At 41.9% G+C, this 144,179-nt stretch overlaps 1 protein-coding gene across 2 annotated transcripts; it reads left to right on the top strand.

Moving 5' to 3' along the window:
- The first annotated feature begins 11,614 nt into the window (after positions 1-11,614).
- On the top strand, positions 11,615-94,321 carry NACC2 (NACC family member 2). 2 transcript variants are annotated; one of them, XM_089684651.1, is made up of 7 exons: positions 11,615-11,729; positions 40,207-40,292; positions 53,390-54,323; positions 63,828-64,001; positions 74,311-74,416; positions 75,280-75,377; positions 82,184-94,321. In XM_089684651.1, the coding sequence occupies exons 3-7, from the start codon at positions 53,453-53,455 to the stop codon at positions 82,687-82,689; spliced, it is 1,755 nt and encodes a 584-aa protein (XP_089540777.1). In that variant the 5' UTR covers positions 11,615-11,729; positions 40,207-40,292; positions 53,390-53,452; the 3' UTR covers positions 82,690-94,321. The 2 variants fall into 2 exon arrangements, with proteins under 2 accessions (XP_089540777.1, XP_089540776.1); XM_089684650.1 differs by having other exon boundaries at positions 11,620-11,767.
- Positions 94,322-144,179: the final 49,858 nt, after the last annotated feature.

Consider the following 144,179-nt stretch of genomic DNA (forward strand, 5'->3'; position numbering starts at 1 on the left):
TGTTTATTTAAACAAAAAAAATGTACTTTAGAAATGTTTCAGGTCAGCACTCTATATTAATTGTATATGGAGTTAGGGACTTGGGAAGCCTTGAAGTTAAAGGAATGGAATATTTGGTAGATAACTAACCTGTTCACAAGAGGGCATAATAATGGCAGCCTCCATATTTCTCTCAGCAAAAGTTTCACTTGAAGTGTATTTCCAAGGAATGGAAAATAACCTCTCTAAAGCTGGCCATACACTATAAGATTTCTCTCATTCAGCCTCACATCCTGAACAAGAGAAAGCTAGCTCCCTATTCTGACAGCCAACACCAGCAGCTGTCAAGCTACCCAAACATCCTCTTGATTGGATGTGATGGAGAGTGTGATGTCAACGTCCAGCCTCTCCACCTCATTCTATCACGGAATATTTTGCATTCATTCAGAAAATGTAAAACATTCTCTATATGGCACTCGTGGTGAGTGACTGAACTCCTACATGTTGGGCTTGTATGGTGTGCAGTAGTTGAGATTTTATTTTTCTCCTTGTTCTGCAGATTTCATGGTGTCAGGGTGGACTCCTAGCCTGATCTGCATCCTCAGTGGAATATACCGAATGGGGATGCTGGAGCGGAGACCTTAAAGTCTGTTTAGGTTCACATTTTGGCTGAAGTTGTATGTAAATTTAAAAAATGACAGTGGTGACTACTTTGCATTGTGCACTTTGTGACATTATATCGGTTTCCTTTCCAAATCTCTGTATTGAGAGAGTCAGAATTTCACCCCACCCGTCAGAATGCATTGTCAGACTTTCTAATGCCCTTTAATAATCACTTGTAGCAGAATTGTAATCCTATTAACTGCTTGCTCACCACACTTCCACTTGTTTGCATCATCCTCTGACCATCAGTCTTTTTACTATAGCTGTCAGCTACATCAAAATTAATCCTCTCCAGCTGGGATTACGCAACATTATTGACTTCCATAACTTTGGTGAACAGTTTTTTCAAGCTTATGCAATTCTCCTCATTTCATCTTTGACCTCGCAGTGTGGAAAGTTAATTCTATGTATGGAAGAGTGTCGGTAGACAGTATTAGAGAATGCAGATCAATGAGAGGAATTAAAGAGTATGTTATGCCAACATTTCATATTCTTGATATGTGCCTGCTGTACCATGTATTGTGTTAAAAATTATCCTGTTCTCTTTGCATTGCTTCCTTTGTGTGAAATATCTGGTGATCCTGCCAGTCCCCCTGCTTTCCTATTTCAAACTGACCACGTTAGGGATGAGAGCACATGTGCTCACAAAGTGTGGTCAGTTTTCTGGCTGTGCTGGGAACTCAGCCTGCCTATCCTCCAATGGTCCCAAATGCAATAAATAACAAAAAAAAAATAGATTTAAAAAGAACATATAACTTTTAAATAGCAGGGGTGCACTACTCCAGATGGTAAATGATGTATTAATTTGTTAAAAGAACTGTTTTAAGTTTTTTTTTTTTTTTGCTTTTGTATATGATCTCTTAACTGAAATATATGTGTCTGCAGCATGTCACCTGAATTTATGGTAGGAAATGGAAATACTTTGCTGTTGATAGGTGCCTTTGCTGACCGCATAGTACAGGTTAGAGAAGACACAGCCACATGATGAGCAATATTAGCCATTAGATTGTTAGAGAACTTAGTAACTCTACTTTAATCTTTTTTGATACTGTGACTTGCTAGGTGTAACACCTCCTGTCATACTATACATCCCTGATTGGAAAGCTTGAATCTGTGATCATTATTCTACCAGTTAGTAGCAAAGGTCAGAGCCATCTTTTCTTTGATTGTAGGACAGCCAAAGAACTGTGTCGGCATATAGGTAAGTAAAACAATATAACCAGCCTGGCTGGACAGACCTCCCTGGACAGAGGCAGCGGCAGGAGATGTTAATACAGAGCCCATTCTGGAGGACGGCTTGTAGCACTACAGATTACCCAGGGGAAGGGGATATATCTGACCAGACCAGGCTGCTCATTTCCTTAAAGGGACCTCCGGCAGACAACACCATATATACAAATACATATTATGATTACGCATCTGGTGAGTGCGTAATCTTAACATATTCACGGCACCTCACCTGGATGACTATTGAGTATACGGAGCACTTACCTGAGATCATTTGATTTATCTTCACGATTAGCAATTTTATGAACTTTCCTATGATTATATATCCTGATAGACATTTAGCACTATCTAGTGCTCACCATTGTCACTTTATCAGTACTTTGACGTAGAATTTTTATCTATTTATTCGCATTTGCACTTTGTCACTTTATACATCACTCATATGTAGATTGTGCATTTATACAGATATATATATATATATATATATATATATATATATATATAAAACCACATTTTATTGATTTTACTGATTTATTATTGGTCTTTAGCGCTGCACCTTTTTCTGATTTTGGCATATAGGTAAGAATCTCCTATCTACGTTTCCATTTATGAACGGTAATGTTAGCCAGGTATTTGACTGGCTTACAATTCTGTCAAAGAACTGTAATACCTTTTGTTGCGCACTTATTGTGTATATGGCTTTATTCCTGGGTTGTGCAGACTTGCGTGGATGAACTTAAGGTGGAACTCTTGCACAACAGTGTTGTCACCCTGTAGAAAGGGTATTCTTTGGATTTGGGAGTCTATTCGTAAAGGTTTCATTACAGGAATCACACAACTTTCCTTCCAAGATTTACACATTTTTATAATTCGGGTTAATTGTAAAAATGTGTAAATCCTGTGTGAAAGTTGTATTCATTTTGTTGTATGAAAACATTCATAAATGGTCTCCTTAGTTTTAAACAGACTTTAAAGAGGAGCTGAACATAACAATTAAACTGTGAGCATCCAGTACTTTATTGCAGAAGAGACTTGCAATATCTTCTGCAGTAACTAACACCTGCCTGCTTGCAGTCTTCTATTTAATGCATGCTTAGCTGTGTATGTGCAGCTCAGTGTGTATTCCTGGCACACTCCAGCTGTGCTGAAATGATTGACACCTTTACTCATGTACGGGATGGTGTCATTCCACGATGGGCCAATCAACTGACCGAAAACTTGGCACCTGGAAGTAGCTGGGGAGAAGATGACAGCGGCCAACGAGGGATGTAACTGCCGTATCACTGGAAGGAGGAGGTGAGTATTTTTGAGAGTTTAGTTCCGCTTTAAACTATACTGTATGTAATGTTTTTTTTCCCAACCCTGTAACTGCTTTTTTGTTGCTGGGCAGCTTGACCTGATACAGTTGTGCTCAAAAGTTTGCATACCTCGGAGAATTGGTAACATACAGTATGTACCATTTTTAAAGAAAACATGAGTGAGCAGGCAAAACACATTTCCTTCTTTTTCGTATGGGATTCATATTCAACTGCCATAACAGAATGGCACGATCATAAAAAAACAAAACAAAACATGGCGACAAGTAAACAAATGAAATGACCCCTGTTCAAAAGTCTGCGTACCCTTAGTTCTTAATACTGTGTATTGCCCCCTTTAGCAATGACAGCATGTAGTCTTTTGTAATAGTTGTCTGAGACCCTGAATTCTAGCAGGTTGTATAGCTGCCCATTCGTCTTGGCAAAATGCCTCCGAGTTATGAAAAGTCTTTGGTCGTCTTACATGATCCGCACAATTGAGATCTCCCCAGAGTAGCTCAATGATATTAACCACTTCCCTACAGGGCACTTATACCTCCTTCATGCCCAGGCCAATTATCAGCTTTCTGCGCTGTTTTGCTTTGAATGACAATTGCGTGGTCATGCAACACTGTACCCATATGACATTTTTATCCTTTTTTTTTTCACGCAAATAGAGTTTTCTTTTGGTGGTATTTTAATCGCGCTGGGTGTTTTTATTTTTTGCACTATAAACAAAAAAAATGCAAAAAAAAAATTTGGAAAAAAAAAAGTTTTTCTTTGTTTCTACTATAACATTTTGCAAACAGGTAATTTTTCTCCTTCACTGATGTGCGTTGATGAGGCTACACTGATAGGCAGCATTGATGGGCACTGATGAGGTGGCACAGATAGGGGGCACTGATGGGTGGCACTGACTGGCGGCAGCACTGATGGGCATTGGTGGCTGGCACTGCTTTGCACTGGTGGACGGCACTGCTGGGTACTTATCAGTGCCCTGATGATCAGTGCTGATCCGTCCTCTGACAATTGCCAGTTATTGGCATTACTTTCCTCATGCTGTGACAGCTTGAGGAAAGTGCAGCCGATAACCGGCAACTGTATTTACCCAGTGATCTGTGTCATTGGACACAGCTGATCACGTGGTAAAAGGGCGCTGTGATTGGCCTTGGAAGTAAGTATAGACATGTTTTTTTTTTAATTTAAGCCTTTAGAATCACTTTAACCTTTTAATTGCCTTTTTAATTTGTGTTCTTCACCTTGTGTGACTGTACTAAGGCCAAACATTCCAGGGTATGTAAACTTTTGATCAGGGCAATTTGGGTGATTTCTGTTATAATTATGATTTAAAAAGGAGCCAGACTACTACACTCACCTGCCACTCTATTAGGTACACCTGTTCAATTGCTTGGTAACACAAATTGCTAATCAACTAATCATGTAGCAGCAACTAGTGCATTTAGGCATGTAGAAATGGTGAAGACAACTTGCTGAAGTTCAAACTGAGCATCAAAATGGGGAAGAAAGGGGATTTAAGTTACTTTGAACATGGCATGGTTGTTGATGCCAGATGAGCTGGTCTGAGTATTTCAAAAACTGTATCTCAAAAACATCTCTACGGTTTACAAAGAATGGTCTGAAAAAGAGAAAATATCCAGTGACGGGCAATTGTGTGGGTGAAAATGCCTTGTTGATGTCAGAAGAGAATGGGCAGACTGGTTGCTACGACATTCAGATGGTAGAGTCAGAATTTGGCGTAAAGAACATGAAAGCATGGATCCATCCTGCCTTGTATCAACGGTTGAGGCTGGTGGTGGTGTAATGGTGTGGGGAATATTTTCTTGGCACTAGCAAGGTATACTTAATAAAGTGGCCGGTGAGTGTATATGATGATAAATGGCTTCATATGATCACTATCCTTAAATAAGACAGGTATTTCTTTTTGGCATGATCAGTCATATTTTCAATATCAATTCCAAAATTTCACGATTTCTGCCAGGGTATGCAAACTTTTGAGCCCAACTGTACAGGAAGTGAAAAAAAAAGGATCCATTGGCTGGGTCAACCGATAATAAAGCTGTATTGTGAGTGTGGGGGGGAAGGTGGGTGGAGTTCAAACCAAAAATGCTGTTTTTATTGCTTTTGATAAATTGCATCATATACAGTCATGTGGAAAAGTAAGCAATATTTGCATGCTACAAACACAGGATCTACTGTTTGCAGCGCTGCTCAGTGGTTGCGTTTTTATCTCGTCTGACTCCACGCTTACAATGCATTTTAACAGCTGTTAAAGCTGAAGTTTAGCCAAAAAAAAACAACTTTGCTAATGTTTTAGTGACCTAACTTACCTGCAATGGAGTATGTCCCACATTGTACAGACAGCTGGATTCTGTAGAAATCTTCTGTGCACAGATGCCCTGTCCTCTTCCTGCTGCTAAACTTCTGGCACTGCGGTGGTTAATGGCCCATCCTCTGCAGTGAACAGCCTCATTTTCCTCCTCCCTCTTTTCATCCATTGGGAAAAGTTGTTTTATACCGTAGACTGCAAGTAACACATTCTGTGTATAGGGGAGATCCTGAAGAGGCACAGGAGTGTCTCCCCTATTCAGAGATCATGTTACCTGCAGGATACACTATGAAACAACTTTTCCAATGAAGGACAAAGGAGTAGGATGATTGGTCCCCATCAGGAGCTTGCTCACTGCAGCTTCACAGAAGACTTGTAACGTGAGCTATGAGAGTGCCAGAAATTCAGCAGCAGGAAGAGGACGGGGCATCCCTGCATACAGGAATTCTATAGGATCCAGCTGCCTGCACATTATGCACCTTGGCCCAAATAAAATACTTAAAGTGACAGGAAACATGGACTTGGGCTTTACATTTATTTTTTGGAAAAACAGGCAGTGTACATGAATTTCATTTGGTATTAACCCCATTGCAATTCATGTACAGCAGAGATCAGACTGGGGGAGGGAAAAGCAACACAAAGAGCAAATTGTGTGTTGTAGTGAAATGAGCATGCTGATAGGATGAGAGAGCAGAGTGATGATCTTATAAGTTGCTTTTCCTTTCACGGTCTTGACACAGACAGTGAGAGACCAGTAAATGAGAGTGAACCTGTAACAGAGAAAGATCAGGTCCCCTTCCTTTCCAGGTAGGACTGTGCTGAGCAGCAGAGCTGTGTAAATCTCAGGACTGTATGGACAGAAATACAAATCCTTTGAAAGGTAAAGCTGCTTCGTTTCTATGTATTTCACATTTGTGTTTAGCTGTTTGCCTGGAGTTCAGCTTTGAGAAAACCACTGTAATTCTCACTGAAAATACTCTATATTTTCCTTTTTGGGCTTAAGAAACACATGATTGATTATAGTATGGCCTCTGTTTCCTTCATCTGGCTTATAGCTGTGTTTTTAAAGCCCTGTTCACGAATCGCATAGCGGGAACAGCTGGATTCTCACTCGATTCTGTGGGTCGCATAGGGCCAGTCCATTCATTTGAATAGGCTGTCCTATTTGTTGCCCAAAAAGAAGCTCCTGCTCTTTCAGTCAACAAGCTTCAGACGTTTTTTAAAGACGGTTTGCTGCAATTGCTGTGCAATAATTGCAGCACAATCGCATCACGTTTGGGGTGTCATTGAAGGTTGACGGCATCCAAACCGCGTTGCGCATATTGCAGTGATTGCTACGCAATTCAGAACTGCGGTGATTCTGCTTGGGATTCCAAATTGTGAACGTGGCCTTGGCAGGCTATAACCCTTTCTTACAGCCTTCATTACTTTTTATTACTATGACAAAATTCATAGAGAGGAGAAGAAATAGCTGCATAAAACTTGAGCTTCTGAGAGTCTTGTGATTCATCTCATCGTTAGGAACAATTGTACCTGACCTTGATCTAGGTTACACATGGTTAAGCTACTTTCTTCATGTATGTTGCTATTTGTTTTCTTCTAAAGCACCTCTGCATAGGCTCAGGATGGCACATTGGCATCTTGTTGACATGCTTTCCAAAATCTAATTTGGCCAGCGCCAGAAGGGGCAGACAAATGAAGAACATATCTGTGGCTAAACAGAAGCGAGACATTACACAGATCGCCTGTATGATGTGTCATAAACAGCTCCTTGTTGCTTACAGAGGCAAACAAGGTAAACACAGCTGCCTTGGTGATGTGCTGACAACAAAGCACGGCCATAACCCAGGCTGTCAATGTTGGAAGGTGCTGGGAACGTGAGGATAAAATGCTCAGAGCCCTGGAATTTTTTCCCTGACCTGCCTTTCAAAACAGAAGAAAAGTTTCTGCTTCACAACGCAGCATCAAACTTTTGTAGCTGCTCGACAAATGTTTCTGCTCCTTGAAAGCCTGGTGCTGGAAAAAAGAAAACTTGGCAAACTTTTCTTTTGTAACTTAAAACAATTAAAATGGCAGTGATTGGCTGGTGATTGAACAAGGAGACAGTGAGACCAATAGATAAATTATTTTCTCTGGTCTGTATTTTGTTGAAGGTCATTCCAGCCAGAGACCCCTTGGTCAGAGGAACCCACTATACAAAGCAGGCCATATACTAATAGATTTTCAGTAGAATTTCTTTGTTTTCAGAATGTTCAAATCAACATTAATTTTCAACTCCAGTAACAAGAAAATTCAAATACAGTGCCTTTTTTCAATACTTTTTCAGTATTCAAACCCGTTTGAAATTTTCCACATTTTGTCATGTTACAACCAAAAAAACTTAAATGTATTTTATTGTGATTTTATGTGATAGACCAACACAAAGTGGCAAGTAATTGTGAAGTGGAAGGAAAATTTTAAATGGTTTTCAAAATGTTTGACAAATAAATGTGACAAGTGTGGCGTGCTTTTGTATTCCCCCTGAGTCAATACTTTTTAGAACCACCTTTCTGGGGATGTCTTTTTGGGTATGTCTCTACCAGCTTTGCACATCTAGAGAGTGACATTTTTGCCCATTTGTCTTTGCAAAATAGCTCAAGCTCTGTCAGATTGGATGGAGAGCATCTGTGATCAGCAATTTTTCAAGTCTTGCAACAGATTCTCAATTGGATTTAGGTCTGGACTTTGGCCCATTCTAACTCATGAATATGCTTTGATCTAAACCATTCCATTGTAGCTCTGGCTGTATGTTTAGGGTCGTTGTCCTGCTGGAAGGTGAACCTCTGCCCCAGTCTCATGTCTTTTGCAGACTCTTAACAGGTTTTCTTCTAAGATTGTCCTGTATTTGGCTCCATCCATCTTCCCATCAACTCTGACAAGCTTCCCTATCCCTGCTGAAGAAAAGCATCCCCTGCTGAAGAAAAGCATCCCCGTAACATGATGCTTCCACCACCATGTTGCATGGTTGGCATGTTGTGTTCAGGGTGATGTGCAGTGTTCGTTTTCTGCCACGTAGCATTTTGCTTTTAGGCCAGAAAGTTCAATTTTGGTGTTCTCTGACCAGAGCACCTTCTTCCACATGTTTGCTGTGTCCCCCAACATGGCTTCTCGCAAATTGCAAACGGGATTTCTTATGGCTTTCTTTCAACAATGGCTTTCTTCTTGCCATTCTTTTCATGTCCTGGTAGGTTTGCAGTTGTGCCATACTCTTTCCATTTTCGGATGATGGATTGAATAGTGTTCACTGAGATATTCAAAGCTTGGGATATTTTTTTATAATCTAATCCTGCTTTAAACTTCTCCACAACTTTATCCCTGACCTATCTGGTGTGTTCCTTGGCCTTCATGATGCTGTTTATTCACTTACGTTCTCTAACAAACCCCTGAGGGATTCACAAAACAGCTGTATTTATAACGTGTTTAAATTCCACACAGGTAGGCTCTATTTACTAACTAGGTGACTTCTGAAGGCAATTGGTCCCACTAGGTTTTAGTTAGGGGTATCAGAGTAAAGGGGGCTGAATACAAATGAGCGCCACACTTTTCAGATATTTATTTGTAAAAAATTTTAAAAATCATTTAGCATTTTCTTTCCACTTCACAATTATGTGCCACTTTGTGTTGGTCAATCACATTTACGTTTTTGGTTGTAACATGACAAAATGTGGAAAATTTCAGGGGGTATGAATACTTTTTCAAGGCTCTATAAATGGATAGAGATGCTAGCTGAGCCACCCAACGGCCATCATTTTTGTAAGATGAAACAGACAATGAAATTTGATGGATGTCAGCTTTGGATAATACTGCTGTATTCCTCCAGCTTTAGTGCTTCCCCCATGTTTTCTCCTTAATGACAAGTCATGTGTAGTAATATTAGCATTTGGTATATTTAGCTTGGCACAGCCAGTTCTCTGTAAAACTTGTAATCTAATTATTAGGGCCTGGGAATGGCGTGACACAGAGCAACAGATGTAGAAACCCATGATTCTTTTGTGGTGCCTCGGAGGTGACCAGATGTATATTTATATATGAAAAATATTGTAACTTGAAATTCCTCCACTTCCTGCAGATCGTTTCTGGTCGAAATGTACTAATCCTATGTATATGGCTCAGTTACCAGTCATCTGTACGCATCCATCAGTTTTCTGCTGTCTGGTTAGAAGACCAGACTTCTATCAAAAAGACCAATGACGTGTTAGGGCCTGTGTCACTGGGCTTTGGGCCTGTGTTGATTACATCAGTTTATGACCATTCAGAATGCATTGACAGCTGCATTTGGTCTGCAGTTGACCTTCTGATGATCTGCATTTGACCTGTTTCAAGAGGGTTTTCCATTCCCATAGACTTATAGGGGGAAATAAAAGCCATGTAAAGTAAACAATGCCCATCGACGTAAGTCCTTTGAGAGATTAACTTTCCTGATTGTGGACCGATTTTGGACCACGAGCAAAGTGGACTGTCTGAGTGCTGTTGGATCCTGCCATGACTGCTACTGATATCTACAGTAAAAGCAATGGAAATAAGGAAACCTGTGCTGAGGGGAATATAAAGGCCCCCTCCTGAAAATGCTAATATCTTGGCTGCAGTATTTTGAAAGTCACCATCTCAGAGTGAATATACAAATCAAAGTCACTTATGAAGTCTTGATCTGCATACTTGTTTTGGGTGGTTAGCCAAGACCGTATTGAAGCCATTAGACTAGCAAGATGACCAGACAACTAGCATTTTCAGGAGCAGGTCAGCAAAGGAAGCCTACATATTCTTGGAGTGTAGGTGTCTTCTAAAGCTGCCCTTAGCAATCAGAGGACTGCCAAATGTGCATTTGTATCCTGACCATAAAGTGTTTTTTCATGTCCTGCTTCAGCTTAATGTTTTCTTTGAGGAAACGCATATCTGTCTGCCACCACATACAGCAGATTATTATCCAAAGACTGATATATTTTCATGTTGTACATTATGAGAAATGTAAAGAATAAGGGGTGCATGCCTCAAGTTAGGACAGTGTGCAGGTCCATGAAAATGATTTTTGCTTCTGAGTCAATCGTACATTCAGAGCATTTAGATGTATCTGTGTTATAAACTAAATGCTCTGAATGTACAATTGATTCAGAAGCAAAAATCATTTTCATGGACCTGCACACTGTCCTAAAATGAGGACAGTGTGACAGTGTCTAATAATATTTAACCGTCTCCAAGCTACATGTAGCTGTTTCAGGTTTGTTGGCTATCATCAGTAAAGTGCATGGAATCCATGGCCTCTATGAAATGGGTCTTGGGAAAAGAGTCATAATAACCCAATCCAGATATCTTCTGTTTAAGAAGTCTTTCCTGTGCTTTAGTTATGTAAAGAGTTTTTTGGTTCGTTTAGCCCACAGTCTATTGTGAGAAGTAAACAACTGAAGTATTTGAGAAGTATAAAATGTCATGGCAGCCAGCATTTTAAAATTGTTTCAGAAGAGGTGAAGTTGATCTTGTTTGCTTCAGCCAGATGGGAGATGATCTGATGGTACCACAGACCCCTAGAGTCTCCTTCCTGTCGGAAATCTCCCCAACTGATTTATAAAATATATTTGGTCATGAAACATCAGGTCTACTAAATAACTTGTATTTCATGTTTAAAAAGATGGCTTTCATTGTGTGCTTAACCAATGCTGGAATCCAGGAACATTTCCAGGTAAAAAAATTTCCAGAATAAAGTTCTTCTTCACAACCAGGGACTGTATTTGAAGATTAAGGACCATTGACCACCGTGCACAGAACTGCCCTACTCCATGGGCCCTGGAAATTCCAAAAACTTTATCCCCAAAGAAAACTTCAAACAGTCTTATCCTTCTGATTGAGCCTGTTAGTGTAGTCATGGCTTCCTGAGGGCCTACACCCTAAAATCTTCATGTTCCCATGCCTCCCTGACAGCACCAAGCTCAGCTTCCAGTTTCCCAGCCTCTAGTGAGCAGCAGTCTATGCAGTAATTGAAAAGTAACGGCAACTGAATTACGGCACAGGGCTGGAGTCCAACTAATTTACTTTTTTTTCTTCTCTCTCTCCTCCTTCCCAGTCTGCGTTCATTGCATCAGGCTCGGCTGGGCTCCCGCTGTACTCATGTGTGTTAATGCTGACTCACAGACCAACTTGCACAAGACAGAGAAAACACACACACACAGACGCTTCCTCCATACTAGGTAATGAGGCGAGCCAAGGCACCGTGCTGATGTCTCATGTAAGGTCCTCTCTAGATTTTCCATTCTTTTACGGGGAGGGGGGCTTCAGGTACTGTAATGGGGGATGTCGTAACCCCCTGCTGGCATTCTGCATTAACTGAGATCAATGCCATCCGCGATCACTCCGATTTTTACATTGCAGTTTTTGTAGTGCAGAGATTTTTGCCGTCTAATCAATCAGTGTCTGTATCCATGCAGAATTAACCCTGTTCTAGCCGGGCTAGACAGTTAACCCCTTCCTGTGACCCTCCGCCGTCTGTGCGCGACTAGCATCCAGGATAGATTGCTATTTTGATGTCTGCCTGAAAAAGTATTGACCAATCTTAACCCTGAAGTTGCTGGAGGCGATGCTTTTGGAGGGACTCGGCTTTGGAGTGACAATTAGGGTTTCTGCATCTTTTACAAGATATTGAGACTGCCTGTCTGCAGCTGGGTTTTGGTGTCAGTCAGGTGCAGCCCACGTCGTCTGTGTTTTGTTGCCTCAGCTGATGCATGGAGTGGGAAGGGGGGGTAGGTGGCCGTGTCAGTTCAGGCTTTTGTGGAATTGTGAGGTCAATGCAGCAGGATACTGCGCCTCTGCAGAAACCAACAAAGCTCAGCTGTCAATCATAGTTCTTTATCAGCCACTGTGATTGGCAGCTGTGCCTTTCAAGCTGTGCTGCAGCAGCTGAGCGCTTTTTTTTTTCAAAGGGATGAGTAGCCTGTCTGATTAATTCCCTCCCAGACAAGAACTGCAAGAAGGAGCTGTTCTTGCTGATCCTGGCACATTTTTTGAGTTTGCCGAAAAACAGCACCCCCTTCTACAGTGAGGCTGGCAATGCGAAAATGAGGGAAGTTGTTAAAATGCCGAGACATGGCACTGACGCTGTCTGTACCGAGAACTGGTACACCATGCAGAGTTGGGGGACCTGCTGCTGTTAACTACTAGGCCCAGCAGCATTTTAGTAGCAAAAATGTATCAGCAGCCTATATAATATGGCAGCACAGCAGCTGTAATGATGTGCAATGTATAGTAAACCATAGCACCAAAAAAAGATTTCAGCTTTTGTTATTTTGTTCTATGTTTTTTGTGACATCAAGGGCCAGTTCACCCTAAACTGATGTTTGTTATATGAAGATGCTGGTGCATTCACTTATTGACTGATTTTGGATATGTCTTGGGAATTCTAGTGAAGAGGCTTGCATATTGCTATCTTCCTTTCTTGTCTTGACCATTACAAAACCAGCAAGGGAGTCTCTCTCCCTCTGATGCATACTTTGTAATGTAAATGAGTTTACAAAATCGAACTCTCCAAGGAGAGGAAGATCATCTCCTAATGACAATTGGGTTTGGAATTTTTATTTCCACTTGGTCCCTAAGAATTCTAGATTGAACCCAGAGGCACCTACAGAAAGTCAAAATATAAAATTTGTACTTTTTCAGTAAATCTTCTAATGTGGAACTGGTTTTTTTTTTTAAATGTTATTTAGACATGCAAATGAAATTATTTTAATATGCTGATGTTTTAAAACGTTTCTGTGTCTAGGACGTAATATGTACAAGGGGCAGCCAAATTTACTCATGTTCATCCTCTAAGGTAGGGCTGCACAATGGTTGTGCCCTAAATCTGACTGTTAATGAACCTGCCAAAATTCTCCTCCTGCCTGACATATTTCGATTGAAAAATCTGAAGAGACAGAAGGAAAATTGTTGTCCGAACAGTGCCTGAATCCAATCAAATGCAGCTGCTGTTCGGTATTTTGAAAACAATAGCCTGGCAGATTGGATTTGTCTATCCTTCCTGTTAGTGTGAATGAAGGAATTTGTTTGACATTTTTCAGGCTGAATGAAAATATCTAACGGTGTATGACCATATTAAAGCGGTTGTAAAGATCTATATATAATATATACATTTTTTTTTTAAAACAATGATATACTTGCCTGCTCTATGCAATAGTATTGCAAAGAACAGCCCCTTACATCCTCTTCTGAGGTCACCCACCAGTGCTGTCTGCTCCTCCTCTTCTCCAAGTACCCTCATAGCAAGCTGTGCGGGCATCCATAGACTTGCATGGCTTGGCCCCTCCTTGGCTGTTTCCTCATGGGATTTGACTGACAGCAGCAGGAGCCAATGGCTCCCACTGCTGCCTCTGCGTCCTGTGTGAACAGGGAGAAAAAGCAGCGTTGCTGCAGACAGGCACAACTCTTGATGAAAGAGGAACCAGGAATGTATTTACTGGGGTCTGGTGGGAAGCTGATCATGGAAGGTTTTTCCTTAAAAGAAATTCCTTACTAAGCTTAAACCTGCTCCCACCTCCTTTCAAACCCTATTTTACATACCGTGTGAAAGGAAGATGTTTAAACTTAACTATTCTGAGAGTGACCCGGTCCAGTCACATGATCAGCAGCGGCTCCATTGTAGAGGGGGACACCAGACAACAGATGCCCCATAGTAAGGCTATGGGTGATGTCACCACACAGATGCTGCAGCCATTGTTGGCAATCTGTCCTCTTCACTGGAGCCAGCTGCTGGAGAGATCATGTGACCAGACCCGAGCACCTGCAGCATAGGTAGTTATAGAAATCTTTCCTTTACAGGGTAGATACAGAGGTTGGGCAAAATTATGGAAACACCAGATAAAAGAACAAAATCGTTACCTAATATGGTGTTGGTCTGTGGTTGCAATAAAAGAATGCCTGAATTCTCCTGGAAATTGACAAATATACAGTAATTCTTGGATGGAGGATAATGGAATATGATTCCACTCTTAATACAAAAATCATTCAAGTTCTTGCAAAGATGCCAGAGGCAGAAAATGAGCCCAAACCTTGTTCTCCAAATTGACCATAGTGGCTCTATAGTGGCTCTGGTGACTGCGGCACCCAGGGAAGTTGCTAGACTTTATCTGCATGCTTGTCAAACCATGATTTGATAACACCAGCTGTGTGAAGCAGAGCATCATCGTCTTGGTAAATGGCTCTGTCTTCAGGAAACAATGTCTGCACCATGGGGTGCACAAGGTTGGCCAAAATTTGTACATAGTTGCTGACAGTGATGATGGGGCCTGCAGAATACCAAGATATGGCTGCCCAAACCATGATTTGTGCCAACGTAAAAGCATGGTGGCAGCGCAGACAGTTCTGGTTGTAAGCTTGGGATGGTGTTTGCCAGATGTAAACACTACTGGTGGTTGGGAACTGTATGAAGCCCAATTCATTGGACCACGTTACAGTCTTCAATTGATCAATAGTCCACGACTTATGGGTGTTGCACCATGCTCTCCTCTTCTGAGCATTAATATTGGTCACTAATGGTTTTACAATTGCAGCTTGCCAATGAATGTTTAGCTTATGGAGTTCCCTCTGCAGAGTTTTTGTGGACACGGGCTTTGGATGACTAAGATTGAGCTCTGTTGTCACTTTTTGCAGCAATTGTTTTCTTATTCCGGGTCACAATCCTGTACAATGTCCTTATGTCAGTTTTGGTCAGTTGACCATGTCAACCGTGCTTATGCTTATCAGATGACGTTTTCCCAAAAAGTGTGTATGCCGTCATAACCTTTGATACTGTACCTCACAAAACTGCAAATAAATTGGCAACTTCAGTCAGTGTGTTACATCACGTTCGTTTTCAACACAAAACATGTCACTTTCACACCTGCAAATCATGTAGTGTTTTCATATTTTTGTTCATAGGGTTTAGAAGGGAGGTGGTAACATGTTTAAGTATAGTTAGGAATAGGCTGGACGTCTACTTTAATGCATTAAGTTACAAAACCTTGTCTTTAGAACCACTGTAACAGAGAGGATCAGACTGAGTGAACCACTGTAAGAGACAGGATCGGACTGAGTGAACCACTGTAAGAGACAGGATCGGACTGAGTGAACCACTGTAAGAGACAGGATCGGACTGAGTGAACCACTGTAAGAGACAGGATCGGACTGAGTGAACCACTGTAAGAGACAGGATCGGACTGAGTGAACCACTGTAAGAGACAGGATCGGACTGAGTGAACCACTGTAAGAGACAGGATCGGACTGAGTGAACCACTGTAACAGACCGGATCGGACTGAGTGAACCACTGTAACAGACCGGATCGGACTGAGTGAACCACTGTAACAGACCGGATCGGACTGAGTGAACCACTGTAACAGACCGGATCGGACTGAGTGAACCACTGTAACAGACCGGATCGGACTGAGTGAACCACTGTAACAGACCGGATCGGACTGAGTGAACCACTGTAACAGACCAGATCGGACTGAGTGAACCACTGTAACAGACAGGATCAGACTTGGTGAAAACAATAGATGCTTTGCAGTATCTGATAGTGAAATCACTTACAATGCTACTGACAGGCAGTTACCATGTGATCTAGGCTGCCTAGACTTTATATCACGAGTGGACTCAGGAAATGTGCTTTTTTTATTTGTAAGGAACTGATGTGATTTGGTTACACTGTGATATGTGCTACTGATTTATGGAGATCAGTCGGCAACCTTCTCCTTCTTAACATTGCTGCTCCATCTCACTGACATCTGCCCCAGCTACACTTTATGACAGTCCTTTCACAGAGTTCAGAAGGGTGTCTAGTTCATTCACCATTAAAGTGGTTATCAAATAATAGCCCCTCTTCCCTGCCCCTTCCAAGTCATTCAAGTCATTACCAGCAGGGCAGCAAATCCAAACCTGCACAGGTTGGGTTATTAGCGGAGGATTGCCAGCTATAAATGGACAAGTAAAGTGATTTATTTGGACCTTACCCTCAGAGAGCAAGGTCCCCCTGTCACACATAAGTATGGAAGTGCAATGGTTCCCTGTCTGTTGTCCGTGACATATGTTGATGTGGTGCAGGACCTGATCTTAAGGGTGCAACTTATATACTGTCATTGGGAGTTAGCTAAGGGAGGGCAATAGTGTCACCTGGTGGAGCATACTGAATTTCTTTGGAGAACATCGTTGTGAATTGGCAAGATCGGTGAGACACTGAATTTTGGTAGTCTTGTTTACTCATCACATGTAATAAGAGGCCAGTCAAACCGTGACACATCTTTGCTGCAAAATTTGTGCCCTTTCAGCATAAAGCTAGGCATTTATGCTGAAAGGGAATATCCAAGCGAAGACTGGCTAATCTCCTCCTTTTCATAGAGCAATGTTTTTCAACCTTTTTTCCAGTCAAGCCTCACTTTAGAATTGCGCACAATCCTGGGGCATGCCAGTCTGAGGGTTTGTTCAAGGAGGTGCATCCGAGCATGAGTGCTTATTTGCGCGTTCCCGCAGGTTGCGTTTTTTTTTTTTTTATTATGGCTGTTCTATGATTGTGAAACTTGCAAAAAAGGTACTGCCATGATTTTTAAAGGATAAATTCACCTTCGGGAACATGTTACATGTTCCTCCCCATTTTAGGCTGCCCGATTTCACCCCCACCTCCCCCATCCTCCTGTGACAGAAGTATGGGGAGAAGTTCCCTATACTAACTGTCACTTTTTAAAAACAGCACGGCCGTGCAGGTAGTTCATTGATTCTTCCTGTCAGTATATCTGCTTGCCCATACATCCCATACAGGCAAGCAGATATACTGACAGGTCCTGCATGGCACCAGCGATCTGCTGATGGCTGGTGCAATGCTTTACAGGCTCCTGCAACCCAAAATAATAAAAGCACATTTTTTTACCTGCAAAAAAATGTGCATTTATTATTTTTTTTGTCGAAAGGTGAACTTATCCTTTAAATTGCACCCCACCAAAATTCATGGTACTTTGGTAACATGCGTTTTAGTGGGCGCAAACGTGCATAAGAATTAATGGCACCCCCATGCATCTGCAAAAGGCAGTGCATTTTTGTGCGGTGTGGGAAACCGCTCCATTTCAAAACTGAAAGCTGTGCAAGCTGTCCGATCTGTTCTTAGCAACTGATGTCATCTGTTGACAGAACGCAGGCGGCCGGCTTGCACCGCTTTCAGTTTTTCCGGTAAGAGTACAGAGAGGGGGAGAGAGCTGTTCAGAGCTGCAGGGTGTGCTCTCTCCCTCCTCACTGTACACAGACAAAGTAACCCTTTCATGACTGTAAATGGCTATTTATCATTAGGCCACAGCACCCCTGGGGACTCTTTGTGGCTCCCCAGAGTGCTGTGGCAAACCGGTTGAAAAACCATGTCATAGAGGCACACACCTAGGCATTTTGGTCACATAACCTGGACCCTGGAGTAGCACTTTCTGCATCCAGGATATTTAATAGATCTAGTACCTTTTTAACTTTAAAGTGAAATCCAGACAATCAGCTAAACACACAGTTGTAACACAAATAATAATATAGTTGTTGTTTATTATTCAGGATTTATATAGCACCAACAGTTTGTACAGCACTTTACAAAATAAAAGACAGTACAGTTTCAATAACTTCAAAGACAAGAAGGTAAGAGTCCTTTTACATGGGCATCATCGGTTCAATTACAATTTTTGTGATGTAAAACTGATGAACACGGCTTCAGGTTACATCAGTTTGGACATCCATCTTCAGCTCAATTTACATCAATTTTTTCATCATTTATTTAGCTGATAAAGAAACTAACCATAGGTGACTAAAGTATAAGCAAAACATGATGATATCCGCATACCTTTGTGCAGATGCAGCTTAATGGAAAAAGAAATGGGGAAATAAAACTCCCATACAAACCAAAATTGACATTGATGAAGGCAGATGTAAACGTATGATCATCTGTTTACATCATGTGGTGTTGGGGTGTTTATGCTCAAGCTCTAGAAGCATTTTAGAAGTTGAACTGGGTTGTGCCAATCCCAATTGTATTTTAGGACATGGCAGCCCACTTTTGAAGAGAATGGAACTGTTTACACAGAAATCAATTGCCCACGCAGGGGTTTCCACCATCAGCACGAACCGTCAACTGTAAAATGCCAGACCACCTGTCTCCCGTCAGCAGCACCGCTGCTCTTCTTACCAGTCCCCCTGACAGTGTCACCCAGCTCCCTTGGTTCAGCCTTTAGTCGCAGCACACTGCTGCATGGGCCAACTCCTGGCCTCTGGATAGGGGTTCTTCTGGACCCACCCCAGCTCTCTGTGTTGTGCAGACATGCACGTTCTGCTGCCCCATGCAGCCTCCTTGACTCCTGGGGAAGGTTGGAGTCCTGACTCCTAGGCATAGACCTCTTGTCTCTCATGTGAAACCTGAACTCTTCGTTGGAGACTTATTCCCACCCAAGGCACTGTAAAGTCTCTGAACTCCAGACCCTGACCCGGGAATTCCAAAACCTGGAAAAAGATGAAAAACTACCTGTAGCACTACCCCCATAGGAGACGCTGGGTTTTGGATCCCCCTAAAGCTCTGCACAGCCAGGCAACATGCATTTTTCTACACTTTGCATTCAGAGTCAGTAAACAGTCCTTGAGCTTGGTTTTGTGATTTTATTAAGGGGTTAAAAACTTGGATGGCGTCTAGGGGTATAAGGGATGTCCAAGGGAACTACATACTTGAGGACAACTTTTCTGCCAATTTATATACAAAATAAGTATAGCAACAGTCTTTTCCTTGAAGAGCCCCAAAAGCTCCTTAGTGTACCTCCTCAGACTCCAGATGAATCCTCCTCTTCACCCAGCTGCCTAAGGGCAAGGGGGCCCAAGAGCTGTAAATTTAGAACAGTCCCAGATGAGAATCTAGCTGGATCTTACACCTGACTGCCCTCTCCCCTTATTTGACCCAGGGGGTGTAAGAGTACTCACACTGTCCTTTCCTGTCCACATAGTGAGTTGGTGGATGCCTTTTGGCCTTTCGCTGGGCTGGCTCCTTCCCTGCTGCTCAGGATGTCCTCCCTGGGAGATGTTGAGGCAGTGGAGATCCTCTTTTCCAGTGACCTGCCTGTAGGTGGGCTCCCCTCCTTATGGCCCCCTCCCAGGCTCCACAGTCCAGCCTTACTCAATCAATCTTCCACCCGACATTCAATGACCCTGCTCCCCAGGCTCTGTAATATTTGAGGGTTGCCTTGGTCACCATGCATAGCCTCCTGCCAGGGTACAAGCCATGGTCCCTCAAACATGCAGATTTGAGCCTCCTCCCCTCCTCCATCCCTCTTACAGAAAGTTCCTCAAGTTTCTAGAAGGGTGGTAGGGGTCCAGAACTTTTGGCCTGTGGAACCTCCCTAGTCTGTCCTGAGATGAACTCCTGCCTCATTCACTGGCTGACTCATCCCAGGCTGCTACTCAGCCTCTGTCTTAAAAAAAAAACAACAGCCTATTTAGCTAACCTGGAGGGTGTTACGCACCTTTCTCTGCTCAGTCATTCTGGAGTCCTGTACTTTGCCTATGTGTGAACCCTGTGTCATTTTCTCCTACTTTTTCGCTGTGGCAGGGACTCCACAGTCCACAAGTCCATAGGATTGAATTCCTGCCTGTTTTATATTTGAAAATAGATGAATGAAAAATGGATGAAAGGAACTCCCGTGTGAAAGGGCTTAGGAGCATCCTGCTTGTTACAGCTTAAGGGGGGGGGGGGGGACGGACGGACAAGTGATTCAAAAGAGAGACTGTGGAAAAGCTTTGGTGGGTTTTCAGGGATCACCTTTTGGCAGACTGAGTAGGAGATAGCTGGACATATTGGAGTAAGGAGTTCCAAAGGATGGGAGAGGCTCAGGTGAAATATTGGAGGCAAGCATGGAAGATGGTGATGAGGAACCTAGAGAGCAAGAGGGCTTGGGAGTAGCAAAGAGCACAGTTAATGATTTTTTGGGATGAGGTTTGTGATGTAGCTGGGGCAAGAGCTGTGGATGGCTTTGTATGTTGTCAGAATTTTTAATTTGTTTTGTGAGTTGAAATCAGTGGAGGACATTGCAGGAAGAGGTGGCAGACACAGAGCGGTTGGTTTAGGTGGGTCTGGCAAGCAGCATTCAGCAATTGTTTAAAGCTGAGCTCCAGAATAAGAAAATAATGTCTAAAACATAACAGATGTGTATTCTTGAATTTTGGTGTGCTTGGTGTTTTTCCTCCAGATCTGTGTGGTAATCCAGTGTGATCAGGAGCTTCCTGTAATAAAGACCTGTCACTGCTGCTCTCTCTTCTTGTGCAGGGTGACTGGTCTTGTCTCCACCTCTCCTGTAGTTTCTGCAGGCAGCTTGTGGTGGATGGGGCCTACTTGGTCCCTCCCACAGCTCTGCTCTCTGCCCAAGCAAAGCACCACACAGTGATGATGCCATTGCTACTGTTACAAGTAGATGCATTTCCTTTGTGGCTATTGAGGAATATTTTTGAATTAACATTTTTATGCCCAGAGTTCAGATTTAACCTGTCATAAGATTTCAATCCTGTGATCAAGGCAACCCTATTACGCAGCAAAGCCAGGTCAAACTTGCAGTGCCACTACAGCCAGTGGTGTATTTTGGTTTTGTGCTGCCCTAGGCAAGACTAAAATTGGGCACCCCCCCATCTAAATTAGCCCCACCCCTTCCTGTCTAAGATCCACCCCTTCATCTGTAAACTCTACCCTTCCTCTTTAGTCTCCACCTCTTCCTATTAGAGCTCCACCTCTTATTTTATTCCATTATCGGTGTCATTTGGAGGAATAGTGCCCCATCATTGGTGTCAGTGGAAGAATAGTGCCCTATCAGTGGAAGGAATAGTGTCCCATCATTGGTGTCAGTGAGAGGAATAATGCCCCATCATTGGTGTCAGTGGGAGGAATAGTGCCCCATCATTGGTGTCAGTGGGAGGAATAGCGCCCCATCATTGGTGTCGGTGGGAGGAATAGCGCCCCATCATTGGTGTCGGTGAGAGGAATAGCGCCCCATCAGTGGTGTCGGTGGGAGGAATAGCGCCCCATCATTGGTGTCGGTGGGAGGAATAGCGCCCCATCAGTGGTGTCGGTGGGAGGAATAGCGCCCCATCAGTGGTGTCGGTGGGAGGAATAGCGCCCCATCAGTGGTGTCGGTGGGAGGAATAGCGCCCCGTCATTGGTGTCGGTGGGAGGAATAGCGCCCCATCATTGGTGTCGGTGGGAGGAATAGCGCCCCCGTCAGTGACACCAATGATGGGTCACTATTCCTCCCACACTGACTCTGATGGGGCACTATTCCTCCCATTGACACCAATGATGCTTACATTCATAATGTGAAGTGAAAAAATGCTGCGCTACATGAAACAGTGGTACAAACCATTATATAACCGAAAAAAGTGAAGTCATAAATATCTATTAGAAGGAAAAAATAGTAGAAAAAAATATGAATATAGAGAGAGAGAGAGAGAGAGAGATCGATCCATTCAGTCGTATCCGACCCATGGCGATTTGCATGGACCGTCACTTGTAAGCGACTTTTTCCATGAATTCTCTTAGCAATTATTTTACAGGGTAGATTGCCAGGTCTTTCCCCAACCCCTACCATGCAGGAGATTCCTTGTGGCCAGGGATGAAACTAGGACAATTTAGACAGGAGCCAATTAACCTACCAGCATGTCTTTGGAGTGTGGGAGGAAACCAGAGTACCCAGAGGAAACCCACGCAAGCACAGGGAGAACATGCAAACTCCATGCAGGAAGCGCCATGGTTGGGAATTGAACCCATGACCAATTTACTGCACGGCAGATGTGCTAACCACTAAGCCACTGTGCCACATATATATATATATATATATATATATATATATATATATATATATATATGTATGTATGTTAATTAATATGAAATACACTCATGTTCCGGAGGTGTATTTTGCACCAGGTATGATGAACATCCAGTGATTAAACACATGATGGCAGTATCATCTCAGCAGCAGAGTCCTGTACAAGCTCAAAACAGAGGAATCGTATTCCCTTGATAGTCACGTGACTAATGACGAAACGCGTCGGGGAGGTGTGTGCGGATGATGTCATGACGTTGCCTATTATCGGGATAGTAGCTTGTAGTACTGTACAAATGGCTCTTGGAACGACATTACAGCAGGCAATAGCATTCATTAAGTGGGCCCGTGCTTTGCCTTGCCTTACATTACAGATGGTGTCTGTTTTGAGCATGTATAGGACTCTGCTGCTGAGATGATACTGCCATCTTGTGTTTAATCAGTACATCACTGGACGTTCATCATACCTGATGCAAAATACACTTCCGGAACCTGAGTGTATTTCATATGTTTAATTGATGAATAAAAGTGTAAAAGGATAAAGCACTATGTTGAGTTCTTTTTAATGAGGAATACGGCTGATACAAAGATGCTCATCAGGAGGGAGCTTACTTTGGAGTCTTCATTCAGCAAGCTGATCTTCTGACTCCATATGGGACCCAAAGTGCAGTTAGACTGTAACATTGTATAATGTGAGATCACACTGCGTGAGGTGAGCAGATATATGGTGGAGGATGTCTTTGCATGGGAATTGGTGACAGATGCACAGATCTTTTGCTATCCAAAGGAGGGTTCACTGAAGAACACTTTATTGATTGAACTTAATTTTTTGAAGTATTTTTATTTTGATTCACACTTAAAATATTCTTTATTTTTATTTTTGTGTGGTTTTTGTTATATAATATATATATATATTATTTTTTTTTCTTCTATTTTTTCTTCTAATATATATTTATTTCTTCACTTTGTTTTTTTGGTTATATAATGGTTTGTATTCTTATTTCATGTAGCGCAGCATTTTTTCACTTCACATTATGATTGTATAATTTGCCCCACTGAGACATGGGTTTGTGCACTAACGGCTACAGCATTTAATTGAATTTGTTTTGTTTTTATTTCACCATAGTTAGCGCTTGAGTTATTTCATTTATTTTAATAATGATGCTTACATTGCTGACCCCTGCCCCAGATCGGACTCCCTCCCTCTCCCATCCACAGCCAGCATACCTGTCTGCAGCAGCACCAACTGCTCTGCCCAGATCCCGGCCACACAGACACTTACCTTACTGATCAGCTGTCTTCCTTCTCCAGCTGCTCTCCTTCTTTTCACTGGTTCCGGCTGGTCCCTCACTTCGATCAGTTTCTTCGATCTTTGCACTGCTGCTCGGCTCATCCTCTCCATGCTCCGCCTCCTCGTCGGTGATTGGCCGCCTGTGTGCTTTCCCTGAGCTACAGATCCGGCAGCCAATCGCCAGTGAGGAGGCGGAGCTTGGAGAGGGAGGGATAGGCTGCCCAGTTACCTGGGGTGTGGTCAGATGAGAGGGACAGCATGTCATTCCGCCCACATCGCGATTCAAGATCCAGGGAGATGAAGACACTGGACCGGACAACCTCTCTACTCCTCCTCCAGCAGCGCCTCGTGGACCAGATCGAAGTGGAACACGGAGACAGGCAAGACACAGCAGCCCCTGTCCCTTTCCTACGGAAGTGTCCCTTCTGTGGGAAAGGGGGGGGGGCTGTGACGCTGCCACACCACCCCCCTGAAAAGTGCCGCCCTAGGCAAACGCCTTGTTTGCCTCGTGGCAAATACTCACCAGGCTACAGCAGGGCATGGATATACATCTAAAGCTGGCCATACACTGTAAGAATTTTAGCCTGTTAAGAGCAGACTGCTGAAATTTGCTCGAAGGGTGGCCATTCAGCCTTCTCTTAAAGGGGCCAGGTGAAAAATTGTTAGCCGAAAAGTAGCTGCATCTAATCAGATGTAGCAACTGTTTGGGCATTTTTAAAGAGGGCTGGCTTTCAAAATTCAGTAGCCATGGTGGGAGTTTTGTCCGTCAGTGCTGTATACCATGAATGGAGGAGTCTGCTATGCTGAATGTAAAAAGGTATCAGTGTATGGCCAACTTCACTTGTGGATAGTGGAGCAGAAGCATTATAATAAGTCATCCTCCTACTCTCACTTCCCATCAGCGTGTGTTCATTGTCAGCTCAGCCTGATTGGTTTCTAGAGCTTTCCTTCCTATCCCAGACTTTGCCTTCTGCTGTGTAGGAGATTGCAGGAGGCTGATGTCAACATAGGTGTGCAGGGTTGTGAGGGGGAACTTTTTGACTATAGTTTGATTACATACTATGATTTAAAAAGTAAACATGGCTGCTGTTTGTACAAAAAAAAAAAAAAAGATTCACAATATTCCTTTATATTATAAGCTGTTAGGGGCCCAGGCCTGCAGCATTACACTTTGATAATGCTGGAATGTGTTTTATTTCTAAGAATGTTACCACTCTGCAGCTTTAACCTCCCTAGTGTTATTCCCGAGTGTAGCTCGGGGTAAAATGTCAGTGCCAAAAGCAGTATTCCCGAGTGTAGCTCGGGGTAAAATGTCAGTGCCAAAAGCGGTAACCCCGAGCTACACTCTGGCTTACCATGCGGCGATGCATAGGGAGTCCCTGCAGCGCTTACATTGTCCTTCGCTCCTGCGATGTGTCCCCTGCAGTGTCCCCGGCCATCTCCTCCGGCCGATGCTGGCATCCGGCTTCTGTGTTCCGGCCCCTGTGACGTCGGGACGTACGGGCGCCGCCGCCGGCGGGAAATTTTAAAATTTTTAAAAATTTCATTTTTTTCCAAACAAATTTTACATAGTAAAACATTGCTGTTTCAACCCATTTCACATACATTTTGTCCCTAGTGCTTTGTCCTGTGCCCTGCCTGCATTTTGTCTGTTCTTTCTGCCTGGAAACTGAGAAGTCCATGGCGTCCAAAAAGTGTCCCTTTAGGTCAAAAGCAGTTTTAGATCAGCTAGAGAACAGCGATAGTAAATCAGAACCACTTGCAGAATTGAGTGATAATGATTCGTGGGGAAATTCATCATCAGACACTGAAACCGGTTTTGCGACTTTGCTCAGTGATGTGCGAACTTGGCGCTATCTTTCACATTTCAGTGTTTTTGGTTTGATTATATTATTGAATTAAATGTATTATTATTATATTATTTTTTATGATTATTTATTAAATTATAATTTAGGATTTCGTGTTTCAAGTTTTATCCTACCCGGGATGTTTAATAGACTCTCTTGTTCGGACAGATTTCAGTGAGTTCTTCCTAAAAATTACAGCCTACAATAAAAAAAAACTACATATTTCCATGCAAAATAATGGTACCACTTTCAGCACAAAAAATCTGAAATAATCATACCGCCAGGGAGGTTAATGTAGTTAATATAACTAGTAGTGCTACAATATAATGTAATCGTATTATGCAGTGCTGCTACATAGATATTAGTAATGATGTAGCCGCACACAACCCTGGCATCTGATTGTGTCCAGGGTTGCTTATCCTTCCCTAATCACAAGTAACTGCTGGTTGTGCGAATACATGTGAACAGCGATGGCTCCATCAGCCTGTCATTCATCTGTACAGACTGAAAGGCTGCAGCTGTTGGCATACACCTGTGATCCCAACAGCAAAGGTCCGTTGATTCTTCTGCTGTGATGTGCTGTATGCAGATAATCGTCCATGTAAAGGAAGAGTCTTCCTACTCCTCTGTGCTGTAATCTGACAAATTGGCTGTACAGTGTAGAATAACGGATTGAATCTCAGCTGGCTCAGCAGGGACCGGATGAAATCTGATCCATATATGGGCAGGCTGGCTGTACTGAAGTTGATCCATCAATTGACTATAGCCGCTAGCAGTGATCATTGTGTTCTGCCAGCAGGGAAGGCTCCCTGCCAGCAGAACGCAATAGCTCAACGGGAGGGATTCCTTCATTAACACTGACTGTGTTGATGGGGGAATCGAGCAATTTTCTTGGGTTGCAGGAAAACCACAGCTTGCAGGATAGAATATTATAGTGTATGGCCTGCTTAAGTTTATCACCCTCTGCTGTCAGAACTAAAAAAAACTACACAAAACCGTCACCTCAAAACTGCAATGATAGTAAAGCTCCAAGTTTTTTTGAAACCTGTAGCAAAATTCCTGTTAAAAAAAAAAACTTAATAATGTTTCCCACCCAACTCACTGATCTGTTTTTTTGTTTTTTAAACAGCAAGCACTTGTATTGAACTGTATAAGGTTATTATTGTTCATTACTATGCTGGCATCTAATGGTGGTTTGGGACCACTACAACTTGTTTATGTGATTTGGTATTTCCTTTGTCCTTCCCTTCTGTTTAGTGCTATTTAGTTCAGTCCTAGCTAGACCCTCCCAGTTTCTTCATTTTCCTTCAGTCAGTGTTAATACTTCACAGAGATAGGGCTTAGGAAAGTTCACATTCTTACACTTCAATATAATCAGAATACATCTTATGTACTGAATTTATTTGAAGCAAAATTGTGTTGAATTCAACTTCTGTATCTTATTAAAGAGTTAAGCTGCCTGTGGATGGTGCCAAGTCAGCAGGTGACCGTATTGTCTGGACAGACTAAGGATGTATGTCAATGCATGAAGCAGCATTTGAAACAGAGCAGATCGGAAACTCCATGCTTTCTGCTGTTCAGCTGGCCAGGCTTGTGTCTACCACTTGTTATGATCTCACTCTTGAAAACTTCAGTACCCTGTGGGAACTCATGAGGACCCAGTGATGGACACTTTCTATAGCCAGTGGGCAGCATCTATGTCACTAGGAAGTGACATGAGCACTGCAAACTGGACCCTCCCATTTGCCAACAAGAAGGAAGGAGACCTAGGACCTGCTCTGTCACGTGACAGCAGTTTATGAAAAATAATCAGGGCTTTTGTAGATATTTTACATACAATGAATTAAGGTGGAGTGGGTATTGGGACTTTTTTTCTCCTGGACATCAGTTTTATTTCCCTTGCACATAAGTGGATATTCCAAGTGAACCAAGGGTCACATTATTTACTAACACTTCACTGTGAAGTGAACATCCTCTAGTTCTTTAATAACTCAACCTCAATGCCTGACAAGCAGGAGGGTCTGCCTTTAGTGTATTTACATGAGCAGTCTCAAGGTGATATTAACCCCTTCACACCTAAGGGTAAAATAAATCTAAATTCCTAAGCACAATTTTGCAATGTTGACGTGCTAGTAAAACCGTACATATCACCACAACTACTTTGTACATCCAGGTGAATTATACCGCGTTTTTTTCAGGACAAATTGGGCTTTCATTTGGTGGTAAATGGTAATGGATATCTCCTGATATTTTTTTTTTTTTTTTATCAAAGGAAAACTGGGCCAAAATTTTTTTTATTTAGCTGTGTTTCTTGTTACTACTATAACCTACCACCAAAGAACAACCCAAAATAAATTCTCCAGCTCTTGACGATCGCAGCGATTCCATATATGTGTGTGTTTTTTTTGTTGTTTGTACCGTAGTACAGCCCAGAAACAATAGTGCACATTTTGTTTTTCTTTTTACCTAAAACACACTGACACCAATTTTTTTTTTTTTAAATCCTGACCTTTGGCCCTGACTTTGGTCTAAACACTTACCCTGGCAGTGAACTAGATCAAACCTTGATCTAGGTTTTTTTTTTTTTTTTCTTTAATATTTTTTTTTTAACAAACATTTTTTTTCCCTCTATGCCAGGAGTTAGAGAGATACAATGTATCTCTCTCCTCCATTCATAGAGAGAAAAAAAAACAACAAGGGACCGGGCTGTACAGTGACTGATCACTGTGATAGCCAATCAGAGGCTATCACAGCGATCATGTGACCCGGAATCGGGTGTCCCAGCTCCCAAACATTAGAACGGGACCCAGTGCTTTCAGTGATACTGCGGTCTTTGTGCTGGGAGCACGCCATGCGGCGCACTCCTAGCACAAAGACAGGTACGCAAATATGCGGCCCCACGGAAAAAAGCCCAGTTCTGTGAGGCCACATATTTGTGTTATGTCGGCGTCAAGGGGTTAAGAAAGAACAGTCCCCTAACACTAGTTGAACAAAGAAAAAGCTTTTCTGCTTTAGGTTCTTAAACTTTTCGGCAGGCTTCAGCATTGGTACATGGATTCCTCTTTAGAACACTAAACACTAAATGAACTAAATTTCCCTGTGCTCCTGTAAGCAGGCCTACAAAGCATGGTCTGTAGGCGAGGCCTGACAGTTTGCAGTTTCTCTTGTTTTAGCTCCTAGTTCAGCTGCAATGTAATGCAGCTGCAATGTAAGTACATGTAAATCTCTTTAGAGGGGATAATTATATATGTACATGGGGGTGGCCATATTTGTTCATTACATATGCATACACTAGTTATCCAATCTTCTCTCTTCCCCTTTTTCCATAGAAGTCATGGCATATCACATTGATGAAAGCTAACAAGCCAGAAACAATTGCATACAAGCTGGATTAAAGGACTTGACACTTTAGGCTGATGTCACACTGGGGCTTTCAAAGTTGTGTCTAGCTAATACAACAACATGACTCTTTAGAGCTCTGGTAACATGAAGTATGGAGGCTTTTCCTTTGTACTGGGCCTGCAGAACTTAAAGTGACACTAAACTCTGGTTTAAAAAAATCCATTTAAGTTTGTATTCATAAAGTGGAAGAAAAGCCTAACTCTAACCATTCTTAAAAAAACAGAAACAAGCGTAGAGTAGAGGGTTTATCCAGAATTTGTACTGTTCTTAAAAAAAAATTCCCTCCCCCTCCTCCTACCTATCCTGCTTACCCTGTATATAAAAGGTCTGTGAACATACCTATGTTTAATCCGCTGTGGTCTTGTGATCCTGCAGCTTCGGCTCCCATGTGCATGGCTGCTGCAGGGGAGAGGCAGGGGCGCCAACATTGGCTGGTCCATGGGAGCCTATGGGTGACATCACAGCTCCTGAACTTCACAGCTCTTGTCAAGTTCTCCCTTACACAGGGGTACTTGAGCTGCAGGATCCCAAGATCAGATGAAAGAAAGGTAAGTATACAGATCTTGTTTTACAAAGTATACAGGATAGGTAGGGGGAAGAAAGAAACGTTTTAATTAGTTACCCTTTACTACCACTTTCATTTTAAAAAGGTACCTTCTTTTGCTCTCAGCCTCCTTCAAATCTCCATTTTTTTTTTTAATTGCTGCTGTGATCTGATTTTCCTTTCTGTTAGAGGATGGCTACATTTGTTCTCTGTAGTACCACTTTATGTAAGAACGTAGCCACCATCTCTTGATTGCATTACAAAATGACAGAAAAACAGTCGATTTAATCGAAAATAGATTACAGGGTCATTAAGTAGTAAATGTGTATGGATATGTTTTAGTTTGAAAATGAGGATATTGTTCAGTGTCACTTTAGGCACAGTATTTTTCATCAATCTAAAAAAAAAAGCCATGCTAAATTACTGCATGTAGCATATTTTCAGCAAATAAACTGCCTTCACGTTTTTTTTGACAGCTTGCCAGCAGATTGAATTGCCACAACCATGAAATGCAACAATATTTGTTGTAGTTTAACGTATCTATGCATGTCATGTGCTGTTTGAAAGTCCCTGTGTGACTTCAACCTGTATCTTTGCCCTAATGCCCCTTTCAGGCTGGGCAGACTCCATTCTGATCATTTGGGAATCTGTCTGCTGATCCCCTGCTGATCAGAGTAGAACAGGCGGATGACAAGTCTGTGTCTGCTCAGTTTATGCAGAGCGGACACAGACAGAGCCCACTGTGCTCTATGGGATACTGGGAGTAAACGGACTTCACTGTCTATTTACACTGGACTACCCTCTGATCCAAGCAGATCAGAGATAGTTGGGTGGAAACAGACACAAGTCCATTTACACCCGCCGGTCCATAAAACTGAATGGACCATCTGATCAGGTCCACCTGAAAAACTGACAGGCGGACCTGATTGGACTCACTATATAAAAAGGTCCTAAATCCACAGCGCTGACCATGGAAGCCCACAGAAACAAAAAGAAACCTTTTGCATGTGTCCACCCACTATTATTAAAGTAAAAATATATGATTTTTAGTATACGTTTTAGTTATTGTTGAATTCAAGATATTAGGTGATGGTAATTTTTGATATGGCTTTCACATTTTTATTTGGTTGCTGGTTGTTAGCTTTGCTTTACTGCTGAGTTAAACTCAACCAGCAACACCATCTACAGTATTGTTTTCAGTCAGTCTGAATATATTGATATGTTTTCGTGTTCTCCATTGAGGGACATAGGAATCCTGAAATAGTCGGGTTTTATACTACTGGCTATAGGAGGTTTGAACTCTGGCTTGGCAAATGGGAAAAAAAAATGTTCAAAGCCAGCCCATGTAACCCTTCTTCCAACCATCATGCCTTAGTTTTTACTAAGTGTCCTAGAAGATCAAACACTTTCCCATCAGCTCTGCAGAAAAAAAGTTTAACTATACTTTTGCTAGCTTTTTCATTCCTGTTTTTCAATTTTATTTTATTCATCAATCAAGATACTTGGTACACCGTAGATAATTTTTTCTTCAGTGTCTTCAGTCAAAAATGCTGCTTGAAGCCAGAAACCACTTTGGAGCCTGCTGGACTGAAAGATTGTGAGGCCAGCCTGAAATGTGACCTTCGGGTACTGGGCTCTGTAAGGGGTTCTCTGATTACCTGAGGTATGGATTGTGACATTCCGCCTGCCTCTCCACCTTGGCCAACCAGAGAGTGCCTTGTGTTGAAAAATACAAGGCTGTTCCTGACTGGCAGAGATGCCCACAAGTGACTCTCTTTTTCTCGCAGAAGAGGAGACGATGGTGGTACCCATGAAGTCAACAATGCTTGCAAGCTACTAGTCTGTTCCGTCATTCCCAGGGGCTAATTGCACAAAACACATAAACACTTCCAGCGGATACAGTTCTGCCAAGATTCTTCTTGTGCAGCGGATCATCAAAAGCAACAGAATAACATCCTCCAGGTATGCTTCGTGGATGCAGCCCTTCTCATATCAGAGAATCTAGTAGACAACTGTAAAAGAGCACACAGGAGTAGACAACTTTAAAAGAGCCCACAGACTCTGAAGAAGGGATTGCATCCCCCAAAACACGTCAGCTTGCTAGTGCAACGTTATGGTGTGTTTGGCCATGCTATTTCTGCACTGGATTGAGATGTATGGGCATACAACGAATGTATACATTTATTTTTGTGAATATCCATTTGGCTGTATGTTTTACTTTATACAATAAACCTTTGGTTATGCACTAGTCTTATGCACCCTTCTGTGTGTTCTTTTACAATTTGGACTGTTCTGCCATGGAAAGAATTTGTTTGAACCAAACTAGCCCAAACAAAGAATTTGAAGTGAAGGGAAACTTGCAGATCTGAATTTGACCTGGTACCTGTCTTTTGCAATCCCTGTACAGCAGCTCTGTATTGTGTGAGGAAGAAGCAGTACAAAGAGCCAATAAGTGCATGTGCTGACAAAATGCATGCTGAGAAGAGGAGAGGCATAGTGACAGAGAGATATACTGATCTCTGTGCTGCTTCTCCTTTCACTGTCCAGTCACAGGACAAGGGCAGGTCCAGGATGACCTGGGCTTAGAAGGTTAATTGACTATCAGAATGCGGACATCTATTGACAGGAACAAAATACCCTGCGTAAACTATTTGAATTAATATTGCAGTTTAAGATTGGTTTTGTTATTTTAACTTTTAATGGGCTATTCAGTTGTATCTTGTTTTTTGTTGGAGTCATGCTTTAAACTTCCCACCACCTCCATCTTACTGCAGTAACGGTTAATGAAGGATTGAGCACTAACCTCATTCACTAGATAGTTTTGCATTCTCTTTCCCACCATTCAGCCTAGAATAAGTAACAACCCACTGCTGCGCACTGCCTAATGTGCCTGGAGTGAATCTGTTGCCTATAGCGGCATGAAACCCTCATCAGCACCAGCTGCCCAGGCTTATAATTACTTGGCATCATGCCTTACATTGGGCCTACTTGCTGACCTCCATGCCGTGCAACATGTTTTCTCAAAGACACATGGTTGAAAATCCAGCTGCTACAGGTGACCTCAGCCCATATTCCCCTGATGGTTTTTGGGTGTTTTCATTATATATGCAGATGGAACTGATGCCTGTAATCTGGAAACTAGGACTCCTAAAGTTAAATCTGAACTTCAGGAATATATGCTTATAAAAGAATCTTTTCTTTTGGGCCAGCTTGGTTCAATCCGATGCTATAATGGTGTGGCTGCTGGGGATTCCACAATGCACTGTTGTAGCATTGGCTACCTAGAGTAAGCTGTATCATCTTCCAGATGCTTAGCTGCCCGAAACAAGAGCTTTGGAGCACCTGTCCCAAAGTCATTCACTCCCTCTGATGACGTCTGTTATGACGAAATGGGTCTAGAGAGGCATTTCCATTTACATCGTATGTGGTACATATAACCTTGTTGGGCAATACGCTTTGAGAAGAAGAACTTTTTTACAAGGTTATATGTACCACATAAGATGTAAAGGGCAATGCCAGGAATTGTTCCCCTCCTTGTTAGGGGGTCCTGGATTTCTTGCTTTATTCTGCCTGTTATGATTTTAATGTCTAATAAAATTGTTACTTTTTAACGTGATAGTTTGGTCTCTCACTGTGCCTAAAAAATCTGCTAGTTTGCCCGTACAATTCTTGTTCAGCATTTTGTTCTATATTTGTCACTATTTTTGAAATGGGTGTTTGTGCCCTTATTTCTGTATAATTTTGATTGATATATACAGTCATACTGTTTTGAAGGAAGTATAGACACATTGAGGTTTATTTACTAAAGCTGGTTCATTCAGAATCTCATGCACTTCTGCATAGAAACCAATCAGCTTCCAGGTTTTATTGCTAAAGCCTATCTGAACAAGCTGAGGTTAGAAGCTGATTGACTATCACACAAAGCTGCACAAGATTCTGAGTCAATCAGCTATAGTAAATCCCTTTGGATCACATAGTGCTGCACTGTTTTCACAATATTGTTTTGGGGTTGGTATCATAATCCTTGTTACTTATTTGTTGATTTCACCCAAGTGTAGAGTTTTCTATTTTATAGTTTTGTCAATAAATACTAAATGCACTCTGATTGGCCGAGGTGGAGATCAGAACATCATCTGTTCCTCCTCTCCACCTTAGCCAATCACAGCCTGCCTAGTATTGATAAAAATACAAGGTGGTTCTTTAGTGGCAAACGGATGGGGAGCAGTGATGCTCTTTTATTTCTGGCAGTAAAGGAAAGTCTGTCCTGTCTCTCCAAAAGATGACACAGCTTACTGTATGTAGCCAGTGTTACTAAAGTGCATTGTGGCATCCCCAGTGGCCAGACTGCTATAGCATGTGAAAAATTTGATTGAACCCAGCTGGGCCACAATGAGTCTTTTATGTACATATTTTCCTGGAGTTTGGTTTTAAAGTAGGTTTATCTGCAGAGTCTTTCAGCTCGGCCAGAAGAGGCCAGCGCCTCACTAGGGACTTCTACGTGTTTGTGCCAAGTTGCTGGACTATTCTGTTCACAGGGGTTCAAAACGTGCTACGGCACCATCCTTCACGGTCTTTCTCTGCAATCTCCTTCAGTAGACTCAATATACAAGGGATTGTTTCAAACCTTCTTGATGTAGTACTTAATAACCTGTATTTGGATGATCAGACTTCAGTCATAGGCTTAGGGTATTTTAGAGCTCTTTTGGCTACAGAGACCTTTCAAGACTGGAAACGCCTTAAAAGGTCCTGGGCCCCACCTGAGACTGTGCCAAAGTATATCATTCTATTTACTATGAGGTGGCCTGTGGATGATCCACTGATTAACTTTAACAGAGATACCACTAGAAGGGGGATTGGGGACTTAACTGATGGGAAGTTGAATTCCCTCTTTAAATCTCAATTAAGTTAACTGGTTTGGCCCTCCATCATGTGGTGACGATAACCCTGATGTGTCATACCATGCCAGTGTAGCAAGAAAATGAATAAACCTCCAAGTAATGCTATTACTAGGCTGCAGTTAGAGGGAACTCTGATGATTTGAAGTGTGATTTCAGGAGACTATATCAACAAGCTCACAACTTGGAATGCAAGTGAGCAACTTGTTTTTCTGTTTCCTCTTTAAATACAAGTTAGCCACACTTTATGCTATAGTTCAGTTTTGTGTTTGTCCCAACACTCAGTTTCTCTGTTTATTATCCTATATGTTATTAATGGTAATTCTCTAATACAAATTGTTGCCTTTTTTTTCAATGTGGCCTAATTATTTCTATACTGTGATCCATTTCTGTTTAACACATAAAACTGGGATTTCAAGTGAGCAACATTTGTTTTCTGTCTCCTCCTTAAATACAGATACTGCAGACTGCATCTTTGACATACTTCCCACTCAGATCACCAATTATCCTGTAACATCAGAATGGATTAAACTTCTTAGTGAAATTGCTTCTTACGCTGGTGTAGATCCCCACATTTATGGAGCAGTTGGAGCATATGTCCAAAGCCTTGTGCTTTAGTTGCGACATTCTGCTACAAGTTTCTGAACTTGTGTTCCGAAGAACATAGATCCAAAAGTCGGAAATCTGCTAACACCTGTCACAAGCCTTTAGCATGAAAGTTCCCTCCCACTTCTACAAGTGAGGGCTGTTTCGACAAGCAGATGTGTCCCCAGGTATTGGACCTTCTTGGCTTTTGAATGCTTTTATTTCAGCAATTTATTTCACCTGCCCTGTGGTATGTGACTTTATTCAGACCTCAAGTTGCCTGCACTTTGGGACTCCCTGTTCCTGACTTAGTAGGAACTTGCCCTTGGGAGTTATTCTCTACGAGGGCATTCCATCTCCTCAGGAAATTTGTGTATCCTTGAATAATTTTCCTCAGTATTCCCTCCCCCAGGGGGACCTTCTGAGTGAGTCAGTTGGGAACAGTTTCCCCTGCTCCTTCCTCTAGCCTGATCACTCACTGTTTTTCAAGGGCAGTGGTTGTTGTTGACAACACTGAATCCTATGTCTGCCCTAATGCCTTTTTTTGGCATTCTAATTGTGGGACTCTAAGGTGAACTTCCCATTTTATTTCGAGACTCCGATTGCTTGAATTTTTCAATGGGCCCACATCCTGGAAGTTTTCATGGACCCAGGACTGTCTTCATGTCTGGAAATCAAGTATGGTTCCATGGAACAGTTGGGGTCTGCTTCTTTGGGGGGTTCTTCTGTGAGTAGGTCCCTTGACCTGTACTCTGTTGGACATTACCTTGGTGCTGTAAGACCTTTAGGACTTGGGAGTGCTCTCTGTAACAGGGTGAGTGACCTTGTCCCTATGCTGGATGATACTGAGGATGTTACTCTGATTTGCTCGTTTCTCTTAGAGGCATTGTTTTTTTTTGCTTTTTGGGCCTCTCCATCCTATAGTGTCCTATTCTGGGGATTAAATTTTGTACATTTGGGTGTGGTTATGTCTTACACAGCAGGAAGAAACTATCACTCCAGGACTTGGTGTTCCTATTGATTTTCATCATGCAGGACCTCCTGTGGAAAATTGCATCCAGGGGTCTTTGTGGGTTTGGATCATTTGTAGTCAGGCCCTTTTACTGAGGGTAATCCACAATCTCTATGGTAAGTTCTTTAAACTAGTCTCCCTGCTGTCAGAATACAAAAGCTCAGTAGGGGTGGGGAATTGCCCCCTACACCTTGAATGTATGAATAGCAGAATAGGTTTCGTTTTTTTCCTTAAGTCTTTTGTCATCCTTAGACCACCTGGTCTTTTGGACCCGTTGTCCAGTTTTCCCTTTAGGGATCTGTTTTGAGGCTGAGTAACCTTTAATTGTTCCCTTTTGTTGACCTTTCTTGTTGTTGGTCTGTTTTCCCCGTTAGTGTATATTGGATTTTGGTATATTATTCCATCTGTTGCTGGTTGTTTGATTCAGGCTATAGCCTGCACCACTAATCAAGGAAGAGATTTTCCAGCAGAACAGTTGTACAGAAAGTGATCATTAGATTGACATCTGTACAACCACAGTGCCCATACATGAATAGAAATTTGTCTGGTTCCTGCTGAACTGGCTGAGTTTAAATCCATCTATGGGCAGCTTTATCCTTGTCTGAGCATCAGGTTGAACCTCTGTGACCTGTCTTGGGATGTTGGAAGGTCTCCTTTCCTGTTGGCAACTTCTCCTCCTCTTTTTTTGAGATTCAGGCATAAGTTCTTCTGTTTGTTGCAGACAGCCCCTGTTCCATCTTAGATTCATCAGTGGCTTCTGCCTACCGCTGAGCTGGACTGCTTTTGGTTGTCCTGACTGTTTCAGTATTCCTGAACTCCTGTGTCTGACAGTGGACACCTCTTTTCTTTTGGAGTAGATTGAGGAACACAGGTCCTGCCACTCTTGTATTTATTGGCCTTATATACTGCTTGCTTAGAAAACTGAGACATGGTGGTAAGAGGTGGGATTATGGGGGGGCTGTCTTTCAATAACTCTTTATTTTTTTGCCAATATCCAAACCTCATGTAGGCAGCAGATATAACCTGATTGTTTCTGAATGTTTGTGTCTCTCAACAGACTTCAAGAAGAAAGTACACATTTTTTTTTTCTGTAATTTTGAAGTGGTCTTTGAGTATGTTACATGTTACACCCGTGACAGCAAATGGTGGATCCTCTCCCTGCACCCACTGTCACTTTTTGAAAACAGGAATCTGTGGATGAGAGAACTACAATCCTTGTCTGCCACCTCAGCAGATGGTTTGCAGTTCTCAATGACCTGTGAGAGCACTGATGACTGTGCTTGTAGTTCATTCACAAGCCCTGCAGCTTTCAAACTGACATCCTGTACAGAAATACAGGCTGAAAGGTGTAGGGCTAATCTGCAGGAGCCTGACATTACTCCCGTGATCCACTGATCATGGGTGCATTGCTTTGCAGGCTCCTGCAGGAAAAATAAATGCACATTTTATTTTCTGCAAAAATGTGCATTTATTATTTTTTTTCCCAAAAGGTGAACTTTGCTCTTAATCTACTACACGTACCATACATGTGTATCTGTGTTTAATGCCTAGCCTCACATGTGACCATACCTATGCTGAGCAAGCTGGTACACATTTTGTACTCTTTCAAGATAATCTTCACCTTGTAAAGTGTTTCTTTGTGTGAATTCCAGATAATTGAGGATTATGTATTAAGCTGTGAATGAGAATCTAGCTTTGGCTTTTGTTTAGCCACATTGTTTACCAACTGCCATCATAAAATGACAGTAATGTGTTCTACTCTTAAGGCGAGTGCTGGGGTGGAACAACCTATAGCAAAGGGAGAGGGTGTAGCCAAAAAAATGATAATTTGGAGGATTTTCCTAATTTGGAACTTGTAGGCACAGACTCTTTTGGATTATACAGGTAGGGGTTTGATCATTTGTTAGATTTTTATTGCTGTTGCCATGCTGTTTTCATATAAGAAAGTGAGAGGAAATCTCGCAACTGAGAACAAAAACTGGACAGTGGTTTTAGTCATTCTGGAGTTACATTTCTGAGAGAGGTCAGAAGACAATGGCCAGACTGGTTTAGGCTGACAGCCCACAGCTTTCCCTGATCACAAAACACCAGATCACCAAAACGAAGCTTAAAATTGGAAGATTGTTTCCTGGTCTATTGAGTCTCAATGCCTGCAAAGCGAGAATTTACAGATCCATCCTGTTTGGAGTCAGTAGGGGTGGATGAGTGTCAAGAATATTTTTCTTTCACAGACATTTCTCAGCATGTTGTGCATTCCTATACAAGTCTGTATTGAAGTGTCATTAAACCCACAACAGTAAAATCAGTCTGTATATGCAGTAAAACATGCTTGTTATACTCACTGTGGAACCTAAGGGATTAATCCTCTTCATTGTGCAAAAAGGCCGTTTTAATCCCTTATTCTCTGATCCTCTCCTTTTTCAAGCGACCACCTCTTATCTCCTGATAAGACAGACTGAACCATAGGCATTTTGCACATGCTCAGTTTGGTGTGTATTGCTAGAGTGGTTTTTGTTTTTTCTTGGGAGAGTGCATGTGATTAGCACAGGGCCAATTGGCACTGGTCAGACAGAGGTCAGGGGTTTTGCATCCTCCTAGAGCAGAAAGAAAACTCCTAATACAAACTTTAGCTAGTGCTTTGCTGAACACTGATAGAAGTCACAAGACTGCTCTAACTTCTGATGAAAAAGGGTATTTAGCAGTTTATATTTTCTAAAATAATTGAATTTCCATGTTCTGTGTACTGTGGGAGACCGGATATAGTGAATGTAAGGTCCGGGGAGACCAGATATTGTGAATGCTGGGTCCGGGGAGACCAGATATAGTGAATGCAGAATCCGGGGTTTAGTAACATTTTAATGCAAAACCCATTTTAAGCAGGTTAAATGCACCTGTCAGTGAATTCTATATGATCCCAGAAGCATCGCAAACTAATATCAAGCTGATTCCATTGACACAAGTACAAAGTCCATCAACGCAGACTCTTAAAATTGGAGGAGGTGCTTAATAGGGTTAAGTTTGTGTGGGAGGTGGGGCTAAATATCACAATTTCAAATTACATTAAAACTTTGAGGCATGTTAGCTTCTTTTTTGGCATTTATGTATGTGAAGGCAACACAGTCAATGCACTCTGTAGGTGGCTGGTAAGCATGATCTATAAAGATAAATGGGTGAACTGTCTTTGGAAACTTAGCCGTAATGGAAGTGCAATTGCCCTCCAGTGTTTTCAGTGGCACAACTGTCTGTTTGATGCAGACCTTACTGCATTCTGTGACAGATTTCTTTTTCAAAGACTAGATGTGCACTTGAAACACAAAAACGAATAATGCAGGGGTTGGAAAAAGATTTCAATTAAGAAGAACAGTAGAAAATTTGTGACAAATTCAAAAAGCATTGATGACCCTGAATAGCGGGGTGTCACCTAAAAGTGTTTGGGTCAGATCTAGACAGTTCCCAGGTATGGCTGTGGTTTTGTCCTGCAAAGCATTGTCAGGTCAGGGGTGCCAGCTCTCTGGTACAGCAGCTAGACCTTCCCTGTTCTCCTGTGCCTGCCGCCCTGCAGCAAAGGGGCAGAAGAAACTCCCACTCCTAAAACTGGAGAGAAAAAGAATAGAAAGGGGAGATAGCAGCACTGTACAATAAAACTCGTGGCACCCTTCCAGCTTTTGCAACCATGCCTGCTGCTCATTCGCAGCTCCCCTCCCAGCTGCAGGAGTTAAACACCATCTCTGCCAACCTTGCAGACTGTTTGGAATAGTTGAAATGCTTTGACACTCCGGACTGGATGGCAGGGGAGGCAGTTTACAGTGTCATTCATATGCAAAACTGCACCATAAATCCTCAGTCCTGTCTGTGTTGCTGTGGCACCACTAAGCACCCCATCAGCATACAGTACAGTAAAAAAAAAAAAAACTCCTGCCATCTTTGTTTGCATTGCAGTGACTCATCAAAAGTCTGCCTTGTACCAACACTGAGAGCATTCTTCTGGCACTGAGCGTCCTCGGTTTTTTTTTTTTTTTTTTTCTTCTGAAAGCTGAGGCTCTGGGCTGGCATGTTCTTCAGGTCTCTAATCAAAGGGTGCTATTCATTGCGCAGAGAGCCTCTGAATGCTAATCTGCATCCGGCCACAGTCATTGACATGCTATGCACTGCTGTGTTGGACATTTTGACTTGCTAAAACCTTGAGATCCAAAAACAGAGGCTTTTTCTCGGATGCTGATGTATATATTTTTTTCTCTCTTTCCTCCCTCGACGCTTCCTAGTGAACCGGAGAAAACCAAGTGGGACGCACTGTCTTCTCTCCTCCTGACCGATGTCTGGATACTTGGGACCACTCCGGCGGTTTAAGGTAGGTGAAGAGCTGTCGGGGCAAGTTTGCAATGCTGCGAAGGTTTTCTATGGAGTCGTTAAAGCTTGCGTTGGTGTGTCATGGTTTGCAGACATTAGAAGTGGGACATCTAGCCCTCCTCCCCTATCGCATGTCTGTCTCCGTCTCTATTCTCTGTCTGCTTTTCAGGCTGCTTATCAACATGGGGGACACAATAGTTTCACTCGTTACTCCCTCGGACAAGCTATTTCACGGGGATTTTTACATCCCAGATCTAGTCCTTCTATGGGCTTTAAAGGGGAGGAAGCTTTAGTAATTCTATCTTGGGGTTAGGAAGGTAATAGCAATCACCTGCTTAGTAGGGTAACTCCAGTCCTGCATATGTTGAGACCATAAATAAATGATCATTTTTTGGCATGTGGCAGTGGGATTTGGGAAGTGTTCTCTTCCGCTTTAATGCAGCAAAAGACAAATGTTATTACAGCACAAGTGTCTGGGCTATTGTCCTGACATACCCTGCCGGAAGGTAATTGGATGCAATACTCTAACACGGGCTGAGAATAGCGACACATATTAAAGGGTTTTTGAGCTCACTGCATCGTCTTAGATCCCAGACACAGAGGAAAAAGGGAGGAGGGGGGATGCATTAGAGGTTTCATGTCTGACTTGGGGAAAAAAAAAAGAAAAGCATCCTTGCACTTTTCTCAACTCTCCTTTTCAAAGCTTTCAGAGAGCAAAGATCATAGGAGTCTCCGATTAGAGGCACAGAGGTGCTGCCCCCCCCCCCCTCCACCGTCCCCCTCCCTTCCCGGCGGGGTATTAAAAATTTAGAATTCTCAGTTCGCACTGCAGCATGTTCTATAGGCTGTAATGCCCATTCAGTTTATTCCATCGCCAGCCCATGCCACACAAATAGGAGTGCGCTGACTGCCGTCTTGTTTGCCTTGGATGTCATCGCAAGCCAGGCCACCAGTGTCGCCTTTGGATATTTAGGAAGCCCCCCCTCCCCATCCCCAGCTTTGGAAACCCGTAAAGAAAATCTCAGCCATGTAAGTAACACAACCTTGCATTCAAAACACAGCCTAGAGCAAGACCTGTCTTCCCCTGACATCTCCATTGTCACCGTCCTGGGAGTCATTTAACCCCTTTGCAACCAGGGTTTGGTTCTCCAGCCAAGTCTTGAGTGGGTTAACCCTTTACTTGCCCTGAGGCAGCTCTCCATCCCACCAGCCTCAGATCTGTCAGGTTTTTTTTCCTTTTTTGCTTTGCTGCAACTACTTGGCTGGTCAATAAATCAAAAGTTTTTCTCAATAGGCAAATTTTTACAGGCATGCCAGAGAGAGCGGTAAAAGATTTTATATCTTGTTTAAGGTTGTAATTACATGCTTGAGAGATAAGATAACTTATGAAATATATTTTTATTATTGTTTGAGCATACGGGTGTCCTCTTGTGTGTGGGGTTTAGTCTATGGGTGTTTCAGTAGGAATGTTTGGGGCAGCTGCGTCTAGAGGTGATTTTCATCTGGGAACAGCGAATTGTGTTGATGAAATGCTCATCTTGAATATTATTCAATATCAGTTATGCTTTATATGTTTTATTATTTTCCATGTACCTCTGACATGTTCTGCAGTGTTGTCTCATTAGTCTCTGTGCCAGAGGAGCTTACACTCTGTGTCCACTAAAGTAGCACACTACTACTAATTTGCATTTCTAAAGCTCTGACATATTCCGCAGTGTTGTACAGAGAACATCGTACCATTCACTGCAGTCTCTGCATCAGAGGAGCTTACACTCTACTGTCCCCACCATAGTCACGTACGATTATTAAACATTTATCTAGCTCTGGCATATATTGAGTGCTGTACAGAGAACATACAACTAGGTATACAAGTTCTGCACCAGAGGAGCTTACACTCTACTGTCCCCAGCACAGTCACATGATTATTAAACATTTATCTAGCTCTGGCATATATTGAGTGCTGTGCAGAGAACATACAACCAGGTGTATAAGTTCTGCACCAGAGGAGCTTACACTCTACTGTCCCCACCACAGTCACATACGATTATTAAACATTTATATAGCTCTGACATATATTGAGTGCTGACAGAGAACACACTGAACTAGGTGTACAAGTTCTGCACCAGAGGAGCTTACACTCTAATGTCCCCACCACAGTCACTTACTATTAAACATTTATATAGCTCTGATATATATTGATTACTGTACAGAGAACACACTGAACTAGGTGTACAAGTTCTGCACCAGAGGAGCTTACACTCTAATGTCCCTACTACAGTCATTACTATTACACATTTTGTAACTCTGACATTTTCAACAGTGCTGTGTAGAGTACACTAAACTATTATTGTCATTCCTTGCACCAGAGGAGCTTACACTCCAATGTACCCACCACATTCACACAGTACTGTACTAATATGATACATTTATCCTAACCCTCTTGTATTGAACTGTATTGTTGCTGTATTGTCTCCCATTATATTGTAAAGTGCTGAGCAAACTGTTGGCGCTATATAAATCCTGTATAATAATAATAATAATTTATACCACCCTATGACATAATCTACAGCACTTTACAGAGAATATTTCCCCCACTGCACTATATAGGCACATTTATACAATAACCTGCACAGTCTAGGGCCAGTTTATTCAGATGCCAATAACCTACTTTGTTAGAGGAAACCAGAGCAGCTGGAGGAAACTTCATGCAGATAGTCCTATTGGTATATGAACCCAGATCCCAGTGTTTCATGCTAATCACAAAGTCTCAGCGCTGTCCCTGGCATGGTACTGCCGGGGAACATCCACTTCCTAAATAGAATGGCCAACTCGCATTAAGAATAGAAAAATGACTAAATTTTTGTTTTGTGTGAAACATTAGTAACTTCACCTGTCTGGCAAATTGAGGCAGACCAAGAAAAGGTTATAAACAATATGTACCAGCTGTCTTGTCCCATTATCCATGTACAGAATCTCAAAGTGTTTCTTGTGCCAATTGGGACATGTTGAGATTTTGCTCTTTGCCAGGGAGGTCGCAGACATGGGCAGCTTTGTCAGTGAAGCAGTTGAATGAGCAGCAAGGATTGGATATTGCACTTTGCACATTGTCATTGATGGAATGTTGTGTCTGTGGGAGCATTCTGCAGACGGCCGTAAGGGCTGTCTACATTACTCCATGACAGCAAGGGAAATGTAGCAATTCCATATGTGGTTGGGGTCTTCACTTGCAGCACTGGGGATCCTGTGTTTGGCTCCCATCAAAGGATATTACTTGCATGAAGTTTGTATGTCTTACCATGTTTGTTCAGGCTTCTTTCAGTGGCATCCTCTTCTTGCTACAATTCAAAATTCTTCTGGTAGGTTAATCACCTTCACCTAAATTGGCTTGTGTGTGTCAGAACATATTCTATAGCTCTAACTGATATCACCATATTCTAATAATAATTGTCTACTACTACTAATGTTTGTATTGAAGTAGGTATATTTGAGTGTAAGCTCCTTTGGTTCAGAGACCAAGATCAGTATTCTCTGTACGGCACTGCGGAATATGTCAGAGCTCTAGAAATGTATAATAATATTAGTATGTGATTGTGGTGGGAACATTAAAGTGTAAGCTCCTCTGGTCAGAGATTGAAGTGACTGGTTCATTGTTTTTTGTACAACGCTCCAGAATATGGAAGAACTATATAAATGTATTCTAATCATAACGTGTGACTGTGTCGAGGATATTAGAGTTTAAGCTCCTCTGGTTAGATGCTGATATGACTGGTTTAGTGTTCTCTGTACAGCACTGCGGAATATGTCAGAGCTATAGAAATGTATAAAAATATTAGTATGTAACTATGGTAAGACATTAGAGTGTAAGCTCCTGTGGTCAGAGATGGATGTGACTGGTTCAGTGTTTTTTGTTTTTTTTTGAACAACACTGCAGAATATGAAAGAACTATATAAATGTATAATACACATAACGTGACTGTGGTGGGAACATTAGAGTGTAAGCTTTTCCGGTTAGTGACTGATTTAGTGTTCTCTGTACAGCACTGTGGAATATATCAGAGGTAAATGAAGAAACAAAATGCACCCTAGAACTGTAAGCTTTACCAGCGTGTCCAAACACAGGGAATGAAACTGGTATTATTTTCATAGCTGATTATATTACAGTCCTGTCCAGTTTTGTTATCTGGGTAGGCTTACTTCAGGATCCAAAACCCCAAAGTTCAAACCTGTCCTGATATCTGTGAGTTGGCAGGAGCCTTCGTTATACCTTTTGACTACTTAAACATTTCAGCACCTGAGAGGTTGAGAGGCCAGAGGATTTACTTCCAGCCCCCCGGGGTTTAGGAATAATTCTGTATTTCCCAGAAATTGCTGACGTAAAGTACTCGCCGTGCAGTTTTATGATCCTCTAATATTTTCTCCAGTGGAAAGATTACCTACCTATATAGTTAAAGAAAAGCAACTTTGTTTCTGTTATTTTGGCTGTCCAGAATTACCTGCTGGACAAGATATCAGTGCAAATGACCCTTTTACCAATCCTAAAAAGGTCTCCCTCATGTCTAAATGATTGTTTGCAATTTTAGCTACGACAAAGGGTCAGATAATGTTACTGTAAATGTTTAGTAGCTCTTTTTAGACCATATTCATATCTCTGTTTGCATCAGCATGCAATTTATATGTCAGGTCAGAACATCACAAAATAACACATCATTTATTTTAAATGGCATCCTTACCCCACATCTTTACCCACACTGGTGAAAACAAACGTGCAGGTCTGATAAAACTTGCATTGACAACCCATTCAGTATAGATGTGCTGCCTTATAGCTGCGTACATTGAGGGACATAAGCCGACAGCAATACATTGACTTCAGCCACTCAATGTATCTAGGACCTGTGTGTCAGAATGACTGACAGCTGATGAAAGCAGCAAAGCAAAGAACGGGGGGCAGGTGGGTCTTGCAAAATTTGCATCCTTAGCTCCTATACACATACCACAAATGTTAAAATCTGATGGAATTTGAGGGGTCAGAACTAGAACATAGGCTGCCACTCATTGCAGGCAATGTAAATGTATTACATCAGGAGCTGTATGTAACTTGAGAGTTCTTCAAAACCTATGCTGTTTAAAAGCTGAGAATGCTGCATTTCCCAAAAAAACAGGAGCTCAGAGAGGATATATCTTCTGCCATATAATGGAACGCAGAGATTGAGGAGGGTATTGTGGCCACAGAAACTCAAAATTCAAAAGCTGACATAGGGGCCCTAGGTTGTTTTTTTTTTTTGTTTTGGTTTTTTTTTTTTTTTGCTTTTTTGTTTATTATTTTAGTTTTCACATTTGTAGGTCAAGAATTTTTTTTTTTTTTTTTTACTGTAATGACCTATGCTGTGCCGCTAGTTTATGTGCACAAAGTGCTTTTTCAGTGTCCTCCTTTAAAATAAATCAACTGTTACCAAGATCTCAGTGTTGTAGAGGAAGCTGAACGATTCCTGACATTAATGATTTCTTTCTTTTGTTCAATATTGCTCTTGTTGAATAATCAGCAGTGGAAAACATATCCTTTCAACTTCAGTTTAAATCTACAATCTATTTTTAAATGTTTTCACACAACTTTCTTCCAGGATTCACATGTTTTCCCAATTAAATCCAACTAGAAACATGGAAGAAGGATGTGAGAATCCTGTGAAAATATTTATAAATAATAATAAGTGTTGCCTGGAGTCAGAAGCAGTGGTCATACTTTGAATAATTGTTGTTACATTGTAACATTTCTCTTATATTGTTACATTGTAACATTACACTAAGTGACCTGGTGGACATGTTACATTTTAATTATGGAGTGTCCAAGTCCTTTTTGCAGTTTTTGTCCCATGAAGGTATACGCATAGAAGATAGCTATGATGATGGTGATGTTTATGGGCTCCAGCAGACAAACTCAGTTCAGATTGTTTGACCAGCTACTGCCGCCCTTCCCATAGAGATTAGGCCGATATTGGGGGTACCTGCAAACTGCCTGCCCACCACATCAAAAGCAGGACGGGGCACTTAAAATGTTCACACTCCTGCAATGGTAAATAACGGTCATTCCGTGGTCAGATTGTATTTACACATCTGATTGTCCCATTGTAGACAGATTTCCAGCCTGAGGACTTAAGTCATTGATGCAGCACGATACACCCTATATATCTGGGATGCCTATGGAGCATTAATGGTTCATTTTGTATGTGTGTCTAACCCTGAACCGTTTGTTGAGAATGGTGGACGCAGTATACAAAGGGGACCAGTAGATATTGAAACATGTTGGTTTATATAGATGAGGTTTGAATGATGTCTTTAGAAATGTGTGCTCATCTTATCAGAAGTTTAGATATTTATATGAAGATGACACAGTAGTAGGAGATGGATACAAATGTACCGTTGACTTTCTGTTCAGTAAACCCAGAGATTAGATTGAATCTTCAGCCAAAAAGGATAGGGAAGGGTTAGAACACCTTCCTGGTATTTATTACTGCCTGTGTCTTTGTTGGAAAGTTTCTTCCTCTCCATTCGTCCTGGTGACCATTGGCACAGAAAGTAAGAGGAAATCTTTCATTGGAGACACCAGTTCTAGTGACAGATGCCTAAGAAAAGTGTTTTCTGAATCTGAAGGAGATTTTCTCTGTTGCGTTTCCAGGGCAGGTAGTTAAAGTGATACTAAACAATATCCCTATTCTCAAAAAATAATTCCTACCCATCCGCTACTTAATGGCCATGTTTTCTGTTTTTCATGAAATAGTTTTTTACTGCATTTTTCTGCTTGCTTGTAAAATCCTCTGTGAGCTCCTGAACCTTTCCATTTCCCTCACTTCTGTATGTTTGGAGCAAACACTTTGCGTTCTTTGTGGTCTATGCATAGCATGGACCTTAAAGCGATTCTAAAGGTTCTTTTTTTTGTGGAAAATAACAAACATGTCTATACTTACCTGCTGTGCACAGGTTTTGCACAGAACAGCCCCAATCCTCCTCTTCTGAGGTCCACTGCAGGCTCTCCTGGCCCCTCCCCCCTGTCAAGTGCCCCCACAGCAAGCAACTTGCTATGGGGGCACCTGCTGCTCCATGTGTCTATCCACACACAGAGCCGTGACTTGGCCCCACCCCTCTTTCTCCTCATTGGCTGACTGGCTGTGATTGACAGTAGTGGGAGCCAATGGCTCCCGCTTGCTGTCTCAGTCAATGAGGAGGCAAAGACCTGGGACAGCCGAGGCTGTCGTGCATATCGCTGGATCACAATGAGGCTCAGGTAAGTATTGAGGGTGCTGGGGGCACTGCTGCGCACAGGTGGGTTTTTTTACATTAATGCATAGAATGCATGAAAGTAAAAAACCTTCAGCCTTTACAACCACTTTAATCCATCTTGGGGGTGAGCAGTAGAGGGCAATTCTACAAATTGTGAGGATGCTGAAAGCATTCAAGGCTACTTTGTGAGTTAAAAAGAGGAAGAATAGCCTAGGTCTAACTATTCATAAAAATGTTCCCTTCCCCTCCACCACATATCCTGCATACCCTGTATAAAAAAAGTTCTGTGCATTTACTTATTTTTAGTTTGCTCCAGTCTGATAAGGTAATCCTGCACCTTCAGCTCCCCAGTGTCAGTGAGCAGCTGCTGCAGGGGAGAAGGAGAGCCGACAAAGGCTGGGCCATGGGAGCCTATGATTGATGTCACAACTCCTGGAATTCACATCCGTTGTAGAGCAGTCCCTTACACAAGAATCGCATAAATGGACCAGATTAAAGTGGAACTCCAGCCAAAAGGGAAGTTCTTTTTGTCTGCCTCCTCCCCCCCTCCACTGCCACATTTGCCACTTTTTTGGGGGGGGAGAGGGTATCTGATTTTAACAGGTACCCACTCACACTTCGGGGTCAGATTTCTGTGGCAATCTGAGCCAGAAGTTCAGTCCCCCTCTCCCAACCCCCGTGACCTTCTGGGACACTTCACCAGTCCCAGAAGACTGCGGACCATTCACAAAGTGCAGCTCGTTTTGCGCATGCGCAGTAGCAAACTGGCTGTGAAACTGCAAGGCTTCACATCTGCTTTCCCTTACTGAAGATGCCGGCACCAGCACCCGAAGCCAACTGAAGAATTGACTCCGGTGAAGACATCGCTGGACCCCCGGGACAGGTAAGTGCCCTTACATTAAAAGTCAGCAGCTACAGTATTTGTAGCTGCTGACTGTTATTTCTTTAGGGGGAGCCCAGAGCTCTGATTTAAAGAATGGTAAGTATACAGATCTTTTTTGCATTCTGCACAGGGCAGAATCTGCTCTGCTAATCCGCTGCTGAGCGGGCAGATGACAGGTCTATGTCCGCTCAGTTTCTGCAGAGCTGACACATACAGAGCCTGCTCTACTCTATGGGCGGCTGGGTGTAAATGAAGCAGCTGTCTGTTTACACCCGACTGCCCTCCGATATGATTCGCCTATATAGAGGAGGATGGATCCCCTTCCATTTTTCTTTAGTGGAGCGAATCTGATCGGAGGTAGGCAGGTGTAAATGAACACATCAGTTTACACCCCCTGGTCCATAGAGATGAGAATGGGCCATCCGCTCAGGTCCGCCTGGAAAATTAATACAGGCAGACCTAATCGGACCCTACATGTGAAAGAGGCCTTAGGCTTTGATACCACTTGAAGTAACATTCAAGTATGTAAAGAAAAGTCTTCCAAACAGGAGACAGAGACAAAAAAAACAAAAATGATAAAAGTTCTAACCATTACGTTTTATCCAAAACAAACAAAAAAAAATGGAAAGATTTACCCTTAAATACTCCTTTAATGAGTTCAAAAGTCCCAGCCAAAGCCAATGGGTGTCTAGCTCTGTCCCCTCACTATGGTCCTTGCTGTATGAGGAGCTCTCGCCCCTTGTCCTTCATTTGGAAATAGTCAGGTTGAGGAAGACTAAGTTCACATTTTCTCTACAGTATGCTTGCATTCTTCACTGGTGAACTGCGGTGAGTCAGCGCTGAGTCGTTGAGTGCTAACATAAGTTGAAAATCCACAACATATTGCATGTTTGAGGCATAATAACCAGACAGAACGATTTACAGCCTTTTTGCGTGAACTGGGGTTCTCCGCTCTTCTTCGTGCCAGCAGACACAATCATTCTCCATCTGCTACCAGTGAGCTTGCTGCTGAAAACTAGCAGAACGTTGTCTAAAGTTTATCTCCTGTCGAGGGGCTCTGCCTCACAAAGAATCTCCAGGGAAGAGATAAACTCTGTTTAGTTTTTATACTGAAGATTCTGCTCAGTCATATACAACCCATGATTCCGGAGAACAGAGGGTTGTTTGAAGTCTAAGCCCTCACCAGAGTTTCGCTACACATACACCATATTGCCAAAAGTATTGGGACGCCTGCCTTTACACACACATGAACTTTAATGGCATCCCAGTCTTAGTCTGTAGGGTTCAATATTGGGTTGGCCCACCCTTTGCAGCTATAACAGCTTCAACTCTTCTGGGAAGGCTGTCCACAAGGTTTAGGAGTGTGTCTATGGGAATGTTTGACCATTCTTCCAGAAGCACATTTGTGAGGTCAGCCACTGATGTCGGATGAGGTGGTCTGCCTTGCAGTCTCCACTCTAATTCATCCCAATGGTATTCTATCAGGTTGAGGTCAGCACTGTGCAAGCCAGTCATGTTCCTCCATCTCAAACTTGCTCATCCATGTCTTTATGGACCTTGCTTTGCGCACTGGTGGGCAGACATGTTGAAACAGGAAGGGGCCATCCCTAAACTGTTCCCACAAAGTTGAGAGCGTGAAATTGTCCAAAATGTCTTGGTATACTGATGCGTTAAGAGTTCCCTTTGCTGAAACTAAGGGGCCAAGCCCATAACCTGAAAAACAACCACACACCATAATCCCCTCTCCACCAAACTTTACACTTGGCACAATGCAGTCAGGCAAGTACTATTCTCCTGGCAACCGCCAAACCTAGACACGTCCATCAGATTGCCAGACAGAGAAGTGTGATTTGTCCCTCCAGAGAACACGTTTCCACTGCTCTAGAGTCCAGTGGCGACATGCTTTACACCACTGCATCCGACGCTTTGCATAGCACTTGGTATATGTAAGGCACATGCAAGGCTTGGATGCAGCTGCTCGGCCATGGAAACCCATTCCATTAAGCTCTCTATAGCACTGTTGTGCTAATCTGAAGGCCACACAAAATCTGGAGGTCTTTAGCTATTGACTCTGTAGACAGTTGGCTACTTCTACGCACTGTGTGCTTTAGCATGTCCTGACCCCGTTCTTTCATTTCACGTGGCCTACCACTTTGTAGCTGAGTTGCTGTTGTTTCCAGTTGCTTCCACTTTCTTATAATACCACTAAGAGTTGACCGTGGAATATTTTGTAGCAAGAAAATTTCATGGATGGACTTATTGCACAGGTGGTAAGCTATCACGGTACCACGCTTGAATTCATTGAGCTCCTGAGAGCGACCCATTCTTTCACAAATGTTTGTAGAAGCAGCCTGCATGCCTAGGGGCTTTATTTTTTATACCTGTGGCCATGGAAGTGATTGGAACACCTGAATCCAATGATTTGGAGGGGTGTCCCAATACTTTTGGCAATGTAGTGTACATAGACATCCACATCACCTTCTGCCACCACAACCCATTTTTCTGTGACTGAAATTATGTAAAGACCACACATAGCTCTCAGAGTGTGATGAGGAATGATTTAGACAGGAAGTATGGGAAAAACGCTCCAGTGGGGACACTGATAACCGTTAGGCCATGGCAGAGAATAAAAACCACATATGTTTCATCCAAGATGTCTTATATGTAGATACTAAGCCACTTTTTCTGGACAGCTTGGTCTGTTAAGGGAAGTTGGAAAAATAACAGCAAAAACAACAGGTAAAAGGATAGGTTATGGGGGGACTCAACGAAGACTGCTTGGTTAATGCTATTGACGTACTGCATTATATATGTATGGGAATTTCTGTTTTCCCACCTCCTCCCTCCTCACACACTTATGGAGACTTTTATTTATTCTTTTGGGGGGGAGCACGTATCTGGTTTTGACAGTCTGAAGTGCACCCCCTTTTGTTTGCAGCCTTCTGGGACACGGACAGGTCCCTGAAGACTGTGGGGCTCATTCACAAAGCACAGCGGGAAGCTATTTTTGAAGCCACAAGTTTTCACAGCTGGCTTCCCTTAGTAAACATAAACTGGAGACCCAAAGACCGATGAAGAACCAACTTGGGTGACGGCTGTGCTGGATCCCTAGACAGGTAAGTATTCTTTTATTAAAAATCAGCAGCTACAGTACTTTTAGACTGAAGCTCATCTTTAAAGGACAAGTTCATCTTTCATAACATGTTACATGTTACACCCATATTCAGAGTGTAACATGTTATGAAAGCACCAGCCGCCAATGACCGCTAGTGGGGGATCTTCTCTCCCCTGCTAGCTGGCAAAAAAAAAAAACCTGGCCGCATCACTTCTCTGTGAATGAGAAACTACAAGTCCTGACAGCCTTAGCGACTGTTGGCTTGTAGTTCTCAATGAACCGTGGTAGTTTATTGAATCTTCCTGTCAGTATATCTGCTTGCTCGTACATCCCATATGGGCAAGCAGATATACTGACAGGTGACTGCATGGCACCAGCGATCTACTGATTACTGGTGCAAAACTTTACAGGCTCCTGCAGCAAAAAATAATAAATGCACATTTTTTTACCTTTTAAAAAATGTGCATGTATTATTTTGTACCAAAAGGTGGACTTGTCCTTTAAGGAAACATTGCATCTCACTTTACCTGTGAACTTAAATCAAATATGTTCCCTAATAACATTAACAGGGATGTTACTGTATGTTCCATGCACTAAGGATATCAGTAATTTGTCCTTTAAAACACTTCAGAAGTTCTGAAGTAGGCTATGATCTAGTTACAGAAGCAGGGGGTTGAGCATCCTGAGAAATTCTGTTGTGGAACAGAGTGTGGTTGCCATGGATGTAAAAGAAATGTCATTGCATGGGAGATATAGAAAATCATGACTGGTTTTAGTTTGAAAAATGTAATTTTTTTTTTGTATGTAACTTATTAGCTTCACTTTGTATCTCATTGAACACCATGCACTTTCCAAGCGACTTACCTTGCCGTACGTTTTTGTACTTGGCAGTAAGGATACTGACTTTGTCATCTATCTTGCCTATAGCCACTAGAGGGCACACTTAATCCCTACATGAATTATGATCATGAAAATGTGCCGCATCAAGTTGAAATGTGCAAATACCAACTAAATACTTTCACATAAATAATACACTATAACCCAGAAAGATTACAGAGCACACAAATTATTAAACTGCTACAACCATCATTCACAAACATGTACATAAAAATGTTGTATCGATAAAAATGTTGGCTACTGCATTTGCTGGATAGCTGAGCACACAAAGGGGAGCAGCTTTCATCATGTCCCGCAATAGAATTACTGAACGGAATTCTGCTAAGCACCAAAAAAATCTCTAGGGCCAGTTCACATATATTGCAGTAACAAGCAATTTTTCACGTTTGAACAACAGCAGTCACCACTAGGACACACAGAAAGTACTTGTTTTCTATGTGTCCCATTCACACTGCAACATAGACCGGAGCTGCACTGCAGTGAGCTGCGATAAAATAGACATGTTGCATTTTACCACAGTGCACAGAATGGGATTGCATGTCACTGTACAGCAGCCCAGCGCACAGCTCTGCTGTACAGTGACATGAATGAAGCATCACTTTGTACACTTCAAATAAAGTTGAGTGAAAAAAAGGAGTTGTGTGATGCACTGAAACTTGCATCTCACTTCCTGTACCGCTTGCGCACTACATCCTGAACAGACAGCTGCCATACATTAAATTGCTGCAGTTTAGTGTGCGGTAGCTGTCCGTGTGAATGGACCTTAACTCAAAGGATCAGAAATTTAGCTTCCAATCTCCTCTACTAGAAAACTCTAAAATTCCTCTTTTTTAGACTTGTGACAACTCTTGTATATTATAATTCATAGTCACTGGCCTTTTAGCTTTAATTTATTTGTTAATCCAAACTTGTTTTTTGTTTTTTTTTCCAGATGTGAAAAGTCTCTGCGTTGACCTTGTTGAATGTCCAAAGCCTGCTCTGTCACTGCCCAGCCATGTCACAGATGTTACACATAGAAATCCCCAATTTTGGGAACACAGTCTTGGGATGCCTGAATGAGCAGAGGCTTATGGGACTCTACTGCGATGTTTCCATTGTGGTGAAAGGCCAGGCCTTCAAGGCGCACCGTGCTGTCCTAGCGGCCAGCAGCTTATACTTCAGAGATCTGTTCAGTGGCAACAGCAAGAGCGCCTTCGAGTTGCCAGCAACGGTGCCGCCAGCGTGCTTCCAGCAAATTCTGTCATTTTGCTACACCGGGAAGTTAACTATGGCGGCAAGCGAGCAGCTGGTGGTGATGTACACGGCTGGCTTCCTTCAGATTCAGCACATCGTAGAGCGAGGGACAGACTTGATGTTCAAGGTGAGCTCACCTCATTGTGACTCTCAGACCACCATGATTGAAGATACCAGTTCGGAACCCCAGAGCCCCTGCAACCAGACAACAGCTGCCGCCACCTCCGCTTCCTATGTAATGTCTCCTTCCATGCCCATCCCGCTTCTCACCCGAGTGAAAAATGAGAGCTTGGAGGTGCAGCCTATTGTGGTACCCAACATGACTGGCAAGAGGCCGACCGAGATTCAAAACAGGGACAGCACAGGAGGAACCTTGTCTGCAGTGGCTCCGCCAAAGCTACAGCGGGTTTCTTACTATGGTATGTCTACCCTAGCTACGCTCTTCCCCAGTGTACAGCAAGTGTCGTATTCACAAGGGGAACGCACAAGTCCTAGTGCAAGCAGCATACCGACCACGGACAGCCCAACATCCTACCACAATGAGGAAGACGAGGAGGAGGATGAGGCTTATGACACTATGGTGGAGGATCATTATGGGCAGATGTATATCAAGTCCTCTGGGGGATACTCAGGTAGGAAACATAATTTTCCAGTTGATGTAGTTATAGGCCGTGATTGATCACCTCTGAAAATGCTAGCTGTCTTGCTTTCGTGCTGATTTTTCTGGCTATAATATTTACTGAATCGCCCAGAACAGATGTGCAGATTAAGGTTGACTTCACGTACCATATGCTTGTTCTGATCAGATTTAGAAAGCATTGTAGCCAGTGGATCAGCATGACAGCCAGTGAAATGGCATTTTTGGAAACAGGTCCAACATACAGATAACACATCTGTTTCAGCACAAGTTTACTTTTTAGGCTGGTATATTGGCCTCCATCTTAAATCTTTTTTTCTATGTGTTCTCCTTTCTCTCACTGTTCCTCGTGTTGTAAGGTTATTTACTCTGAAAAATGTGACCGTGCTTTTCTGAGACTGTACTTGGGACTAGCTCATTTAAATCCTTCATAGAACACATTGGGGTTTATTTACTACAGTCAATTAGACTGTGCACTTTGCAAGTGCAGCTGCTCCTGAGCTTAGTAAATGATGGGAAGCTCTGCTGACTTCCATCATCCAATCATGTCCAAGTGAAATGCTTTTTTTGTTTTCCTTGCATGTGATTGGGTAATCTTTGTAAAGTGAAGCTTCACCTCATTTACTAAAGTCTGGAGCATCTGTACTTGCAAAGTGCACATTCTGTTTGTGTTTAGTAAATCAACTGTTGGGTATTAGAATGGCCGACAATAACTTTCTGTTTTGTTGTTTTATTTTACTTTTTACTCAATGTGACCCTGCAGGAAAGTAAAAACAGAAACATTCTGTAGAATCCTGACAACATTACAGTCAGATGTGAGTTTCTGCCTTCAATATATGTTTCATCCATTCCTATACAGCTCTCCCTATGTCTCACATTTTTGCTTACATCCTGTTATGCTGCCCTCTGGCAATGAGACAATGTCACATTATTCCGTGTTGAGAGGGGTGTGTCACTGGAGTTCACTTTACATGCAGCTTGTTCATTCAAAGCTTGCTTCATTTTCAGAGTCATTTAGTAAAATACAATCTAAGGCTGTACACAAAGGCCATTAAAGCGTTGGGATCTCCTGGGGCTTCTGTATCGTGTTTAATAAATGAATAAATAAAGGTTTATTTTGTAGCTTTTATTTATTTGGTTATGTTTTGATATTGGTGGTTTAGGTATCTGCAGATGAAATATGTGAGGCTTGATCTCGCCTAAAAAAAGAAAGAAAAAAAAAAAAGCTCTTACAGCAATTGTGGTTTTGTTGATATTTTTTCTGTGGGAAGATACAAACGTTTTTTTTGCTTGGTTAAAGTTGAAATATTGTCTATAAATACGTTGTATTTTAATTTCCAGTAAGCAGATAGAGCTTTAGGTTCCTTTTGTTTAAAATCTGAATTCAAGACTAGTCTGACCTGCTTTGCTGAAAAGGCCTGTTGACAGAGCTCAATAGCATTAACATGCAACTGAAGGAGCCAGGGTAGTTTGTGCACACCTCATATGAAATATTAATTTGTAAAGATGTTATATAAAGGGTGCAAAAACGGATATATACCACAGCCGTTTAAACATGTAAAATGTTAAAACAATTGACAAAAAATGATAGTATCCCTTTAACGGTACCTGTCTTTCCTATCACAGTAAGCTTGGCTATGCAAACCGCACAGGTTTATCACTAGTGACACTGTGTAGAACAATTTTTTTTTTCCTTTTCTCAATGATCTATATATAAATAGGGCTGAAGTTTGCCTCTTGTGCACTGCTTCCCATGCCATCCACCCAACCCCCCCATGCTTCACACCATCCCATCCTCTGCTTTTCCATGCAGCTAGAGTCTGTAGGACAGTGTAAAAGTGTGACTGCTATAATGGGAGATTCTCTCTGCAGTAGTTTGGCTCTGCCCCTAACACAAGCAGGAGTTTTACCCACAGTTATTTGTGTCTCCACACCCCCAACACCCCCCCAACAAATTGTCTCTGCCTTTCCCACAAAGGTAGATTTCCTGCAGTCATTTATTTTTTTTATTCTGTCTTTCTGTCTATCCGCTAAAAGTTAGATTTCCCACACTAATTAAAATATATATATATATATATATATTTGTATTAATTATATTTGTAATATATTTAGGCATATTTTACATATGTATAAATTCAGCTGCCTGTATTGTGGGTAAGCCTGCAGGCTGGTCATGGCTCTACTTGGACGCTGGAGTTACCAGATACATACACAGGGTTAATGCCGGGCGTGTTCCTCTTGCCCGCAGTGCTGGTACATTGCATGCTGATTAGTTGTCCCTTGCTCTGGGATTAGCTGGACTCTCATTTCCTTCCTATGATAATGCAATTTTTTTTTACTTGCATTAAACAGATGTTCTCACCCTTAAAGGTGTAAGCTAGATGACACTAATTCCACACTAATGCACAACAGGATAAGAACAGTCATGGGAAGGGAGTTATGGTGCTGGATAAAGTGGCCCTCCGCCTTCAGATGACTTTGGTTATCAGATAAAGAATTATATCAAGAAGAGTGGTACTGTGCAGCGTTCAAATATAAACAAAAAATCAGATATTGAGAATAATAGCCTACATACCCAACAAGAGAAGTGGAACTGGACAGCGCTCATACATGCAGACTAGGATTAGATACTGAGAATAATACCTAGCATACTGAACAAGAGAAGTGCTACTTTGCAGTGTCCATACATACTGAATATTATACCCAACATGCAGAACCAGAGAAGTGGTACTGTACAGAATCCATACATGCAGAGTAGGAACAGATACTGAGAATTACACCCAGCATATAGAACAAGAGAAGTGGCATTGTGCAGAGTCCATACACTTAGAATAAGTACAGATTATATACACCATGTAACTATTTGGCAGACTTTTTATCCACATTTTCATAGTAAATATTAAGTGCTACCATTAGTAGCCTATCCCAAAGTATGTGTACATATGTGTCATTGTGGAACAAAACCTCATTGTTAGGCATTAGTGTCCTAGCAGTACTGTGTTAGCAAATTTTCTTTTGTTTGTAACGGAGCCGTTAGCCAAATTGCCAAGCAGCGGTTGTTGGTAAATATACCGGGAAAGGGACAGGAAGTGAGTGTTTGGCTTTGCCAGTAATTCTGCCAATGTTTGCTGCAATACCTGGCAAAGGAATATTTAATCTCTGTATACTGGGGAGACAATACAAGCTGAGCTCTCCCTCCTCTCTTGATTCGGTTTGCTGTGACCTCTACACCACAGTATTAAGCAACAGCACATGTCTAGACAGCGCCAACACTTTATGGCTACAGAGCGCTGCCGTGTTCTATAACCTTTTGTTGATCTATAACTGTTTTTTAGATTATATTCTGTGCTTTGTGGGTGTTTTTAAGGGTAAGCCTTTAGCTCTCCAGTTGCAGCAACACTACCACTATTAGCCTGCAAAGCTTCCAAGAGCATTCTTTTCTAAAGCATCTTTTGTAGACCAGCCATTTCAAACCAGGGTGCCTTCTGGGTTCTTCAGGACTGCATTGGCAAGATGCCTAACAATTGTGTCAAATTGCCCAAAAATTGTCAACAAGCCAGCACTTGGAGCAAGCCTGCCTTTTTTTTGGTTTTGTTACACAAAGCAACAGACTGTATTGTACAACATTACAACCTTGGGTACTGTGCTGGCCAGCTTCCTAACAACCAATGCCATCATAGGTTGATAAGGAGGATGGCAGGTGCCTGAGGACATCCTTATTTGCTTCTCCCATGCCCCTCTCCGTCAGCACTGGGGTCACATTAGCTCAATGAGGGAGAGAGAAACGAGAAACAAAAAGAGAAATGCTCAAATAGTAGTCAGTACCAGTGAGCAAAGGTATGTTGCATTTTAAAAATCCCCTCCTAATGTTGGGTATCCTACATGTATAGAGACTGCTGAATTATGTAAAATTACTAGTTAGCTTTTTACATTTTAGAATTGGGTGCCTCGAGATTGTGCATAGTTTTAAAGGGTGCATCGACTGAAGGTTGAGAAACACTGCTTTAGACCCTCTTTAAGGATAGGGAATACTCTGCTCCTTACCTTCTTTCTACTGTTCTGAATACATTAAACATTAGGATATCACACCATCCACCATCAACCTCTATAGGGAAGATATTACTCTTCTCCCAATCTTGTCTTTACCTTTCTGATTACACTCCCCACCAGGATATCATACTCAAACATGGCCCCCCATAAGGTAGAAAATACTCAGCTCTTGCCCTTCTCTTCTTTTCTGATTACATTTACCTCTGAGATATCACATCCTCCAACATGACTCTGTACAAAAAAGTGGCAACCTCCCCACCCTTTAACTAGCCTTTGCAGTAAATTGCACATTGAAGGGCAATGTATGGCACAAACAAACAAAAGATTTCCCAGCACACTTACCAGCAAGCAAAAACAACCAAATTGATCCTGTCTAACAAGTCACGTTAAAACAGAGGTTTTTGTTTGCACACACCTGCAAATGTATGCGTAAGCTTCAGTGCCCATGTCAAGGCTCCTCTGTCTACTGCAGTTCTAACTCTATTAATTTTTTTAATCTCCTTAATAGGAGCACATATAGCAATGGATAGATTGAGGGCAAGTTCGCATGGTGGGAGCCCACCACTCTGTAAAGGCACAGTGGACACACGTGACCCTCTGAAAGGTAGAAAATACTCTCCTCCTGATCTTCTGATTACACTTACCATTAGGATATTACACCCTCCAACATAGGTCACCGTAAGGTAGTTCCTGATCTTCTCTACCTTTCTGATTACACTTACCACCAGGATGTCATGCCCTCCAAAAGGAACTACCATAAGGTAGAAAATACACTGCCCCTGACCTTTTCTCTATCTTTTTGATTAAACCTACCTCCAGGATATGACACTCTCCATAAGGTAGAACATATTCTCCTCCTGATCTTTCTTTTACCTTTCTGATTACACTCATTATCTGGTTATTACACCCTCCAATATGAATCCCCCCATAAGGTAGAAAATACTCTGCTCTTGCCCTCTCTCTACCTTCCTGTTTACATTCAGTACTGAGATGTCACATCCTCCAACATGACCCTCCATAAAGTAGAAAATGCTCTCCTCCTGGCACTCCTTCTACCTTTCTGAATACATTGACAACTGGGATATCACATTCCCTAACATGACCCTTCATAAGATAGGAAGTTCCCTTTTCCTGATATTTTCTCCACTTTTTTAATTATATTGGGATATCAAATCCTTCAACATGACCCTCCATAAGGTAGGAAATATGCTCCTGACCTTCTCTCTACCTTCATGAAAACACCCTCTATGAGGGAGAAAATAATATTATGTGGTGAGTGCTTCCCATGTTTGGAATTCATCCTCATCACCCCCTAGGGATGGCTTACACTTTTGGCATTGCAACACAAGAGCATAATGGGGTAGTGACTAAGCAAGATATCAAGACTCTCTTATTTTCCATCAGTCTGAGCTGACTGTTAAGTTGGCCATAGATAGTTCAAATCTCGGCCAGTTCAGTAGGGACCAGCCAACATTCAAACCATCTATGGGTAGACTGAGTGTACCCAAGTTTTTGCTTCGATTGATTTGGGTACAAACAGCATGTCAGATTTTTACTAGCAGAATACAATACATCCACAAGAGGGATTCATTCATGAATACAGTCATTGTTGCAGATTGAAGGAAAGAAGATTGCATCATCTATGGCCTGCCTTAGACTTGAATTGAGAGAAACCGTAAAGCATAGCCCATATATGAATACTTGGATTGCCACTCAAAGCACTGCAAAACCTCCTCCTGTAGTCTAATGCATAGATTGGGTGCCGACACTCCAAACAATAATAAAGAGGTAGTATGCGAGCGCTATCCAAAACTTAATAAAAGATAGCAGCTAGAACACCAAAAAGGTAACCAAGAATGAACCTTCCAACAGAGTACATACATATAAGGTGCAGCGCTATAATAACATAAATAAAAATAGCATATTGTAGCATAAAATAAAGTGCAAATATCAGATCACACTGAGGTGAATTTGAGTGAATAAAGAGTCCCAAGATAAATGAGGGCCCAACGTGGGGATCCGGTAGATCCTAATGAGTGCGTGGGGCAGAGTTCCAGTGTACCACATGGTGAATCTAGGGTAAAAGATGCGCACTCACCAGAAGTGCATCAAAAATACGCATGTGAAATTTATCCTGTTACATCAGGTAGCGGTCATCTACTGCCAAAGTAAGGTCAGGGTCATACACCTTCCAATCGCAACTCAGGGTAGGTACTCCAAAACGTGTCTCAAACGTGTCACCATCTGGGGTCCCTTTTTGAACAGGTTCTGCAAGTGGGGACTCTCATTGAAGAGAGCCCAATAAGGGACACCACATAGCGTGATACCGTATACACTGAGTTTATTATATCAGAAGGTAACACTACTTTCATTTTATCCCTACCATTCAATGTTGTGTTACCTTCTGATATAATAAACTCAGTGTATACGGTATCACGCTATGTGACGTTTGAGACACGTTTTGGAGTACCTACCCTGAGTTGCGATTGGAAGGTGTATGACCCTGACCTTACCTTGGCAGTAGATGACCGCTACCTGATGTAACAGGATAAATTTCACATGCGTATTTTTGACGTACTTCTGGTGAGTGTGCATTTTTTACCCTAGATTCACCGTGTGGTACACTGGAACTCTGCCCCACGCACTCATTAGGATCTACTGGATCCCCACATTGGGCCCTCATTTATCTTGGGACTCTTTATTCACTCAAGTTCACCTCAGTGTGATCTGATATTTGCACTTTATTTTATGCTATAATATGCTGTTTTTATTTATGTTATTTTAGTGCTGCACCTTATATGTATAGACACTCCAAACAAGCTCATCCAGGAAACTGATAGAAAGACAGAAGGTGGCAACACTGCACTCTGGAACCCAGCCACTATATAGAGAGATAAAGATACAGCTTCATCCTGAACTCCTCCTGGCTATGCTCCTCTGCCTACGGGGGTGAAAGAATATTAATTAATAATGATATTCTCTATCTGCCAGGTTCGTATTTGCTAAGTCCCCTTACCTCCAGTGAGAAGTGGGAGAGTTCTTCTCCCTTTCTCTTGGGTCATTAAGACAGGAAATGAAGGTGAATCTTTCTAACACTAACAATGGCAATAATCAAAACCCAACAGATATTCTAAATCTGTCCAAAACTGTTTTGAAGGGAGTTCTAACTTTTAACAAAATACTATGAATATCCTTTACAGACACAAAATGTTTTAGAAAGTAAGTTGGCATACAAAATAATATTTCAGATTTTCTACATTATTAGAGCCATTTTATCCTGTCGCCATTCTGTGTCCCAGCATCACTCAGTGGAGTTCTTCTTTACTGATTGCTGGTCCATGACACAAGAGGAAGGTGTTAGAATGAGCACCCAGCGTATCCTAATATAACCTTAGTGAGTTTTGTGGCCACTCTGGCTGACAAGGGGTGAATGTTTAATCGCACAGGCACACTGGCAGATGTTCTGCGAGACTCGAGGTGCCGGTGAAATACGAGTATTTATAAACTTCACAACTTGTGACAAGGCAAAGCTCTAAAAAAGGACAGAGCAAGCCGGTTCTAAAGGCCACAAGAAGCTGTTCTGCTCCCCGGGAATTTATAGGAATACAAATCTGGGAGGAGCTGGCATTTAGTGGAACACTGTGTAACCTGTCCAAAATCCCCGATACGCAGCCAGTGTTAACTCTTTCCAGACTGCGTCTCTCCTTAAATAACGCCTCCAGTATAACAGCCAACCAAACCTATCATAGTAAACGATATTTCTTTGCAATGAAAGGTGGCTACGTCTACCCAAGAATGCAATTTCAGTTATTTTTAGTTGTAAATGGAGTCTGGTGGGCTCAGTCGCCTGCTGGTATATCTCAGCTATGTTCCCGCCTGCCTTGGAGTGTTTCTGCTCCTTCTCCACAATGTTAGCAATAAAAAATCCAGCAGGGGAGAAAGGGAGTAGCCTAATGGCAGTGGCAGGTATGTAGACTTGGAACTCCCCACCTGAGAAACGTGAAAAGCATCCACCAAACACTGCTAGTGTTGTTTTGAGCGGAGTAATCCTTTAATCTCACAACATTTGCATTTTTTTAGTGTTATCAAAAGCTCTTTTATATAACCCTGTAATAAGGTGCAGTGGTGTCACTGCTTGTTCCATACTTTGCCTGTGGTTGGCAGAATGGAGTGTCTGTTGCTGTAGGTAGTGGGCGCCTCCGTTCTGTCTGGGCAACATCTAGTCCTGTCCTAAACAATGACAGATCTGTTTGGAGTAGCCTGTGCCCATGCCACTCCGGGAAGGTCTGGTACTTGTTGCAAGGATGCCACCATGGCAGATTTTGTGGCTGTCTGTCTGGCGGTGCGGACCTCCTTTGTTCTGTCAGGCAGATCCGACATAATTAATATCTGTTGATACAGACACTGCAATATATTGTATCAGAATGTAGTCACATCTCTCGCCAACGCTGTGATGAGCACTTGTTTATTTCCAGATGGTTTGTGTGTGTATGTGAAGTACATATTATGATATTCAAGCTGGAAAGCTGCTTTTAAAGTAATCCCTCCCTGGCCAGTCCCTACACGAACTAAAGAATGACATTTCTATATCTACATATAGGTTTTACTTATTTGTAGTAAGTGGAGGGACTGGATAAAGAGGGTTCAGTTTGGAAGTATATGGCAATATGTGAAGTGCAAAAGACAAAAATGTTAACATGTTAGCAGAAGGAGCAGAATACATCACCAGCATAGTGTTTCAAGAGAGGAAAGTTGGATCAGGGAAGGAACAGAGTCCTATACCAGTAGTATTCTCAGGAAAGGAGCATAAAGCTGGCCATAGATGGATCGAAATTCTGCCAATTCAGCAAGGTCCAGCCAAATTTTGATCCATGTGTGGGTGTCCCGGTTCAAAAAAAAGTAAATTGTTAGGTCTGATTTTCATGAACGAGAATGTTGAAAAACGTTGGTTGATCAGCGGCTGCAGCCACTGATCAGTTTATTTGAACAGCGGAGATTCCTTCATCCACCTCACTTGTGTGGATGGAGGAATCTGTTCATTTTTCATTGTAGTTTTGTTCATCCAACTGGCTGAATAAAATGGCCAGCTTTAGATGGCAAAATGAACGCAGTGCAGAGTATTTCAGGCCAGCAGAGATAGATAGGAGCAGAGTGTTCCAACAACGAGTACTATTTCAGGAGTCAATAGTGGAGTCCTCCAGCAGCACAGAGTATTTTGAGAGAGCAAAGTTGGCACAATGGTGGAGTCCTCCATCAGCACAGAGTATCCACAGAGGACATTTAGATTATGGAAGGAGCAATCATCTTGCAGAAGAAAAGTGAGAAAGAAAAGAAAGTTGGGTAACCTAAGAAACAGAGTCCTCCAGTAGTGCTGAGGGTTGTGGTTCTCTGAAATATGACCATGTGTTTTTTTTTACTAATGTTTATGGTTTCCTTTTTTGTTCACTAGTTGGTCAGGAGAAAGGAGATCAAATACAGAACTCACTGGAGAATCGTTCTTGTGTCCTGATTCGGAGAGACCTGGTGGCACTTCCAGCGAGCCTCATTAGTCAGATTGGCTACCGCTGCCACCCGAAGCTCTACTCGGAAGGTGACCCAGGGGAGAAGCTGGAACTGGTTGCAGGTAAATACAATTTGTTCAACCAGCCATGCCTTTTTTGTTCTCTAGGGACAGCAGTTAAGGTATGAACTTATTAGAAAGGTATAATACTATAGACAATCTATGGTAGCCATTCTGATTCAGGTGTCCGTTTATGACACAGAGAATAGCTGCGATTCAACAGATCTCAGCTATTCTCTGGTCATTCACAGTTTATGACACTCAGGAGGACATGTCAGCCCTTCTCTGGAGATCTGTGTTCTCCCTCCAGATTCTCCAGCTCAGAGCTGGAGAATCAGAGGGACCGAAAACTAAGCAGAGATAATTTACCTCTGCTTAGTAAACTGATCTTTTACTGTAATCTCGAGAGATTATAGTAAAATGAGCCGTTTTTCAGAGTTTGTAGACCGTTATCCAGCGTTTGGAGACCGTTCTCCCTTCGTTCGGAGAACTGCTTCATAAACTGCATTCACAGGAGAACTGTGTTCTCCGAGAATGCCGGAGAACTGAGCAGCGATCTATTACCGCTGGTTCACAAACGGACACCTAAGTCTTTTACTTTCCCACTGTTACTTTCTAGTGCAGGATAAATGTGATTGGTTGCTACTAGGAAGTCAGTTTACGAAAATCCAGGGAAAGTCTTAATGTGCTATGAGCGAATCCTATGATTCTTCCATATGATGAGCTATTTTCCTGCTTGGGTGAGGGCTGTGAACGACCTTGGAATACTTAGACCCCATATTTATACAGCTGTCAGAGAAAGAACCAAATAACTGCAACTCTGCAGGTACGTGAATCCTATTGATCTGCTTTCTGATCTGCTGGGCTCTTGTGTTGATTCATTTAAACCTCCCTGGATGCTGTTGTGGCTTCATGTGAATTTAGTGGCCTGCCAATCGGTGGGATGCTGCAGATTTGCTGAATGGATGGGGCAGTAAACTATTGAAGCTGCTGGTCTCCCTCAGGAAAAGCTAGTTGTCTGTGTCTGGTTTCATTGCTTCAGTCAGCAGTATGATGTTGGTGAAATTGAATGCACATTTATTCCACCCAGTAACTAAAAAAATCACTGAAGCCAAGGGATCAGCAGGATGGCCTGGAAACTAGCAGAAGGAAGCAACAGTTTGCTAGATTTTTCTCCAGTCTGTAACTGGAGTCTGTAACATGACATAACAAAGTCTGGCTCTACCTTAAAAGAGACTGTTTTAATAAAGAAGGTCTCTTCCTTACAAGGGGCCATCTTACCTAAAACATCCACTGCCTTAAAAAAGGCTGTCATAGCAAATTCTGGAGCTGCATTATATTGTCTTCGTAAAGATTGCCTCCTTGCCAAAAATGTCATCAAGGTATTATACCACAGACTGCCCCTGTGTCACAAGATCTAGTAAAAGACTTTTCCTGTGTACCATGAGACTGTGCAAGTAATGGCTGCCACTGTGTTGCAAGAGACTGATAGGCACTTGTAATGTAGAAGCATTCTCTTAACTTGGCATTGTAAACTTGGGTTTTGGGTAGGATGGTTATAAACTCAAGGATTGGGTTATGGGTAGGATGGGTATAAACTCAAGGATCGGGTTTTGGGTAGGATGGGTATAAACTCAAGGATTGGGTTATGGGTAGGATGGGTATAAACTCAAGGATCGGGTTTTGGGTAGGATGGGTATAAACTCAAGGATCAGGTGCAGAGCAACAGAAACAGACCTGCACAGAGCTTTGATGGGAAGCCCCCATCCAACATTGTGCTAAACGCATTCCGACACATACCTCAATTATAACACATGAACATCCATCCATTTTATCCTGGACAGCAGTGCAGTGACCTGTGGCTTCCAATCAGACTTGGGTTTATTGGTCAGTGAAAAGGTGACTTGGACTGCTTGCTCTGAGTCAGTGCACTTTTCATGTTGTTCTTGCAATTTGCAGTGCTTACCTGAACAGACCACTTGGATTTCACTGTGATGCAAGTGAGGAAACTTCTGTTTTCTGTGTTCTGGTCTGAAATGAACCCCTTGTATACATGACATCATGTGAGATGCTTTTTGGGGGAAATAAGAAGTTTATATTCAGGCTAACCCCCGGTTCACATCCATGCGGCCGTGCAGGCCACGTCTTGCACGGGCACAATAGTCCATTAATTTGAATAAAGTCCCGTGCCCGTGACACGCAGAGAAAAGTCCGTGCACTTCTTTGGAAAATGCAGCCCACACGGGAACCTTGGTTCCCATTACGGTTGCGTTTTCTAATGCGGGCGGTATGCCATTAGAAGTAATGGCACCCGCCCACAGGTCCACAATTCTCTGTGCAGTTGGTTCAGCTGCACGGATTTTCGTGCGGATCCGCAGCGGCACCACCTGCAGTCATGTGGACCTAGGGTTAATGGTTATTTAAATCTAAAATGTAAAAATTTTACATAAGCACTGACATTCACAAGTATCTCTGTTCCAAAAATGTCAGATTTATTTAAGTCTGCTGTTCAGCTTATTTATGTTAGCTGCCATTTTAGCCTAAATGAGGCTTACAGCATTTATTATTATTTATATTATTAAAGATTTAATAACGCCATCAGTTTGCCCAGGCTTTTACAACAATGGATAGGGACAGTACAGTTACAGTACTTTTCAGTACTAAATGTATCAGCGTTTGGTACATTCCTTAAAGTTTCATATTTATTAATGAATGTCATTAAAGTGGACCTGTCACTAAAATTCATATCTTAGTAGGGCACATGGCAGCCTCACGAAATCACGCATTTCTTTTTTAATGAAAAATTTCTATGGATGAAAAAATTGTGCCTGCCGAGCTCCCCCATGTATAGATTAAAAGAACTCAGGATAATGGGAGCATTGTGAATCTTTCCCATCTTTTAAGTCTGTAGTAAATCCATTGCTTTGAGTCAGGTCTGATGTGACTATTAGGTATTATTATTATTATACAGTATTTATAAAGCGCCAATGGTTCGCTCAGCGCTGTACATTACAAAGGGGGACAGAACATGTGACAGAACAGTAACAATACAATGCAAAACATGAGGGGATCGAGGGCCCTGCTCTTTCGAGCTTACAATCTAGGAGGGAGGGGATGGTGGCACAGGAGGAGATAGCTGTGGGGGATGGAGTGGTAGGAAGAGTGGAGGAGGTCGCAAGTTAGCAGGGGGTGGGGTAGGCTTCCCTGAAGAGATGGGTTTTCAGGGTGTGCCTAAAGGAGAGGAGAGTAGGTGATAATCTGATGGGTTGGGGCAGGGAGTTCCAGAGGATGGGTGACACCCTGGAGAAGTCCTGGAGGCGGGCATGGGAGGAGGAGACCAGGGAACTAGAGAGAAGGAGGTCTTGTGAGGAGCGGAGTGTGCGTGCTGGCGAACAGTCAATGTTTAGCACTACTAAGCAGGAAGCACAGCCTTCATATGTAATGAGCAAATATGGCTGTCCCCCCGTCCCCCCCAAGGACATGTGTATATATACAAATTACATAGAGAAATTTTTTTTTTACACACATTTATATCTAAAGCTAAAAATACAGATAAGACTATAGTTAACATTAATAACTCTTTTACATGAAGCAAATAATAATTTTGGATAACTAGCCCTTTAAGCCTCCTCTCTCACGCAGTCGCCCCCGCAAAACACTGCCGACATCCAAACTACTGTGTATGTTTCCAACAAAATCAATTTACTTGCGCAGCACAATAGCCGGGGCGCTGTAAACGCTTGTTAGCATACAGAATACCAGCACTCGTTATGCAGCCAGAATATTCATTTTGTTGGCGTTTACATTTTATGTGGCACTATTAAATGTGACACGGGTTATTTTCGCAGTGAGGAACAACTGTAAATCGTGCCTACGCGCACCTGTGGATGAGTCCGATTTGCATTTTTCAATCTGCAGCAGGCAGATTAATATCTCCAGCTCATAATGCATCCAGCGATGGACTTATTTCCTCCGGTGAATTAATATCACCGCTGGCAGGTGTTTTGGGGTTTTATCCCACCTCTTTCCTTGGGGAGTTTGAACGTATTTTTTTTTCCTTCCAAATCTATTTTGTTAACCAGTGAGATGCTGGAGGGCCAAGATTTTTTTTCTTTAAATCGCTAAAACGCCTCAACCAGTAGAGTTGTAGACTTTCTGTATATATGTATGCTGCATCTACGTGACGTTTGTAGCATCAGCAGCTCTTGAGCACTTTGTTACAGGAAGGGTGGCTTACACACAGCATACTACCGTATGTACTTTCACTGAAAAACAAATGCAACTGTTCACTACCACTTTTTACCCAGGCGTGTGATGCTCTGCTCTTTATCAGAAAGCAGAGCATCACAAGACGCACCTGTTCTTAATGTCTCTGTTTCAGGACCTCTGATTCTGTAGCAGGAATTCTGTTAGGATGTGGGAAGCAAAGACACTGCCTTCCTCTCCCTCCATCTATACTGGAGAATCAGGGATTTTCTGTTGCAGAATTGGTATCCATCAGGACCAACACTTGAAGCACCCAGTTGGTCATTTAGAGGTTAAAGTGGAACTAAGCTGCAGGGAGAGCCTTTGTCTTTATGGCGTTCACACATTATGTCAGACCTCCTAGGCTGCTCTCTTCTGACATTACCAGATCAATGCTCACGGTCATCACTTCCACCATATTCTCCACTAGTTCTTTTGGGCAGGCATCCTTCCTCTCCCACGATTGGGTAGTGACTGACAACAAAACTCCTGTACATAAGCTCTAGATTTACATTATCCTACCACATGGCTCCATTATCTGTAAGATGCTGGGAGTAGAAACTGCAGGGTGCAGGTACTGTAGGCCGTAAACACAAAGGAAAAAGATTGCTTGATGAAAAACGCTTAACCCAACATTTTTTTTTTCAAGGTTTACTTCTACTTCAAGTAAACATTAGGGTATACAATAAAAATTTAAATGTTAGCTTACATTTGAGGTTGAGGGGTAGGCATTAGGTTAAGAGTTGTACAGCTACAGTGGGCATTGAAAAAAATCACCCCCTTTTAAATAGTCACATTTTGTTGCTTTGCAGCCTTAAATGAAGACAGACACCATTTTTGTTTTATTTAGCTGTATTTACTTATAACAGCTGTGCAACTTATAACATCCAAGTGGAAGCTATAACACCAACATGTCGATAAAAAAATCAAAAACAGAATTGCTGAGTTGGAAAAAGGATCACCCCCTCTCTTAAAGACTTGTAAACTCAATCTGGTGTAGCTTATCACCTTTTCAATGGCACACAAAGCTTAGCATGAAAAGAGCTTTCCTGGAGCATTTCTGTCCCTGGTAGTGCAGCTGACGCAAACAAGCAACTATGGGTGGCAAGGCACTGTCCATAGATCTCTGGGATAAAGTTGTGGAGATGGATACCAAAAAAAAAATTCAAAGGTTTTTTCAGTGCTTAGAAGCACAGTGAAGTCTATTATTGGAAGGTATTAAGAATAACATCCTGATGCAGGGAGAATCTGTGTTGTACCAATTTGGATGAAAGAACCAGGATGAAAATGGTCAGAAAGGTTACCAAGAGGCCTATATCAACTCTGAAGCAGCTGAAGGAATTTATGACAAAGAGTGGTCATTGTGCACAACAATATCACAAATTCTCCAGAAATGTGGCTTATATGGGAGGGTTGCAAGAAAAAAAGCCACTCCTCAAGAAAGGCCACATGCAGTCACGACTGAGCTTTGCCAGAACGCATCTTGAAGATTCTGAGAACACATGAAAAAGGTGTTATGGTCAGATGACACTAAAATTGAATTATTTGGCCCCAAAACCAAACAATATGTCTGGCAGAAATCCAATACAGCTCACCATCCAAATGACACCTTTCCTACAGTAAAGCATGGAGGTGGTAATATCCGGTTATGGGGGGGTTTCTCTGCAGCAGGACTGGAGCACTCTTCAGGATAGAAGGAGAAATAGATGGGGCAAAATACAGTCAAATTCTTGAGCAAAATCTGTTGCCCTCTGCCAGAAACTTGTCAATGGGCAGGCGGTTTACTTTCCAACAGGACAATGATCCAAAGCAAAAATGACCACACAGTGGTCGAAGGAGAAAAAGGTAAATGTCCTTGCATGGCCTAGTACAGACTTAAACCCCATTGAAAATCTGTGGAATGACTTCAAGACTGCAGTCCACAAATGATCACCATCGAATTAAATTGAACTTGAGCAGTTCTGCAAGGAAGAGTGGGCAAATATTGTGAAGTCTAGATGTGCAAAGTTAGTAGAGACATATCCCAACAGACTAAAGGTTGGAATGTAAAACAAAAGGTGGTTCAACAAAATACTGACACAAGGGGGTGATCCTCAGAAAAAATTGTAAAAAAATTCAAAAACAGAATCACTGACATGTTGGTGTTAAATCTTTCACTTGGGAGTTTTAAGTTGCACAGAGTAAATACAGCTGGATAAAACTAAAACTGTGTCTGTATTCATTTTGGGCTGCGAAGCAACAAAATGTGATTATATGAAATGGCGTGATTCTTTTCTATACCCACTGTACATAGTCAGGTTGCAGAAAGTTCATTTGTTCAACCAATAGAATAAAAATCATTGAATAAATGTAAAACCCCCATATGCAGGATCTCATTCCTAAAGTTGATCCAGAGGAAGGTAAAAAAAACACCTATAAACCGTGGTCCAATTCGTTCCAGTGGGAAAAATAAATTCCTTTCTAATTCCCCAGCAATCAGATATTACCTAGATCAACAATCTCTATTGTTTTTATTAGCGAGTTATTTGGTGTATTTAGGAATGCATCTAGCTCTTTTTTTAAGACATTCTACTGAGCTGGCCAGAACTGGTTCTTGAGATGAGATTTGTACATTTTCACAGCTCTTACTATGAAGAAGCCTTTCCCTATGTAGAGATTGCATCACTTTTCCTTTAGTCATAAAGAGTTCTCCTTGTTCTTTTATAATTACCCTAAAGGAGAACAAAGGCAAAAGCTCTTTTGGCCCTACTTCTCCTATGGGTCATAGGAGTGCACTTCGATCTGCATTCCTGTGACCCTTTTTTAGCCGACAGCGGGCTAAAGCCCACTATTGGCTGACTTTACAGTTTAAATCCCCCCAGATACTTGGACCGATAGATGGCTCAGCCTCTAAGTGTGCCACTTAGTGCATGAGCCCGGTGCTCCAATGAGCACTGGAAGGGCAGGGCAGAGCAGAGAGCTGGTGATTGTCACCGGCTCTCTCAAGCAGAAGACTGAGAACATGAGCAATCAGCAGTCTTTGATCATTCAGTTCTCAGTCTTAGAGCTGATAGGAGACACATTTAGCATGTATCAATTCTGCATCCACCTAGGCGAATATGACTGTTTGCTTTTTAAATCCCCAAACTTCTCTTTTAAAGTGACACCAGGTTCACTATATGGACCACCTAAATTTAAGCTAAAGTGGATGTAAAGCATAGCTAAATGACATTTGGTTTGCTTAAACACTGTGTATCCTAAAGCTCAATTCTGTTCACAAACACTTTCTATTAAATACGTTCCTCTAAACTAAATATCCACCCCAATTACAACTGCTTTGGATTTTGGAAGGATATGAGAAAGAAACAATGTAGGTAGAGTGTAGGTTGGTATGAGCAACAACAGATATTTATTTTTCTTTACAAAGTCCTGCAGTTCATCTAGCCCACTGTTCTCACATTAGCCTTTTGTAAAATGAAAGTCTAACAATATGGCCGCCCTCTGGTTCACATTGGAGTATTGCCTGCATCAGCAATAAGTTCCTCTTTTTTACTCTCACAATTGCCGGCCTGGTCTTTCACCTCTGATTAGAGATGCTGCTTGCACTTCTCCTTCCATGAATGGCAGGCCCCTCAAGCTGTACTAATAAAAACGCCATAAAAATGTCTCATTCGGCCAAAGCTCAGGAATCCCATTCAGATGCTTTTTTTTTTTTCCTTCTCTTTCCTCAGCATATAGAACTGGCAGCCTGTGTTATAATGCAGACGCCCTCCCTATCTCACAGCGTGCAGATTGACTCGACTGGAGGGGATGGAGTTCCGCTTCTCCGCAGTCAGCACATTATAATTAGAATCAATACCCGCAGATCTGTGTGTGTGCGAGTTCATTCGAGGTAACGGAGCTGAGCGCCGGGGAGGTGGGGGGAGCCGGGCCCTGAGATCTCACCGTAGCCCCAGCACTGCGCTGTCTTCATTCCATTGATTTATCTGGCAATGTAATTTGTGAAAAGGTCCAAAGTCTCCCTGGCTCGCCAACACCTGCTAGCCAAGGGACAAGGACTTCTTTCCCCGTAATGGGGGGGGAGAATTTATCCTTTTCTTCCAGTATTTCACATGACAGCAAGATTACCTATTAAAACAAGAATATGCTGAGAATTTCTCCAATTTTGAGATCTGTTCAGCATTACTCTCTTAAATAAAGAATATGGAGGGTTTTTTTTTGCAACAAAACAACCTTGCTAAGCTTTATTTGCAGCCAAGCTAGCCACTTCACATCATTCCAATTCAATTTCAGAAAAATAGCCCATTTCAGGAAAGGTAAACTTACTGGTTACATGATCCTTATACCTCTAGCAGTCGGCCACATATGAAAGAATAAAAGAAAAGATAGAGGGAACCTATGTACAGCGAGTGTTCTCAGCACGGCACAGCCACGCAGGTACAGCAGAGAAAAGTACAAGGCAATATTCTCATAATGGAAAAGAAGGCATGCTATTTTAAAGGGGTTAAGTATTGGATTTCTGTATGAGCTGCTTTTCTGTTTCAAGGAAAGAATGTAAAGGAAACAATGATAATTATACAGGGAAAGCTTTGGGTATTTTGAAGGAGAGCATATTTAAAGATGATATTGCAGTTTTTTTATAAATTATTTTTGATTATTATTTCATATTACATTTGCTCTTACAATGTTTTGAGATTTGTAAATTAACCACTAGAGGGAGATCTGTATAAGGTTCAGCATTAGGAGCTGTGAGTAGTTGGATATTCTGGGTTAGGTCCAGATATTGGTTGGTCTGGTCAGGTGTTAGGGGATGGTTTGAGGTTCAAGATTAGGTTTGAGGGTTGGGTCAATGTGCCTGGGTAAGAGTTAGGTCCTGTGTCAACAGGCTTTGGGCTTTTTTCAATGGCATCAAGAAGCTTCTTTGATAATTCAGAATTCATTGACATTGTGCATTTGATCTGCAGTTGCCTTCCTTTTGGCATGCTTTAAAGCAGTAGTAAAGTCCTCTTTATGACTTGTACTTACAGGTGAGCCTATAATAAAGCTTACCTGTAAGTACAGTGAATATCTCCTAAACATGTACCGTTTAGGAGATATTCACATTTGTAGAGGCCTGTGACATCACTGCGCTCTGAATGGATAGCATACTACAGTAGTGCGCATGCCTGGGAGTGACGTCATCGCTACCCAGCCATTCCAACCTAGATGGTAGACTGGGTGAAGGTGGGAGTGGTGACAGCGATGGAGGGCTTTATTTTAAGGTCTGTCATAATATGCTGGAATGCAGTGTAGACAAAGCACATTATGACTTAAATTGCCTAGGGGCTCAATTTTTTGGTTTGTTTGTTCTTTACTACCACTTTAAGTGGGTTTTGCATTCCCATAGACTTATATAAGAATGCATAATCAAGTTGAAGCAAACGAAAGCCCTTGGAAACAGGCCCCTACTTGGATGTTAATGATGAGGTGTAGATGTTAGTTGGAGGTCCTAGGTCAGTGTAGGGGTGTGTTGGGGGTTCTAGATTAGGTGCTGAGCTTAGCTGGAGGTTCTTAGTTAGGTTTTAGGGGATGGTTAGAGGCACAGGATTAGGTTTTGGGGTTGGGTTGACATGCATGATTAGTTATAGGGGTTAGGTTGAGCTAGGTGAAGGGCTTAATTTCAGATTCAGGATATGGTTTTTTTTCTTCTTTTTTTTAGTTCCAGGTAAAGATTAGATTTTGTGTTGGGACTGAGTTGCAAGCTCTTGCTCCTTATTTAGAATAATGTGTTTTTGGGTGTGCTAAGGGTACAATTAAATATCTCATACGGTATAGATGTCCGCTCTAAATGTTTGTAGTTTTGGTTCAGGTTTATTTCATTTAGCATTCAGCACCCATACTCTTGGACCCCTAAAGCAATGGTCTGTACGATTTTTTTCAAAAGCTAAAAAAAACAAGATTATGTGCTTTTCTTTATCCAGTGTGTGGTTACTATTGCTCCTAAGGGTATTCTCAAGATAAAATACCAACATTTTTAAGTTTAACTGAAGCAGGCTTTTACGAAAACTGGACCTTTTTAGGTTGCATAATGGCAGGAATCTCCATGACAGGTAATTTCAAGTCCCTTGCTTGGAGTGAATATATTTATCCTTTTTATGTTCTTCTGCAGGCTCAGGGGTATACATCACCCGTGGACAGCTTATGAACTGTCACCTCTGTGCTGGAGTGAAGCATAAGGTCCTTTTACGTCGACTCCTTGCCACATTTTTTGATCGGTAGGTCTGTTTGCCTCTTATCTGTCCATTCCTTATTCTGCTGCCTGTAAGGTTATATCTGAAAAGGAAAAAAAAATATATTGATTTGTCCCAAGAAATGTCCTTTCTTTTCAGTAATGACTGACTGCATCGTAAAAATCACTTTCAATGTCTGCTAAATTTGTGACATCAATGGTTTATTGGATTTTTAAGAATACTTAACTTGCTGCCTGAGTCTCCATTGCGGAAATGGCAGGGCTGGATGGCAGAATAAGAAATCTTGTGTGTCAGGGTGCAATAAGGTATCAATGGGTCAGGAACAGAGGGGGGGGGGCATCTACCCACTGAGGGATAAAGACAGCAATGGAAACCAGTCAGGATCTAACCCTTCCACATTTTATTCATGCTGTTTTGGCTGGGGTCCAACTTTAAGGTTTGTACTCACTGCCATTGTTGACTTCAACAGCTCCTGCTGCTGTCAGTCAAATCCTGTGAGAAGGGTTTGACTGACAGCGGGATTTGACTGGACAAAAACTTCCCATCCTGCTCCTGGGGAAAAAAAACAAGTCGGGCCGACTAAAGCCCCTCTATTCAGAGGAAACTTTGTATTCAATGATTGGCAGAAGGCGAGGCGGGTTGATGACATCACAAACTCTACCTCAGCCAGTAGAACTGTGAAAGAGGCTGACCAGGTCAATGTCAAACTCTCCTTCCAAATGCTATATATTAGGGCTGTAGTATGCCAGTAGCAACCTCTATAAAGCTTTACTGCCCTGTGTATCCAAGTTGAGCTTTTGCATAAGAAATACATCTTCTGCTAATCAGTATGCATCTGTTACTTTTTAATGTATGTGTCTCTCATGCATCATTTTCTGTTGTTTCAGGAACACCCTTGCTAACAGCTGCGGCACCGGGATCCGCTCTTCCACCAGTGACCCCAGCAGGAAACCTTTGGACAGCAGGGTGCTAAATGCTGTGAAATGTAAGTTATATTACATTGATGGTGCTTAGTGAATTTGGTACAAGCACTGTTGTGCCAAAGGTATTATTATTCAGCATGAGCAGACCTTAAAGTGATTGTAAAGTCTTCCTTTTGTTTGTTTTTTTTAAACAAGTTTGTTAAATTTGCTCAGGAATTGCACAGAGCGGTCCAGAACCTCCTCTTTTCAGGTCCCCTGCTGGTGCTCCTGACTCCTCCTCTTTGTGTGTCCCCATAGCAAACTATTTGCTATGGGGACACACGTGTGGGCTTACTCCTGAGCCTTGCTGCTTGCATATATAGACAAAGCTCAGCTTGCCCCCACCCCCTCTTATCACAGGATTTGACTGACAGCAGCAGGAGCCAATGGCTCCTACTACTCTCATCTAAGCCTGCGAGAAAGGGAAATCGGGAAGGGAAAGATCGGCACAGTGTTGGATCAAGTCAAGATTCAGGTAAGTATTGCGGGGGCAGGGGTAAGAGGGCTGACACTACTACCTAAACATTTTTTACCCTAATGCTGGAAATGCATTAAGGTAAAAAATGTTTGGGGTTTAGAACCACTTTAAAAAGCAATTATGGCTGTGGCATGGTGTACGTGAGCTGGAGGGATGGGAAGTGTGTTGTACTACAACAACCTGGATATTTTTATCACATTATGTGTAACAACAAATGGCACACAAAAAGTATTAAATTAAAAATTTATTTTGTCCTTTTCTTTTTGCTTATTTATTGGGGTATCTTGTATTTAGAGGTACTTTACACAAAAAATGTGGTAAAAAAAGGTTTTACCCTTTTAATCCGGCAAATGCTTGTGTTAGTGTCTCTTTAAATGTTTGAGGTTGCTATTTGGATTAGGTTGCACAAAATACCTCCAATAATAAATACAACAAAAATACTTAGACACAAAAAGATCTCTGTTTATATTATTTTTGTAACATTTAAGCCAGCCATACATGGATTGGAATTCATCTGGTTCATCAGGGACCAGCCGAATTTCAATCCATGTATTGGCACTGTGGTTAAACAGAAGTTGATCTACCGCTCAATCAGCGCTGAAGGTTATAGCCTGTGGCGCTGATCAGTGTATTGTGACAGCAGAGAAGTCTCCCCACTGGCAGGATACAAACACTAGGCCGGGAGGTGTGGATGGGGGGAATCTGGACCGTTTTTTTTCATCTAAGCTATTGGTTGAATGAAAAAAAAAAAAAAAAAAAAACGACTCATATATGGCCAACTTAAGGCTACATTCACATAGACTTAAAAATTTTACTGATCATAGTATGCATTTTTTTTCCCCCAATATGTGGCATATGTATTTTACATATGACGGCAGATGTAGAATTTTGGATTTTGTAATAAAGGTGTGAGCGCAGTGTATATTTACGCACCTGTTTGAATGTTTCCATTGAGAACAGTTCAGCTGCATTCAGACCCATAAATAAAAAGCATTTGTCAATTCATTTTTTTACAGCTGTGTGAATAAAACCCATTTGTAGTAGACAGCTGTCAAATGAGTACTCTGGTAATTCAAAATTGAAATGAATAGTGTTGATTACCTACAACTCTTTCATAATGTATGAATGGGCTAGAAGGTAAGCAAGGCCATTTATATGAATATGAGCATGTCTATTGAAGGTAATGGGGATTCACCATTGTGCCCATCTGAGTAGGGTGATTGGATTTGTGTGTACAAACACAAATCCATACAAGTCGAAGTCACTACAGCAACAGGGAGTTGCAGGCAGCTTCAAATTTAGAGAAAAATTTGAAAGGTCTATTTAACTACTGTCTCTTTGCAGTGCTTCAAGGTAGATGTAGAAGGCTGCTTCCCAGATCCTGCAAGTTACCTGCCCTCTGTCTTAAGCCTGCTAACCCCAGCACAGCATAGATAGCTCTGGCATCTCACTCTCTCCCTTCAGGTACTCAGTCTGCACACAGGACTCCTCCAGTGCTGCTCCCTGCAGTATGGCCTACAGTACAGCCGCTAAATGGGTGCGATGGGGCATGACTGCCAGTACAACTGATGGAAATGTGGATTAAAGGTCTTGGGTGGTGACTTTAGGAAGTCAGAGTATCAGTAATGAGAGCAATGTTGTTGGTGGGGAAGTTGAAGCGGTGCTGCTGTGTGGGGGCTCACTACACAAACACCACCTACACCAGAAACATTGTTCATATCGTTTCTTTTGAATGCTTATAATTTTTTTCTGCATGTGAAAGTGTTGAATATCAATCTCAAATGATAAATCATGAGTGGTTATAAAAGAGAAAAAACAACTAGTCTTCTGTACCCTAATATTTATGTTGTATATGGAGTACATGGAACTCATGATATATATAGGGTCTTCTTTCTACAATTTGGTGACTGGATTTGCTAGCACTGTTCCTATCCCTCACTGCACATCTACCAGTTAATTGATGGCTGCTATGCACTGTGGCAGGCTAGTGATGGGAGCACTGAAGCTGGCTAGTGTGGGGGGGGGGGGGTTATGGGAGCACTGAAGCTGGCAAGCGTGGAGGAGGGGGGGTTGATGGGAGCACTGCGGCTGGCTAGCGTGGAGGGGGGGTTGATCGGAGCACTGTGGCAGGCTAGTGATGGGAGCACTGAAGCTGGCTACCGTGGGGGGGGGGGGGTGATGGCAGCACTGTGGCAGGCTAGTGATGGGAGCACTGTGGCTGGCTAGCGTGGTGGTGGGGGGGGGGTTGATGGGAGGACTGTGGCAGGGTAGTGCTGGGAGCACTGCGACTGGCTAGCGTGGAGGGAGGGGGTTGATGGGAGCACTGTGGCAGGCTACCGAGGGGTGGGACATCATGTTTTACTGCACCAGGTGACACCAACCCTAGTTACGCCACTGCTGCTGGGTACACACAGGAAATTTAGTTTTATTCAACCCAGCGGGCTGAACAAAAAAAAAAAAAGCCTACAGATCGCCATACTAACACATCTGATTACAGTGTGGTAATCTCTTCTGAGCTATTGTGTTCTGATAGGGGGACCCCCCGCCAGGGCGCACTGATCAGCGCTTGCAGCCATTGGGCTGATCAGATGCTGGTTTTCCAGCATGCTTGTTTGACAGAAGCGTTTTTGGCCCATGTGTACCAAGCTTTACAGTAGACACTGTATTTTTCTCTTTGGACAATTAGAATTCTCTATTTGTGTAATGTCCTGATGGCAGTTTGTACATTTTTTTTTAAATAATTACTAACGTGACACCTGCCTACTCTGTCCAATGGATTTTCACAGAGCAGCCCCAATCCTCCTCTTCTGGGGTCCCCTGCCAGCACTCCTGGCTCCTCTCCCTTGCCAAATGCCAGCAAGCCACTTGCTTTGGTGGCACTGATGCGGGCTTGATCCTGAGCCACCCTGTGTGTCCATATACACACAGTGTGGCTTGGCTCTCTCCTGACAGGCTTTGACAGAGCAGGAGCTAATGTCCCCTGCTGCTGCCTCCATGTCCACTGAGGAGAGAGCGTGCAGAGAGATACACAAGAGCAAACTTGGGTAAGTATTTAGGGGGGCTGGGGGATCCTACTTAGAAACATTTTTTTATCTTATGCATTAAAGTGTTACTAAACCCAGCACGCTGCATTCACTATATCTGCACTCCCACAGAACATGGAAGTGTAATTATTTCATTAAATATAAACTGGTAAATACCTTTTCTCATCAGCAGTTTATAGCAGTCTTGAGACTTCTATCAGTGTCCAGCCGCGCACATGTTAAAGCTTGTAGGAGGAGTTTTCATTCTGTTCTAGGAAGATGTAGAACCCATGACCTCTGTCTGGACAGCACTGATTGGCCCTGTGCTGATCACATGCACTCTCCCAAGAAAAAAAAAAACCCATTCTAGCAATACACACCAAACTGATCATGTGGAGTTACTCTACACATGATATCTCTTATTAGAATAGAAGAGGGGGGACACTGGAAGAAGGGGAAGAACAGAAAAGATAGAATCAAACAGCATTTTTACTCAGTGCAGAGTATTAACCCCATTAGGTACTACAGCGAGTATAACCAGCATGCTTTACTGCATATACAGACTGATTTTACCATTTTGGGTTTAGTAACACCTAAAAGCAAAAAACCTTCCTTTACACCAACTTTAAGCTGTGTTTTTTATCCCCTACTATGCTTTCTTCTGGTGGTTACAGGGGAACAATACACCTCAGACATTCTATTGACTATTGAATTCATCTGTAAGTAATATGTTAATAATGATCATGTATTATATATCAGTTTAAAACGTATGTAGTTGCAGTTGTGGTTCTTACTGTTCCTTCAACATGGTACAGTTTTCACTTCTCCTGATGAAGGAAATCAACTGACTTGTGAAATGCATTGATAAATCCTAGATTGCAAGCTCGAAAGAGCAGGGCCCTTGACCTCCTCGTGTTTTGTTACTGTATTGTCTCATGTTCTGTCTCCCACTATAATGTACAGCGCTGAGCAAACCTTTTAGTGCCATATAAATACTGTATAATATAATCCACCCCATCACTGCAATTGGCATTAAAGACCACAATAATACTTTTATATTCATGTGTAAAGTTGCCGTACTCCACATATATAGCATCAATCTATTAAATAAACCTTATAGGTACAATATTAACACATATAACCAAACATCTAATGGAGAGGTTCATCTCTGATATAAGGTATTACAATACCTGGCTCCAATTAAAAACCAATAGAGAGTTGCACACAAAATCTTCACTGTGGAATCAAAGTACTTTTCCCTTTTTTTAAATACAGAACATTAAAATGTCACATGAATTTCAGTCTATACCACCAGAGTGGACTGGACATGAAAAGCGCCAAGTACTATGACCCTCTCGGCTGATTAATCTTTTGCTTAGTCACTAAAGATTACAACGTTTATATTACAAGTCAAATGCAGTGTAATTCAAGCCAAACACCCATGTAGCACGAGTCCTGAGATTACCTCTTGGGAGTCAATACAATTCACATTACTGCAGGTGAAAGGTAGAAGTCAGAGCAGTGTTTACAGAAAGTATACAGTTTAGCAGATAGTGTGGTGACTGAGCAGACAAAGTATAAGATCAGAGATATGAAAAAAGCAAACTTTTATTTTCTTTACAGATCTGAGGTGTACCTGTAATAGAGAATATTAGTATGAAATGGCAACCCAGTACTATTGCAGGAGTCTGTGCATAGCCTAAAGTGGTAATAAACCCAAAAGCAAACATGTATTATATTGCAGCTTACCACTTCTTAGATGTGATGGCTGCAGTAGATTTCTTTTTTTAGGCTTTCTTTATTATCACCTGGTGAAGTGGTCAATAAGTTGTTTTTCAAAAGAACAAGCCCTCCTGCAAATATATAAGTTAAACGTGTTGAGCCAAACCATTTACCATGAACGGGTGCTTACAACGATAAACATTTATTCACTTAAAACCTTTATCCCAAAAGAAAAAACACCTGTTGCTGTAACTGCTTATGTAACTGCTGTGTGACCTGGAGTTTGTCTTCAGATTGTTAGTGTATCTAAATCTGCTAGTACATGTAACACTCCCCTCCCGATTAACAATGCTGCTGTCTGCTGTGTCCCTTTATCCAGAGTGGCGGCTCACTAATACAGAAGATGTATTACTGGCCAGATCACCAGGTGAAACAGAGGGAAACAAACCTAAAAAAAAGATTAATGCAGCCACCACATTTAAAGATTGGTAAACTGCAATATATTAAATTTTTTGTTGGTTTTGGATTTAATATCATTTTAAGCTATCCTTAGAGTGGTATGGGGCATTTCACATAGGAACATACTGACTTTATCCTGGAAGATGGTGCTTGAGCCCATCCTTCCTGGCACTATTACATGGTGCTTGAACCCATCCATCCTGGCACTATTACATGGTGCTTGAACCCATCCTTCCTGGCACTATTACATGGTGCTTGAACCCATCCATCCTGGCACTATTACATGGTGCTTGAGCCCATCCTTCCTGGCACTGTTACATGGTGCTTGAGCCCATCTTTCCTGGCACTATTACATGGTGCTTGAACCCATCCATCCTGGCACTATTACATGGTGCTTGAACCCATCCATCCTGGCACTATTACATGGTGCTTGAGCCCACCCATCCATTCTGGCACTATTACATGGTGCTTGAGCCCATCCATCCTGGCACTATTACATGGTGCTTGAGCCCATCCATTTTGGCACTATTACATAGTGCGAGAATGGATGGGTGGGCTCAAGCACCATGTAATAGTGCCAAAATGGATGGGCTCAAGCACCATGTAATAGTGCCAGAATGGATGGGTGGGCTCAAGCACCATTACATGGTGCTTGAGCCCATCCATTCTGGCACTATTACATGGTGCTTGAGCCCATCCATTTTGGCACTATTACATGGTGCTTGAGCCCACCCATCCATTCTGGTACTATTACATGGTGCTTGAGCCCATCCATCCTGGCACTATTACATGGTGCTTGAGCCCACCCATCCTGGCACTATTACTTTACATCCTTTCTTGTAATGAACAGCCTCACTGACCAAAGGGATATTTCTGATTTGGAGTCCCTGGAGCTTTTGCACATCTCTTTTATCATAAAAAAAAAAACCCTACTTGTTAGCAATTTTAAAATTCAAACTTACTCTGCAATAAAATCCTGGGGAGGATACCTGCCTACCCAAAAAAAAGCACAAGTACAGGCATGGGGCCCTAAAGAGCAGTTATGTTGCGGGATATTTTTTTCCATTAAAAAAAAAAAACTAATTCTTAGCAGTAGTTATTCAATTTTGTATTTTTTACATTTATATATTCTTTTGCATATTTTCAGTGTATTGCCAGAACTTTGCACCCAATTTCAAGGAAAGTGAGATGAACGTCATAGCAGCAGACATGTGCACTAACGCCCGCAGGGTACGTAAACGCTGGCTCCCCAAAATTAAGTCGATGCTGCCAGAAGGTGTGGAAATGTACCGTTCTGTGATGGGTGCAACAGCTGCCGGTGTCACACTGGAGTCAGAGTTCCAGCCCAGTCCAGCCCAGGTGTTCGAACAACGTATCTATGCAGAGCGGAGAGGAGATTCTGGCGCTATAGTGTCCTTGAGAACTAATGCAGCAAACATAGACCTCACCGCCAACACAAGTCCTCCGTTCGAACAGAGCCAGGAGGCTGAAGGAGCAACAGGGTCCGTCATTCAGGAGGTAGGTGGCACTGATCCGTTGACATCGGACAACCCAAGCTCACCTCCAACCTCTTTCGAACAAGATGCCGGCTCTACCAGTAGGCCAGAGACCCCTGTGCGGAGACAAGAAGCTTCGTACAGTGGGACTTTATAGATTGTGAAGAAAAGCCAACAGGGAGTCCGCACGGTGACCTGTAAGGGAAGTTGTAATTCTAGCGCTGCTTGCATGCATTACTAATACGAGAAAAAAAAAAACAAAATGTGATCAGCCACTTACTTCAGAACTGCTATTTTTGCCTGACTAAAATGTGATTTTTATTCTGCTTGTATTTAAAACAAAAACACTCAAAAAACAAAAAAATTACAAAGGAAAAATAATCGCATTCGTTATACTGTAAACGATCAGGTCGAATGAGACCTGCTTAGTTATAAAACAAAATGGGCTCATTTTTAAAATGGAATTTACTCTACTCTAATGAATGCATATATTTGTTTTATCTTCCACTCACAAAAGCACGTGTTTAAGAAAAAAAAACGTAAAAGTAAAATCGACACCGTTCATTAATCCATTCATGGTTAAAATGGGACATTACCGTCACTTATCGTCTGTCATCCTTCCATTTTGGAGCAAGAAATTTCTTGGGACTATTGAAATCTGCAAAGCAGGTTTGGGGGCCATCAAATGGCAAGTTTGTATGACATTGTGTATTAAAACTGAGATATTGGCCTTGTTTGCAATTCACAGTTTAATTACTTTTTTTTATTTTGATTAAGACTAGCCTAAAATGTCTAGTTGTGAGAGAATGCAGACTTTTTGTTGAATCCACTTAGTATTTCCAAAAGTAAGTAACTAGTAGTAGCCAAACCTGTCATTAACAGGGTGTTTAGGTGGCGACTAAAGAAAGTTCTAGTTGAATTGTTTGGAAGACCACCTCATCAGTAGAATTGATCATTGTTGGTTTACAATCAAACCAAACCATTAAATAAAAGCCAACAAGCTCTATTACATTGTTTTGGCTTTGTTACCCATGTTAAAAGTCATAATCTAGATTTTTACATTTAACCAGGAATTACATCCATGTGAAAGTGAAAAAGTTGTAAAAGAAAATAGTTTTTGCACTGTTACAAATGTTCTTCTAAAACAATAACAGATTTGGTGTAATTTTTTATTATATACAGGAGAGATATAGTTAAAGGAGTATTGAACTTTTTTCATTGCATCAAAAATTCATATATCTAGTTATAATTAGGGCATTTGGGGAGAATCTAAAATGGATCTTTGCATGTATTGAAAACCATTTTATGGTTTTATCTATGAAACAAACGTTAACGGTTTTTAATAGCTAGATTTTTTTTTTTTTTTTTTTTGGGGGGGGTTTAAAATCGGAAGAATTTCTTTCCTTGGGCTTAGTTGTTAAAAGGAAACATCTATATTAACCTGCCTTATAAGTTGTTTGAAGGATACATGCTTGGGCATTTTCATTGATGCAAGTAGATTGAATGCAACACACATTGTTTTGTATTTACTGAGCTCTGATTGGGTTGATTTATGCTTCTGGGAGGGTATTCAGGCAAATACGTCTTAGTGCATAAGTTGAATTTTGAGGCTCCAGGTTTTTGGAGTCCGCTTAGTCTTGAGGTTCTTGAATACTACTTAATCTTGGCTTCTCTAAGGTCCTGTGTGGTGTTTTGAAATTTTAGAAGTCAAAGGGGCAGTTCCATCTTTAGGGCTTTCTGTATCTGTTTTAGAACTCAGAAAGATGTACAGTGTTCTAGGCCTTTGCAAAATTTTATTTGGGGATTTTGAAAATGTTTTGATACTTTTTTTTATTTATTTTTTTTATCCATTAGCTAATGAGATTATCTAAAGAAGCCTATGCCGTTAAAGGTTTTGTGTTTATTTCATGCATGTAAAAAAGAAAGTCTAGCTGTTTCTGAGCAATTAGAAGACAGTCTGGATAAATTACAGATCCAGCCTAGAGTAGCTTTTGGCCTTCTTATGTTCTTTCCTTTTCCACGGGAACATTATGTGTTTACCACACACTGCATTTGTCATGTAAAATCAGATTATTGATTTTTATATCAGTCTTAATGCATATTTTAGAAAGTATTCCCCTCTGCCTTCTGGATATCTCCCAAGCTGCCATAAATTAATGGAGTTTGTTTTTGATGCATGCTTTTCCCAGAATCCTCTGGGGGTCCTACAGATGAGGTAGGATCAGGTCATCAGTTTAGACTTTCTCCTCTCGCTCAAATGTGAATACATTTTTTTTTTTTTGGCTTTAGATGCAGATTACTTGCACTTTATGAAAAACACTTATATTAGTATTTCCTAAAAGGCACAGAGCTTCTCAAATTGATTATTTTGAGGAACAGAATATTTGATGTGCACTTCAATTCAGATAGTATTATAGTATTAATCACAAGAGAAAGACTTTGTTAAATATGGAAAGAGAAATGAGCAAGTCCAGTTGTCGACTACATACCAGTGGGAAGAATGGAAAGAAAAATGAGTGAGTTCAGTTGTCGACTACATACCAGTGGGAAGATAGATAAGGTCAGCACAATGCCACTTTCTTGCCTTAAAAGATCCACAAAAATAGGGTAAAAGGGACCACCATGAAATGGAGGACAGTGATAATTTACGCCAAGGCTGAACAGCATGATCAGTAGTAGCAGAATTTTAAGCCTGTCGGTTCTTGAAGTTTCTCAGTACCTAAAAGGCTAAGTGCTTTACAGCCCTGGTTGATGTAAGAGGCCAAGCTTCACTGCTCATTTGTTAGATGAGCACCATTAAAACTTGTTAAAACTTGTTTATGGGGTCTCCAGCCAATGCCATGTTTGGAGCTGCAAGCAAATGGCTCGGAATGTAGAAAATACTTATTCACAGTCAGTTTGTGATCTTTGTTTGGCTTCTTAAGTTGTTGGATTGTTTAATAACTGTATGAAAACTCAACACTTGCGTGTTTACAGGCTCTGGCTTTGAGGGTACATTATTGGCATATTGTAAACTTTGATTAGTGAAAATGGACATATACCTTGCTTAAAAATACCCATAGCTAAGAGCCATTTTCATCCTATAAGTAGCAGTTCTGACTTGTATTTGCAAGGACTAAACAGTCTATGCATTTGCAAGGCAAAATAGAAAAAAAAAATCTGGACTGAATATTTTTGGGTGAAAACAAAACAGGAAGGCTGTTATTAACATGTAGTGTTTCTAAATAACCATGGGCCAACATCGATGGGTATTTTAGCTAGCAAAGACTCAAATTATGTTACTTAAAAAGCAATGCAGTCAATCTATACACAAGAGCAATGAGCTTATGTTAAGTTGGGATCATTGGCTGGCAGTCATTGAGGAAGCAATGTTTGGGTCATTGGTCCCTGGTTAATCAATCCCAGTTAAGTTATGTCCGGACCAAAATATTCTCTCTGAGATATAGCCAAATGACCAGGTTAAGAAAAAAAAAACCCTCTTTTTACTTCATGGATTGATGTCAATTGGGTTCTTTATACTATATACAAATGGCTAGCCATGATATGAAATGTCTGACAAACACAACATTAATTATTACAGGTATTTAACAGTTTAGAAATGAGATTTAGGCACAAGCTAGTAGACTATAGTTTAGATAGAAGCAATTGAAATACAAGGTACCCTCTTTAGCACAGTGGACCTTGGGGATGGTATCTGCAGTGCAGGTATTAATGTATTTGAAGATCAATAAAGGTTAAAACCAAAAGCGGTATTAATCTGCAGAACTTATGAGAAAGCACTTATTATATTTGGAGTGAAATGCGTGAATGTGTGTGTTTTAAGTGATTAGATTTTGTGAATCAGTGGCAGTTCCGGAGAAAGGCCTTGAATGTAGAATATGTATGTTTTTTTATGAATGTTCTTTAAAATCCCAATTTCATGAGTCAAAACAGAATGCTTTTAGGCCATTTTGGCCCAATGTAGAATAAAATTCACTTATTGCACAGACTGTATAAACAAAACTAAAGTGATGTAGAGCATAACTTGATTTGGGGAGTTAAGAGAGGCACCTTGCACAATGGGAGAGAAATATATATTTTTTATTTACCTGATTTCTTCCTGTATATATTTTAGTTTAGGAAAGCAGAAGATGTAGGATAAAACTGTTTAAAAAAAATGTGAATGGTATAGGACTTACTATCACATGGTGATGCACGTAAGTCATTTGCACTAACGTTTTCTGTGTGTCGAGGATTAACTATGTGAAAGACCGCGTGGATGATCGTTTCTAGTTCTGGAAAGATTTTACAAAAATAAAAATTAAAAGGGTTGTTTTGAATGTTCCGAGAACTTTGATTGTATAGGCTTTCCTGAGTGCCTTATTTTTTTTCCTTTTTGCTAACGTGAAAAATTATTACATTTCTTTTATGTCTGTAGGTGGAAGCTCAAATCATTCTTCCTAAAGGGATTAGACAAAGTTTATTAAATCCCTCTTGTTTACAGCAGTGTATTTGATTAGCCAAAAAAAAAGCGTAGGCTATTGTCTAGCATTTGGAGTAGGTTCTGTACAAAACAAAAGTAATTTTTGTTGTTTCAATGAACATTTCTTGCAGTCTTGGCAATATAGACATGTCTGTGTTACAAAAGCACTTTCCTCCTCCCAAGCATTTCATAGGATTTTAAAATCTTAAAGTAGAATTAGTATGCAGTATTTTTTCTCAAAATGTTTAATTTTATTCCTTGACACATCCTTCTACAAAATGCAAATGCAGAAGAAAATTAACGGAATTAATTTAAAAAAAAAATTCAGAAATATAATGTACTGTTATGTATGTACATACAGTTCTAAAATAGCACATTTGGTGCTGATTCTTCTTTGATCTTAGACATAGTTGGGTGACACAAAGCCTGAACATCCTGCTATCTCAGTCTACACATTTAATTTTACAGTATAACACTGTATTTTATGGTTACATTACATTTATAAAAGACCAGAATGACCTCTTGTCTTACTCCTTCATGTCTCACTGTGCTGCAATTACCAACAGATCAGAATAGTTTAAATACTATTAGTGTTTCAGAAAATGTATATATTTTACATTTTTAGCTAGGCCCCCAGAAAAGAATGAGTTCTGCTTAGTTCTTTGTGGGAGGTTAACGCAGTGCCAAGTCTATGGCTTTTTTTTTCTAAACTCAAATGTTCTCTAGAAAAAAAAAAAAATAAGAAAGATGGTCAGAGTGCAATTTGCTAACCTAATGTTCAATGTTATTTAAATTGTTTGTGTTCTTTTCTTAGTACATTTGCCCTTTATTAATTTTGTCACCGTTGCCCTTGTCTGTTAATCAGCCTTTGCTGGTGATCCAAGAATTTTCTTTTAATTGCAGCGTAAAGACCACCTATGCCTTTTTATTGCAATTCTAACATTTTATGTGAAATAAAATGTTCACAGAAATTGTTGGCAAAAGAAGTTAAAAAAAAAAAACCTTACAGGAATGTAGTTTTTAACATTTAACTGTCCTATCCAAGGTTCTTGTCATTTGGTTGCACGGTTTGTGGATCAATTGACCACAAGGTATTTGCCATACCCACTTGCAGTGGAAATCAAAAAATTTCAGGGCATGCACATTTCTGTATCTGTATTATGTGAAGCACATTTTAATTTAAAATGTCGGTCCACCCAAAGGTGATACCTGTTATAGGTGCATGGATTTGCCCACTGTTTTTTTGCATCTTAGTTCACGGTTTAAATATGCCAAAACTTTGTGCTCCTTCAAATTCACAATTGAAAATAGCAGCTTGCAATTAAAGGAGATGTACACATCCAACAAAATCTTTGATAGATTTTCTTGCAGCACTTCACCTATGAAAATATTCCACCCTAGTGAAAAACAGACACTGAAGCTTGTGTACTTGCACCATTAGTAAAAATTCTGATTTAATAACTCATTTGACCTCAAACTGCATTTATAGAGGCAGCAATGTTTCCCAGGCACCTTGGTACTTTGTGCAGGGCCCTTGGAAGGATAACTGCCCTGCAAATAGTATTGACATTGTGTTAAATGCTTTACGAAGATGAACCTAGGCATTACAGGAGTGTTAACAGGAAGAAATTATGCTGACTTTTTCACACCTGGGGCTTACAATAAATGCATATTAACCTCTAAAAATACAATGTACAGTGAAATAATCTGGTACAATAGAAATTTTTACTAATGGTGGAGGTCACTACTTTTGTTTCTGTTTTGCACAAGGGTGGAATGTGGTAAATGGTGCTCACTTTTACTTTCATACTCCAGGACGTCTCTCTTTGCTTGCTGCCTTTTTGTCTAAAAATATAATAAGACAGACTGCAAAATAATTTGTGGCAGAGGAAGAGAGTGACAACTTTTTTTTTTTTTGATCCTAAAAGATGCAAGGGCCTAATGGATGAGTTATCATATTAGGTTCTACCCAAAACTAAAACCTTACTTTTGGATGCAATAGCCTTTTACATGTTTGAGCACAGCGGTACTGCAAATGTATAGGCAAACAGCACATTAAATTTTTCTGTCTGAGGTATTGCAGAAGCAGCACTTTTTGAGTTAAAATTCACAAAAGATGCTCATGCCTTAGGTGTAGATGTGAGATGGCAGTTGGAAGGATTCTGGGAAAAAATTCAAGGTTGCTTTGGCCTAATTATATGCACTGTGTAGACACTCCTAGTGCCAGTCTTATAGGAGAGTGGTGGAAGGATAACAACCGTCTCTCAGATAGTATTTTCCCTCCCTCAAGATCAGTTGGTCAGGAGGTGTCCTCAGACGTCGCAATGTGTCCTCAGCCATACATATGTTTCCCAAACAGTCAATTTTGGTGAGAAACCGCTCATGCTGACGAATGTCAATCCACTGGTTGGCAAGTGCAGCGTTATGCTAAAAATGTAAAACATTTTAGGTGTTGTAGATGGTCAGTAAATGCTTCCATCTGACCCATTCCCGATTTGTTTTGTTGAGTATTTTTATAGGATGCTCTGCTCTCTTCTTGTACAGCTACTCTTAAAGTTGGCTAAATGCACAGAAAAGCAAGTCAAATACAATAAAAAAAAATATGAAAATCAAAGTAACAAGAGACGTCTCGAATATCAGAATGCATCACTAAAATATTTGTCTAAAACACACATTTGCTTTTCTTTACAGTGTTTTTTTCCCCAGTCATGTGGCTGTGTTAAAAATGAACAATTCATTCATGTGAGCCTTTAGTTGAGCAACTTGTCCCTGATGAATTGATAAATTGACCATCCTCTTGAAAGTTGGCTAAACACACAAATAAGTACTGATTTCTCCAACTGGTCAAATCCCAATTTGCGTACACAAGTGATTAACGATATTGTTTATTCATCAATGTACCCAAACCTATATTTATGTTTTTTGCCTACTCAGTGGTCTGTTTCAGTTTGTTAATGGATCTGCAAATCTCTATTGAGGATATATTTTTTGTTTTTATTTAAATGTCTTAAATGCTGTATTTGATTAACATTAGTCAAATTGAATGGGCAGAACAACTCTTGACAGCAGTTTATTGTAAAGATACTATATTAATATTTTGCCTTCTATCCCAACAATATTTGGATACATTAAACTCAAAAACACAACCTTTTTTAGTCAGTTTGGCTATTTATTAAAAAACTAGCTTGGTTATCTTTCCACTTAAGCTGTCAAAACTCCACAATTGTAAGTCTGCAGGACCTTTTAGAAACTATAAAATAACAGTGAGACTCTACACAGGGGACAAATCACCTTATTCATGAAAAGTGGCCAATTTGTATGACTTTGTCCAAGTAGGTACATCTAATGGAAATGCTGACTTTTTCAACATATTTGAGCAGGCAAAAATTAGGTCTCAAAGTAAAATCACCTTTCTCTGAATTAACAAATTATGCATAGATACAGTTTCATTTCTAAATTAACCAGAATGTAGTTTTGTCATATGTGAAAGTAAAACTCCTACAGTTACCACCACTTCAAAAGCAGGAGTCCCAGCTTAGGTTCCAATGAGGTTGATTTACTAAAGGCAAGTGGACTGTTTGCAAGACAATTTTTCCCATAGCGTACTGAATGAGATGAAGCTGTTTATTTCCATTATATAGCCCTGTGCAAGCAAAATTGCAGTTTGGTTTTTATTTTGCTTGCATGTGATAGGGTATTATTTGCCAAAGAAAGTTTCATCAATTCACTAAGCTCTAGAGAAATTTCCTTGCAAAGTGAACAGCCTTTTTGACTTTAGTAAATTAGCCCCAATAATTAGGATCGCCTTAGGGAGTATGCAGTTTGAACAAGATTGGTTCCACCTGCAGACATCTAGGGTCTGGTGTTCTATGATATTGATGTGTGTGGTATGAACATGCAAAGATTAATAGAGCTTTCTGATGCCCTCAGAAAGTAGGCTGTGGATGCCTAATTAGTCTGGCAAGGGATTTAAAAGGATCACCAATTACTTGAAATCGTTCCACTGTCAGAAAGAAAAATAATCTATAAATGACATATTTCAACTACCTGCTAATATGTCCGGGTCTGGATGGTCCAGACTATTAAAGTCTCCAAGAACCCCAAAATATAATTGCAGAATCTCTCTTAAAACAGTTGAAGTACATGCATCATACATGAGAAAGAGATTTCACCAATTCCAGTTTGTTCCAGAAGGTCTGGTTTTTGCCTAGATGTTTGATGGCAATGTATTTGAACACTGATTATCCAAAGATAGAGTTGTTTGGTCACAGTAACAATCGATATGCTTAGCACAGCATTTCAGGAGAAGAACCTCATAACAACTCTGAAGTATGTTGGGGGAAATGTTATGCTTTGGAGATGCTTCAGAGCCTGGGCAGGTTGCATATTAACCATACATTCTGCATCATTTCAAATTGTGCTCAATGAGAATGTGATGCCATCTGTCAAAAAGTTGAACTGGAAATGAATGTAACACCTTTATAATCCAAAGAACACTAACAAATCCCCCAATGAATGTTTTAAAAAGAAGAAATAGAGGGTTATGATTTGATTCCTATTTTAATTTTGTAAGATTTTAAAACAGGCAGTTCATGCGATGCAACGTACAAACATCTTGCAACTGAAGGAATTTTGCACGGAGAAGCAGTTAAGAGTAAATGCCAGAGACTGGTGAGCAATTACACAAAATCATTGTTGTTTTCCACAATACACCACTGCCTCTATTGTTCTTGTTGTTGATTAAATGGATAGAAACAGAAGAAAAATCTGCCTTATCGTTCAAGTAGATACCCTTTAATTGGTAGGCACAGTTTTGATAGAGATATAATGTTTGCCTATTCAGTTATGTTCAAAAAGTTCATTTCCATGGGGTATGCTTAATTTTTTTAAATGTTTGTGTTTTCCAATAGATGGTAATCCAGTTAAAATGTTGGTGGCCACTACAGAAGAGAAAAAATGTAAATGCAAGACCTTTCACCTAAAACAATTATTATTTAAAGTATAAGTTCACCTTTTGACCAAAAATAATAAATGCACTTTTTTTGCAAGTAAAAAAGACCATTTATTATTTTTGGTTGCAGGAGTCTGTAAAGCAGTGCAGCAGCGATCAGCAGATTGCTGGTGCCATGCAGGTCTCCTGCAGATCTGTCAATGTATCTGCTTGCCCACACTGGATGTATGGTCAAGCAGATATACTGACAGGAGGATTCAGTGAACAACCACGGCACTCCACAGTGTTGTGGTAGTTCATTGAGAACTACAAGCCGACCAGCTGCTAAGGTTGTCAAAACTTGTAGTTCATTCATTCACAGAACACAATGAATGACGCGGCATGTGGGTGGAGCCCAGCACAGCCATGCTGTTTTTAAAAAGGGACAGCTAGTACGGGATACGGGTAACGTCTCCCTGTACTTCTGTCATGGTAGGGGCAGCGGCTGCAGCATTGGGAACATGTTACATGTTCCACCCGTTGTTAATGTTATCCTTTAAATTTTAGATTTTTTTTTTATTTTTCATCCCTGCCATTAGGATCCTCTGTATAGTTGCTTCTGGATTCTCCTCCATTCTATGTTAGATCTGCTACCTGTCTGGGTGTCACAAATGAACAAAGACTATAATTTTTATAAGCAGCTAAGGGGAAGAGATTATTGAAGGAACTTTAGTTCTGCATCTTTACATAAGTGTTAAAAGAAGTATAATGTTATACCCAGGCTGCCTACATCACCCCCTATATCAAACAAAAACTATTAGAGTGGAAGACGTCTTTGAAATAATTTTGAAGTAGAGTATGGAAAAGTTAGAATATCTGAGATTTAGGCTACTTTCACACGGATCCGCTGCAAAAACGCATAAGCGTTTTTACCGCACTTTGAGAAGCGTTTTTGGAGCAGTTTTTAAGTCAAAATGCTAAGAGGCGTTTTCCATTGATTTCAATAGACATTTTTGGGGTGTTTTTTTTTTTTTTTAACTCACCAAACATGCCCCAAAGATGCTGAAGCAGGGGTTTTTACACCGCACCGCAAGCACAACACCTCAGTGTGAAAACATACATAAGATATAGATTCACATACATAGGGAAGCATTTTTCTTGCACTTTTCAAGCACTTGTTTAATGCAAAAATGCTTCAAAAACTCCTCAGTGTGAAAGTAGCCTAAAATTATAATTGTTTTGTTGTCTGGTTTATAATTGGGGGTGTTTTCCCTTACTTCCTTGCCCCATTGTAAAAAGTCACTGGCACAAGAAGTGAAAAAGCTTGGAGAAGTTCCACCCTTCCACTCTCTATATCCAAAATGTTGTTCTATGTTCCTTCCAACTGCTATCTTTGCACTCTGCGTTGTATGAGCGTGAATATATCTCAAAATGTAAAGTGCTTTATGGATAAAATTTTACAAGCGCATTGATCTGAATATTATTAGAGACTATAGTAAACAAAAGATTAGACAGGTATAAAATAAACTAAAAAGCACAGCCAGAATTGAGCCACATCTATAGTAAAAGGTTGCACAAGGACAAAAAAAGTGAAAAGAATTAAACAAGGTAGTATAAAAGTATTTAGCCCTTTTTAATGTAATATGTACAAAGTCAAGCATGCATTTTGCTCATGACTGCCTATTTGAACCCCCTCCCCACCACCACCCTTGCAATTGTCTAACGCACTCAGTTTGAAAACCAGTTACTATTTTTAATCAACTTCTTCCATTCAAAGCATTTTGCACATGATCTGTGATTCATTGTTAACACACAGAGACAAAAAAAGCCAAAACATGCACTACTATTTTTAGCAAATAAAAGAAGTGTGGAGATGTCTAAATATTTTTGACTTGCACAGTTGGATGGCATGTGATTTCAAATAAAACATAAATCTTTTCGACAGAATGTTTAGGAATCCAAGAAAGATACACAGTTCTTTTAATCGCATCTGTTTTAGATACAAAGTAGTACTGTATTTTACGACTGTTAAACTTTTATTTTTTAAGTTTGTGCTGTCAGAAACTTAACAGAGACACTGGTGAGTTATTTTCATACAGACGCTTTTTAATTTTTTTGTTTTTGTTTCATCCACTGGTACGTATGTGCTGTTACTATGTATAGTTTAAGACTGTTATTTTGTTACCATGGTTGTCTGCTGATATCAAAAGCAAAGAGAGAAAAAAATAGAAATAAAAAAAAAAAAAGGGTATCCAACATTTCAACAGACGCTCATAACTGTTTTTCATATCATAAAACAAGGGTTTTAAAGAAAACAGCTCCATCAGATACGGTCATTAACTGTAAGATGCTTTGTAAAATTCACATTTACAGAATAATAAAGTCAATTGAAATTAACCTGTTGTTTTCTTGTTTTGTCTGTGTAAAAGAGCCTGACAGATAAGGTGATGATAAATAAGACCATTCTAAAAGCCAAAATAAAGACTACATTATAATGAAAAGCTGCCGATTGACTGCAGAGAGTGGGCAATAAAGACATGGTGGTCTGCAATGCAATCCAACAGCACCCGGCAAAGCATTCTATTAAACTGCATGCAGCATAACCAAATATCCCCCCTTCTACCCTTCATATGAATAAAACCTGAAATGGAAGGCACAAAATAACTGTTGATTGCTCAGCATTATAGCAGTAGTGTCGCTATGGGGGTATGGATTGCACCTGGATGACACCCACCAGAGCTGATATATACAGATTACAGTATCAGCCTAATTTTTTTCGGGGGGAGGGGGGGGGAAGCCTCCTGTTGTAATATGGGGGGATAGAGAAGCCCCTTTCACCATCTCACCCCTCTGCTCTCTCTCTTACTCCCCCCATCACCCTCTTTCTCTCAATCCTCTCTCTCACCATCTCACCTCTCTGCTCTCTCTTACCCCTCTCAATCCTCTCACCCCCCCTATCTCAACAACTCCCCCCCACCTCCTTGTATCTCACTCCATCCCCTCTTCCCCTTTTAGTTTTGAATAGAAGTTTCTGTCATATTTCAGGTTCTCAGCTGTGGGGGGTTGGAAGGAGCTGAGTGGGAGCCAAACGGCCACACAAGGCATTTAACCCCTTAATCATTGGGCAATTTTACTGTACAAAGCAAGCAGCAAGTGCTACCGAGCGCTCCTGAAACATACAATTTTTGCTTCAGCTCACTGTAGACGCCGCATCGCTTTCTCTGGTATTAGAGCCAAAATTAGGATCTTGCTTTCATATAACACCCCTGGTTACTTCATAAAGATGGCGGCTATGCACTGTGGCAGGCTAGCTGGTGGTGGGTAGGAGTTGATGGGAACACTGCAGCTGTCTAGTTTGGGGGGAGGGGGGTTGATGGGAGCACTCTGGCATGCTGGCGGGGGGGGGGGGGGGGTCACACTGTCTTTTAACGCACCAGGTGACACCGACCCTAGTGACGCCACTGCATTAAAGTGAAACAGCTTCAAATTAAAATATCCGAGTTGATCGTTGTTATATGGAGGCTGATGGTTTATATGTGCATTAGTTCTGAGGTGCTAAAGCAAAACCTTTATATATCTTGTATTACAAGTGATGTCACCATCCCAGAAACAATATGCAGCTCAATCAGCTGAGTTTTTTTTTTTTTTTTAGAAAGGCTTTCTAAATAAACCATGCATTCAGTGTACACCCAACACATTAGTGTCACAAAGCTTTGTTGGTTGGTAGCCATTTCCTTTCAGACTCCATCTCTCCAAGTCTTTATCCAAGCCTATAGAGAAAGAAAGGGAGGAATCTCTTGTCAGATTTACTCAGCTATGTGTGGAGCTTGAGCTATGAAGTTCTGTAAACAGGATTTTTTAAGGAATGAAGTCCAACAAAATAGAAAAAATGGTATATTTTACACTGTTTTGTCATTTATCCTTGACAATGGGGCCCTCTCCATGGTCCTGAAACAGCTAAAATTATTGAATTTACTGCATTATTAAAGCCATTTTTTTGTTTCAGCTCAAGTCATTGGATCAGATGTCCCCATTGGAAGTTTTACCTTCACCTCATGAAGATGACAGTTGTAAAATTTTAGATGTTCTGTACTTTCTGTCCTAATTAAAATGGTTATCAGGAATAAGCGGGTGAATCTCACCAGTGGAGACAAAAACACAAATTAAAACCTGAAAGAGGTTCTAGCCCTTTAGCCAGTACTGAAAAAAGATTTTCATGGTCTTTTATTACGAGACACCTGACCGTATTCTCGCAATGCCAAACTTTTAACGACAGTTCAATATAACCCATTCCTCTCGCATCATGCTTCAATTTTGTTTTGCTGGTGACCTTAAGAGAACAGACATCTTTTCTCTGCTCTGAGAAAAGCAAACACTTTTCCCCCTTACTTTTGTTATCACATTTTTCTTCTTGCTCATTTTTTGCAGCTTGTGGATCAGCTACTCCTTAGCTTTTCCATCAGGTGCAATGGTCTTATGGCTCACAGGTCCCTAGAAATGGACTAGTGGCCTTTAGTTAATTCAACTATGGGGTTGAAACAGCCTGTGTTGTGATACATTGTGTGGTTGCCTTCATGCTGAATTACACTTTTCAGTTGTGGGCTGGAATACATACTGTGTCACTGTTGCCTCATGCATGCCTTTCCTCTACCTCTCTTTCCTTTCCCCTACCCAAGAAGCAACTCTGGCTCCATGCAGGGATCCAGGATTGGTCCTCCTTACCCCTACCTATGGGATTTGGTCACAGAAAGTCACCCACCTCTCCTGCTTTCTTCAGGTGGGTGTCCATGGGTACCTCATTTTTCCATACAAGCAGCATGGTAGGGCAAAAGAACTGGTCCTGTGGGTCTCACCTGCTCATGATCTACTAGCAGCTCTAGGGCAGCTTGTAGTGTCCCTTCCTTGGGCCTGATGTCAACAGTCTGAACTGCAGTCCCCTGCTTGAGTATATCCATTCCTTTCAGTCTTCCTTAGACAAGCTAATTTTCTCCTCCTAAGGTGTTTTGCCAAGCAGTATCCTATAGAGACAGTGTTTGGGAAGCAGTATTTTGTGGGGTTTGAGCTAAGGATCCAAGACCATCTTAAGTGATTTTTTTTTTTTTTTTGTATCTGTTGCCCTACCTTATTGTGATTGAGGAGCTTGTGGTCTTGTACGTCTCATTCTGTATGTGTCTCCTGTCTCTATATACGTGGAAGAGTCTTTGGCTTAAAGATTGGTCTAAGTTGCACATTCAACAGGTGGAAATCTGGCAGATAGCATTCCTCAATCATTGTCTGGACTACGGAGAATGGTCTCTTTAGACAGGTGTTTCAAGACAAACTGACCAGGTTTGTTTCCTACCTATTCCTTCTCTCCTTTGAAGCTTTCTTCCTTCGCACTGCACTGAATTGGCCCAGGAGGATGAGGTAGTCAGACCTCATTAGGCCCTTCTCAGATTGCCCGATCTTCTGCATCGGGCCAGTTTACCACCCTGCTTCCTGCTTATACTTGTAAAAAGGTAGGAATTACACCTCTGGCATACTCTACCATCACACTTAAAAAAAATGATTTCTCCTGGTGTGAGACGAAAAATCCATCCCAGTAAGTTGCCTATGGCGTGAAACAAGAAAAATCCATCCCAGTAAGAGGAATCTCAACATGGTTCTGTTGGCTCTTCAAAAACTATCCTTAGAACCTCACCTTGCTGAAGTGATGGCTACAGTAAATGCAACCTTGAAAATATCCCCAATAAGTTCAAAGTTGGTGGCCTAAACCCATAAAAGACCTGTTTTGTGCCACATGAAGACAATAGTGTTTTAAGGTCCAGGCCCTATTTTCATCCTAAGGTGGTTTCTTCCTTTCACCTTAACCACTTTGGCACTAGAGCAATTTTTTTATTTTTTTTATTTTTTATTTGCATACATGTAAAATCTGCATTTTTGGCCCAAAAAATTACTTAAAACCCCCAGAACATGATATATTTTCAGAAAGCAGAGAAAAAATAGTTTTTTCTATTTTCATCATTTGTACTGTTTTTCAACAAAGAAAAAAAAGAAAAATGCAACAATACTTTTCGGTAGCAAAGTCTACAGGTGTACAGAGAATCAAACAATATGTATAAAACATCCAGAAAAGTGCTTAGGCATATAGTGTCTGTCAATACACATAAGTAGTTGCAATTTTTTATGTTGCACTATATTTGCGCAACTATTTATCAAATGTATGTTTTCATGAAAAAAAAAGTAAGATTCATTTTAATGCACACAAGCAATATAATAACCATGTCACAAAAACAATTCTACCTATAAATCCAAAAAGGTGAAGTTTTTAACAGTCTTTACAGCTGATCGCTTTAGAGTTAACTGTGACCTCTGGTGCTAGAATTATTGTCCTCACACAACATTTGCAGTGATGTCTCAAATGTGTTGTGAGATCTTGGTTTACATACATGTGTGCATCCTGGGAGCTTGTTTGCATTTGTGGGTGTGTGCAGGGCTACAGGTGTTACATTTAATTTTCTTGATTTTTAATAAATTCTATTATAATAATTTTTTAATTTTAGGGATTAACAAATGCCAGTGTGATAGCATTAGGCAGCTGACAGGTACCTTTTATGGAGACATTGGGTATGTCCAATGTCTCTCTTGCCCTCCAAAGCATCTGACTGCAAAATTCTGCTTCCCTGGCTGTATCTGTCAGAGAATGACAGCTCTGACAAAATCACTGTTGCTTTAGGTCTCATTCCGGGTGGAGGAGATTGGGGGATGAGTATTCCTTGGTCTCCTCATACCCTGCCTTCTGAATCCCCCTGAAGTGGTTCCAGGCGTCTGGTAAAGATGGGAAAGCCTGGGACTCGTGGGGGTAGGGAAACTGCACTGTCCTCACTGTGAAAGTGATTGGCGGCTATGCAGCCGATGGATCAGTTTCACTTGACAGCTGGGAAAACAAGCAATCAGTTTGTGGTTAATCCTCCAGTCCTTGGCCGTACTAATTACATCCAAAGGACCTAACTAAATAACCAGGACATTGTTCTACAATTTCTTTGTCCTGCTCCTAAACATCCCTCCATTTCCTGGCTGTAGTACTCACTGTTGAAGTTTGTCTCAGATACAGCTCCACAGTCCTAAGCTCTGTTTGTCATTCTGAAGGTGCTTCAGTTATAAGGTTGTTTGGGTGTTGATTTAGCTTACTTTGAGCTGCCCTTGTTGAACTATTATTTATATCTTTGTCGGTATCTTAACCTTTTACTTGCTGTTGCCAACCCTTGAGCTGGGCTGCTTTTGGGCATCCTAGTGTTTCAGAATTATATCTAGAGCCCTGTAGTGTAGAACTGCAAAAATCCAAGTTTTGTCTGGTCTAAAAAATCCTTTTTTTTGGAATACATCACAGGACACAGGTCCACTCTATTCTTGTGAGCCACTTCCATCATTGAGGAAGGGCTGTATTACTCTATGCAGGCACTCCTACCCTCTGCTGTTCGGACTAGCAAGTGTAGGCTTCTAGCAATTTGCCATCTGCTTCATAACCATGAAAGCTTAGTATGACATGTTATTGGTCCTCCCAATGCATAGACTGCATTGATTGCAACTAAATTGAGGCATGCTGGGAGTGGTTATACTGGGCTGCCCTTACAGCTTTGTTTGCCAGGGTCCAATGCTACTGAAGGTGGCAATATAAACCAGTGTTTTAGAATACTATCCTGTTTTACCTAATGTACTCCAAGAAAAAGATTTTACAGGTAAGTCAGAAATCCTAATATGCTTTAAAACATTTTAAAGTAAAATGGAAGTGTATTGATGAAGAACATCGGTTACTGCAGATTGAAATTCCCACACAAAATGCAGACAGTTCTATCATACAGAGATGGCCATCAGTACATGAACTGCAGGTGTCCCCTGGGTGGTGGTAGCTTACACCTGTGTGGAAAGCCTCAAATAGGAGTTACCAATCTGTTAGGAATCAGAAAATGAGCCGCTTCCTGCTGAGACGTGTCATTCACGTATTTTTCATCATAGATGCACAGACATTAAAGCTCCAGTCTGAACTCCACTCTTACATTTTCTATGTGTATCAAATAAGGAAGCGACACTTGTGCTAAAGTTAATTTCTAACCAGAATACACACTTGGGCCGGGGTTCATACAGTGATAAAGTGCAATTCATGGTAAGAAATCACGTAAGCAGCCTTTCAAGAAACACAGAAGTGTTTTATGATGCTGCTTTTGTTTGTACAGGTGACGCACCAGAATATATGACACAGCAGAATTGGGAGCCGATTCAGGTAACAGTAGCAGCAGAAGTTGCACACAAGGACCATACCGGGCAAGGGATTCTGGGGAAAAGATGCCTTAAATACAACCAGTCATCAGAAATATAAGGGGGTTGCAAGCTACTTTTTGTGGCCTGGCCATCTCCAACTTGAAAAAGTATGCATAAAGAAATATTAGAAATCCTTCACATTTATTCCTCGATCAAGTGTCGAGAGTATCAGCATCAGTAACTAGGATTTTCAAAAAGAACGGTCAGAAACACCCACCTATAGATTCCACGTGGCAGAAGCTACCTAAAGGTTGAGTGTACAAATTCAGTATCTCATTTATTCCAAGGAAACCAAGAAAGCTAGTATATATAAATGTTCAGTTTTTACCCTTTTTCTTGCAGTCATTTGAATGTGGAATTGGAATTACCAAGGGTTTTGCAGTTCCAAATCTGTTCTCTTTACATCTGTTCATGTATAGCAAAAAAATAAAAAATAAAGGACAACGTTGCTGTCCTCCTGAAGATCATAGCTACCTAGAGGCTGTGCTGAGTTCTCCTGTTATGAAAATAACTATTTGCTGCTGTGCTGACTTCAGTGCTCAGTAACCCAGAAGGATTATACAGAGTATAGGTGTGCACAGCCTATTGCATTAGGGTGTGCACCCCAAAGCTCAAACACGTGTATATGTGAATGAGCCCTTTGTTTTTTTGGAAATATTTTTCTTTATACATTTTTGTTTTAGAAGTTTAATTTTTTACTTTTTTTTTTTTTTTTTAACTGCCCTGTTGGGAAGGCTTTGGTGAAATATCGGGTCAATTTACGAAAATTGGAGAGTGCAAACTCTGGTGCAGGTCTGCACAGAAACAAATCAGCTTCCAGGTTTTATTGTCAAAGCTTAATTCAGTGGTTCTCAACCTTCCTAATGCCATGACCCATTAATACAGTTCCTCATGTTCTGGTGACCCCCAACCATAAAATTATTTTCATTGCTACTTCATAACTAATTTTCTACTATTATGAATCATAATGTAAATATCTGATATGCGGTTTCTCAAGTCCTGCTGTAATTATTGAGGTAAAACCATACTGTAAAAAATCCTCACTATATTTTCTTAACGTTCTTCTCTACATGATCCATGGCCCTCACACAGGGGTACACTGAGGAACTCCTCTATAAATGAGACCTTCGTACACACGGGACAGGTATTCCCAACACACCCACTGAGACCTTCCCTGGGACTGGAAACCCCCAGCTATACAGAGGAGGAGTGCTGAGTATCAGCCCTGAGTGACATCTCTATGGGGTCATCACACTACAGACCCCCCTCCATATCAGTGTACAGATACCTGCAGATGTCTCCTCTGTACACTGACTATCCCACATCAACAATGGCAGCAGCCAGGAGATCCCCCTTCCCCTACACAGCACACACTGCCAGGAAGAACAGCAGCTCTTCTCATTCCCGCCATACAAGGAGTCACACCTCCCCCATCCCCACCACACAGAGCAGCCAGCTCTCTTCACACACGGCCCGCTCTCACCTCCACACCACCGCCATCTTGGATCCACTGTCCCCCTCCTCCACCCAGTCCCCAGCTAGCCGACTCCCTGACAGAGGCCATGCCCAATCTGAGGACATCAAAACTTCTTCACTGGCGCTTCCCGTTGACACGCCAACTCATCTGGTTGGTCAAGTTCTAGTTTAATCCCGATAAGCCCCACCCCGCATTTAGAGCTGGGGATGATGTTGCCGCTCAGCGATGACTGGGGGAGCAGTGCAGACAATGGGCGGGGCGGATGTTGTGGGAGATGATAGGCTGGGGCAGAGGGGTCAGGTGTCATCACTGCTGACTGTTGTCCTCGTATGTGGGCGTATCTGCATGTGGGCGGACCCGGCTGGAGACGGATAGAGGAGAGGTGTCTCGGTTCCTAAGACCATCGGAAATGTGCTTTCCGATGGTCTTAGGTGACCGCTGTGAAAAGGTCGTTCGACCCCCAAAGGGGTCGCGACCCACAGGTTGAGAACCGCTGGCTTAATTGAACAAGGTGGACTTAGAAGCTGATTGGCTACCATACACAACTGTACCAAATTTTGCACTCTCCAATTTTGGTAAATCAATCTCCTAACGTCTTACTTTTGAGACAGAGAAAGGCACTGAGCGGCTTTCTGTTCACTCACAAACTGAAGCATAGTAAACACTGTTTACTATCTTTGCCGATCAGTCACTGTGTTTATTCAGGAAAAGAAGGACCCAGTAAATGTGAAATATTTATGGCTCCCCTGCTCTCTATCCTGAATCTGATTCTCCTGTACCCTGCAACAGCCAGGGTGATTAGGGTGTGCCTAGGCACACCTCATGCACACACCTATGCTCATGAGGACTTCAGGCTTTAGGGCCAATTCACACTGACTTGCACTGAAATGCATGTACATTTCCACCCATTTTAGTCATGTTTTAACGAGCACTGACATCCGTTGAAATACATTTTGATGTCCGTTGACATACATTTTTGTATTTTAGAGCAACGAAACATTATGGTGTGAATAGGACACATTGGAAATGGTTTTTCAGATGTCTTGCCATTGATCTGCATTTTACAGCTGTGCTAAAATGCACTAGTGTGAATTGGCCCTTACTCTAGTTTTTTTTTGATATGTCTACCTGTTCAGGTTAGTGACTCAAGTACTGAAGCCAAAAGTTCAGCACGACACTTGGGAAATAGTTTTTATAAGGAGATCTGCAATGGCAGCCTCCATATTCGGTTTTGTTCAAGTGGTCCACAAACACGTGCAGGAGGTGCTTAGACTCATGTTTAGAGTATCTCTGGATCCCAAATTTCTAATGCAAGCCTGTGATTGGCAAGCATTGCTAAACTGATGCTAGAGATGCTTAATGCCTCCAACTTCTCACCACCAATATTTTCTATGGAATTATTAATTCAGGTATGTGCTGGAAAAACTCATTCCTACGCCTTCTCTGACCATCCTTTGAACACCATTATGTCTTAGGCTGCTTTTACACTTATGCTTTTTGTTTTTTTTTTTAACTGAACAAAAACTAAGAAAAGCGGAAGAAAAGTACATCACTTAAAATCCTATCAAGCTCGTCACACTGGTTTGTTGCACTTCAGTTGCGTTTTTAAAAGTCCTGCTTGCTGTATTTTTGGTGTATGCTTGTTCAGTTAAAAGAAAAAAAAAAAAAACGCACCAAAAATGCATCCCTCCTCTGAAATGAATGCAAACCACATAATAAACAGAACACACCTATGGAAATGCTTTTTCCAGTAGGAAACAAATTCAAAGCAAACGCACTAAAAACACATCGAAAATGTAATGCGCCACAGCAAAAACGCACATGTTTTTGATGCGTTTTTCATATAGAGCAGAAAGATTTTTCTGTAATTTATGCCTAGAAGTCCCTTTTTAAGGCTACGTGTACACTGCTCCATTGAAAAAAAAAGCATCAAAAATCCATGTGTTTTTGCTGCAGTGCATTTCATTTTTAGTGCAATTTTCCCCACTGGCCAAAGAACTTGCAACAGGTGTGTTGCATTTTTTATGTGATTTAGATGCGGTTCCCATTCACTTCAATAGGGAGGCGTGGGGTTTTTTTTTCTTTAACTGACCCAAAAATGCGACAAGCAGGATTTTTTACACTACACTGGTCCGCTGCACTCCTGTTGCAAAGGTAAACATTTTTCTTCAGCTTTTCTTGCACTTTTTTTTAGCGCAAAGGCACTTCAAAGACTGTCATAGCAGTGTATCTCTTGAAACTATTCTTGAAGCTATAAGTCCCGCTCTACTGCTGTGTGCAGAACGCTTATTCTTTATGATACCCGGAAGGAGCTGAATTCGAACAATCACAAAGGACAAAAGAACTAGAAAAGGACAGAGGATTTGGAAGTTTCTAACCATTATTTTTTTATTTTTATAAGCAAGTCATCCCTTAAAAATAAAGTCTTTGGGACCCAGAAAACTTGCTGCTGGGGAGAAGGAAATAGTGCAGTAGTGGTTTCTGGGCCGTAAATTGCTGGAACTGTGCAGTTTGGAAGATGATAGTTGTGCACCTTGTTCTTTGGTTCCCTCTCTTCCCTCATCCAAGTATGGGTCGCCAGCACAGAGACAACATGAAACTAAATCTTAATTAAGTTAATAGCAGGGTGGCCATTAGCAATACTTGATCCGCACCTGGCACGGTGCTGTGTTGGGTCTGCTTTGTGACAGGAGCATAATATAGATGTGCGGGATAAGCGGATCACCGGCGCCAATTTGGCATCGCTTGCAAAAGTTCCATTTTGTCTTGTCAGCAGCAACTGCACTTACATGGATCATTTTAGCCTCGACTATCAAGATGTATACAGCACTTGTATATACCGTACCACTGTCATCACAGAGCCTACAACCTTTTCCTACAACTTTTATAAACACACTTATGGCTGATAGTTCTAGAGAAGGGATTTAGCCAGTGATGTAGCGGACACATATTGATATACTATATTCTACACTTTATTCCATGGCTGACCTCTCTAGAGAACTGCAGAACATTGCTCACTCTGTCTACCCTCTGAAAAAATACATATTTATACATTCTGCAGCTAATATTGGTACATCTCTATGGATCTACAGAACATGGCTACATTTACCTCCTGGTCTCTCCTACTGGTCACTCTCAACCTTTTTTCAGTCATTGCACCTTTTAAAATTCTGCACAATCTTGAGGCACCCCATTCTAAAATGTAAAAAAAGTGAACTATTAGTTTTACACAACGCAGCACCATCCACATACGTAGGACCCCCAACGTAAGAGTTGATTTATTCCTCCATAGCAAAACACACCTTTGAACACTGGTACTGACCAGTATTCCAAAGTTTCTCCCTTCACTCTACTAATGTGACCCCAGTGCTCATGGAGAGGGGCAGCGGAGGGGCGAACATGGATGCTGTGCAGGTACCAAACATCCTCCTTATCATCCAATGATATCTTTGGCTGTGAGGATGTCAGCGACATCCTGGAAGGTTTTCATGGTGCACCATGAAAACCTATGGTTTTGAGTAACTAAAAAGGTAGGCTTCATTCATTTGCTGGAAAGGAGGCACGCAGGTGGTGCAAACACCTAGCGGATCATCCAAGGTTCATTAGCAAAGAAAAAGACAAAAAAACACTCACAAAATGAAGTACATGCAAAAGCCTAAATGCCACAATGATGGCAAAGTGTCCGACCGGTGGTTTGGCCGGCCCACTGACGCGCCTCGGGGACGTATCCCCCCTCCTCAGAGCTGAAAACATTGTTCATCTGCTGACTTGTATACAATCTTTGGCAATTTGTTCAAGCATTTTGCCAAGGCACCCCTGAAGAGACCTGAAGGCACCCTGGTTGAAAAAGGCTACTCTGGAACACTATAAAACAGCACCAAAAAGGTATACATCGTCCAGCAGCTGGGAATATTAATGCCCCTCTAGGCAGTCAAGCTATTTATGAAAAACCAAAAAGTGCACTCAAACTCTCTCAGTCCTTCAAAAGTGCACATACAATTAGTAATAGTTCCTTATATTCTCACCAGACACTCGATGCAATACAGCCTTGTACATAAGCAACACTCCTCCTCTCCACTTCCATCCCATCCGCCGCACATGCTCCCAAGTGACATAAAATAAAAAATATTGCATATAGTGTTGTGTCCCAAAATTTGTAAAAATGTATAAAAAAAATGTATGTGCTCAGTTTCCAAGGGACAGAATGTACCCACATTTCTTCACCAATCGATCATAATACCAACCACCTTCATAAATATTACCCTCAATCAAAAATTTCTTGCATTAATCTATATATCTGTATCCTCCATAACTCTTCATCACAGTCTTCTCTTCTTCCGAAATAACTCGCAAAAAGAAAAACTAATATATTGTAGTAGGTCTTTAAATCATAAATACTAAACTCACATAAGCCAAGTGATTTATCCACCATGTGTATAATACCAGTCTGCCCTCTGTGCTCCACATCTCACCCTTCAGGTCATGCACCTTACCAGGTATTAGTTGTGAATGCACATCTCAAATGATTCCACTGTTTTTTTTTTTTAAAGTGCTTCATGTATCCAAAATTCTTCTATATATTCTACCACACGGCACACTCCTGATACTTACAGTGGATATAAAAGTCTACACACCCCTGTTAAAATGTCAGGTTTCCAAGGGACAGACAAAATGTAAAAAAAATGAGACAAAGAAATAAATTTCAGAACTTTTTCCACCTTTAAATTATAAACTGTACAACTCATTTGAAAAACAAACTGAAATATTTTAGGGGGCAGAGTAAACATAGAAAACTAAAATAAATAATGTGGTTGCATAAGTGTGCACACACTCTTATAGCTGGGGATGTATCCGTGTTCAGAATTAAGAAATATCATTCAAAATAATGTTAAATAGGAGTCAGTACACACATGCCATCATTTAAAGTGCCGCTGATCAACCCCAAAGAAAGTTCAGCTGTTCTAGTAGGTCTTTCCTGACATTTTCTTAGTTGCATCCTACAGCAAAAGTCATGGTCCGCAGAGAGCTTCCAAAGCATCAGAGGGATCTCATTGTTAAAAAGTATCTGTCAGGAGAAGGGTACAAAAGAATTTCCAAGGCATTAGATATACCATGGAACATAGTGCAGACAGTCATCATCAAGTGGAGAAAATATGGCACAAGAGTGACGTTACCAAGAACTGGATGTCCTTCCAAAATTAATGAAAAGTCAAAAAGAAAACTGGTCTGGGAGACTGCCAACAGGTCTACAACAACATTAAAGGAGCTGCAGGAATATCTGGCAAGTACTGGCTGTGTGGTACATGTGACAACAATCTCCAATATTCTTCATATGTCTGGGCTATGGGGTAGAGTGGCAAGACGGAAGCCTTTTCTTATGAAGAAAAACATCCAAGCCTGGCTAAATTTTGCAAAAACACATCTGAAGTCTCCCAAAAGCATGTGGGAAATGTGTTATGGTCTGATGAAACAAAGGTTGAACTTTTTTGACAGAATTCCAAAAGATATTTTTGGTGCAAAAACAACACTGCACATCACCAAAAGAACACCATACCCACAGTGAAGCATGGTGGTGGCAGAATCATGCTTTAGGGCTGTTTTTCTTCAGCTGGAACTGGAGCCTTAGTCAAAATAGAGGGAATTATGAACAGTTCCAAATACCAGTCAATACTGGCACAAAACCTTCAGGCTTCTGCTAGAAAGCTGAACATGAAGAAGAGGAACTTCATCTTTTACCATGACAATGACCCACAGCATACATCCAAATCAACAAAGGAATGGCTTCACCAGGATATTAAAGTTTAGGAATGGCCCAGCCAGAGCTCAGACCTGAATCGGATCGAAAATCTGTGGGGTGATCTGAAAAGGGCTGTGCAAAGGAGATGCCCTCGAAATCTGACAGATTTAGAGTGTTTTAGCAAGGAAAAGTGGGCAAATATTGCCAAGCCAAGATGTGCCATGCTGATAGACTCATACCCAAAAAGACTGAGTGCTGTAATAAAATCAAAAAGGTGCTTCAACAAAGTATTAGTTTAAGGGTGTGCACACTTACGCAAACATATTATTGTAGTTTTTTTATTTTTACTTCCCTCCACCTAAATGATTTCAGTTTGTTGTTCACCTTTTTAATGTAACCTACTGTATAAACTGTACAACTCAGTTGGAGAAAGTTCTGAAATGATTTATCTTTGGCTCATTTTTTTACATCACAAAAACCTGCCATTTTATCAGGGGTGTGTAGACTTTTTAAATCCTCTGTATAATTAAAATAGAGGAACCATAGTGCAGCAGTATGTGTAAAAACGTTTTATTGACTTAAAATTGTGCTGACATGAACCTCGAACACAAAAGACCTTCTCTAAAATGGCTGCTGTGGTACATCTGATTTGTGTCTGATGTCACTTAGTCTGACACATTTTGTGACCAATTGACTGCAAGTTTTTCAAGTTTATTTTTTTAGTTTTTCTTTTTGCTAGTTATTTCAGAAGAAGGGGAGACTGTGATGAAGAGTCATGGAGAAGATACATAGATTGATGCAAGAAATGTTTGACTGAGGGTAAGAGTAAAAATTAAAAAGGACGATGGTTGGTATCATGATCACATGGTGAAGAAATTTGGGCACGTTCCGTCACATGGAAAGTTAGCACATTAATTTTTTTAATAAATGTATGCAAATTTTGGGACACTACACTATATGCAATATTTTTGATTTTATGTCACTTGGGAGCATGTGCAGTCGATGTGATGGAAGTGAAGAGGTGGATTGTTGCTTAATTACAAGACTCAATTGCATCAAATGTCTGGTGAGAATAGAAGGAGACTATTACCAATTGTATAAGAACTTTTGAAGGACTGGGAATGTTTATAGTGCACTGGTTTTGCATAAATGCTCTAGAACACTGCTCCAATCTTTTTACTGAAACAGATACATATTGATACATTCTGCAAATTATCCCATTACTGACCTCCTAGGGATCTGCAGAACATTGATCTATTCCTTTTATTGCCCAACAGATTTTCAGATTTGTATGTACATAATCTGCAGATTATTCTACTACTGGGCATTTTTAAAGAAATGGTAAGCATTGCTACATCCCATCTGCCCCCTGACAAACATTTTCTGCAGGCTATTCTGTTGACAGTTCTTGAGATCTGAAAAACATTGCTCTGGTCCAATTCCTTCCTGATACGCATCCAGTGGTGCATTTACTGCAAACCAAACAAGGTGTTTGCCTAGGGCGGAAATTTTCAGGGGGGCAGCGCTGCCCCTGGAAGAAGGGACACACGTGGCAGGGATGGGGACCTGGTGAGGCTCCGCCATGGAATCTGAGTAGGCTACGCGTTGCTGCAGGGTGCAAGCTTCCCGCACAAGGAAGGAAGACATTGGGCTTGGCTCCGGAGATGGTCTGCAGCTTACCAGAGAGGTTAAGGCTAGTGAGTGGGGCCCGGGGGGGGGGGCAGGTTTGGCAGTTGGCGGGGAATGGTGGCAGCACAAGAACTAAATACACCATTGTACGTATCCATAGAACAGCAGAGTATTCCATTGTGGATCGCTGCAGAGATCTGCAGAACATTGCTCTGTCCCATCTATTCCTTGATATATATTGATACAAGATGCAGATTATTACATTGTAGACCTATATGGGGATCTTCAGAACACTGCCCCATCTACCTGCTGACACACACATACTGATATATATGAATTTCAGAGCATTAAGCTAAAACATTCCAGGAACATCTGCAGAATATACCATAATACCTCCTTTCATCTGCAAAATTTGTTGCTTTCTTGACTTTCCTCGAATACCGCGTCCCTTCTCCCAAATTCCCAAGCCATCTCGCCAATCATTTACTCCCAACTCCATAAAAGCACAGAACTGAATGCAAACTGCCAGCATCTACAACGGCAGCCGGTATCGTGGCCTGATTTATACTAAACGCCTTGTTATAATAATCAGACATTTTCTCCGCCACACGGCCCCTCTTTCCTGCCGACTCAGTATTTTCCCGCAAACGACGCTAAAGCTTTTCAGTATTTCATTCTGATTACTTACAAACAGCATTTCCAAAATTAGTGTTTTGTTGTAAGAGTGGGGGGATTACCATCGGCGGCATGGAGTCGAGAGATAAATGGCTTATTTAAGGAGGCAAAGATATTGCTCTATAATGCAGCGGCTGAAAACAGCCTCTTTAATAGCCGTATTATGTTTCATTATAATGTAAAGCTATTACAAGCTTCGTACATTTATTTTGCTGCAGAGATTGGTCGCGGGAAACTATTCCAAGACTCCGCTTCTTTCAGCAGCACGGCCTGAGCTGTGTTCACAGAGGGTTTTTTTTCCCCTCTTCGATCTGGAAAAAGGATGGCATAGAGGCCCGATGGGTTTTTAAGCAATGGAGGTAAATCATGAAATGTTGGCGGCTTTGTATGGTGCTCTGCCTGTCAGCATCAATTCCGGCTGCCTCGACATTCGCCTTGTGCAGCCTTTTGTTTGCCTGCTTGCACATCGAAGTAATTGAATCAGCAGAAAACTGCAAATGTCCTCGCGGATCCTATTCACTGACTGTCCAAGCTCTTGTTATCTTGCGCAGGCCTGGCATACGACTACTGTAACACGGCAGAAAAGTTTTAAAGGGAAACTAGTGTTTTGTTTTTAAATTCTTTATAGATATTATGTGAATGTGATTAGTTCTGTGTAACTAATCTTATCAATGGGGCCAACATCAGTGCCAAATCCATTTTTGTATATAGAACTGAATTTATGGTGGATTTACAGCCTGTAGAAGAAGACAGATGGGAAGGCTAGGTAGTTAGGGTGCTGCGTCATACCCAAAATGTAAAAAGGTACCTATGGACCTTGGCAGACAACTGAATATGAGTGCAGGATCCAACTACAGGAAGAGGTCTTTCAGGCAATTGGGTGAGTGCCTATGTTGTGGAGGTGGAAAGAAAGGTAAGGAGGACCAATAATGATCAAACAAAGTTTGTAAAACATTATAAAATTGACCCCGTTCACCCAAGAGGTCAGAAGTCCATTTTCGCTGCTGCCACAAAAATAATATCATCCACTGTGAAGTTTATGGATGAAAGTGTCCCTAGTCTGCTGCCAGCTTGAGGAATTTGAAGATTGCAAATGTTGCAGTCTTGGTTTCCAGGGAAACAAACATAAAGAGAAACTTCAGTCTGCATCCCACACCAGACAGACAAGGTTGTCCTCAATTCATATACTGATCTGCCCAGTGAATATAGTGTTGTCCTGCTGTGAACTGCTGCGCCTCTGCCAAAAAGCAAACAAGCAAAAAGCTTCAGGTTTGGGTGGGGAAAAATTGGACGGTGGCACCACAACTTGACGATAGCACCAGCAGGCCTCAATGTGAAGACACAATCCAGATGGAGGTGTCCTAAGAGACAAACTCAGACATCTCCGAGCCAACAGACCAAAATGCAGTAAAAACGAACAGGAAGGTATATTTCTATTAAAAAAAGTTTCTATTTACTAAAGGGAAGGAAGATGAGGTGGCTATATTGACACTTTTCAGCACCACTTCTTACATGGTTGAAACTGAACCCCTGCCCAAATTTTTTCCCTGCAAATGTAGCAGAAATTCAATACATAAAAACAGTTCCTGAGTGTACGGAGCGTGTGCTAGCTCAGGGGTCTCCAAACTTTCTAAACAAAAGGGCCAGTTTACGGTCCTTCAGGATTTTGGTGGACTAGACTGTCAAGTGGGAGTTAATTCCCTGTCCTTTTATTGAGAGGAATAGTGCCATATTGTTAGTGTCAGTGGGAGGAATAATACCCCATCATTGGTGTCAGTGAGAGAAATGATGTCCCATCATTGGTGCTAGCAGGAGGAATGATATCCTAAGGGCTGGATAAAGGCAAGCAATAGGCTACATCCGGCCCAGGGCTGGCGTTTTGAGACTACTAAATCATTGGAATCCACAGAACCTGTGTGTGCAAGTCCTGGTTAATTTTAATAACAGTGAACCAGTCCTGAGCTCTCTGGGAACAGGCAGATATGCTCATCAGTCATAACTCCCCCAGCTGCACTGAAGACCATCTCTGACATGATGCTTGCATAAATCCCAGTGGCACCCCAAGCATGTATTGAGACAACTCCCACCATTAGTCCATCCTACGTGTCAATTAGTTCATTGGGTCCTCACCAAATGAATGCGTATAACCTTTGCAAAAGGCCCTATTCTTGGACAACCTTCTTCCTCTTCTAGCACATCACTGCTCTCTCACTTCCACCTCTTGCTCAATGCTGTCTCTATTCCCAAGCACCCAAATACAGTCTCACACATCATTGTACATCATCTATTCATTATTGGTCCCAGAGTGCAGAAACCGCCAGCTATCAGTATTTCGATGGTTGGTGGTGCTATGTGGTTGCTGTTCCCTGCTTGAAGCTACCATCTCCCTCTTTACTTACACCTTGCTCTCTACTGCTGCTGCAAGTCCTCTTCCTCAAAACAATGAATGGCCTGTATATCACCTTTAATCTTCCTCTGCGTTTGTAAAGCATGAAGATGTATGCAGATGAAAAAGGTCAGAGGAAAGCCAAAAGTCTTTATACTCTAGCTCTGTGAGATAAAGTACTGTGGACAGAAGGGCATAATGGCCATACAAAATGCATTTTCACAAGCAGGTCAGCAATGCAGTCTTTGAATTTTTAGCAAGTCTGTTATGAGATAAATATATTTTGTGAGGGTTTTCATGCATTTCTCTGCATCAGCAGGTGTGCTTTTATGTTTTTCTGTCATTTTAATGAGCATCAGGTACACACGCATTAAAATGTATTTATAGTTAAAACTTGGTTGTTTTTTAAGTTTTGAATGAAGTGTGAATGAGTCGGACACTAGGTTGGTTTTTATTGTGGTCTGTGTCTCTGTTGAAGAGATCAGGCTTTCCATTTGTCCAGATTACCATTGCCACAGGACAAAAAGTGGAAATCAAAAATGTTACCAGAACAGGAGGGGCGCCTGTTCTGGTGGAAACGGTCTAAGAGGGGATTTCCCCTCACTTCCTTCCCTAATCTATTCAAAACAAACAAAGTATGAGCTACAAAGTTTAGGAAGAATGTACCATGACACGCAAAAGATTAAAGATACACTTAAAAAACATGGCCAAAAACCCAGTTTTTGAATGGAGAAATATGAATGGGATTTGAAACATTTAAAAAAGGTGAAATACAGCAGGAACAGTCTACGTTCATACCCCCCTTCATTGTTATGTTTCACTTTCTGCAGAAAGACAGCACCCATACGGGCATATGATGTGCCACAATCTTCAAAAGGAGACACTTCCCTTTGCGATGAGGTTGTATCAGGCCAACCTTCGAGAACTTCCAAGCAGCCATCCCCAGAGGATTTGGTAATTGACTGAAATCTTGAGCCGAGAGGCGAAAGGATGAAACGTGACATTTCCAAGATGTTTATGTGAGAACAAAGGCCGCCATCATCTAAATAACAGAAGTAGATTTCTCAGGCACTCCTCATTACAGTCTTCTGAAGATTCACAATAGGAGAGCGGTCGAGACGAAACCAAGAAGCTGCCTGATAGAGGCTCTGTATGTCTGGCAGACTGCTACTTAAAAGGGAAACTCCAGTGAATTTTCACCGTATACATTAAGTTCTTAGTGGAAAGTTTGCCAAAAAGTCATTTTTATGAGTCTTCTTATAATTTTACAGTTTATATTTGCATATTGGTATTTCAACTTCTACCTCTGGTTCAGCAATGGACAGACAATCCGCAACTAAAAGAACCCCACTTTCTACAAATTCTAGCTGCCCAGCTGACATTAGAATTGACCAGCTTTAGACAAATGTGCAGATCAGGAGTTCTGATTTTACTGGCTTTTAGATCAGTGACTCACAGTACTAATGCCAGGGGAGTGGTATGAAATTGTAAGAAGGTGGTTTACATTAATAACATAAATATATCTCCTGGTAAATAATAATTTTAAAAACTATATATTTGCTGAAGGTTGTGGATTTAGTTTTGGTCACAAAATTGACACAGTTCTTTAATATCTTCCAGAACTTGGTGTCAACACTAAAAAAAGGATTTAAAGTGTATGTATAGCCAAAACTTTTTAGTTTTGGATAAACTAGGAACTATGCAGTAAGCAAATCTGTGTATGCAATAAGCAAATATGTCCACCTAATGCATATAAAGAAGTAAATTATACATAGAAACAAGGTTAATAAATCATTAACACCTACATGATGAAAGTCACACTGAGTGCTGAAATTATGCTCACTTTCAACACATTAACATACGAAAAAAGTTTCATTTTTTTTTTTTTTTACTTTAAATTCTTAATGAGCTGCATCAAAAACAACCCCATAATCATTATATAAATATTGAGATGTGTGTTTCTATTATGCACAGATGTAGAAAGACACAAATTTAGTCCCTGCATGGTGGCTGCAAGAAAAAGAAGGCTCCCTGTAACCAGAAACCAGGGCAGCAGTCATGGCATCAGCTGAAACAGAAAATAGTCATGGATTAAACCTTTCCCTGCCCCAGCCATTTTTTTGCTTACATGTGTAAAAAAAACAATTTTAGGCCTGAAGATGATATAAAACCCAATGGAAACCTCATATATTTTCCAAAAGCATTCACCCTAGAGAATAAAATTGTGGTAGTTCCAATTTTTTTGTCACATATTAGCGCTAGTGATTTAGGAAACACAAAATTTCAGTAAAAAAAATACACTAAAGTTAATTTTAGGGCATAAAAAAACCACAATAAATTACCCAATTTTTTGTAAAATATAAGAGATGAGGTTGTGCCGCGTAAATAGACACAAACTTTAAAATTATATGCACCCGTGAGATGGCGACAAACTTCAGTACTCTATTTTCCATAGGTGACTTTTAAAAGCCCCTACAGGCCATCAGTTTAGATTCAACCGTGAATAATTACGGCCTAGAATTATTGATCCTACATACGCAGGGATTTGCAACATATTTATTGCAATCAAGGTTTTCGCACATAGGCTCCCCCCCCCCCCCCCCGATTCATGTATTTACATTTGTACATGTGTGTATGTGGAGGTGGGGAGAGGGCTCAAAAATTACAGGTGCTACTTTAAATTTTTTTTGCTAAACTTTTTTTTTTTTCTTCCAATCACATACAAAGTCTAAAAAAGCCCCAGCATCTCACCTGTCCACCAATGAAGCTAACTGAAAGCAGATCACATTCCATTAGCTTATTCCCCAACCATACTTGCTGTGGAAAGTGACACGGGGACCCGAAAGCGACGGATGTTTGCTGGTCTCCCTCCCCACTACCCGGAGGCACCTACCATACTTGGCCAAGGTCAGCCTATGTGCATGCACAGCCTGGGAAACATGGTGGAGAACTGGAATCACTTCCATCTGACAGTCAACTTGTCAGATTTGCACACACTCCTAGAGGCTGCAGCCACCTGGAGTGTGTATAAAAACACCCCAAAGCCACCTATATAGTTTCTATGTTTGTGGTAGTATAAAGGTTAAAACAATAAAGAAGATGCACACTCAGAGTGATTAAATCAGCTCCTGAAACTGAGGGTTTAATATCACTAAGTGGAGCCGGCCTGGTCTTTGGCTCAGTGCAGATGTTTCCATAGACGGAACTTCTTTTGCAAGTAATCCAGAGTCACTGGCCCTCAAATCTGATGCTCAGTATCTTCGGTGAGTTTGATGGTAACTGATCCTAGGGTGTCAGTGATTTAACCCACACCCAATAAAAAGGTCTGAGGGGTGTCTTGGAGGGGTGCTGGGGCATTTTATAATGCTCCAGTGGACACACGCTAATGCCATCTATCCTGGGTACATCAACATTCCCATATGACAAGGTTTTACAATCTGAAGACCATATTATTTTGCAGAATGAAATATCAATGTCTTAGATCTGATTTGTTTTGGTTACTGACCTCTATATTCTGTGAAACTGAGGGTAGCATGGTGCTCAGTACTACTACTCCATTCTCTCCACACAGAGTTTGTCAGAAGTCGCTATCGTCAGACCATCTATCTCTTTTTATTTTGTTTTCTGTGAAAAAGAACCCTGGTTCTCGGCTGTCAGAATACCCAAACAGTGCCTGCATCAAACAGGCTCAACAATTGACTTTTGTAGAATGGATTGGGATAGCAGGAATCCGCTATAATCTGAGTAGTGTATGGCCACTTTAATGGGCCCAGACATGGGTGTGAGGTACTGCTTTTACATTTTTGCTCCCCTGCTATTGCATGGAGGAAGAAGTGTGAATCAGCTGTACTGAGCCATTTTAGCAGCTTCTTATTGCTTCCCATCAGATGTGATTTCTCTGTTCTTCACGATTGTGTAATTTGCACAGTGAGCATTAAGACACAGACTGTACGTGACAGCACAGCGTTCATACAGGGTGTCAACCTTTGCCAGACACAGAACTTGTCTTTGGATCTATAAACCAATCACCTGTCAATCTACCCTATGACACCCTCTCCATCCTGCCGAATGCCATCACCAGCCTGCAATTTACTGAACTGCACAACAGATCAGTTGTGGGGCTACTGATTATAGTCCACGCACACATACCCATCATGAATTTCCTGACATTGCTGCAGCATACATTCAACAGCCAAGCACAGAACAGCCATAAACAGTTCTGTAGGTGTGTATACGGCTATGTTCAGTTCTGCCGATCAATAAAGGATAAATTAAACTGATCTCGGGAGGCGAGCCGAATGGTGGAATCACACTAAGGCTTTTTATAGCTGAAGAGGTGAGATGGTATATTTATATACTGCGTATTACATATACAGTAGATGGCAACTATGAATAGATGAAAAAGATCAGCAAGTAAACCAATGTTCAAAATGAGCTAATTAACCCATTTGTGTCTGTTCATATTTAAATTGGTGGAATCCAGGCAAAGAGCTTAAAAGAGATTCTCAACTCCTCCCCCCACCCATGTTTTTTTTCCCTTACCTGTAGTGCTCTGTTTTACATTCTCACCCACAAAAGGATATCCAACAGTGTCGTACTGAGGACCACTGCTTGGATGCCATACTGGGCTGCCATCTTGGTCCTCTTCAGCTGGCTGACTTTCCTGGGTGCAGTCAACCAGCTTCAATGATGCACTGGACCTATTCACCGGTCTGCCCTCTGGGCCACCTAACGGCCACTCTGCTTGCCAATCCTGCAGCCTCCTGGGTGATGTGTTGTAAATATCACATGAGGCTTCAAGATCAGACCTGTGACATTCTGACCTAGAGCATAATAATGGTGGTGGGGAAGGGTGGGACCAAAAAGAAAAAAAAAAAATCAATAAAATTCTGCTTGGGGAGGGAGGGGGTGTTAAAAATAAATAACTCTTTTGGAGTTAGGTTCACTTTAACCACTTGAGTAACTGGTATACCTCTTCACTATAGGTAATTTTCAGCTTTCAGTGCTGTGATACATTTACAATACATTTACAATTACAGTCATGCAACACTGTACCCAAAACAATGTCATATATAATTTTTTTGAGACAAGTAGAGTTTACTTTGGTGGCATTTAGTAACCGCTTGGATTTTTATTTTCAACTGTTAAAATAAAAATGCAAGGACAGTGCAAACCTCCCCCTCCCCACCCACCTCAAAAGACTTTTTGGAAAGTAGAAACCCTAAGAAGTAGTAGCCCTAATTTTTTACCCCAATTTTGGAAATGAAGAAACATGCTGGTGTTAAAGGGGTTACAACATGGAGTTTGGTAATGGTGCATTAGGATACATTAAATGAAAAGGTCTTACACAGAGGGACCGCTAGGTGCAGATGAAAGGGTTAATGTACAGATATGCAGGATAAGGGAGGAGAAGGGTTAATATACTGGTCACAGAGACCAAGTGGAGATCAGAATGTGCTGCTGCTGTGATCTCTACAGGGCTCAGGACAAGATATATTGAATATGGAGGTAGGGGAGGACTCTTAGATGTAAACACACACATAGTTTACAATGTAGAGTAATGTGATTGGAGCCATATGAGGATGGATTGGTTCAGCAACGTTAACAGGCAAGACAGTCACCTGATGCTTTATAAATTACAGGCCACCATTGAGCTGTTTGTAATGTAAGGCGGTAAGAAAGTGGTGTATACACAGTTGAGATGTATTGTGAGATCACTTATCTACCAAAGGATTTGTAATTCAGACAGCACTGCCAAGAGGGCAACACCACTTTCTCTGTTGGAGTTTTGGTATAGGACAGTGAAGGAGTAGCAGCACACTGATAAAGTCATCAGCTCTGCTCACCCTGCTGCCTGGGGCAGACTGGCTCCTAGTACTGCCCTGTCTTCTCCCATTCTGCAGGCAGGAGATTACTGGAGGATCACATCAAGATTCAAGTACATATTCAAGCTGTAAAACACCTTTTTATAGAATACACAACTGCATTAAAATGTTGTCTGTTCTATCGTTTATCTATAAAGGAACCAGTAGCACGTTCTTCATGCTACAAGACACATCAAAGAAGCTGCATGCCATCATCCCTGTGAGCAGCCTGGGGCCTCGGAGACACAAACAGTTACCAGCCATGTTATCACAGCGATTGCCCAATCAAAGTGATCACTTTGAAACCAGGATAATTTGCTGCTGTTGCAGATTTTCTTAGTGTTCAGTCTCTGTACATTTCATCAAAAAGTTAAAAAAAGATAGATCATGGTGGAAAATCCAACTGAACTACAAATCTGTCTATTCCCTCATTAGGCTGAACAATTTTTTATTTTTTTTGGTTAAAGACTAAAATAATCAAATCTATGAACACTTCATCTACCAAGTTATCGTAATGTTTTATTTTAGTAACATACCCAGCTTAGATCTAAATCCCAGACTTGTCTGCATAGCTCCGTGGTCTTCATTATGTTTGCTTAGAGGGGTCTCTATCACCTCTGTGGCCTTCCAGGAAGAAGTGTAAGTGTAGCACCTCCCTCTAGGCTGGCTGCCAAGTAAATTTAATTTTTGGGCTCCACTGTAGTGAGTGGAGCAGTGATCGATTGTACTGACCTGCTCAAAAGTTTCCTGAGCTGAGAGTTTGATTCCTCCCACCTGCCTGTGAAAGAGGTTTCCAGAGAAGAGGGCAGGGAGATTCAAATAATCAGTGTGAATATTTATCATGCCCCAGCCAATCCCTGGAAGGAGGCACTCAGAAGGTGGCTGGGGAGGTGATAAATGTGCAGGAGGCCCAAGCAGAGGTGGCTTTCCTTCATTGGAGGGCTCTGGTTTTCTTGGGGCTGCTGCTACTGGAGTCAGCTCAACTAAGACAAGAAACTGCAGTATGAGCCTCAGCAGTGGTGTCCCTAGGCAGGTGCAGGGGGTAAGAGCCACACCAGGTGACACCTTTTGCACAGGGTGACACCAGACCTGCTCCACCAGGGGTGGACTGACCGAGAGCCCAGGGTCACTACAGGGCCCCATGAGAGGCTCAGCCCCATCCCTGCATGTGCCACTGCTGAAATAAGCAAGCATTGAGGGGACGGACAGTGAGGCAGGCACTTTGGACACCTCTTCTCAGAGTTTCAGCAGAGTGGCGGGACCACATCCCTGCCAAGGGTGCTAAAGTCAGAGAGCTGGAGGGATGGGCAGAGTATGCAGCAGGCCAGTGTGTAATCCCCGGACCCTGGTGACAGCACTGCAGCTTCATGTAGTAGGTAGGGGGGAGAGAGAGGGAAGAGAGAGAGAGAGAGAGGGGGGGAGGGAAGAGAGAGAGAGGGGGGCAGAGAGAGGGGGTGGCAGAGAGGGAGGGCAGAGAGAGAGGGGGGGAAGGGCAGAGAGAGAGAGGGGGGAATGGGCAGAGAGAGGGGGGGCAGAGAGAGGGGGGAATGGGCAGAGAGAGGGGGGGCAGAGAGAGGGGGGAAAGGGCAGAGAGAGAGAGAGGAGGGGAAAGGGCAGAGAGAGAGAGAGGAGGGGAAAGGGCAGAGAGAGAGAGAGGAGGGGAAAGGGCAGAGAGAGAGAGAGGAGGGGAAAGGGCAGAGAGAGAGAGAGGAGGGGAAAGGGCAGAGAGAGAGAGAGGGGGCAGAGAGAGAGAGGGGGCAGAGAGAGAGAGGGGGCAGAGAGAGAGAGGGGGCAGAGAGAGAGAGGGGGGCAGAGAGAGAGGGGGGCAGAGAGAGTGGGGGGCAGAGAGAGTGGGGGGGCAGAGAGAGAGAGGGGAGGGCAGAGAGAGAGAGAGAGGGGAGGGGGGAAGGGCAGAGAGAGAGAGGGGGTGTCACCAAGTGTTCCGGCACCGGGTGACACCAACCCTAAGGACGCCCCTGGTTGAGGGCCTGGGGAAGTTTGTCAGAGGATTACATTATTGCCCTTACTGAGGATCTACCTGTGAATGCTGAGTGGCAGACAGTTCCTGGGACACTGCGAGTAAAGACCTTGCCGAGGACTAAATGGTTGTACAAGTGCTATAAGTAGCTTTACTGCTACCTCCAGAAGAGCTGCTTAAGAGAGATATTTGTCCTCCTACTGTGGTTACTGATCATTTTGGAGTATCCTTTGACCGTAAACCTCGCTCCTGTTAAACGTCTTCAGCAATAAATACTAAAAAGACATCCCCTAGACTCAGGGCTGGTGCTAGACTATTTTGCGCTGTAGGCAAGACCAGCTACTTGTGCTCCCCAACAAAAAAAATAAATGAATTTTTTTTTAAACAGTAGAAAATATTAAATACAAACAAAATATGAAACTAATTTTTTTTTAACTTGCAAAAATAAGTGCCATAAGATGTCAACAGAACCAATATTAAAGACAAAATATACATTAACCAAATACAAATTAACGGTGTCAACCAATCAGAGAAACAAAAAAAAAAAAAAGTTTGGGATTGAATCTGAAAGGAACACTAGAAGGACCTTCAGCTCAGCTGCTACACTGGCCCCAGACAGCCCAGAATCTTCCTCTGTCCTTTCTTCCTCCCCCTCTGCTACCCCTCCCCTCAACTGAAGGATCATTCATGACATGGCGGCGTCCCACCCAATCAGCATCTGCTTCCCTCACCCTGACCATTGTCCGCCCCCCTCCTCCTCTTGTCACCTCCATGACCCGCCATCGTCCTAGGCTTGGGTCATCTGTGATGGCTCCTGCAGGGGTACGGCTCTCTATGTGAGGACAGGTGACCTCCCAGCACTACACCGCTTCCCTCTCATACACATCAGGCCCCGATCATCTTACTCACATAGGGTAACCCTGCAACCAGAGCACACCCCCGCCTATTGATTGGCTCCCAGCAGCCCTTTTGGGGGTGAGCTCTACATATGCATTATGGCTGCATACAAACTAGATGATTAACTGCATGCAGCATGTGTTTGGCCAGAACCACCCACCTTGAATGCAAACAGTCTGCGTCCAGGGCTCGTCAGAGCTCCTAATTGCACAAAACCACTTGGACGAGCCACTACAGGGAATAGCAGGGTTGCTGGCCATTAATTTGTACAGGGCACAAATCCAGACACAGCTATTTGCACAGAGTGTGCATGGAGGTAGCTTCTCTACTGGCAAGAAGCACAGATTTTTCCAGTGGCCGCTTGTCTGCATTAGCCATAAGACAATTGGTTGTACCACGGCATATCTAGCAGTTTCATAGCAATGGAAACTAACAAAATCAAAATTATTTACTTTATAAATCATTTGGAAAACTTGTGCATGTGCCCATGTGTGCAAGTAGATATCATATACACATGCAAGCACACATTGCTGGTTACTAATAATTTAAAGCTCATCTATGGCCACTGGCCATTCCCCACCAATACCCAATCATGCATTTTTTTAAACTGGTGCTGGACCAATGACCAGTTTGTTGCTGTCCCTCTTGGAGCCAACACTAGAGGTTTTCAGGGCCCTGTCTATTTACATCTTTCATTAGCCAATAGGAAGCATTCATATCAACATGGAGCAAAGTGAGTGCTAGAGAAAAAGCCCCGCCACACTGCCGTCCTTCATGGAACCTTGGATTCAGTAAAGTAAATAAAGCTATTTTAGTTCGAATTTGAATTTGCTTTGATAGATCTTTTAGATTAGTGGGAAGATCCGCTTTAATGCATGACAAAGGATTCCAGCAACACTATGAGTTAGTTAAATTGACAGTAGAGCATTGGCTGCCTTCGTGGTGGCTCGTTTGTCTAACCTCAGATGGAGATCTTTTACAAGGAAAACGTGGCTGTGGGTGTAAATTTCAGCTGGAACTTCTGAGTTATTTCATAAAGCAAAGGGAGAGCCTAGGATAGTAAAAGGAAGGCTTAACCCCTCCTGTTGGTTCAAAAGAAGAATGAAAATGAATATGCAATTTTTCATATTTACCCAACTTTAAAAAAACACAACTTTTTTTGCAGTAAAAACCAACAAAGAAAAAAGTCATAATAAAGAAAGGAAGAAAATATTAACAAAAACCGTTATACCCCACAATGCCAACAATTGCAAGGATGGAAAGTAAAATGGTAATAGGTGGTAAGTGATTCTAAAGGCTGACTGTTTTGTAACTTCATGCATTCTGTGCATGGAGGTAAAAAAACCTTCAATGTGCAGCTTGACCTTCAGCCCACCTAAAACTTACCTGAGCCTGATAGAGATCCAGCGCTGTGCATGAGAGCAACAACTCTCCCAGGTCTCTCCTTCCTCATTGGCTGAGACACAGCAGAGGGAGCTGCAGACAGAGCTTACCATTGTAAGGTAAGTATGACATGTTTGTTATATTACCTGAAAAGGGAAGTTCTGCTTTTATTCTATCCCCCAAAAAACTTTTTTTTTTTTTTCCCGCGAGTGGGTACTTAGTTTTGACAGGAATCATCTATGTGATCGGAGCGGTAATTTGCCCTTTCTCCACCTTTCCCACAACCTTCTGGAACATATCACAGGTCGCAGGGGGCTGCAGGTCCATTCGCAAAGTGCTGCGTGACTTGTAAATTCATAGTAGTGACATTCGCAGCTGGCTTCCCACATCCAAGATGGTGGCACCAGGGACCCGAAGATCGGTGAAGAACCAGCCCAGGTAAAGACAGCCCTGGATCCCTGGACTTGCAGGTTCATGTGTATTAAAAGTCATCAGGTACAATATTTGTAGTACGTTCATGTGTATTAAAAGTCATCAGCTACAATATTTGTAGTTGCTGACTTTTTTTTCCCCCAGAATGAAGATCCTCAAACTATAATAATATTAAGATAAAAAAAAACCACATACACAAAACACTGCTTTTCTGCTAGACTAAAGTTCTTTAATCTTCACTTGTACAATCAGCCATTCCCACTCTGCAAAACACAGAAATTTTCTTTTGTAGCCTAAAATATAATTTCTAAAAATGACAATCCGTATCTGTCAGGGGAGGGGGTTTGAAACAACCATTGCCGTGAAAAGAGAAAATGATGTTTTGCCTTCAGTGGGAATTAAAATATCTTTAAGACAACAACGCTGACAAGTGCGTTTAGTTGTGTAATTAAGCTGTGTGTTTTCAAAGCCACCAATAAGACAGAATTAGCCGACAATTTCATACATTATTCATTATTGTCAGGCAGCCTGGAACTTCCAGGCACAAAATGAGAATTTTTTCACTCACCCGTGTGCTACCTACTCTCCAGAGGAAATGGAGACAGAGAATGCTACAGAATCGGGTCAGACACACATTTTTCTGCAAAGTGAAGTTGCAATGTGTTGGTGCCGTCAGCCACCAGATGGAAGTTATGGAGGTCCAGAGTAGTTTGGAGGAAATTCTTTACTCTTGTAGAGCTTAAACCAATTTATTTGAGATAGAGTGGGGAAAAAGTTTACATTTTTTTCTGTTTTTTTATTTTGTGTCACTACTAGGGTGATTTTCCATCACTTCCTGTTCTTGTGACACCCACACAAGAAATAGGGGAAGCTGTTGTCACAGGGACAGAAAGGTATGGACAGCAGTAATAATATTATCAGAAGTTCTAAGCTTGTCTGTGTCTCTGTTGGAAGGTTTTGGAGATAGGCCACAGATAGCAATTAAAATCTTGTAGAATCTAACTCTTCCCTGCTGTATCGAAATGAAAGAAAAAAAGTGTAGCGCATTGTAGTACCAATTATTGTGAAGTGCAGTTCTGTTCTCACCCTTCCTATTGTGAATGGCAGCACATTACAGCAATACAAACCGCAGCACAACACAATGCACATGCCACTAAAAAAGGTCATGTACATTTTTAGTTGGTTGCAGTGTGTTGATAGCCCACTCACAATGAAAAGACGCTCTGTGCACGGATAAGAATCACAACAGTGCAAATTCAGCCCAAAAGAGTTCTTTTAAAGTCATTTTCACTTTGACTCGCTTTCCTATTATATATTCAGGACTGTTTTTTTTTACCATTTTTCATATACAGATTAATAAGTGTCAGTCAAGGATATTAGCATCATAGATTTATTATAACTGGTGCAGTTGTGCATAGGAACCAATCACATTCTAACTTGTTCAGTTACGTTTTGACAATAAAACCTAGATGCTGATTTAGAGTTTATAGTAAAAGCAGCACCTGACTTATTTACAGTAGGTAAAGATCATTATACAAAGAACAGAAATCCACAGCAAGTACTTAAACGTGTTACTAAACCCACAACAGTAAAATCAGTCTGTATATGCTGTGAATCATGCTGGTTATACTCACTTAATGGGTTAATTCTCCGCATTGTGTAAAAAGGAGGTGTGATCCTGTCTTCTCTGATCCTCCCCTTCTTCCACTGTCCCCAATCCATCTGCTGATAGTACAGAGCTCTAGGAGTCACTCTGCACATGCTCACAACCCCCCCCCCCCTGCTCCCCAAAGAAGCCATTTGTTCACGGTGAGCGGGGGACCAATCCTAAAAGTGGAACTTCCCTTTTGGGTGGAGCTCCACTTTAAAGTTTGGTGTGAACACAAGGTTTAGATGAATGCCTGAACATTTACCAATTCAGCAAGAGCTGAGGATCATGTATAGTAGTAGTATTACATCTGCTTTTATACATGACAACTTCCTGCTGTTGATGGACTCCGGAGGGGGTGCAGGTACCACTGACGTCATTGACCATATAGCATTAATGATGTCACCCGGGAGACCCTATCCCTTTGTACTGTATTTATCAGCTGTTATTCAGCGAGAGTGAAGTAAAAAGGACTGGATGTGCAACAGCAGGTAGCTTTTTTTTCTCTCAACAGGTCAATAGATATTGGCCAAGTGACTAACATGGATCTGCATTGCTGGACAATGGGATTAATGGGGTATTTTTTTTTTTTTTACTTAAAAGACTTGTCAAAAATGGTCTGTTTTTTATGGTATATATTCTTTTGTGAATGAGTAGGATCCTAGGAGGATACTATGCATCCCTTACTGATTCATATGCGGCTTTTAAATTCCGATAAGCCCCCCACCTGCAGAACAAGGCCCTTCTCCTTATCAACATAGGGCAAGATGCTTTACCAAGGTACCCACAACTTCCCCACTCATGTTGGGGAAAGTGGCCTGGCATGGCTCAGAGGGCAAAAGAGGGGTGCACACTCGTCTCTCCTACTTTCCTGACTTGTCAGGCTGCATGCTCTGATTGGGATCTGGTATGGATTTTGGAAGGGACCTCACACATTTTTGCATGGGATTTCCCTTTCAAATCGATTTAGACCCGAAGGGTCTGGTATAGAACTTGGGGGACTTCACTTTTTTGGGGAGGGGGGGGCCTTAAAATTTATACCAGATCTGAAGGGCCTGATGTGAATTAGGTGGGAACCTCATGTTTTTTGTGTGTGAAGATCCCCCAATAACATCTATACCAAACCCCCATCTAGAATAAAGGTCTGGTATGGATGAATGGAATCCCTGGCTGTTTGTTCATAAACAGGACAAAGCAGGCAAATAAAATATTATACAGGATTTACATAGCACCAACAGTCTGTGCAGCACCTTAAAAGGGAGACCGTACAGTTACAATACAAGATGATTCGGAGGGCCCTGATGATAAGAACTTGCAATCTGATAGGGTGGGGCAAGTGGTTCAAAAAGGTAATAACTGAGAGAAAAGCTGATGGAAGAATTAAAAGTTCAGTTGTTAGGTGGATATGCTTCCCTGAAGAGATGAGTTTTAGGGGATCACGCAAAGGTGGACAGAGTAGGGCAGACAGACTGAAGTAGAGAGTTCCAGAGGATGGGAGAGGCTCTAGAGAAGTCTGGGATGCTAGCATACAAGGAGGAGACAAGAAAGCTAGAGCACAGGAGGTCTTGGGAGGAGCACAGAGGATGGTTTGGGTGATATTGCAAGACAAGATCAGTGGTATAGCTTGGGGCAAAGTTGTGGATGGCTTTGTACATTGTTAGTATTTTGAATTTAATACCTTGGGAAATTGGAAGCCAGTGGAGGGATTGGCAGAGTGAAGTGGCGGACACAGTAGTTGGTAAGCACACTTTTTCCTTTGGAAATGTCAGTATTCCTGTAGTATGTTGTATACAGTACATTGCACAGGTTTTCTGCTTTGAAGTGTGTTTCCCATGGAAGTGCCTAGCACTCCATGTCATTTGTTTAAAATTCCCTTGCCTATCAGCCTAGAAACTACCCAGAGCTGTTTTTTTGTTTTAACATTTAACTCCAATTGACTTCAGCCAAATCTTGCTCAAATCTAAGCTGGCCATACATTATACAGTTTTCTTATTCAATTTCCTTTAGATTTTCTTTCAAGTATGTAGTGCAAGGGCCAGCCTGCTTGCATTTGACCTCATGTTTTGGTAAATTTAAAGGAAAAATTGTACAATAAAATTGTATAAAGTATGGCCAGCCCTAGCCTAGGAATGGTTTAGCTTATCACTACTCCTAACAGAAATAAATATGTTTAACAAGTGAAAGTTTTTTTTTTTCATAGCACCATGTTGTCCTGGAACTGAGGGAGAAACATTTTGAGAGTTGGATCCTCTACAGTAACTATAACCAATTTATTTCTTCTTAATTGCACACTAAGGAGAAATGAGACATTGGATGGGTTCAAAGTGAGACACCAACCAAATGAGCACAGCAGGAGGCAGATCTGGGCACTGGTGTGCACTCATTGTTGGATGAGAGACACAAAACCAACTGGCAAATCAAAGGCATCTGTCCAAAAATCATATATCAGTTTTGGGCATACTGATCCTTTAAGTGACATATGAATCTTCATTCTATTGTACTGTATGTGAAAGATTATACAATTTTGCTGGCATAATACTAGGAATCTCTCTGATTAAAGCAACAAAAATGGAGGTAGGAGAGCTTTGATAGTCTGCAGAGGAGTCCATTAGTTTTCTCTGCAGTCGGAGCAGAGGGCAGAGAGCAGACAAGGTAAAAGTAAAACTTTTCGCTTCTCTCTTATACTTTGTTCCCAGCATGCTCCATTAATTCTGTAATTAGACATTAGGGCTCGAGTTCCTCTCATAGTGTAATTAGCAAAGTCATTTAGAAAATGAATAGAAAGGCAGTAGCGAAGGACAATTTTAGAATCTCTCTATAGTAGCCACAGTAACAACAGGATGTACCATTACTGTGCAGCATGTCATTAGTTTAGAGTGGATCACAAATTGCACAAATAACTTAAAGTTTAGGTGACTAGCCCTGTCTTCACTTACACCATGAGCGGACAGACCGCAAATGCTGTTGGAGGACTCTCCTACTCTCCAACTTCTGAAATACTCCATCACAGTTAGAGGACACTGCACCTTCAATGGTATAACTCTTCTCTCCTGAAATACTCTGTGCTACTGGAGAGCACGGTTGACTCCTTATTAAAGGAATCAAGTGTAGCACCAACCCAGAGGAGCCACTGGCCAAGATGGATCCTCTGTTCTTTGCAACAATCTTGCAAGGACCTCAACCCTACTGAAACACCAGGCTACTAGACAAAGGAGTAAACAGGCACAGAGACTATGGAACACCCAGTACTCAGGCTATCTAGAATGAGGCAACAAGACCATGGGTAAAAGTTATTGGTTATTAGAAAAAGGAAAGCCACCAAGACATACAGTATGGGTAGCTAATCAGCAGAGAGAAAAAGGGAGCACAAATGGCGTAAAAGCCCCCAAATCAGCATAAGTAGTAGCAATACCACCCAGAGGCAATGACCCAAACAGGCAATGAGTAGATTTTATTTAGTAATATCAAGACTATATTGCCTGCTGGTCCAAATGGCAGCTGTGCTAGGCCTAGACTGGGAGGGAGAATACAGTGTTAGACAGCATAAACAACCAAGACAAAGTAGTTATTCTTTAGCAAGAGGGGGGTCTCGAAGAAGGTTCTTCTGCCAGCTAACATTGGGACCCTTTAGAAGACCATTGATGCACTAGAGGTGGTCTTTATATCCTGTGGGCAGTCAGATGCAGTTTAACTAGATAATGCAAAACACTCATTAAGCAGGGGGTGCATGGTAAACTGTACCATGTAATTGCAGTGATGTGAGATGAAGTCAGATCTCAACTGGTGAGTTTTGAATACAAGGGGATGGTTAATGATATTTTGCCCTCAGTGATATGTCTGATAATAAAGATACCGTAGGGCCAGCAGCCAGCTCACCAACTCCTAGTGAAGCTGCTGTGGTGAACGGGGGCCCCACACTTGAGCTGGTCCCAAAGTGGCAGTGGCAGTTCAGCTGTTCTGGAGAATGTGCAGGTCTCTTGGCTAACAAGGTAGAAGGTTCTCCAGTTGCACTGATCCTAGGGCCACAGCTTCAATCTGTGCACAGTGAGGGTTGCTCTTCCAACCCCCTGCAACTGAGGCCTACTCTCAGGCATTCTCAAGTGGCTTATTCCAACAGGTCTGTACTGATCAGATCCCCACAGCACCAAGAGAGCAGGCCTTTCTTGGGCAGGAATATAAAGCCCTCCTGGCTCCTCCTGTTGCACACAGTCCATAGAGATTTGTAGTTTAGAAAGACAGTCATTGCTTTAACGTGGCTGCTGCCTCAAACTAAGTGTCCCAGAATTTTGGGCGATCTGAATAAAAGTCTTTAAGCTTGGAGTAACTTAGCTCTCCCTCTGCTGGCTGGAGGAGAATGCAGCAACAGCATAATAACTCAACGAAGAACAGCAAGATAGATGCATCTGGAGCAAGGTCTTTGTTTCATACTACTGTAGTCCAGTACCTGGCTACATAAACAACTGTCATTTACAAACGGTAGAACACAAACATATTGCAACTGTACTTAAGCAAAACTAAAAAGCCTAACTGCCATATTTCAAATTGCCCTTAACAAAGTTTCAGTGGAAGTAGAACCAAGTCCGATCCTTCAATTGAAGGAAGATCTTGTTCAATTTAATCAACCTTAACCTTTCCCTGGAATGCTGCATGGGCAGTCTCCCGTAGATCAAGATCAAGCTCATTAGGATTTTCCTTGAAGCATATTTAAAGATCTTCAGTCAACAATTGCCATTTCTGCAGCAGTCATGGAGCAACATAGGTTCAGAGCGGACCATGACAAACCCTGAGATTCCTCACATTGCCACCTTTTTCCCACAATTGCAATAAAGGTCTAAATCAAGATCTCTAAATGCATGCATCAGTGTCACTGCAACACAATAACAATATTGAATTTGAGAGACAGCAGTAAAAAAAAAAAAATAAATAATAATTGGGTTGGCCCTAAACCACCTTTCTCTCCTGGACAGATAGGCGACATTCCTCTTGATGGAGTCTAGTCTGTTTCCCCACAGCATCTGGAAGAATGAACTTTAGACCCCTAACAGAGAGGCACTGACAAGATGCAGACAACACTGACATACAAAGAGATCAGGATTAGGTAGATCTGGATCAAATCAACCCTTTCTCTCAGAAAAACTTCCATGACTTCCAACTTTCTAGCACTGACGACTTTTATCCTGTCTTCCCAATTCCTAAAACCATTATTAATTTAGGGTCCAAATTCAATGCCAAGTACCATTTTTTTCATGAGGCATATGAACGTGTCTTGGAGACCTTCCTTCCCATCCAGGAAACTTCACTCTTCTCCCAGTTGACCTTGGAGCACCATGATATAAGACAGACCACCTCCTCTGCTTCATCTGTCCCAATGAGAATCACTGATATATTGTCAGCACAGGCCACAACCCTCAAAAAGGTGGCTTACCAGGAAGCCCCACTGGTACATATTGTGCTGCTCTCTAGGCTCTTTATAAAACAGTCAATTGTAAGCACATATAGCAAAGGGGTAGTGCTGTCAAAAAAAAAAAAAAAAAAAAAGTGTAAAAAAAGGACAGGTGTACTATAAGAGACCTCCCCCAAAAATGTGAACAATGTGTGTAATTCATCAGTAATGTGTGTCAAATATATACAATATGACACAAATGATGAGTAAAACTGTGAATTACATATATACTTCTGCTTCCCAACAAAAATATATATAGTTAGTTATGGTGTTTCAATCCAACTTGCAGGCAACAAGCTGTCACTTCTGAGATCACTGAAGCGGAAGAGAAGGTTTATCTGACACTGGGAAAGGATTATCAGATTGATGGACACCCCACCTGCTTAACACTGGGAACCTAAGGAGAGGAGAGCTTCACCCAGAGCGTTTTTTTGACCTGCTTAATACAGAGGTCAAATAATTGCGGTGAGCACAGATACGGAAGGGGAGCACGAGTGAATTCACCAATAAGATGACACAAGATTTAATGGATGTCTAAGTTCAATACTCACTACTATATCACCTAGAACTGTATATATTTGGCTTGGAAGGGGCATAATAGTCCCAGTAGATATATTTAGCACAAACAGTTTTTTTGGACTGGTTTGGACTTGTTCACAGTATATATTGTTAGATTTTATTATTTACGCATATTAGGGGATTATAGTGTGGTTTGCAACACCATAACTATATATTTTTGTTTTTGGGGAGCAGAAGTATATATGTGATTTACAATTTTACTCACATAATTTGTGTTATATTGTGTATATTTGACACATTATTGAAGAATTGGACACAGAGTTCACATTTTTAGGGGGAGAAGTTCTATAGTGCACTGGTCCTGTCATGTTTCACGCGTATGCCTTTAAGTGTTCTCTATATTTCGTCTCTGCTCCTCCCTTTCCTATTAGTTAATGCTGTATAGATAGCCCACCCCTTTTTCCCAGAAATGCATTGCAGCTTCTAGCTTCATGTCATGAAGCAGGTCACATTGTGATCTTTTGACCTATCAGATGTTCATTGTAAGATTCTCTCAGTTTATGGAATAAAATTCACAAAATCTGTAAGATGTCTTCTGTATTGAGTCACTGTGATATTCAACTAAGATTGGAGTTATCGCTATCTCATCATAACTGTAAGTTAAAGAGATCAAACTTTCAATGCTTAGATTGGAGAGACAGAACAGGTCCTTTTACACTTTTGTTTTGGTAGCGATACATCATATACAGTATATTTATCTATATATATCTATCAGTTAATACACATAACCAACTAGTAGCGTTTGTGTTTGGTAACAGCAGCTGCCCATCCACATATTTAATTCTTCCACTGTACGGAATCATTTACCACATTAGAAAATGTAGCAAAGGACTTGCTGACAATCATTGCACACCCAAAAGCCAACCTAAAAAGGGCTGCTCAACACATTCATTTAGAAGAGGGAAGTAATTAGCCCCCTTGTACAAGACTTTGTGCCAATCAATAAAACCAATAGGTAGCCCTTATTTACTAAGGAACACCAACAGGTACTTATGGTTGGCATGATTAAAGGTTTGGCTTGATCCATCACCAGTAAATACATTTCCCATCACACCAAGCCTCCTCGACAACTAAAACCTCTGTGAAAGTGCTCCCATCTTGGATGAAAATTTGCAGATGGTGAGAAAGCAAACTCTGCTACTGATAACCATTGCCAAAAACTTTTCAATCAACACTGAGAAGGCTGATGTAGTGCGACTTCTCAATCACTGAAAGAGCTTTACCCTTTGACAGAAGAATTACGACAGAGATCCTCATGGGTGGGTTGGAGTACCTCCTCAGCAAGGAAAAAAACCTTTGCCAAGTGCAAGCCCAGGATAGACTTAAAGGCTTTTCAGCTGTCAAGCAGTCTGGCCCACGTGACCTTTTCATGGCTCTGAAATTACCCTCATCAGTTCTTCAACCATGATCCCTCTGTCAAATCTACCAAGAGAACTTCTCCACCCCACAGATCTAGAGAAGAGTCCGAAAAGCTTTCTATGTGGTCCTGATCAAGCTCTTACCTTTAAAAAAGGTCCAGCATAAAAAGGACTTTACAAAGTTCAGGATCCTGGCCTGGATGTCGTCATTCTCCAAAAGGATAGTACAAGCTCCTTGACATTCTTAATAGATACTGTACATCTTGTTTGCAGTCCTGGATAGGGACAGGCAAGTGGTACTTTTTAGGGCTTGTTCATAAGCGACAAGCATCGCTGCCTCATGAAAGTGACACTCTGCTTAATTTTTAACACGACACAACACTACCACTCCTGTGTAAACAGCACTGTGTGTGATGCCATTGTAATATTCATGGCAGGCATTGAAGGCAGTTATAGGGCTTAACAAATGCAGCATAAAAACACATGGTATTGACAAGTGTGATCAAATGCTTATAGTCCTTCTCCATAACTAAAGAAGCATACTGGTTGTATTGACACTTCCTGAGGAGGAGTTCCACCGCACAAACTTCCCCAGGATCTCCTGCGCTGGAAACTAGAATGTCTAAGCTTCCTCTCCAAATGTTGGTAGGTCAGCTCTCACCACTCTCAGCCTTTCTACTACAAAAGTCCAGAATAGTCACCATATGCCAGAAAAAAATCCTCAAAATGATTGTCCAACATGTTCTCTCTTGAAGAGAGAATCTTCAGATTCCCTTGCTCCTCTGAGGGGAGACTGAAATATTCAAGACCACAAAAAGCTTACAGTGATAAGAGAAGTCTACTGCCTGCACCATTGGGTGTAAAAATAAGAATTTTACCATGTGCCAGAGTAACACTAATTACAAGGGGCACTTTGTCCTATAATAGACTACAAATTATTTTTTATTTATTTGAAGAGGCAGGACTTTCTCGGTGCCAATGAACAGACTCTATAACAACTTTTTTTAAAACAAGCTTTTTATTGTTACAAAAAACATTTTCTATTTAAAAGCAGAAGTCAGACATATTAACAGAGATTCACATAAAGCTATATCCATGCGTTTGACACTCATTTATATGTCAAAAATGTATTCCTAGTATATCAGCACATGCCATTGATTTGATGCAGAAAATACGCATGGGAAGTAAATTTACAGCTGATGTACCGGTATTTCTATATGTTTCACAGCCTGTAGCTGCTTCTTCAGGAAATATAGGAATCACGACATCTACAGAAAAAAAAACAAGACAATACATACTGTATATAGTACATCAACCAACCCTACCACTGGGTAAGGGTTTGAAAACCATACCCAAGGTTAGAGATTGGACCAGTTACTGCTCGTCTGCTTGTCATGTCACAGCTGAGCTGAATTGAGCCGGCTGTACGCTCTGGGTTAGAGACATACAACACCCCGGTCACACTGGATGCGAATTGGCATTCGATTTGCATATCGCATGCCAAGTCGCACCCTATTTCCGCAATTACAGCGGTCATAGTGCGGTTCCGACTTGGTCAGAGCTGCACCGATTTCCAAAGTAGTACATTCACTACTTTTGGTGTGATTTGCATAGACATCTGTGTCAGATATCTTGCAAATCGCATCTGAAATCGGCAGTTCACCCGACTTTGAAATCAAAGTTGGGTTTAATGTGACCGGGGTGTAAAGGCAGACACACACTGTGGTTCCTTTGGTGGTTATTAGTGGACCGATGCCTGGTGGGACAAGTGCATCGGTTTGTACCTACCTTGCCATAATGAATAGCATTTATATTGTTGCCTGGCGTCTTTTATTCATATGTTGTACCCCTTTGTATGCTGCAAAGTTGTTATATATATATATATATATATATATATATATATTGTATGTATTTGTTTAAATTCTTGTGCAAGCTTCTCTTTTGCTTTTCATGTGATCTGGCTGCACTTCTATAAACTTAGATTATACCAGCAGATGATTTTGTTACATGACGGAATCCAGTAAATACCCCCCTTTTTTAGATGCATGTGGTTCTAGGTAAATATCTGTAGGCAACTGTATGTTATTGTCTATTTTGAAAAAAAACTTTTCCTGATTACCCTATTGGGTCAAGGATCAGGTAGAGATTACCATCTTTTGATAGGCTTGCACTGTGGATATTGTATGCTGGATAGAAACCTGGTATCATGCATCTCTTGTTTTATTTTTGGTATAGGCTGTTAGGGGCTCATGCTGGATTACTTTTTGGACAATCATATCATAATTGCCTATTTGGAGTAGTCACATATATATATTATAATCAAACCAAAGTTGGAAGGGTTTTAACACCTGGTCTTCCAACCGTATGTGGTCCACCTCTAGATACTGATATTACACTCCTTTGGTAGGTGTTTTTGATATACTAGGTTTACCACTTGTATGATGGTTATCCTTTACTGGAAAGAGAATTATGTTTTATTTGCAGTTTTTAACATGTGTCTGGTCTGCTAGTGTGTCTCTCATACCCGCCAGGGGTAGGTATTGGCTCCCTGGACTGCAGCCCATGAGAAACTGGTCCAATCTATAACCTTGAATATGTTTTTGTTTTTTTTAAACCCTTACCCAGTGGTAGGGTTGTTTGATGTATTATATATGTATTATTTTGTCTTGTTTTTTTCTGTAGATCTCATGACTTCCATCGTTCCTGAAGAAGCTGATATATGCTGAGAAAGATTCTGAAATACATCAACTGTGAGTTTGCTTCCAATGCATCTTTCCTGCATCAAATCAATGGCATGTGCTAATATACAAGGAATAATGTTTTGACATGTAAATGATGAGTATCAAACACATGGGTTAGCTTTACAGTCATATAGGAATCTGTTAATATGTCTGACTTCTTGTTGCTTTTAAATAGAAAATGTTTTTTGTAACAAAAACCTTGGTTTGATAAACCCTTTGTGTAGTTATAGAGTCTGTTCATCGGCACCGAGAAAGTTCTGTCTCCTCGGACAAATACAATTTTTGGTACTCCTTCAAAATAAAACCTAATTATCCTACTGTGACTACTACTTCTTCACTGAAAGGTGAACCCTGTGGCACCTAGGAAGTGCCTAATATGCACATCCACAAGACCAGCATCATTGACTATGTACTCAAAGCCCATCCTGTCCACGTACCTGGGTACAATATTAAAGTCACCTTCAAAGATGACCAACCAGGATGTTAAAAAAAAAAAAAAAAAGCATTGATTCTTGAAATCCCCTCAAACTCCATCTAAGACTTAGAACAACCCTCACAAGAGACCTCATTAAGCAGCCCTCATGAGAAACCTCAGATGAGGAGACATTAGCAGCAAATAAGGCACTTAAAGGGTTAGAGATGGGTACTGGAGCCTCCACCTGCTCTTTCTGCACTGCTTGCCTCCTACTCCACTACTATCCAGCCTCAAAAGCTCATCCAACATCTGTGAATATATTAAGCAAAATCTTGTGAGCTGCTAATCTAAATATAAAATACCTAAAAAATGATATATTGTACTGTATAAATATTAGCAGATCGCTTGCACCATACACATACCCATACAAATATGCCAATGCTTATAAATGTCAAAACTGCCGCGCTCCACTTAAATGTAAAGTAAACAAACAACTAAATATGCACACATCTTCCAACAAATTATTCAAGTGTCCATATCAAATCTGTGATTCTCTATAATCACTGTAGTGTAGCAATCGAGTGCTCCTCGGTTCACCGCTTGTGATTTTATCAAACCAACACTTGTGCACCTCCACCAGTTGTGCGCTCAACTTGTATAGATGACCAAACCATTAAGTGAGGTCATATAAAGCATGTGTCCCTTTAATTGGACTGTGATGAGATAGGATTACTATCCCAAGGGTATGGATCCCCTTCACTCCTCTAGTTGTCCTCCTCCATCGATTCAAATGCCAAGAAAATTACCAAAACATAGTGCTTTATCCTTCTAAAAAGCATTTCTTTAATATAAGCTGTATTCCACTCACATGTATAATATAATAATGTCCTTTTTTCAAAGATCAATGGCTCCAAATTGCCGCTAGCGATTCTAGCATGCACAGCCACCTTTCTCACTGCTTGCCGAGCGTTGTGACGTCAAAGCCCCTCCTCCCCTACGCATTATGCCACCTGGTCACATGGCTTCATCAGGGGGAATCAGTCAGATTGGGTGGTGCAGTCCTTGGCCACAGCCTGGCACATTAAACATATCAAGGTTGTTAAAAAAACAAAAACTAAACAAAAAAGGGAGCTCACAATGCCCCCTTGCTCTACACCAGTAACAACTTTAGCTGACCAGGGTAGAAAATAGTGATCTTGCCCTTCCCTATAAAAGCCAAAGGAGGGCAAATGTCAGACAATATTCCCATCCCTGGCAAACCCAACCAAGACAGACCAATCCCCAGTCTAGATGTTACAATTATCCAGGATTTTGACTGGTTTAGTCAACACCTCTCCATAAAGCCTCACCCAGACCTATATATATATATTGTATCAGAATACTCTCATAACTGACAATAATGGTAGTCTTTTTGACAGTCATTACTGACTTGCACCAAGACTCATTAATACCCATAACCGGTCAAGGCCCTCCAGCCCATCGAAATAGCTGGTATACTCACGGTTCCTAGCCATGTATATGAGTGCTTATGAGTCATTTGCACCAACACCCATCCACTAAGATCAGGTCAACCACCAGGTTCCTTGCCAGACAAATAGCTCCACTCCCCCATTTAGGCATGATCAAATTGTGACTGATCCCTTGCAGACAGCAAAAATGCAGAATTCAGTCCTGAAGTGGCTTACAATAGGAGTTCGCTTGGAAGAATTTCCTTTTAAACTACACATCAGCTTGATGATAGTACCAGAAGCAATGCACCTTGTGTGAATACAGACTTATTGCCTTAATAGCCCAACACCAATGCAGTTTTATTAGACTGTAAATTATTATTAACTGCTAAAAACTGAGTTGGTAGGGTAATTCCTCATACAAGTGTTTGTAGGATTGTGGATTGGTAGGATTGTTATGGGTCACACAGGGGATACACCTCCCATCAGATGCAGTAATAGCAGAAGCCACACTCTTGCCTGCAATATCACCAGCCACCTGATGCCACAGTTCTGCCTCAACTTGCAGTCCCTTATGCAGAAATTTCTTTTTTAAAAACAAATTTTCCTCAACTGTCACAAGTACTCCTGGACAAGGAATTACTAGGCAGATTATAAATGGGGAAATTTTAAGTTCTCATTTACATTTGTTTGGTGCATTAATGCATGCACATTAATGTGTGCTGAATTAAGGCAGCTCATTGAAAACAATCATCTGCCAACGCACCAGAACATCAAACATGCCACAAAAGTTTGTGTTATAGTGCTCTGTAATGCATGTGGAATGCCCAAGTGTTCTGGGGAGCTATTTAAAATGAATTGTACCACAGCATGTTGACACATGCACTTCTTGCAATGCATAGATAGAAATCGGCCCCAGTGTTGCCCACTGTATTAAGCGGTACAAAAATAGTTTTAATCGTTATTTGGGGTTTGGCAGTCTTTACCTTATCAGGCATGTCCTCACTCACAAATACCATCTGAATCCCTCACACTATCCCCTCTGTCCTCTAGTCTCAGATATCTTGAGGCGGGGAGGGAAGGATGTGCAGGGGGCAAAAAGTACTGAGGTGCCAGTCAACGGAACAGAAGAAAAATACTGGAAGCAAAATATGGCATCAAATGGGGGAGAAAAATGAGGGAAAAAAAGAGAGGGTGGGTGGGGGCGGAGGAAAGTGTGGTAAGATCCTCAATGTTTGTGTCGGGCAGTGGTAAAATCAATAGTAGAAATTGGAGGTAGACAAGGTCCAAGGAAGGATATCTGAAAATAAGGGGGGGGGGGGGGGGGGGGAAGAGACCGTATACTTCCAGCCCTCTAGCAAGGGGAAGAGCATACGCACGACCCCCGTGAGCGGACATCTGGTTCCAGCAGGACGACTGATCTCCATCTTTTTGATCAAGCCAGGCTGAGGCCATCTCCAGATCTTCAAAGAATTGCTCACCACCTGAAACAGTATGGCGTACTTTAGATGTCATCCGTGAAGTGGGATACCTGCTTCTGGACTTTGGCCGAGAAGTCAGGGAACATCGATATTCTTATGTCCTGGAAGGGGATATTGACCTTCTCTCTGGTTAGCCTTAGAATAGCATCTCAATCTCTGAAATTGAGAAGCTTCGCAATAAAGTTGAGCCGTCTGGGGGCTAGTGGGCCTGCATACGGTGTGCACGTTCAGCTACAAAGGTGGTTGAGAAGGCCACCCTGCTAAGAGTAGTGATCAGTAGGTTTTCTAGAACGTGGCCGGGTCCGGGCCTTTCCGAGCCTTCTGGGAGGCCAAAAAAAGCGAAGATTACAGCGCCGGGCCCCGTTTTCCAGGTCATCTGGTTTCTGGGGCAAATTGATGTAACTGGTGTTGCATGGCCTCAGAGGTGTGCTGTAAAGCATGGATAGTGTCTTCCACACAGCTGATGCGGGCCTCAGTCTCGGTGACCCGGTTCATTCCCAGTTTCATTGTCAAAGTTGCCTGAAATGTGAAGATCGCCTGCAGTACCTTCGCTGTCTTGGCCACGGGAGGGTCTGAGGTAGAAGTGGAGGCGCCATTTTCCTCTGGTGGGTCCTGCTCTTGCCTCTGAAATTTGTCCAGAGAGGGTGTAGAAGATGCGGCTTGGGGGGGCGACATGGTAAGAAGTAAAGTTGAAGCTCCAGGTAAGTTGGAAAAGGAAGAATAGTGGCAAAAGACACTCAGGATATTGTAACAGGATAAAATCGAAAGCGGAGCTCAGCGCCTGTGCGTCCTACTCCATTGCCACCCAGGTCACACACCCTGATCGCCTCATACTCTACTAAATGATCACCTTTAGAATGTCCTCTGAGTTTTGTGATGATATAGGCAGGGTATCAGAACTGAGGGTCTCCTCCTCCACTTCTATCACCTCCATAATTTTCAAACTTGTGAACCCTTGGTAATTCCAATATGCTTCTTTAAAATGGTGCAACTTTCCCTCCAGCTAACCACAATGCTCTGCGCTGCTAGAGGACTCTGCTCCTTCCACTATCTAAGTGTCCTGAAATATTCTGCTCTGCTAGAGGACTCCACTTCTTTCACTTTCTAAATATCTAGTTATCACACCCTTATATCCAGGCAAAGAAAAATAAAAAAAATTGATGATCCTACCAGGTACCACTCAATTACAAGTATAGAAAAGGGGAGGGGAGCACACCTCAAAAATGAACACCAGAAAACTCTCAAATAAAAAGTATGGATTTGGCTCAATACCTCAACCCTAAAAGGAATTTTCTGAATCATATCAAAAATGAGAAAATTATAAACAAAATTCTCTGTATCGACAGATATCTTTAACTAATAATTAATTTTGATTAATTAGTAAAAACAAATACACATTGAACACATAAACACTCATTAAAAGGTGTCAAGGGTCATGTCTAGCGATCAATTAAATATCTTGGATCAAAGTGATACATATACAAGATAATTGTCATATCTTCATATTATACCAGTTGGATACCAATCAAAGCGGAGAGCTCTCAGAACAAAGGAACAGTCATAGAGGACAGATAAGGATCGAAAGAGTGGCCACTAAGTTTTTAATTAAATGCACAGCATGCTGGACTAATATTGATCAGTCCCATACACGGTTGACAAGGATATATTGTTAGTAAATTCCTAAATCTCCAAATTTGTTGTCATATCATGGATAAAGGTGAATCAACACAGTCCCAGTATATTTTTTACTGGAGATTGTACCAAGTATGGTTCCAATTTTCAATCCTGTTTGAAAACAGTGATGGTAATGTATAAGGTGTAGCCACAAGATATCCAAGCCAGAGGAGTATTAACCATGCGTGGTCCAGAGGAGGAAAAGAGTGTTATTGTAGGGTTATTTTGAGGATATACGTTAACACAAAAGCACCCTCTGTGGGCGTCAACCTCCCTTCCACCAGTAACCTCTACTCTGTAGCCTGTGTACACTCCAGTTTCAGATAACCTGTGCATGTTCAGTACACCATGCTAACATGACGCCACTGCGTTGCCACCATCTTGAAAAAGAAGGAAGGAAGGGAAGATTGAAGAGAACCTTCTAGGGATACTGAAAAACCATTGGAAAAACCAAAATGTCACAGGACCGATCTGCATAACCTAAAATATATAAAAATGAAACACATCATGAGGACATTAATTGAGTTTCTTTATAATTAGAACAAACACTTTGGACAACTCATTTAGTGCCGATCTAAAAACCACAAAGTGGCCCCAAAAAGGAACCACCCCGATTTAACAAAATACATGATGGTTTCCTAGTTCAAACTGTGTATATGTTAAATATGAGTAGAATATTAAGGACTTGATAACATTATAACAATGTTATTATCACAAAAAGTGACTTAAAGAAATTTGAAAGGAAAAAAAACGGGGAGAGCAAAAGGGGACACTTATCCCCATATACTGATAATAAAGGGGTAGCAGGCACATGGAATGGGCAGTCAACATAGTCTCTTCGATGAGTATGAAATCAGAAGTTGACGGGAGAGTGTGTAGTCTAATACACCCGGCGAGCTGTGATAGAGTGAAGCAATGGCTCTGAAGTGAAACAAGAACAGAAACACAGCGCCTCTGAGTGTAGGCTACAAGATGTTTTAATGGTAAAACATAAGTTAAACAACTCACATGTAAAATGATAAGTAGGCTTATAATTGGTTAAAAATGCACAGTGCCTCGTTGCTGGGTTCAGGTACCATGAGCAGGATGTCGGCTGGACAGCAGGGAGTGCTGGAGAGATGGAGTTGGAAAGCCTGATGTAAAAGCCTGGCAAACCCCTGTGAACTCCGGAGCAGCTGCGATGGCGTGTGACGTCATAAGCATGCAACATATTTATGAGCATGCGCAGGATACAAGACCGGTGTCAGGAATGGACTAGCCAGCAATGGTGGGACTCACCTGCCTTTTGATCTGCAGTACCAGGGCTGGCCAGCGGATGTTCCCAGCAATCAGAGACTCAACTTTGCAGCCAGCTAACACCTGGAACTGATTATGCTGGGGTATTTAAGGGATGGCCAGACTTGCAGACTCTGCCTTGGTGTTGTGTTTCTCTTGGGCCCTGTATCCTGTTCCTGCTCTCTGTTCCTGTCCGATTCTCTGCTACCTGTTCTGATCCCTGGCTTGTCTGACCATCCCTCTGCCTGACCCTCTGTACTACGCTGCTTGCTACCTGTTCTGATCCCTGGCTTGTGACCCTGACCATCCCTCTGCCTGACCCTCTGTACTACGCTGCTAGCTACCTGCTGAACCTGGCCTGTGACCCCGACCAATCTCCGCTTGCTCCCCCTGTACCTACCTGCCCAATTGATATTGACCCGGCCTGCCTTTCGACGCTTGCTTGTATGTACTGTTATCTGTGGGTGGTTGGTTTGGTTTGTTTGCACTGTATTATGTTTTAGTATGCACTGCGTTTATGTTTGTATTGTTAGTGTTAATAAATTATATTGTTTATCACATATCTGAAGTCTGCGTTTCCCTGCGTCAGTCACACACCTCTGGTCACACCTGGGAGCCCTGACATTACACCAAGGCCAATCCTGACCAGAAGTGGCTGCACAGGGAAGCCATCTTGGCTTGTTGCTGGGAAGGATGGATCTGGATGAGGTTGTGTATTTATATCTGCTAGTGTTTGATGACAGGGAGTATGCTTATCAAACTCTGAAGGAGTATCCCAGGGATCAACTACTAGAATGTATACGGCTCGCTCATGTTCTAGTAGATCAGGGCACAGAGTTCTCTGAGGTGCAGCCATTGATTGAGGTTTGTGCTGAGTTGGTTTCATCTGGTTCCCCCGAATGCAGGGATGAATTTTTGCCACCATTTAGTGCAGACCAGGTAGAGTCCCTGGTGTGGTTATTAGAGGATGATGTGGGTTACTTTCTGGAGCGTTATTCCACATGTTCACCACAGACACTAAGAGATTGTATAAACGCAGTGCAGTCATTGACCAGACAGGCTTTGTGTAAGCTCAGCTTTGTTCAACCCATACTGCAGACATGGACAGACTTGTTGCACCCAGCCTCAGTCAGCTTACAAAAACCCAGTCCTGCTTCTAACTCTACTCCTGTATTCCCACCAGCTCCTCCAGTTACAGCCCAGTATACTTGGCTATCTACCGCATGTCAGTACCCTGTTCCCACTCGCTGCACCTATCCTGCCTTTAACCCTGTAAAAAAGCCCTCTGTAGCAACTGCTCCCTCTCCTGTTCCAGCCTCCAGTTCTCTGTCTCCAGCTGCTCCATTCGTTTGCAGACCTGCGTTTACTTGCAGTGCTCCAGTAGTTAAAACCAGAAAAAAGCGAAAATTCTTTCCAACCAATACCATCCTGCCAGTATCCAAACCGGTGAACCTGCCTTCCGTGACTCAGCCTGAAGCCTCTCTTCAGCCTGATGCCTCTCTTCCGCCTGATGCCTCTCTTCCGCCTGATGCCTCTCTTCCGCCTGATGCCTCTCTTCCGCCTGATGCCTCTCTTCCGCCTGATGCCTCTACTCGGCCTGAAGCCTCTACTCGGCCTGAAGCCTCTACTCGGCCTGAAGCCTCTACTCGGCCTGATGCCTGCATTCAGCCTGATGCCGCTACTCAGCATGATGAATTGATCCAGCCCGACGATCCTATTAGGCCAGTTGACTCGATGCCCGCTGTTGATCCAGATGATCCGGTACCTGATCCAGTGCCCGCTGTCGTGCCAATTGACTCAGAGCCCGCTGTCATACCTGGTGACCCGGTGCCCACTGCCTTGCCAGATGACGCGGTGCCCGCTGGCAAGCCAAATGACCTGATGCCTGGTGACCCAGTGCCCGCTGTCATACCTGGTGACCCGATGCCCGCTGTCGAGCCAGACAATCCGATACCTGATGACCCGGTGCCCACTGTCCTGCCAGACGACCCGGTGCCCGCAGTCTTGCCAGACGACTCGGTGCCCGCAGTCTTGCCAGACGACTCGGTGCCCGCAGTCTTGCCAGACGACTCGGTGCCCGCTGTTCCGCCAGACGACTCGGTGCCCGCTGTTCCGCCAGACGACTCGGTGCCCGCAGTCTTGCCAGACGACTCGGTGCCCGCAGTCTTGCCAGACGACTCGGTGCCCGCAGTCTTGCCAGACGACTCGGTGCCCGCAGTCTTGCCAGTTGACTCGATGCCCGCAGTCCCGCCAGTTGACTCGATGCCCGCTGTTCCGCCAGTTGACTCGGTGCCCGCAGTCTTGCCAGACGACTCGGTGCCCGCAGTCTTGCCAGACGACTCGGTGCCCGCAGTCTTGCCAGACGACTCGGTGCCCGCAGTCTTGCCAGACGACTCGGTGCCCGCAGTCTTGCCAGACGACTCGGTGCCCGCAGTCCCGCCAGTTGACTCGATGCCCGCAGTCCCGCCAGACGACTCGGTGCCCGCAGTCTTGCCAGACGACTCGGTGCCCGCAGTCTTGCCAGACGACTCGGTGCCCGCAGTCTTGCCAGACGACTCGATGCCCGCTGTTCCGCCAGTTGACTCGGTGCCCGCAGTCTTGCCAGACGACTCGGTGCCCGCAGTCTTGCCAGACGACTCGGTGCCCGCAGTCTTGCCAGACGACTCGGTGCCCGCAGTCTTGCCAGACGACTCGGTGCCCGCAGTCTTGCCAGACGACTCGGTGCCCGCAGTCTTGCCAGACGACTCGGTGCCCGCTGTTCCGCCAGTTGACTCGGTGCCCGCAGTCTTGCCAGACGACTCGGTGCCCGCAGTCTTGCCAGACGACTCGGTGCCCGCAGTCTTGCCAGACGACTCGGTGCCCGCTGTTCCGCCAGTTGACTCGGTGCCCGCAGTCTTGTCAGGCGACTCGGTGCCCGCAGTCTTGCCAGACGACTCGGTGCCCGCAGTCTTGCCAGACGACTCGGTGCCCGCAGTCTTGCCAGTTGACTCGGTGCCCGCAGTCCCGCCAGTTGACTCGGTGCCCGCTGTTCCGCCAGATGACTCGGTGCCCGCAGTCTTGCCAGACGACTCGGTGCCCGCAGTCTTGCCAGACGACTCGGTGCCCGCAGTCTTGCCAGACGACTCGGTGCCCGCAGTCTTGCCAGACGACTCGGTGCCCGCAGTCTTGCCAGACGACTCGGTGCCCACTGTCGTGCCTGGTGACTCGGTGCCCGCCGCTTCGTCTGGGGGCCCGAGACCTGTCGCTCCACCTGGGGGTCCGGCGCCCGCCGCTCCGCCTGAGGGCCCGAGACCTGTCGCTCCACCTGGGGGTCCGGCGCCCGCCGCTCCGCCTGAGGGCCCGAGACCTGTCGCTCCATCTGGGGGTGCGGCGCCCGCCGCTCCGCCTGAGGGCCCGAGACCTGTCGCTCCACCTGGGGGCCCGAGACCTGTCGCTCC

The sequence above is a fragment of the Staurois parvus genome, unplaced genomic scaffold (assembly GCF_062004578.1).
Source record: "Staurois parvus isolate SC_StPar_1 unplaced genomic scaffold, SC_StPar_1.0 ptg000352l, whole genome shotgun sequence".
Lineage (NCBI taxonomy): Eukaryota > Metazoa > Chordata > Amphibia > Anura > Ranidae > Staurois > Staurois parvus.

What these genes read in the sequence shown, in the direction of transcription:
- NACC2 (XM_089684651.1), top strand. Translation starts at nt 53,453, where the DNA reads ATGTCACAGATGTTACACATAGAAATCCCCAATTTTGGGAACACAGTC. An exon ending in GTCCTCTGGGGGATACTCAG is followed by an intron (nt 54,324 to 63,827) that starts GTAGGAAACATA and finishes TTTGTTCACTAG; the next exon opens with TTGGTCAGGAGAAAGGAGAT. An exon ending in GAAGCTGGAACTGGTTGCAG is followed by an intron (nt 64,002 to 74,310) that starts GTAAATACAATT and finishes GTTCTTCTGCAG; the next exon opens with GCTCAGGGGTATACATCACC.